Source organism: Bubalus kerabau, chromosome 10 (genome assembly GCF_029407905.1).
Source record: "Bubalus kerabau isolate K-KA32 ecotype Philippines breed swamp buffalo chromosome 10, PCC_UOA_SB_1v2, whole genome shotgun sequence".
Classification (NCBI taxonomy): domain Eukaryota; kingdom Metazoa; phylum Chordata; class Mammalia; order Artiodactyla; family Bovidae; genus Bubalus; species Bubalus kerabau.
In genome coordinates this window covers 70,273,179-70,417,357 of record NC_073633.1, presented here as the reverse complement: position 1 = coordinate 70,417,357, position 144,179 = coordinate 70,273,179, and the positions used below count along the sequence as shown (strand labels likewise).

General features: G+C 43.9%; 2 protein-coding genes, 1 long non-coding RNA gene and 1 pseudogene across 9 annotated transcripts in view; 2 read left to right on the top strand and 2 right to left on the bottom strand.

The window, feature by feature from the left end:
• The window catches only part of LOC129620616 (targeting protein for Xklp2-like), a 12,433-nt gene extending 4,457 nt beyond the window's left edge, over window positions 1–7,976 (top strand). For all 5 annotated transcript variants that reach the window (XR_008698602.1, XR_008698603.1, XR_008698604.1 and 2 more), the window contains exon 2: window positions 6,918–7,976. Coding sequence is in view for 2 of the 5 variants with exons in the window: in XM_055536409.1 (XP_055392384.1) it covers window positions 6,918–7,552 (635 nt within the window). In the remaining 3 variants the exon portion in view is untranslated. The remainder of the gene's footprint in view (window positions 1–6,917) is intronic.
• Window positions 7,977–57,741: 49,765 nt separating this feature from the next.
• LOC129620615 (dihydrolipoyllysine-residue acetyltransferase component of pyruvate dehydrogenase complex, mitochondrial-like) lies at window positions 57,742–62,631 on the bottom strand (annotated as a pseudogene).
• A 1,779-nt stretch (window positions 62,632–64,410) lies between these two features.
• On the bottom strand, window positions 64,411–83,818 carry LOC129621529 (uncharacterized). 2 transcript variants are annotated; one of them, XR_008699421.1, is made up of 3 exons: window positions 81,943–83,818; window positions 73,672–73,849; window positions 64,411–64,605 (listed from the first exon to the last, which is right to left on the bottom strand). It is a non-coding gene; the product is annotated as an uncharacterized LOC129621529 (long non-coding RNA). The 2 variants fall into 2 exon arrangements; XR_008699420.1 differs by lacking the exon at window positions 64,411–64,605 and adding an exon at window positions 70,621–71,042.
• Window positions 81,085–140,419, top strand: SORD (sorbitol dehydrogenase). Of its 2 annotated transcripts, none has more exons than XM_055538078.1 (9): window positions 81,085–81,289; window positions 114,778–114,811; window positions 121,881–122,045; window positions 123,938–124,097; window positions 130,074–130,192; window positions 133,234–133,299; window positions 134,244–134,419; window positions 137,916–138,037; window positions 138,967–140,419. In XM_055538078.1, the coding sequence occupies exons 3-9, from the start codon at window positions 121,895–121,897 to the stop codon at window positions 139,130–139,132; spliced, it is 960 nt and encodes a 319-aa protein (XP_055394053.1). In that variant the 5' UTR covers window positions 81,085–81,289; window positions 114,778–114,811; window positions 121,881–121,894; the 3' UTR covers window positions 139,133–140,419. The 2 variants fall into 2 exon arrangements, with proteins under 2 accessions (XP_055394053.1, XP_055394052.1); XM_055538077.1 differs by lacking the exon at window positions 81,085–81,289 and adding an exon at window positions 104,476–104,643.
• Window positions 140,420–144,179: the final 3,760 nt, after the last annotated feature.

The following is a 144,179-nucleotide window of genomic DNA, read 5'->3' as shown; positions in this document are numbered from 1 at the left end:
ACTGGTTTTCTCCATATCTACACCCAGGTGTGGGACTTCTGGATCATATGGTACGTCTGTGTTTAGTTTTTTAAAAGAAACTTCATACTCTTTGCCTCCTAATGGATGTACCGATTTACATTCCCACCAAGAGTTCAGGGGAGTTCCCTTTTCTCTGCATCCTCTGCAACATGAATTGTTGGAGAGTCTCTGAGATAGCCATTCTGACTGGTGTGAGGTGATAGCTCATTGGACTTTTGATTTGCCTTCCTCTAACTGAAGGAGGAAACAGAACAGGCTCCATCTTGAAAGCAGGACTCCATCTTGGGCTGGACTGTGGACTTTGAGCTATATGCCCAGTATCTATGGAAACGACATACCAACTGGAAAACCAGAGCCCCCGGATGGTAGAGCCCCAGGGCTTGTACCTAGACTCTCCATAGCCTAAAAGAATACCCTAATTATCTGTGTAACCAAATAGAATCATAAATTCTATTATGCTTATTGGGGTATGACCACAGGCCTAATGATAATTGTCCACTATTAACTACCTAGGCTTAAGGCATACAAATCATGGGTTTACTTTGATTGTATCTTTCTTTTCCTTTGTTCAGACTAGTTTCAGAGAATTTGGGGAGGTGGGTTTGAGCATGTACACTTAAAGGTTTTCACAAAAACTGGTCGGAGTCCTTGGCTAAGAGGAGACTCTGCCTTGGGCCGGCCAGTGTAATAAACTGCACTCCACTATCTGCATTGTCCTTCCGAGTGAGTTTGTTTCCTGGAACACGTGGCTACAACATAACCATTAGTGATACTGAGCATCTTTTCAAGTACTTAATGGCCATGTGTATGTCTTCTTCATGAACTGTCCATTGAGATCTTTGGCCCATTTCCTATTGGGTATTTTTGTTTTATTTTTGCTATTGAGCTGCTCGAACTGTCTGTGTTTTGGATATGAATTCTTTGTGGGAGTCTTTGCTTTGAAATATTTTTTCCTATTCTGAAAGTTGTCTTTTTCTTTCATTTAGGGTTTCCTTTGTTGTGAAAATGCTGCTAAGGTTAATTACATCCCTTTGGCCTATTTTAATTTTATTTTTTGTTACTCCAAGATATGGATCCAAAAAGAACTTGCTGTGATTTACAACAAAGCATTTTCTGCCTATATTTTCCTTAAGGGTTTTAGAGTGTCCATCCTTACATTGAGATCTTTAAATTATTCAGAGTTTATATTTGTGTATGATGTTAGGGGGTGAGAAATGGACTGTTTCCTGCTGTGTCAGTAAAAAAGGATATCATAGTCATCAGCAATTGCTGACCTCCAGTGTGAGCCAGTGAGCCCTCAGGGAACTCAGGAAGGAGAATATCTGCTCTCTTAGCAGCACTAAAGAGCCTCTTGATGAAAGTGAAAGAGGAGAGTGAAAAAGTTGGCTTAAAACTCAACATTCAGAAAACTAAGATCATTGTTTCCAGTCCCATCACTCCATCGCAAATAGATAGGGAAACAACAGAAATAGTGACAGACTTTATTTTTGGGGGCTCCAGAATCACTGCAGATGGTGATTGCAGCCATGAAATTAAAAGACGCTTGCTCCTTGGAAGAAAAGCTATGCCCAACCCAGACAGCATATTGAAAAGCAGAGACATTACTTTGCCAACAAAGGTCTGCCTAGTCAAGGCTATGGTTTTTCCAGTAGTCATGCATGGATGTGAGAGTTGGACTATAAAGAAAGCTGAGTGCCGAAGAATTGATGCTTTTGAACTGTGGTGCTGGAGAAGACTCTGAGATCTCCTTGGACTGCAAGGAGATCAAACCTGTCCATCCTAAAGGAAATTAGTCCTGAATATTCATTGGAAGGACTGATGCTGAAGCTGAAGCTCCAATACTTTGGCCACCTGATACAAAGAACTGTCTCATTAGAAAAGACCCTGATGTTGGGAAAGGTTGAAGGTGGGAGGAGAAGGGGATGACAGAGGATGAGATGGCTGGAAGGCATCACCAACTTGACGGACAGGAGTTTGAGTAAGCTCGGGGAGTTGGTGATGGACAGGGAAGACTGGCCTGCTGCAGTCCATGGGGTCACAAAGAAACACTACTGAGTGACTGAACTGAGCAGCCATCAGACTGCAGACACTCCCTACAGTAAGCTCTGAGGAAAGGAGGCTCAAGATGTGAAGACAGAATGCTGGCCCCAGATAGGTGAGGTGCATATGAAAGGAATGATTTCAGTGAGCCAGGACTCTAGCATCTTCCTTTACACAGAAAAGCACTGAATTCCTTGACTCAGGATTTCTGGTTTTCTTTAACAATAACCTTTTGATATTCAGACTACCTGCCCTTTGTTACAAAGTTCTTTGTAACCTGGCTCCTCCCTTCACCTCCTGGGAGCAGTTCTCTCAGGGTTAGTTGAGATGGTGTCTCCTGGGCTTGAAGTCCTAAAAATTCCCACCAAATAAAACATAGCTCTCAACTTTTAGGTTGTGAGTATTTTTTAAAGTCGACAGGAATATTGTAATTTTGTTCCCATTTTCATTGTTTAAGGAACCTCCATACCGTCTCCATGGGCTTCCCAGGTGGCACTAGTGGTAAAGAATCCACCTGCCAACACAGGAAACATAAGAGACTCGGGTTCAGTCCCTGGGTGGGGAAGATCCCCTGGAGGAGGGCATGGCAGCCCACTCCAGTGTTCTTGCCTGGAGAATCCCATGGACAGAGGAGCCTGGCAGGCTACAGCCCACAGGGTCGAGAAAAGTCGGACACGACTGAAGTGACTCAGCACGCACACACACTGTCTCCATAGGGGCTGTTCCCAATCGACTTTCCAGCATCGATGGAGGAGGGTTCTCATTTCTCCATGCCTTCTCAGCCCTGGTTCTTTGTAGAGTGTTTGACAATGGCCATTCTGACCGGTGTAAGGTGATCAGATCAGACCAGATCAATCGCTCAGTCGTGTCCGACTCTTTGCGACCCCATGAACCGCAGCACGCCAGGCCTAAGGTGATACCTCATTGTAATTTTGATTTGGATTTCTCTGTTATTTAGCAAGGTTGACAACATTTCCTATGATTTTTTTTTTAAAGAGTATGAGTGAAACATCTTGCAGTTGACTCTTGAACGTCTGCCCTGTGTTTTGACGAAAACTCCTAGAACATTCCTTGAAGGCTGGTGTTGTTTACTCACCACGGACCTTCTGAATATTAAGTGCCCATAAGCGCAGTTCAGTTCAGATCAGCAGATTTTGAGGTTGTTGTTATGGAAAATGACCACAAGGTGGCAGCATTTTTTCATGCCCCTTTCTTTTTCTTTTTCTTTCTATGCAATTTCGTTTTGATCTTATATTGGAATAGAGTTGATTTCCAAAGTTGTGTTTGTATAAGGTGTACAGGTGTTGTAGAAGCCATACTCGAGAAACCAAGCACCACACTGGGAGAGTTGGAGAACTCAGGTTTATTACGCTGGCGGGCCCAGAGGAGTTAACACTCCAAGCTCTGAGCCCCAGAACAAAGCGGGGGCGAGGGTGGGGAGGGTGTTACAGAGTTTTTATACACGAACATGTGGTGACCCAAGGACGAAAGAGCAGATAACCAAGGAGGGTCTTGGAATGCAGGAATGGAAAAACTAGACGCTTATCGTCCTTCCCTCCCCCATGTTGTAACTGTATTAATGGAACAGTATAACCTGTCTCCCCTCCTACCCCATAGGGAGGAGGTATTTGCCTTACTCTTCCCTCCACCCAGTATACGTGCCTCATCCAATCAGCAAATGACCCGCAAGATCCCTATCCCACCCCTTGTACCCTGGGTATAAAAGTAGACTAAGGACCCACCCCCCCCCCCCCCCCCCATTCAATGTTGGTTATCCCTTGAGCTGGCCCACTGTTCTAACAACATCTCCCACTCTAATAAACTTTATTTCCCTCTCATTCTGTCTCATGTCTGGAAATTCTTTTCCAACCTGAGCCTGGACCACGACATTTTTGGTGGCCCATACGGGGACCTTGGGATCTCTTCCCCCCTCCTCCTCACTTCTCCTTTTTCATACGGACCCTCTGCGAACAGGCAAGTGCTGTGGAAGCAACTGAGGAACTCTGGCCGGGGTTACCCTCTGGTGTGTCCTAAAGGCCCCACTGCTCACTGCGCCCCAGTAGCTGCCGCCCGAGTGGGTGAGGGTCTCTCCTATGTCTTCTTTCCAACTGAGCACTAGGCCGACCAACATTGTGTGGGCACAGGTCAGGCACTTAAAAGCCATTAGGGCACCTGCCACATGAAGACTCCCGTGTGAGGATAAGGGGGACACGGAACGGATCAGGCCACAAGGGCATCTGCCCCCAGCAAGACAACTGCCGTGCACTGTGTCAGGCACATAGTGGTTGAAGCAAAGCAGAGACCATTGTCCCCTGGCGGTGGCCTCCCCGATAGGATTGTAAGGCGTATTCCTCAGCCTTCTTCCCTGTCATTTTCACTTCTTTCCCTTTCTATTCGGATTGATTTATGAGAGCCTAGGTATTGCCTCTGAGCCATCCCAAGAGTGCCTTCCACGTTTCAGGGAATCGCCAAATGATGAGTCACCCGGTTGCTCCCAGGAATCTGTCTTTCTCTGCCCAGGTCACGTGGTGTCTTAGCTCTGTCTTTCTCTGCCTGCGTCATGTGACCGCACGGTTCTCAGTGGTCACCTCTCACTGTCAGCTGTGACTGTTGGGACAGTGGACCATTTTTGTGCCATTAGTCACGCAGAGAGATCACTGGAACAAAAGGGACACCTCTCTGTCAGCAGGTGACTCTCAGGACACCCATTCCACGGCAGGTAGGCTGAGTGGGTTCTGGTATGTCCCAGGAGCCTCTCTTAGACTCACCCCTTGGCTATATTCTCAGAAACTGGAAAATTTTGACCCTGCGAAAGGCCTGGTCCCAATACAACCTGGGGCTGCTGCTGCTGCTAAGTCGCTTCAGTCGTGTCCGACTCTGTGCGACCCCATAGACGGCAGCCCACCAGGCTCCCCCATCCCTGGGATTCTCCAGTCAAGAACACTGGAATGGGTTGCCATTTCCTTCTCCAATGCATGAAAGTGAAAAGTGAAAGTGAAGTCGCTCAGTCACGTCCGACTCTTAGCGACCCCACGGACTGCAGCCCACCAGGCTCCTCCATCCATGGGATTTTCCAGGCAAGAGTACTGGAGTGGGGTGCCATTGCCTTTTCTGGGGTATATTGGGCTCTACCTAATGAAAGTTCTTGACTTGCAGTTCTTACTTATGACCTTACTAATAACTGATAGCTATATTATTTTCTGTGTAACTTGTTTCAGAAGATTGTTTCTTATGTTACTAAATGTGTGACTGAGCCTGTGATAAAATGCTGATATGCAGTTCCATATGAGATCAATGATTGCAATAATGTAACTCTAGATATGAGAAGAACCAACGAGAGAGGATATTTTCCTGGACCAAGAAGCTAGTAAGACAAGTATGGTCCAGAGACGTTTGCCACTTGCAAGGCCAGGTCTAGTAATAGCACACTGAGTGGCCTGATTTGACCTGGGAATGAACCTTCCCAGCTCCACAGGAGAAAATGGCCATGAAATGCCCCCAAAGCATGGTCAAATATGTGGCTATGAAGGGACTCGGCTGACTGGAAGTTGGCACTTGCCAGCTGCCTCTACGAAAATTACATCATGACCACTGCAAACTGCTGACCTTCAACACCCCCTTGAAAGGAGTTCAGGGGGCAGATCAGAAATAAGGCACTTTGTGCTCTGGGAAAAACCCAGAAGAACCGGCCTTCAGATAGTCAGATGTCTTCAGGTAAAGATTTTATGAGCCCAAATTCTTGCATCTTCTCATACCTAGAGAAACACTAATGTCACAAACCAATGTCTAGTCCTGATTCTCCTGGCTAGCTCCTCAGCAGCTTTTCTACTTCTATTAATCTTTGGGCCATGTCCCTTTAACTTTCTTGGTAAGTTTGTTTCTTCTAGAATACAACAAATCTCCAAGTGATAGTTTGACAAGAATTTTCCCTGACCAACAAACACCTAGACAATGCTGAAACAAGTCATCTTATCATTCCATGGACTCATCTCCCTCTGTAAACACACCCTGACAGAGAGCAGGCAAAGGGAACCCAGAGCCCCATGATGCTCCTCTACAGCCTGACGAAGCCTGTATGGTCATTACCCCCTTTCCCCTGAGACTGGGTTCCCAAATGCCTGAGAAGGGAAATAGGTAGACAGTTAGATATGAGCAGGGTATCAAAAGGGGCCAAAGAATTGGCCCTAAAAATAAAAAGAGAGAAGAATGTGATGACCCAAGAATGAAAGAGCAGATAACCAAGGAGAGTCTTGGAATGCAGGAATGGAAAACCAGACCCTTATCGTCCTTCCCTCCCCCATGTTGTAACTATTAATGGAACAGTATAACCTGTCTCCCCTCCTACCCCATAGGGAGAAAGTGTTTGCCTTACTCTTCCCCCCACCCAGTATACGTGCCTCATCCAATCAGCAAATGACCCGCAAGACCCCTATCCCACCCCTTGTACCCTGGGTATAAGAGTGGACTAAGGACCCCCATTCAATGTCGGTTCTCCCTTGAGCTGGCCCACTGTTCTAACAACGTCTCCCACTCTAATAAACTTTATTTCCCTCTCATTCTGTCTCATGTCTGGAAATTCTTTTCCAATCTGCGCCCAGACCACAATAGGACAGGCATGATTAAGCAGGTTTGTGGGTTTGCAGGGGCTAAGAGGATTGCAAAGAGCAGGACAAGGGTGAGTGAGATAAGCTCCAGTTCCTAGTATTGTGAGTCCCCACCTTCTGAGACCTACATGATCTAGACTTTGCAAGGGGCAAGCTGAGTTACAGAGGCAGGAGGAGGTTAAAATTTTAACTTTTCCTCCTCACAGGAACTTAATTCAATCCATGCATAAATGCATATCTTTTCTTTTTCAGGTTCTTCTTCCCATATACAGAAGATCCTAAAAAGTACTGAGAAGCAAGAGTCAGAGAAGAGAATAAAAATGTGGCAAGAGGTGGTGGAAGTGTTGGAAACAAATGCAAAATCCAAGAAATGTAATCCTGTAGAAGCAGGGCTCTGCAAATTTAAAGCACAGAAACTGGATTCTGGAATTCTTTATAGTGGGTGCATTTTCCCTAAGAAACTGCCAGAGAAGCCACCCACTGTGCCTATTGGCTTTGATTTTGAAATGGAGAAAAGAATCAAACAGCGAGAAAAAGCAGAGAGGGTATTGGAGGATAAACACTTTAATGCGAAGCCTTGCCCTTATCCTACCCTGTTAGGTGTTGTGGGTTTTCCCAATAAGAAAGAAATTCCACTTACCATCCCCAGGACACCTGCCTTTGTTCAGAAGAAGAGAACCCCAAAACCCACCCAAGAGGGTGAGGATGAGGAGCAGCCAATGGTGATCAGAGCTCAACAATTGCCCCATTATGGAGTACCTTTTAAGCCCAAAATCCCTGTGAGGAGAACTGTGGAAATACGCCCTTTCTCTTTTGATTCAAAAAGTCACTTACAGAAAGAGAAGAAAATAAAACAGCTGCAGAAAGGGGAGGTGCCCAAGTTCTAGGCGGTTCCTTTGCCTCATTTTACCACCATTAACCTGCAAGAGAAGAAGATGAAGAACACAACTCAGGTTGAACCTTCTGCTTGGAGCCTGGCAGAAGAGGTGCCTGAAGGCACAGACTTGGGTTCTCCCTGTGCCCCAGTGACAAAGAAGGCTCCTCCTGGTGTGATGGAAAGAGCAGCTCTGGTTCCTGGATGGTGTCTGCAGCCAAGACTAGCGGTGGAGTTGACTGGAGACCTTGGGTGGTACCCACAGAGTCAAGGGCTGCTCACATACAGTAATTTGTGTTGCTTCCAGCCTCCTCCTCTTTTATAAATCAGAATATATAGTGATTTAATTTGTAATTTATTCACTTAAAGTGTAATTTTTACTGCTTTTATCCTTCACTTTTTATATTTAAATTAAAAAATAAAGATACTTGATTCAATTTATAGTTTATGTCTGATTCTTTCCTCTTCTCTGTGCAAACTGAATTTGGAGTTAAGGAGCCCTTTGCTGTGAGGAGGGAGCCTTGTTAACCATCTGATGAGGAAGAGACATGACTGATGTGTCCCTCGCAGAGGCTGTCTGCCGGCTTCAGGCAGAGCTGCTGTTCAGGCACCTTCTTCCCTTCTTGGTGCTGACAATGAGGGAATGCTGAGCAGGACGTGTTTTAAGTCCTCCTGTGAGCTGGGCTGGAATCAATATGTTTGTCTTACTAAAAATTAGAAAAGGCAGTTTCATACTCCTCTCAACAGTGATTCTTAGCATTTACATGCCATCAGCAGCACCGAAAGCATTCTCTTTCCTCCATGTCTCTCCACCGTTTACCTTTGTAGACTGAGGATGGCCTTTCAAACAGGTGCATGGTTACCTCGCTGTGGTTTTGATTTGCACGTCTCTAACAATTCCTGAGGTGCAGCACATTTTCATGGGCTTTGATTTTAACTAGTGTGTGTGGAACTGACTGTGGAAGTTTTCTTCTTTGCAGTCTGCCCAGTTTTTCTTTATTTTTCAATTAGTTACCCATGGAAATTTTTAAAGTTCCAGTATCATTTAGAGCCCAGCAGTCCTTGTGAATATGAAGTGTTCTTAAGTGTTGCAGTGAATTAAGAAATAGTTTTCTTTTTTCTTTTGCCTTTTGAGTCCTTCTCTACTTTAACTGTTCCTGATCTACATTCTGCATTGACAACTAAGTTTCTTTCTTTTAGAAGACTAGCCTGTTATGTAAACTGTATCCTGCACCTGCGTGTGTGTGTGTGTGTGTGTGTGTGTGTGTGTTTTATTTGCTCAGTTGTGTCTGACTCTTTTCCATCCCATGGACAGTAGCTTGCCAGGCTCCTCTGTCCATGGAATTCTCCAGGCAAGAATAGTGGAGTGGGTAGCCATTCCCTTCTCCAGGGATATCCTGCACCTATCACCCTCTAACTCTGGATGAGCCATACTTTGCATCTATTATCTTTTAATTTTATGCTAGTCACATCATGATACTTAACTTTATGGTACTCTTTCTGAAAATCTCCCCTTATAATTTGTTTTTCCCTCTTTTTGTATTACAGAAAGAAAGCTGCAGTGCAATCCACAAAAGACAATGGACCCAACTCCTGGGACTGTCTGCTATACCCAAGTTACTGGGTTCTCTGACGCCAGCTTATTGACTGCTTTGAAACAATGCAGAAAGAAAGAATACAGGATCCTTATGTTTTTGCTCTTTATCTCCAACCTCTGACTATGAGCCCCAACTATGCGATCCCCTTGATTCCCCATGGCGGGGGTGGGGGGAAGACGCAGTTCTTGAGGCACAAGCCTACTGTGTTCTCTCCTCTGCCTGCTTGGGGATTAAAGCCATCTTTCTATTTTCTTCAAAAAAACATTTATTTCTACAAATGTATAAGGTTCCTATATTCTTGTTCCTTTTTGCATTGTTTCAAAACAGTCAGTAGGTTAATCTTCTGAAAAGAAGGAAACTTAGTTCTCAGTGCAGACTGTAGACCAGGAACAGCTAAAGTAGAGGAGGAATCAAAAGGCCAAAGAGAAAAAACTTTTTCTTATTTCACTGCAGCACAAGCAATAGCTTTGAAGTTTCTGTTGTGAGAAATGGCCACAAGGAGACAGGATTTCTTCATGGCCTACTCCTGTTACTACAGTAACCAGAGCCTTAGGCTTACTCCTAGTTGGTGTTTCTTCTGGGACATGCCCGAAGCCTGTGTCTCATTAATCCTTTTTTTTTTTAACTTAATGTTTACTTCTTTTGGAGGATAGCTGACTTACAATGCTGTGTTTGTCAGTGTAGAGATTCTTCATCAGTTATCCCCATACACATATTGATTCATCTTTGCTTTTTTCATATACACATTATTATAGAATGTGTAGTACACCACCCTTTGTAAAGTAGGTCTGTGTTGATTCTATATTCTGTATGTATTTATGAGTATAAATGAATCCCAGCCTCCTAATTTATTCTTTCCACCCACCACTCCCCTTCAGTAACCATGTTTGTTTCCTAAGACTGTGCGTGTATTTCACTCTATAAAATAGCTCACTGGTATCAGTTTCTCCTTCTGAAGTATTCACTTACTATGAGTGTTCTAGATTAACCTATGATTGTTCTAGAGTCCCCCTGCAAGTGGCATTATTTTTGTTCCATTTCCTGGTGTGGGTGAAGTGTGGAGCCCAGTGATGGTTTCTTCTTCAAGAAAGGTACATCTCAGTTCCCACATGCAGGTGCGCCCCTGTCTAGCGATGAGACCCCAGGTGTGTGACCTGTGCCTCCTGGGAACGTGGCCCTAAGCTACTTTGAATCTGACCAAGTTCTGTCTGCATGGTAGATTCAGACTCCTGCAAGTCCTGTCTACACTGATTATGTTTAGATGATTATGTGTTTCTACAATGAAAACATTTACACCTGACTGGGTCCTCTGTGCAGTAGCACATGGAGACCTGGGTAGAGACCCGGCCTGGCCTCTGTCCTGGAAAACTCCGTGCCTGCATCTGAATGTCAGTGTTCAGATGTCTGGGATCTGGAGCTGAGGTGGGTTTCTCTGGGTAACTGTGCTCTTCTCTGAGTGGAGTTCCATGGCCCTTCCAGGGGTCAGTTCTGAGGTGGGGCTCTTAGCCTTTCCTTCTGACGAGTTCACCTTCCCTGGGGCTCATCAAGACACCTCAGGCAGGCTACCTGGTTGTTGTTCAGTCTCTAAGTCTGTCCAACTCTTTGTGACCCCATGGACTGTGGCACGTCAGGCTTCCCTGGCCTCCACTATCTCCTGGTGTTTGCTCAAATTCATGTCTGTTGAGTCGGTGATGCCATCAGCCATCTCATCCTCTCTTGTCCCCTTCTCCTCCTGCCTTCAATCTTTCCCAGCATCAGGGCCTTTTCCAATGAGTCAGCTTTTCCCATAAGGTGGCCAAAGTATTGGAGTTTCAGCTTCAGCATCAGTCCTTCCAATGAATATTCACAGTTGATTACCTTTAGGGTTGACTGGTTTGATCTCCTTGCTGTCCAAGGTCTCTCAAGAGTCTTCTCCAGCACTACAGTTTGAAAGCATCAATTCTTCTGTGCTCAGACTTCTTTATGGTCCAATTCTCACATCCATACATGACTACTGGAAAAATCATAGCTTTGACTATATGGACCTGGCTTGTTTACCCACTGGGGGCCCACCCACCACAGCCATGGTGTCCTGACCAAGAGAATGTGTGACCCCAGGTGGGCGGGAGGGCGGGTGGTCTGGGGACTGTGTGAGTCTCACCCCGTCTGTGTGGATCAGAATCATGTGCAGAGGGAGACCATATACTCAAAGTTAAGAAAAAGGGAAGAATACGTGTGAACTTCACTTGACTTGTGTTTAGGAATTAATGCTTTACAATATCATTTTATATAGGCCTGTGCCTATTCCCTCTTTACCCCTGCAAGGTTCCCCATCCCTGGGGCTCCTGGAGACTCCTCAGGTGAGCTACCTGGTAATTATTCCAATTCACCAGCATGAGAATGGCAAGAAGGGAACAGGTTTACCTGGGCAATAGATTGCAGGGCACATGGATCAGGCAAAAAGCCAAAAGGTAGCAATTTGCTGCTGTGATCTCGTTCCAGTAGACCGTCCATACTCAGCAGAGACCAGACCTGACCCTCATCTTCCAGCCCAGTGTCTGGTGTGTTTTCGCAGCACCTCAGCGGGACAACAAAAGACTGAAACTGCAAACACCAAGGTAGTGTGTTCAACATTATCATGACAGCTGTAAAAGCAGTTAATATCACATAGAACCAAAGAGAAAAGAGGAGGATTTTTCTGGGACAAGTGTGGGGAAAGGAGATGAACCCGATATGTTGATCTACCAAGCCAGGACGTCACAGGAACTCACTCGTTTCCACCGTAGGGGCCCAACCAGCAGAGACCTGGTGTCCTAACCAAGAGTCTTGCCACCCCAGGTGCAGGGTCTGGGAGAGGGGTCACCCTAGAGATTGTGGACATGTGACCTCAGGTGCAGGGTCTGGGGATGGGGGTCACCCTGGAGACTGGATGTGTGACCCCAGGTTCAGAGTCTGGGAACAGGGGTCACCCTGGAGACTGTGGACGTGTGACCCCAGGTGCAGGGTCTAGGGATGGGGGTCACCCTGGAGACTGTGGACATGTGACCCCAGGTGCAGGGTCTGGGGATGGGGGTCACCCTGGAGACTGGATGTGTGACCCCAGGTTCAGAGTCTGGGAACAGGGGTCACCCTGGAGACTGTGGACGTGTGACCCTAGGTGCAGGGTCTGGGGATGGGGGTCACCCTGGAGACTGTGGACATGTGACCCCAGGTGCAGGGTCTGGGGATGGGGGTCACCCTGGAGACTGTGGACGTGTGACCCCAGGTGCAGGGTCTAGGAATGGGGGTCACCCTGGAGACTGTGGATGTGTGACCCCAGTGCAGGGTCTGGGGACGGGGGTCACCCTGGAGACTGAGGACGTGTGACCCCAGGTCTAGGGTCTGGGGATGAGGGTCACCCTGGAAACTGTGGACATGTGACCCCAGGTGCAGGGTCTGGGGACGGGGGTCACCCTGGAGACTGTGGACGTGTGACCCCAGTGCAGGGTCTGGGGATGGGGGTCACCCTGGAGACTGTGGATGTGTGACCCCAGTGCAGGGTCTGGGGACAGGGGTCACCCTGGAGACTATGGATGTGTGACCACAGGTACAGGGTCTGGGGACGGGAGTCACCCTGGAGACTGTGGACGTGTGACCCCAGGTCTAGGGTCTGGGTATTGTGTGGATCGCACCCTGTCCACATGGGTCTGGATCCTGTACCCAGAGACCCCGTGTGAGCTCTTTACCTCAGTGTGTCTTGTCCCCTCTGAGATTTCCAACATCTGAATTGGGGGTGTCACCCTGATTAACCTGTGGTCCTTTTTCTTCTCTTCATATTGTCACATTCACATGAGGTTAGGCACCTTTGACGGAGAAGGCAATGGCACCCCACTCCAGTACTCTTGCCTGGAAAATCCCATGGATGGAGGGGCCTGGTAGGCTGCACTCCATGGGGTCGCGAAGAGTCGGACATGACTGAACGACTTCACTTTCACTTTTCCCTTTCATGCATTGGAGAAGGAAATGGCAACCCACTCCAGTGTTCTTGCCTGAAGAATCCCAGGGACGGGGAAGCCTGGTGGGTTGCCATCTATGGGGTCTTGGCTATTGTAAATAGTGCTGCCCTGAAAATCTAGTTGCATGTGTCATTTTGAATGGTGATTTTCTCTGGACCTAAGCCGAGGAATGGGACTGCAGGATCATAGGATACCTCTGGTGTTTCAAGGAACCTCCATGCTGATTTCCCTTGTGGCTTCACCATTTACATTCCCACCAAGACTGTGGGAGGATTTGACTTTCTGTACAGCCCGCACTAATTATTCTCTGTAGATCTTTCACATGATGGCCACTGTGGTCAGTCTGAGGTGATACCTTGTAGTTCTGCTTGGCATTCATTTAATAATTACTGATGTGGACTATCTTTTCATGTGATTTTATTGTTATTTTACATCTTGTGAGAACAATTTACCTCTTCAGTCTGACTTATTGAAAGTTGGCCCTGTCTGGAATTTTTTTCTGATGATTTACCCTAGAATATTTCTTGAGGGCAGGTGTCATTTACAGTCCTCTTGGACTGTGACTATTATGAGCCCTTTAGCATCTGTTTTAAGGTGTATATATTGATCTGAACCAGCTTATTACTCCCTGTCCCTCCACCTTTCTTTTTTGGTAAACTTGAGTTTCTTTTATAAGTCATGAGGATGTTTCTGTTTTGTAAAGAAGTTTATTTCTATCCATGTTTAGATTCCACAGGAAGTAATATCCTGTACTTGTCATTCTCTGTCTCACTCACTTCACTTAGTATGATTATCTCTAGTTTCTCCCCAGTAACTAAAAGTGGCATTATTTCATCCTTCTCTATGTCTGAGTAATATTGCATTGTGTACATGTACCCCATTTTCTGTCTTCATTCATCTGCCTTTGTACACTTCAGTTGCTTCTGTGTCTTGGGTATTGTACCTATGATTGTTGGGTACAGGTGTCTCTTTAAATTTTGGTTTCCTCTGGATCTACACCTCGGTATGGGATTGCTGGCTCACTGGGTACTTCTGTTGCAGGAAGGCGGACCCCTTCCAGGGCCCGAAACTGGGCTCTTGTCTAACACTCGGAAATGAATTGTCCGAGGAGACACATGTGCTGACAAAGCAAGAGATTTTATTGGGAAAGGGCACCCGGGTGGAGAGCAGCAGGGTAAGGGAACCCAGGAGAACTGTTCTGCCGTGTGGCTCGCGATGTCGGGTTTTATGGTGATGGGATTAGTTTCCAGGTGGTCTTTGGCCAATCATTCTAATTCAGAGTCTTTCCTGGTGGTGTACGCATCGCTCAGCCAAGATGGATGCTAGCGAGAGGGATTCTGGGAAGTGGACGGACAAGCGGTGTCTCCTTTAGACCTTTCCTGAACTCTTCCGGTTGGTGGTGGCTTATTAGTTCCATATTCCCTATCAGGATCTCCTGTCATAAAACAACTCATGCAAATGGTTACTATGGTGCCTGGCCAGGGTGGGCGGTTTCAATCAGTGTGCTTCCCCTAACACTTCCGTGTTTAGTTTCTTAAGAACCTCCATAATCTTCATAGTGGGTGTACTGACTGACTTTCCCAACAGTGTAGGAGGGTTCCCTTTTCTCCACACCCTCTGCAGACTTTATTGTTGTAGGGTTTTCTATGTGACCATTCTGATCAATGTGAGGTGATATCTCATTGTACATTTGATTTGCTTTTCTCTAAGAACTAGTGAGCATCATTTCATCTGCTTTATGGCCATCTCTAGGACTTCTTTGTAGAAATGTGCATTTAATCTTTGGCTGACTTTTTATTGGGTTGTTTGTTTTTTTGATATTGAGCTGTACTAGCTCAATTGTATGTGTTGAAGAGAAATTCCCTATAGGTATCTTTGTTTGCAAGAATTTGTTTCCATTCTGAGGATTGTCTTTTTCTTTCACTGATGCTTTCCTTTGCTGTGCAGATGCATTTAATGTTTATTAGGTCCCACTGTTTATTTTTATTTTCATGATTCTATGAGGTGGATCAAAAAAGAACTTGCTGCATTTTATATTAAGGTGTGTTCTCTTTTCCTCAAGAGTTTCATAGTATCTGTCCTTTTATTTAGATCTTTAATCTCTTTGGAATTTATTTTTGTGTATGGTGTTAGGGAGCATTCTAATTTCATTCTCATTTTTATTGCTAAGGAACCTGCCCAGTGTCCTCCACGGTGGCTGCTCCCAATTTCCATTCCCAGCATTGGTGTGGGAGGTTCCCTTTGCTCTACACTCTCTCCAGCATTTATTGCTTGTAGAGTTTCCATCTATGGCCATTCTGAGTGGTGTGAGGTGATACCTCCTTGAAGTTTTGATTTGCATTTCTCTCATATTTAGTGATGTTGACATCTTTACATTTTTTAAACAGTATGAGTTAAACTTACTGATTCAAAGTGTCTTCTTGAATGCTTGCTCTGCTTTTAATATTTTTCTGTTGACCTCCCCTGGGACATTTCTTGAGGGCAGGTGTTTTTTATTTACAGCCCCCAGGCCTTGTGACTATTAAGTGCCCTGCCCAAGAGTAAAGGTTTTAGAAGTTGTTGTCATGGGAAACGGCCACAAGGCCGCAGCATGTTTTTAATGCCCCTACCCTGGTTACTGAGAGAGGCAATGGCAACCCACTCCAGTGTTCTTGCCTGGAGAATCCCAGGGACGGCGGAGCCTGGTGGGCTGCCGTCTTATGGGGTCGCAGAGAGTCGGACACGACTGAAGCGACTTAGCAGCAGCAGCAGCAGCAACCCTGATTACTGGGGGACCCTTAGGAAAAGTCCTGTTCCTGGATTGTCAGTGAGAGTGGAATGTGCTAGAAGAAACACCCAAGACTTGTGTCCCATTCCTTCTTCCCTCCTTACCCCTATCCCCTGGACCCATCCCAATTCCTGCAATACCACTCTGTGGAAGGTGCTTTCATCATAGGTTGGGTGACCCTAAGAAAGGAAGCTAGAGGAGGGAACCCTATCACCTGGAGACATGGAGCCCAGGGGGCTTTCCAAAGCTCTTCCAGCCCAGAGGCTCCACATCCTTTGGGTGCAGTAGGTGTAGTTTTGAAGAGGAAAAGTTAAAATTTTACATAACCTACTGCTCCTTCTGCCTCTGTAACTCAGCTTGCTCCTTGCAAGTCTGGATCACATAGGTCACGTAGTCTCAGAAAGTGGGGACTTACAATACTAGGAACTGGAGCTTAGCTTACTCTTTTTTGTCCTGCTCTGTGCAATTGCCCAGCCCCTGCTAACCTGCTTAATCATGCCTGTCCATGTAAAGGTCAGGCCTCCCCCTCCCCACCTTGACCACTGTTCCCACACACGTGTGAAACCTCTTCATTTAAACCAGCCTATTAGCAGCTAGTGTTGCCCACTATAGTAATTCTATAAAAACTCTGTAACCCCTTTGTTTGGGGCCCAGAGCTTAGAGTGTTAATTCCTCTGGGCCGGCTGGAGTAATAAACCTGAGTACTCCAACTCTCCCAGTGTGGTACTTGGTTTCTTGATTACTGGTTTCTACAACAGTTTCACTGCAGGAGGACCCACCAGGATCTGGAGGTTGTGGGTCGGTGCAGAGGGAAATGGGCTCACCAGGTCCATGGGGCAGGGCTCATTGGCTGTCACATCCTCCCCAACTCAGTCAGCCCCAAGACAGTCCATCCAAGTTACCCAAGCCTGCCCAGGCTCTAGGGATGTGGCAGCAGTCCAGGTCACTAAGGCCTGGAAGGGAATAGAGTCAGCATTCTCTTTTTGTAATTTGTATTTTGTATTGGTGTATAGGTGACTTACAATGTTGTAGAGTGTGTTTATTTGTTTGTTTCAGGTGTACAGCAAATGATTCACTCATGTGTAACCATGTACAGATTCTTTTTTGGGTTCTCTTCCCATATGGCTTATTATGCAGTGTTGATTAGGGGTCCTCATGCTGTAGTAGGTTCTTGGTGATTATTTTACAGAGTCGTTTGTCTATGTTCATTTCTACCTTCTCGTTTCCTTTGCCCATCGCCTTTCCTTTTTGGTAACCATAAGGTGCTTTGCTATGTTGTGAGGCTTTTTCTGTTTAGTAAATTTCATTTGTATCCATGTTTAGAATCTACCTGTAAGAGACATCATATGATACTTGTCTTCCTCTGTCTTACTTACTTCACTTAGTGTGATCATCTCTACTTCCTTCCTTGTTGCTGGACGTAGTGTGATGTCCCCCTTTTTATGGCGGAACAATATTGTGCCCTGTGTGCGTGCCCCATCCTGTTTACCCATTCATCTGTCCTAACCCAGTTAGGCTTCAGCCATGTCTTGGCTGTTGTGCATAGTGCTGCATGAACACTGGGTGCACCTGCCTTTACAAATTATGGTTTTCTCTGGATCCATGCCCAGGAATGGGATTGCTGAGTCCCATGGTACAGAGACATTACTTTGCCAACAAAGGTCCATCTAGTCAAGGCTATGGTTTTTCCAGTGGTCATGTATGGATGTGAAAGTTGGACTGTGAAGAAAGCCACGTGCCGAAGAATTGATGCTTTTGAACTGTGGTGTTGGAGAAGACTCTTGAGAGTCCCTTGGACTGCAAGGAGATCCAACCAGTCCATTCTAAAGGAGATCAGTCCTGGGTGTTCTTTGGAAGGAATGATCCTAAAGCTGAAACTCCAATACTTTGGCCACCTCATGCGAAGAGTTGACTCATTGGAATCAACTCTTCCAATGCTGGGAGGGATTGGGGGTAGGAGGAGAAGGGGACAACAGAGGATGAGATGGCTGGATGGCATCACTGACTCGATGGACGTGAGTTTGAGTGAACTCCGAGAGTTGGTGATGGACAGGGAGGCCTGGTGTGCTGCAATTTATAGGGTCGCAAAGAGTGGGACACGACTGAGCGACTGAACTGAACTGAACTGATGGTACTTCTCTGTTTAGTTTTTGATGAACTTTGTCCTGTTCTCCTTCATGGATTTAATGACTTTCATTCCCACCAACAGGGAGGAGGGTCCTTTTTCCTCTATGCCCTCTCCAGCATTTATTGTTGTAGAATTTCTATGCTGACCATTATGACGTGTGTGAGGTGATGCCACATTATACTCCTGATTCGCAGTTCTCTAATACTTCCAGATGCTGAGCATCTTTCATGTGCTTCATGGCTATCTCTATGTCTTCTGTGGAGAAAGGTGCATTTAAATCTTGTACCCCTATTTGATTGGGTTGTTTCTTTTATATCGAAGTGCATAAGCTGTTTGTATGTTTTGGAGAGAAATTCCTTGTGGGTATCTTTGTTTGCACATATTAGTTCCATTATGAGGTTTGTCTTTTTGTTGTGTTTATGGTGTCCTCTGCTGTGCCAGCACTTTTAAGGGGAGTTAGGCAATGGCACCCCACTCCAGTATTTTTGCCTAGAAAATCCCATGGACGGAGGAGCCTGGTAGGCTGCAGTCCATGGGGTCGCTAGAGTCGGACACGACTGAGCGACTTCACTTTCACTTTTCACTTTCATGCATTGGAGAAGGAAATGGCAACCCACTCCAATGTTCTTGCCTGGAGAATCCCAGGGACAGGAAGCCTGGTGGGCTGCCGTCTATGGGGTCGCACAGAGTTGGACACGACTAAAGCAACGCAGCAGCAGGTCCCATTTATTTATTTTTGTTTTATTTTTCATGATTCTAAGAGGTAGGTCCAAGAAATACTTGCCACATTTTATGTCAAAGTGTGTTCTGCTTTTTTCCTTGAGAGTTTCATATTATCTGTCCTTTTATTTAGGTCTTCAATCTATTCGGAGTTTGTTTTGTGCATGCTGTTAGGCAGTATTCTAATTCCATTCTCAATCTATTCGGAGTTTGTTTTGTGCATGCTGTTAGGCAGTATTCTAATTCCATTCTCATGACCATTTCTTAAAAAACCTGCGCACTGTTCTTCATAGTGGCTGCTACTAATTCACCTTTTCACTCCCAGCGTGGGAGGTTCCCTAATTTCCACACTTTCTCCAGCATTTATTGTTTGTCAGCTTTTGGACAACGGTCCTTGTGAACCATGTGAGGAAACACCTCATTGTAGTTTTGATTTGCATGTCTCTAATATTTAGTAATGTTGACATCTTTTCATGTGATTCTTTTAAAGGGTGTGAGTTGAACGTACCTCTTGAAATTGGCCACTTGAACGCTTGCCTTGTTCTGAATTTTTTTTCAGTCACACCTAGGACATTTCTTGAAGGCAGGCATTTCACTTACAGCCCCTTGATCCTTGTGCATATTAAGTACCCAGCAGCCCTGCTTTTCATGGTGTTGTTAAATTGAAAGTCCAGAAGGAAGCAGCACTTCTTCGTGTCCCACTCTTCTTTTTTTTTTTGTCCTATAATCTCCTTGTTATTTTATGTTGGAATATTGTTGATTTCTGATGTGTTTGTTTCAGTTGTACAGATATCTGATTCAGTCATGCATAGATGTTTATTTATTCTATTTGGGTTCGTTTTCACGTATAGGTGATTAAGAGTGTTCATCAACTTTCCTATGCTATTCAATTTCAACCATTCAACTAGTAATTTCTAGTTACTTTTTGATCATCTATTTGGTAAACATTTCTGTGTATATGTTAATTCCAAACTCTTAATTTTTTCCACTTGTTTCTGAAAGTTGGGGGCTATGCAGAGGGCAACAGGCCCTCTAGGTTCACTGTGGAGGCACATGCCTGCCACATGCTCCCAGCTCCCTCAGCCCCAGGACACTCCAGCCTTGGGACCCAAGCTAATCAGGCTCCAGGGATGTGACACCAGCTCAGGTCACTATGGCCTGAGGGGAATAGAATCAGCATTCCCTTTTCCATATATTTCTGTTTTTACCCTATAATTTGAACAGGAGTGAATTACAATCTTGTGCGTTTTTTTTTTTTTTTTTTTATCCTTTTGAATGTACTGCATCTTGATTTTTTTGATGACCAGAAGTTTCTTTTCTAAATCTGTGTCTCTTTGGGAAAGAACATTTGTATCCATTTTTAGATTACACTTAGAGGTAATATCACATGATACTTGTCCCTTTCTGTCTCTCTTACTTCAATCAGAATGATCATCTCTACTTTATTTCCTGGAGCTGGACTTGGCATTATTTCCTACTTCTTTATCATTGAGAAATGTTGCATTGTGTATATGTGCCCCATCCTCTGTTTCCATTCATCTGTAATTTCTACATTTAGCTTGCTTCCCAGGCTTGACTATTGTACCTTGTTGGGCCGAGATTGCAGGGTTCCCATGTCTTTTAAATTTTTTATTTTCTCTGGGTTTATGCCCAGGTGTGGGACTCCTGGGTCCTAAGGTACTTGTGTTGCAGTGAAAAGGGAAAAAAGAGGAATTGGTTGCAGTAAAAAGAAAAAAGAGAGAGAGAGAGAAATGAGCTTTTCTCTGTCCCTTTCCTGAGAAGAAAGAAGATATAGAGAACAGTGAGCAGACCTTAATATTCCTAGTTTTTTATTTTTTTCATTTTAGCCATTCCTAGCTCTGCATGTCTGTAATTAAGTTTGCTTTCCTGCCCCCTAACTCTGCAGGAGCTACACTTTGCAACTGTTTAAAGTCACCTCTATACTGGGAACAATTAAATCATACTAAGGATTATCAGTCTAATAACACTAGAAAACTAGGCTGGGCGCCTTATGGACAATGCCAGTATATTGTTTCCCTAAAAAACAAGGATTGGTGTGGAACAAACTGAGTCAGATGACAGGTATACGGGCTACACACATATATATATGGGCTACACATACAAGAACTATGCATGGAAGTTCTTGGCTTTAGTTCTTACTGATGACCTTATTATTAGTGCTAGCTATATTGTTTTCTATATTGCCTGTTTCAAAAGTGTTGTCCCGAGCTTATTATATAGAGTGAAGTAAGTCAGAAAGCAAAGAGTTGACTCATTGGAAAAGACCCTGATGCTGGGAGGGATTGGGGGCAGGAGGAGAAGGGGAAGACAGAGGATGAGATGGCTGGATGGCATCACCTACTCGATGGACATGAGTCTGAGTGAACTCCAGGAGTTGGTGATGGACAGGGAGGCCTGGAGTGCTGCGATTCCTGGGGTCGCAAAGAGTTGGACACGACTGAGCGACTGAACTGAACTGAACTGAAGTCAGAAAGAGAAACACCAATGCAGTATATTAACACATATGTATGGAATTTAGAAAGATGGTAACAACAACCCTATATGCAAGGCAACAAGGGACACAGATGTAAAGAACAAACTTTTGGACTCTGGGAGAAGGCGGGGGTGGGATGATTTGAGAGAATAGCATTGAAACATGTATATCACCATATGTGAAATAGATGACCAGTACAAGTTCAATGCATGAAGCAGGGCACTCAGAGCCCGTGCTCTGGGACAACCCAGAGGGATGGGGTGGGGAGGGAGGTGGGAGGAGGGTTCAGGACGGGGAGGGGCGGGGCATATGTGCACCCATGGCTGATTCATGTCAATGTATGGCAAAAACCACAGTACTGTAAAGTAATTATACTCCAATTAAAATTAATTAATTAAAAAAAATTTTAAAGTGTTGTCCCTTACATTACCAAGTGTGTGACAAAATGGTTATGTAATGCTCCCAAACTATGGTCAGATTCATGACCCTGCCTGAAAGGGATCTGCCATCTACTTCTACAAAGATTAAATCATGGCTGCTGAAGCCGCTGACCTTCAACAGCCCCTGAAAGGAGTTCAGGGTGGAAATTAGAAATGAGGCACTCTGTGCTCCGGAAGAAAAAACTGCAGAAGAGGCCTTCAGATAGTTAGACACTTTGGGGAGGATATTTTTATGACCCCTGATTCCTGTATCTTCTTAAACCTAGAGAAAAATTAATATCACTGATGACAGTGATAGCCGCTTTGGCTATTAAGAAAACAATTTACAATTAAAGTCAAAATAGAGTAGCTATGGAATAACTAGGTGACACTATGGTGTGATTTCAGACAAGTCCTTGTATCATCGAGAAGTTGAGTTTTCTGAGATGTGTCAGGCTTAGGATGCCATCAGCCATTCTGAAAACCAGGCCTGCTAGCAGCAGGTGACTACAATCTCACTCTTTAAAGGTCTCTTCTTGTAACTGACAATTTAAAAAAAAATGTGTAATGACCAACAGCCACATTAAACAGTAAGACCTATGTAGGCAAACCCAGACAACTGGCTACCTGGCTACAAGTTCCTTCAAAGTGTTAAGTCTAAATTAGGATTCAGGCTCAAATTCAGGCTTAATTTTTTCTAATTTGTCTATTAATGTTCAGGTTGTCATTCCTCCAACTGTTTCTGAGTCCTAATGGCTTCATCCCTTTGGACTGGATGACCCAAGCACTGACCCTATCTGGACCACAATCAAAACTGTCATCAAATATAACTTGGTTCTTACTCCTTCTTTGGCCCCTAGTTACAGTAACACTAACTGATCTGTGGCCTCTGTTTTCTTAAACTGCCCATTAAGATTTGTCTCCTCCAGATGACAACAGATTTGCATCAAGATAGTAACAATGCAGAGAGAACCGCCCCCCCCCAAAGATTATAGCCACTCCTCTGAACAGACCCTGTGGGAATAACCACAAAAGTCACTCTGGGGAAAATAAACGACCAAACCAAAAAATGGGCCAGAGAACTAAACAGACATTTCTCCAAAGAAGACATACAGGTGGCTAACAAACACATGAAAAGATGCCCAACATCACCCATTATCAGAGAAATGCAAATCAAAACCACAATGAGGTACCATCTCACGCCAGTCAGAATGGCTGCTATCAAAAAGTCTACAAACAATAAATGCTGGAGAGGGTGTAGAGAAAAGGGAACCCTTTTCCCTTACACTGTTGGTGGGAATGCAAACTAGTACAGCCACTATGGAGAACAGTGTGGAGATTCCTTAAAAAAACTGGAAATAGAACTGCCATATGACCCAGCAATCCCACTGCTGGGGAAACCAGAGTTTCCCCTCATACACACTGAGGAAACCAGAATTGAAAGAGACATATGTACCCCAATGTTCATCACAGCACTGTTTACAATAGCTAGGACATGGAAGCAACCTAGATGTCCATAGGCAGACGAATGGATAAGAAAGCTGTGGTACATATACACAATGCAATATTACTCAGCTAAAAAGAATGCATTTAAATCAGTTTTAATGAGGTGGATGAAACTGGAGCCTATTATACAAAATGAAGTAAGTCAGAAAGAAAAACACCAATACAGTATACTAACGCATATATATGGAATTTAGAAAGATGGTAACGATGACCCTATATGCAAGACAGCAAAAGAGACACAGATTGTAAACAACAGACTTTGGACTCTGTGGGGAAAATGCAAGAGTGGGATGATTTCAGAGAATAGCATTGAAACATACATATTCAGTCAGTTCAGTTCAGTTCAGTCACTCAGTTGTGTCTGACTCTTTGCAACCCCATGAATTGCAGCACACCAGGCCTCCCTGTCCATCACCAACTCCTGGAGTTCACTCAAACTCATGTCCATCGAGTCGGTGATGCCATCCAGCCATCCCATCCTCTGTCGTCCCCTTCTCTTCCTGCCCCCAATCCCTCCTAGCATCAGGGTCTTTTCCAATGAGTCAACTCTTCGCATGAGGTGGCCAAAGTACTGGAGTTTCAGCTTCAGCATCAGTCCTTCTGATGAACACCCAGGACTGATCTCCTTTAGGATGGACTGATTGGATCTCCTTGCAGTCCAAGGGACTCCCAAGAGTCTTCTCCAACACCACAGTTCAAAAGCATCAATTCTTCAGCACTCAGCTTTCTTCACATTCCAACTCTCACATCTATACATGACCACTGGAAAAACCATAGCCTTGATTAGACGGACCTTTGTCGACAAAGTAATATCTCTGCTTTTCAATATACTATCTAGGTTGGTCATAAGTTTCCTTCCAAGGAGTAAGCGTCTTTTAATTTCATGGCTGCAATCATCATCTGCAGTGATTTTGGAGCCCCAAAAAACAAAGTCTGACACCGTTTCCATGAAGTGACGGGACTGGATGCCATGATCTTCGTTTTCTGAATGTTGAGCTTTAAGCCAACTTTTTCACTCTCCTCTTTCACTTTCATCAAGAGGCTTTTGAGTTCCTCTTCACTTTCTGCCATAAAGGTGGTGTCATCTGCATATCTGAGGTTATTGATATTTCTCCCGGCAATCTTGATTCCAGCTTGTGCTTCTTCCAGCCCAGCATTTCTCATGATGTACTCTGCATATAAGTTAAATAAGCAGGGTGACAATATACAGCCTTGACATACTCCTTTTCCTATTTGGAACCAGTCTGTTGGTCCATGTCCAGTTCTAACTGTTGCTTCCTGACCTGCATACAGGTTTCTCAATAGGCAGGTCAGGTGGTCTGGTATTCCCATCTCTTTCAGAATTTTCCACAGTTTATTGTGATCCACACAGTCAAAGGCTTTGGTATAGTCAATAAAGCAGAAATAGATGTTTTTCTGGAACTCTCTTGCTTTTTTGATGATCCAGCAGATGTTGGCAATTTGATCTCTGGTTCCTCTGCCTTTTCTAAAACCAGCTTGAACATCTGGAAGTTCACGGTTCACATATTGCTGAAGCCTGGCTTGGAGAATTTTGAGCATTACTTTACTAGCGTGTGAGATGAGTGCAATTGTGCGGTAGTTTGAGCATTCTTTGGCATTGCCTTTCTTTGGGATTGGGATGAAAATGGACCTTTTCCAGTCTTGTGGCCACTGCTGAGTTTCCCAAATTTGCTGGCATATTGAGTACAGCACTTTCACAGCATCATCTTCCATATGTGAAACAGATCGCCAGTCCAGGTTCAATGCATGAGACAGGGTGCTCACGGCTGGTGCACTGGGATAACCCTGAGGGATAGGATGGGGAGGGAGGTGGGAGAAAGGTTCAGGATGGGGAACACATGTACACCCATGCCTGATTCATGTCAATGTATGGTAAAAACCACTACAATATTGTAATTAGCTTCCATTTAAAATAAATTAATTAATTAAAAAATAATAAAAGTTAATTCAAGAATTTTAAAAAAAGTCACTCTGGGGCCCTTAATAAAAAAGAGCTCTGTGACTTCGATTAGATAGGGCCTATGAGTCCCATGTCAGTATTGTAGAAGTTATGAAAGATTGACCTTCTGTCCCTCATCACCCCAGTAAAGATTTCTTGGAGTTCACGTCTCTCAAGGAAAATTTAAAATAGGAGATAGATTGGCCCCTTGGCTGAACAGCTGGTGATTGTCAAACAGAGCAAAATTGAGGTTTTGTCCTCAGCCAGACAAGAACAAGAATGCCATCTATTTCCCTTTCTCCATTGATATGGAGGAACTAAAATGATGGGGGAATTTGTTGTAGTGAAAAGGAAGAAAAAAAAAAAGGGAGTGAGTTTTTTCTTTTCTTTCTTGAGAACAAAAACGATAAAGAGAACAGTGAGCAGGCCCTGGCATTCCAGTTGGATTTTTTTTTTTTTTTTTTTGCTTTAGTTGCTCCTAATTCTGCATGTCTGTAACAGTTTGCTTTTCTGCCCACTAACCCTGCAGAAGCTACACTTCACACCTATTGTCCTTTGCTGCTTACCCTTACAACACCCTCTCCCCTTGTAGTTACACGTCAGAAAGACGGCTGCAGAGCCACCGAACTGCCAGACTCAATTACTGGGTTGCTGATGCCAGCCTATGACTGTTTTTGAGAAGATTCTAACACATTTGTTCCTCATCACCAACCCCGCACTGCAAGCCTTTGCCTTATATGAGCCTCTAAACTCCTCACGGTGCGGGGGCGGGGGTTGGGGTGCCACAGTTCTTGAGGCACAAGCCTACTGTGTTCCCCTCTCCACTGGCTGAGGATTAAAGCCACCTTTCTATTTCTTCCAAGCTCTGTCTCCGTATTTGTTTATTCAGCTTCGGTGGACAGAGAAAGCCAAGATTTTGGCCAGCAACACTTGTATGTTATTTTTAAGTGACCCTCCATACATTCTCCTAAGTATATATACTCCTCCTAACAGTGCAGGAGAGTTCCTTTCTCTCCACACCCTTTCTAGCCTTTAAAGATGTTTAGAAGTGGCCAATCTGATGAATGTGAGTGCTTACCTCATTGGACTTTTGATTTGCATTTCTCTAGTCATTAGTGATGCTAAGCATCTTTTCATGTGCCAATCAGCTTTGGCACATTCAGGCTTTCCTCAGAGAAATAACCATTTCGATCCTTGGCCCTTTTTTTTTCCCTTGGTTTGTATGTATTTTTGATACTGAGCTGCGTGAGCTGTTTGTATGTTTTGGAGATGAATTCCTTGTGGGTCTCTTCCTTTGAAAATATTTCTTCCTATTCTGAGGGTTGTCCTTATCTTTCCTTGAGGGTTTCTTTTTGGTATTCAAAAGCTTTTAGGTTAATTCGGTCCCATTTTCTGATTTGTGGTTTATTTTTCATTTTTCTAAGAGGAAGATCCACAAAGAACTTGCTGCATTCATGTCAAATTGTGTTTTGTTTATATTTTTCTCAAGAATTTCAATGTATCCATCCTCACAACTAGATTTTTAAATCTATTTGGAGTTTATTTTTGTGTACGGTGTTAAGGAGTATTCTAACCTCATTCTCATTTTCATGGCTGAAGGAAGGTTCACAATGTCCTCCATAGTGGCTGTTACTAATTTACAGCCCAAGCGTTGGTGGAGGAGGGTTGCCTTGTCTCCACCCCCTCTCCAGCTATGATTGGTTTTAGAGTGTTTGGCCATGGCCATTCTGACTGGGGTGATGCGATACCTCCCTGTGGTTTAGATTTGCATTTCTCTAATAAATAGTGATGTTGACATCTTCTCTTTTGATTATTTTAAAGGGTGTGGGTTAAACTTACTTCTTGAAATTGCCTTCACTAACTCCTGCCTTGTTTTGAATTCTTTTCTGATGACCACCCCTAAGGCATTTCTCCATGCCTTAGGAGGGCCGGTGTTTTTTACTTTGTGAAATGAAAATATCTCCTGCCATATTAATAAACAAAAATGTCACAGCCATCAGCGATATCTGGCCTCCAACTGTGAATGAGGGCTCCCCAAACTGCGATCCAGAGGATGCTCCCACACCCCCCCCCACTCCTCAGATGGCAGAGGATGCTGCCATTCCCCCCACTCCTCAGGTGATTGCTGAGGAGTTGGGAGAATGCAAGGAGCAAGGTGAACTAGGAAACAAGATTGGCCCAGATAGCTGAAGTGCATGAGAAAAGAATGAATGCAGCGAGCCCAGAGGCTTGCATCTTCCCATACACAGAATGCTAAATTCCTTAACTGGATATCTGATCTTTGCTGTTCAGACTGCCTGCTCCCTTTTTTGCAAACTTGTATATAGTGACTCCCCCTCCTGCCTCTTTGGAGCAGTTTTGTTAGAGCTATTGAGATGCTGTCTCTCAGCCTTGGAGTTGTAAACATTCCCACCGAGTAAAATAACTTTCTGCTTTCAGGTTGTGACTTTATTTCTTAGTTGACAACTTGCAGACCTTGAATCCTTATGAAAGTTAAATGCCCAGCAGCACAGCTCTTCATGGTGTTGTTACAGAAAGTGGCCACAAGGCGGCAGCACTTCTTCATGCCGCACTTTTTTTTTAAACTGTAATTTCCTTGTTATTTTCTATTGGAATGTGATTGATTTCTAATTGTTTGTTTCAGATGTACAGGAACTCGATTCAGTTATATTAATACATAGACGTTTATCTATTCTCTTTTGGTTTCTTTTTCACATATAGATGATCACTGTGTTTTTTAAACTTCCCTATGCTATTCAGTAAGTACTTTTTGATCATCTGTTTTATATATATATATATATATATATATATATATATATATATATGCACACACACACATATATATTTAAGGGATTGTTCATTCCAATTCCTTAGATTATCTCGCCTGTATCTGGAAGGCAACAGATGCTCCAGGTTCACCGTGGAGGCACACTGCCTGCCACATGCTCCCAGCTCCCTCAGCCCCACACACTCCAGCCTTGGGATCCAAGCTAATCAGGCTCCAGGGATGTGACACCAGCCCAGGTCATTATGTCCTGAGGGAAACAGAATCAGCATTTCTTTTTTGCTTTTGCTGTTTTTATCTCATCATTTGAACTGGAGTATATAGGTGAATTACAGTCTTGTGGGTGGTTTTTTTCCTTCCCCCTTCTACCGCAACCAGTTTCACTTCTATTAACATATTGAGGTTTTTTTCCATATAGGTTATTACAGAGTGTGGAGTAAGTGTCCTTGTGGGTCCTGGTCATTTATACAGTGGGTCCTGGTCATTTATTTTAAATAGTAGTGTGCATATATTAGTCTGAAGCAACTCTAAAGGAACTCACTTCTCCAAGCCCCATATCTTTATATCTTGGTGATTAGAAGTTTCTTTTCTAAGTCTGTGAGGCTTCAGTTCTGCCCATCTTTAGATTACACCTAGAGGTGATATCATATGATACTGATACTTGTCTCTTCCTACGTCCCTTACTTCACTCAGAATGATCATCTCTATTTTCTCTCCTGCAGCTGGCTTTGGCATTATTTCCTACTTCTTTATGGTTGAGAAATATTGCATTGTGTACATGTACCCTGTCGTCTGTATCAATTCAACTGTGCTTCTACAATTAGCTTGATTCCCGGTCTTGGCTATTGTACATTACAGGGTCAAAATTACAGGGTTATCCATTTTTTATTAATATTTTGGCTGTATTCTCAACCCCATCCCAGTCTAAACATGAGGCACAAGCTTGCTCAGGCTCCAGGGATAGGATAGCAGCCCAAATCAGTGAGGTTTCAGGGAATAAATTAGGCACTGATTTTTTTTGTTGTTTTTGTTTTTTTAATCTCATGCTGAAGCTATGTCAGAGTATATTCGATTTGCAGTTTTGTGCTTGCCATTAGTGTATAGTCACCTGATTCAGTTATTACATATATATACAGTGTATCTGTTCCTTTTCGGATTCTTTTGCCATAGAGATTATTGCAGAAGCTCAAGCAAAGTTCCACTTGCTTAACATCAGGTCCCTCTTGAGCATTTATGACAGCTACAGATTTCTGTGTATATGTGGAAGGAAGGAAAGAGATAATCCTTTTGGATTATCTATTACACCTACAGATTTCTGTGTATATGTAAGTCCCTACCTCTGAATTCATCCCTGGCCTTTCTTTTTTTTTTTTCTTTATTGGAACCCTCTGTGTTTGAATTCTCAGAGTCTCTTTTTGGGTTGTAACTTTAGTTCCTTTGTATCTCTTTTTAAATTTTTCCTAGGAGGGACATCAAAGGCTGTTGTCTTCCTCAGTCTGGCTGATTTCAATTAGTGTATGATCCTTCAAGGTCCATCCTCCTAGTGACCAGCGGTGCTTTTTCATGGCTGAGTAATGGTCCATTGTCTGTCTGTAACACACCTTCTTTAACCTTTAATCTGTCAATGGGCATTTTGCAGGCTCTGTTTTGGCTGTTGCAAGTAGAGCTTCCGTGAATGTTGGAGTGCACGTGTTTTTATTGAATGATGAATGATGACCATCTCAGCTTATAGGCCCAGGTATGAGCATGTCTGATCCTAGGATTGGCTCTCTTGAGAGTTTTTTATTTTCATTTTTTTGACATGCGGAGTCTGTGCTTTCTAGTGGCTGTTGTCAATGTCCATTTCCACTGAACATGTAGTGGGGTTACCTCACCTGCCAGCTCTCCTGCTTTTATTGTTTGTAGACTTGTGAGGATGGCCAGTTTGACTGGTGGGATTTGATTTCCCATTGTTGTTTTGATTGGTGTTCCTGCAGCAATTAGGGATGCTGTGCATCTCCTCCTGTGGTGGAGGTTTGCTTTTTTTTCTCCCTTTGTCTCCTTTACATTAAAGGGTGTGAAGGAAATTTACTGTGGCAGTTGGCTTCTTGAAACTCTGTTGTGTTTGGAATTTATTTCTTCAATCCCTGCCCTGGGAGATTTCCTGAGGGCAGCTGTCATTAACAGAACCCCAGGCCTTGTGAATTAGAGGTCAGCCTCTTTGGTCAAGTTGTAGTTGCAGGAGATGTTTACAGGCGATTGCACTTTTTAAAGCACATCTCTGGTTCCTGGGAAAGTCAGCATCCTGGGCTGTGGATTACAGTGAATTGTATCTGAGCAAACACCTAAGGGCTTGTGTTTCACTACTTTCCCCACTGTAAAGCATCACACACACACACACACATCCCCCCCAGACTAATTACTTCTGGGTCCACAGCACTCTGCTGAGTGTGCTTAGGTGCCTAGGAGGCTGCACTCCAAAACGGAGGCTTGAATTGAAATGCCGAGCACCAGGGCATGTGCAGGGTTCGTAATATTTGCTCCCAAGTCCCTGGAGGCCTGGATCCTGCTGGGGAGTCTGGTCCGAGCCAGATCATAGCAGGCAGTAGATGTTTAAAAAGGGTTCAGTGAAGGGCGCCCTGCCAGGCTGTGTCAAACTCACCCCAGTCCAGCAGTGGGACCTACACCTGCTTAGGCTCCAGGGATAGGATAGCAGCCCCAGTCAGGGAGGTCGGGGAGAGTAGAGTAGGCACTGCTTCTCTTTCCTTCTCTTTAACATCATGCCGATGTTATGTTGCAGTAGAGTCAATTTGCAATGTTCTGACTGTTGTCATATAGTCACCTGATTCAGGTACAACATATCTATGAAATATGTCTGTTCTTTTTTGGATATTTTGCCATAGAAGGTCAAACAGAGTTGTAAACATCAGGTCCTGGTGGATTATGTATCTCAGATACAGTTTTCTGTGTATGCAAAGAAAGAAGGTAGGATATAATTTCTCTGCATTCTCTCCTAGAGATACAGATTTCTGTGTATAGGTTAGAGGTACAGATTCCCATGTATATGGAAAAGGAAGGAAGGAAGGGAGAAAGGAAGAGGATAATCCTTGGGGATTATTGATTACAAATACAGGTCTCTATGTCTATGTTAGTTCAGATCTCCTTTCATTTTCAGGCCCTTCATGTTTTCTTTTTGTTATTTCTTTTTCTTGGAACCCTTTGTTTGTGTTTGAAATCTCAGAGTCTCTTTGGGCTCATAAATTTGATACTTTGTATGTCTATTGATATTTTACCTAGAAGGTATATTCATACACTACTATTCTTCCTATGGCTGACTGACTTCTGTTAGAAATGATCCTTTAAGGTCCATTTGTGTGGATACCTGTGGTTATGAACCCCAGGTCCAGTATCTGGGAGACGGGTTCTAGAGACTGGATGTGTGACCCCAGGTACAGGGTCTGGGGGTGGGGTCACCTTTGAGAGTGTCCACACGTGACCTCAGGTGCAGAGTCTGGGGGTCTCACTCCTCTGCACGAGTCAGGATCCTGTGTACCTGGAGACCCCCTCACTCTCCTTTTCCTGTAGCATGTTTTGTTCCCCTGAGATTTCCGACATCTGAGTTGAGGGTATTGCCTGATTTACTGTGGTCCTTTGTCTCCTCTTGTTGCATTCATATGAGGTCAGGCGCCTTGGGGCAGCTGTGCTCCGTGTTCTGCTGAGTGACTGATAAACCCTGGTATACAGCTTCTGAACCGCACTTGAGATTCTGGCCCCGGCACAGTGAAGCCCGTCCACTGACCCCACCTTGTGGTGAAGGAAATGAAGCATGTGTGGCAGGTGCTGAGCAAGGAGTCCAGGGCAGGCCGTGCTTAAAAGGCTCACACCCCCTGAAGGCTTCATGGGAAGTTGAAAGACAAGGTTAAGAAGGGGCTTGTGGAGTGGGTGATCTGCTCAGGAACCTTCTCCTGATTGGCTGGTGGTGAGGTCATCGGGAGTCAGCATCATGCGGTCAACTTCTCCGCCTGATGGGGTTTCAGCATGTATAAGACCGCTCACAGGACACTGCTCAACATTATCTACAGCCCTTGAGGAGGAACATAGGTGCTGGACTTTAATGGCTAAGTTATTGTTTTCTCTTTTTTGACATTTTTCCCTTTCTTTGTGCATATTCTCACTTCTCTGGTTAAATGTACTCTTTGGAACTCAGAGAAGCCTGGGAGTCTAAAGGTTTTCTACAGACAGGAGGCAGGCAGAGGACATGCGATGTTTTCCCTTAAAATTTGATTATTTTTTGGATTAATGGATTAATCAATGCTTCGTAGGATCTGCTCCTCTTGTTTTATTCCCACCTTTTCCCAGGAAGGTAAATTTCAGTGATTAAAGGACAAAGTAGGGACTTCCCTGGTGGTCCAGTGGCTAATAGTCTGCGTTTACAATGCAGGGGCCCCAGGTTCATTCCCTGGTCAGAGAACTAGACCCCACATGCCACAGCTAAAAGATTCCTTGTGCCAGACCTGCCCCAGTCAAATATTATGATAAATAAATTGCAAATATAAAAAACAAAAAATTTTAATTAAAAATAAAATACTTGGTAAAGCCCATATGTAGCCATCCATTCTTGTATGCAGCAAGTCTTTCTTCAGAGAATATATGGCCCTACTATGTGTCCACAGACAGGACCCCGTGACAGTTAGAGATGTCACCAGACAGGCTGTGCCTCTATTATCAGGACTACAAGAGGCAGTGTTCTTGGTAAACAGGCAGGATTTGTGGTTGCTGAGTTCATCCACTTGTTTTAATCTTTCCTTGAATGTATGTCTGTGCTTGAAACAGCGCAGGACACCATTGTCGTTGCCACCCCCTGCCAATCATGTCCTCCGCCTGCCTTTTGTCTGTGGAAAGTTTCAGTCAACAAGTTTAATCAGAGAAATGAGAAATGCTAAAAAAAAGGAAAACAGTCCAAGGAGACTCAACCATAATAATGCTGTCATTAAGCATCATCAAGGACCTTCAGTTCTTTCTCAAAGTCTGTAGATAATATTCTGAGCCACATCCTGTGAGCTGTCTTGTTGCAGAAACTAAGCACCACACTCAGAGAGCCCGAGAACTTAGGTTTATTATGCCAGCGGGCCCAAAGGAGTTAAACTCTTAAGCTCTGAGCCCCGAACAAAGGGATTACAGAGTTTTTATAGACAGACTGTAGTGGGCAACTCTAGCTGTTAATAGGCTGGTTTAAACTGAGGGGTTTCACACGCGCAGGGAACAGCAGTCAAGATGCGGAGTGGGATGCCTGACCTTTACCCGGACAGGCATGATTAAGCAGGTTGCAGGGGCTGGGCAATTGCAAAGAGCAGGACAAGAGTGAGTGAGCTAAGCTCCAGTTCCTAGTACTGTAAGTCCCCACTTGCTGAGACTATGTGACCTATCTGATCCAGACTTTGCAAGGAACAAGCTGAGTTGCAGAGGCAGAACAAGCAGGAGGTTATGTAAAAATTTTAACTTTTCCTCTTCAATCTTATAGATACTGAAACCTCAGGTGGGGAAGTTAATGATGAAGAAGTCATGATGACCAGACTGTACCCATGACATGAGCTGCCACAATTCAGAGATGTGGCCAAAAAGAAATAGGAACAAACTGACCCTGGAACTGAAAATTAATTGTACTTAAAACAAGATGACACTGGTCAGACCACTGATAACCAGTTTCACGTTGACTGTCAGAGCTGACTATGCTGTTTCTGCATGTAGCCACTCCCCACACCACCACCTCCCCACCACCGCCTCTGTCTATAAAAGTTCTCACCCTCTGCTTGTCGGAGAAGGCAATGGCTTTGGACAGACATCTACCACCCCACTCTCCACAGGTGATGGCATCTAAAATAAAGCACACTTTCCTTTCCACCAACCTGGCCTATTTATTGGCTTTTGAGCAGCAAGCAGCCAGACCCCACATACTCTTTCAGTAACATGCTGTTTCACAACTATTTTAATAAATAATTAGGTATTGGTTAAGGTTTATTTTACTATTAACTATCAGTGGGTTTATGCATTCTGATAAAAGCTTTATGCAAGGAGAAACATTTCTTGTTACTAAATATGAACAGTATTGCTTCTATTAATAAATTCAGTTTAGTTCAGTTGCTCAGTCATGTCTGACTCTCTACGACCCCATGGACTGCTGCATACCAAGCCTTCCTGTCCATCACCAACTCCCAGAGCTTGCTCAAACTCATGTCCATCGAGTTGGTGATACCATCCAACCATCTCATCCTCCGTTGTCCCTTCTCCTTCTGCCTTCAATCTTTCTCAGCATCAGGGTCTTTTCCAATGAGTCAGTTCTTTGCCACAGGTAGCCAAAGTATTGGAGTTTCAGCTTCAGCATCAGTCTTTCCAATGAATATCCAGGACTGATTTTCTTTAGGCTGGACTGGTTGGATCTCCTTGCAGTCCAAGGGACTCTCAAGAGTCCTCTCCAACACCACGGTTCAAAAGCATCAGTTCTTCGGCGCACAGCTCTCCTTCTGGTCCAACTCTCACATCCATACATGACTACTGGAAAAACTATAGCCTTGATTAGACAGACCTTTGTGGACAAAGTAATGTCTCTGCTTTTTAATATGCTGTCTAGGTTGGTCATAGCTTTTCTTCCAAGGAGCAAGCATCTTTTAATTTCATGCCTACAGTCACTATTTGCAGTGATTTTGGAGCCCAAGAAAAAAAGTCTGTCACTGTTTCCATTGTTTCCCCATCTATTTGCCATGAAGTGATGGGACCAGATGCCATGATCTTCATTTTTTGAATGTTGAGTTTTAAGCCAGCTTTTTCACTCTCCCCTTTCACTTTCATCAAGAGGCTCTTCAGTTCCTCTTCGCTTTCTGCCATAAGGGTGGTGTCATCTGTATATCTGAGGTTATCGGTATTTCTCCCAGCAATCTTGATTCCAGCTTGTGCTTCATCCAGCCTAACATTTGGTATGATGTACTCTGCATATAAGTTAAATAATCAGGGTGACAATATACAGCCTTGACATACTCCTTTCTCAATTTGGAACCAGTCTGTTGTTCCATGTTTTAACTGTTGCTTCTTGACCTGCATACAGGTTTCAAAGGAGGCAGGTCAGGTAGTCTGGTATTCCCATCTCTTTCAGAATTTCCCACAGTTTGTTGTGATCCACACAGTCAAAGTCTTTGGTGTAGTCAATAAAGCAGAAATAGATATTTTTCTGGAACTCTCTTGTTTTTTCCATGATCCATTGGATGTTGGTAATTTGATCTCTGGTTCCTCTGCCTTTTATGAATTCAGCTTGAACATCTGGAATTTCTCAGTTCACGTACTGTGGAAGCCTGGCTTGGAGAATTTTGAGCATTACTTTGCTATCCTGTGAGATGAGTGCAATTGTGTGGTAGTTTGAACATTCTTTGGCATTGCCTTTCTTTGGGATTGGAGTGAAAACTGACCTTTTCAGTCCTGTGGCCACTGCTGAGTTTTCCAAATTTGCTAGCATACTGAGTGCAGCACTTTCACAACATCATCTTTTAGGACTTGAAATAGCTCAACTGGAGTTCCATCACCTCCACTAGCTTTGTTCAAAGCGATGCTTCCTAAGGCCCACCTGACTTCGGACTCTAGGATGTCTGGCTCTAGGTGAGTAATCACACCATCATGGTTATCTGTGTCATTAAGTACTTTTTGTATAGTTCGTCTGTGTATTCTTGTATAATTAGTAAATTAGTCTGGTATTAGTACTTGATGTGTTTATTATTTGTATTTAGGTGATTGTGTGGTTTACCTTGAATGCTTTCTTAATTGATGACTGCTTTTAAACTAACTGTGGCATTGTATATGCTTATTTTCTAGAGACATTTGTTGTTGTTTAGTTGCCCAGTCATGTCCCCACTCTTTGTGACCCCATGGACTCATGGCCCACCAGGCTCTGACCTGCCCTAGCCCACCAGGCTCCTCTGACCATGGAGATTCTCCAGGCAAGGACACCGTAATGAGTAACCATGCCCTCCTCCAAGGGATCTTTCCGACCCAGGGATCTTTGAGTCCCCTGCATTGGCAGGTGATTCTTTACCACTGAGCCACCAGGGAAGCCCAGAGACATTTGTACCCTGTAACTAAAAACCTGTATCTAAAAACTTGTATCTTTTAAAATAACACTGAACATTATGTTAAAAGTTATGTTTTAAAGCAATATTTAAAGTTGAACTAAAGTTCTTTTCTGAACAACCAGCTATCACCAGGCTTATAAGGTTTATTAGCTCTACTCATAAATCATAGGATGAGTTTGTTCTTCTAAACTGTCCATAAGCAGCTCCTCTGGCTCCAGGATATTCAACTTCTTTCATCATCCTTTATGGTACTTTATCCATAGCACCAGCTTTAAATTTCTTTCTTCTACACATAGACGCTAAGTGAGTCTTTTATTTACTTATGAGAGTTGAATCTGGTGGGAAATTTGGTCGGGTTTTAGCACAAAGTGTTCTGAGGTTTAAAATATCCTCTAGGCTTCACTTTGATCCATCCAAGCACACTTTCCAGAATGCTTATCTTGCCAGGACTTATTTCCTCTTGTATGTTCAGTTCAGTTCAGTTCAGTCACTCAGTCGTGTCCGACTCTTTGTGACCCCATGAATTGCAGCATGCCAGGCCTCCCTGTCCATCACCAACTCCCGGAGTTCACCCAGACTCACGTCCATCGAGTCAGTGATGCCATCCGGCCATCTCATCCTCTGTCGTCCCCTTCTCCTCCTGCCCCCAATCCCTCCCAGCATCAGGGTCTTTTCCAACGAATCAACTCTTCGCATGAGGTGGCCAAAGTATTGGAATTTCAGCTTCAGCATCAGTCCTTCCAGTGAACATCCAGGACTAATCTCCTTTAGGATAGACTGGTTGGATCTCCTTGCAGTCCAAGGGACTCTCAAGAGTCTTCTCCAACACCACAGTTCAAAAGCATCAATTCTTCAGTGCTCAGCTTTCTTCACAGTCCAACTCTCATGTCCATACATGATCACTGGAAAAACCATAGCCTTGACTAGATGGACCTTTGTTGGCAAAGTAATGTCTCTGCTTTTTAATCTTGTATGTTAGGAGCTTATTAATGGGTTATGAAGTTATTGATATTGGAGGGGCTGACTGTGTGTGCTTCCTGACTCAATCAAGCTCTCTATTCTTTATTTACTACTAAATTCTCCTTTGGTTTTTTTAATTTCCTAAAAACTTTTGTATAAATTATGTTCCTGAGGTACAAAATGTAGCCTATATCTTCCCCTCCCACGGGCTACGCCTTGAGTGAACATCTGATAATTATGGTAATTACGCTTTCTGCTGTTCCTCACCAGGGTTCTCTAAGGATGGGGTTTACCAGAGTCTGTTGACTATCAAACGGGCTCCTCTAGAGAAGTGTGAATCACCACCAAGTTCTCTGATTTTTAGGCTGATGCTCATCCTATTCTGGTGAATAATTTTGTTGTTATAATTATGTGAATGTAGGACTAAGCATAGAGGGATATCTAATCCCAGGGTGGATCTTTGTTGTGGTATAATCAGAAGTGTTAAAGTCAGTTTCATAGCTTATTTATATCTTTTCTTATTTTATTTTTTAATTTAAAAACTTGTCTTCCACTTCTATTGATATGTAATTGACATAAAGAGACTGTATAATTCAAAAATATACACCATAATAAGTCGACTTACACACATGATGAAATGATTATCACAAAAAATTTAGTGAACATTCAATCTTATATAAATACAACATCAAATAAATAGGAAAAATATTTTTTCCTTGTGTTGAGAACTTTTTAAAATTCTCTTAGCTTTCATACGTAACATACACAGTGTTGTTTTTTTTTCTGTAGCTTATTTTCTTTTAGCTGTGGATTTTTACAGCTTCACTGGGACTTAACTTTATTCTGAGGTAATCCTTAACATGCTTTACACTGGCTTTCTACTGATATGAGTTAATCTTAGGACCAAAGTGGCTGACATAAAGTGTACAACCCTAATTAGTTAATATAACTTACTCAGACTTCCTCCTGTGTGTGCTTGGTCTCTCAGTCGCATCTCTTTGCTCAGTTGTGTCCGACCCCATAGACTGTAGCCTGCCAGGCTCCTCTGTCCATGGGATTCTCCAGACAAGAATACTGGGGTGGGTTGCCATTTCCTCCTCCAGGGGATCTTCCCGAACTGGGGATCAAACCTGCATCTTCTGTGTCTCCTGCATTGCAGGCGGATTCTCTACCTGCTGAGCCTCCTCTTACAGCTTACTTTTCATCCCTGCCATTTCCCACGAGGCAGAGTCACATAAGGCATAATTTTTGTGCACCTGGTGTCTGCTTTTTCTAACCTTCTATCTTTAGAGACCATTCTCACCGGATGCAGATAATTGCATGTGTAATTGTATCAATATTAGACATTAGTAGACTGGAACTTGTGTGTTTATGGGATTATTAAATCTATCCATGTATTTACAGGGCTTCACTTTGATTATTAAGCTACATCACCAGGTTGAGTAGAACTTTGTATGAATAAGTTTTATACAGTTAAATGATATATTGGTATTCAGTGTAGTAGTTTGGGTTAAGTTAAAATTAGAATTGAAATTTCTTTTGAAGATTATTAAAATGTACTTTATTGCTTATTTTATTTGAGGTACATGGCAGGTCCAGAGGGATGTCTTTATTTTTACATATATTATCTTTTTTTTGGGTATAGTTGCTTTACAATGTAGTATTGGTTTCTGCTGTACAATGAAGTGAATTAGCTAAGGTATACATATATCCTCTCCCACCTGAGCCTCCGTCTTCCCCATCCCACCACTCTAAGTCATCACAGAGCACAGAGCTGAGCTCCCTGTGCTATGCAGCAGCTCCCACTAGCTGTCTGTTTTACACATGGCAGCGTGTATATGTCGGTGCTACACTCTCAGCTTGTCCCACCTTCTCCTTCCCCAATGTGTCCACAGTCTGTTCTCTAAGTCTGTGTCTCTAGTTCTGCCCTGCAAATAGGTTTATCAGTACCTTGAGGCAACATTTCACTTCAGTAGACAAAGACATGGGGGCTCATCCATGGTTTCATTAGCTGGAGTACAAGTAGCTCCTTGTGCTGTCTACGCCTTGCCCAGTGGCTGGAGACAGACTGGTCTGGAGGGAGAGAAGCACGTATTCAGCAAAACTAACTAGAAAATGGGACAGCAGGGAAGGCAAAATTGTGATAATTTAAAGTGGCTCTGCATGGTGCCTTTGTTAGAAAAACAAAAACCCAGTTCCAGGAGCCTCTCCAGGAACCAAGCCTGCAGTTGACACAGAGCATCTGTATTAAACCCAGCCACGCCACTCTCGGCACATCCCCGCAAGATCATTTACGTGGAGTTTGTCAATTTATTGGGCTTCCCTGGTGACTCAGCTGGTAAAGAGTCTGCCTGCAATGCAGGAGACCTTGGTTCGATCCTTGGGTTGGAAAGATCCCCTGGAGAGGGGAACAGTATTCTGGCCTGGAGAATTCCATGGACTATATAGTCCATGCGGTTGCAAAGAATCGGACATGACTGAGCGACTTTCACTTTCACTTTGTCAATTTATTACAACTGGTACACTCAACAACACTCTGATATACCACGGGTATCTCTGCCGTTTGCTATTGTAAAATCACGCAGAATCTATGGTAAGACAGCTCAGTTCAAGTGTGACTTTCCATTAAACAGCTTCAATTTACTCATCCATATGATAAACTTTTAACCATGGTCAGAGTGGGCCTACCTAGCTCACAAGATAGTTTTTAAAATCAAATGAAGTAATTCATTTTTAATTAATTAATTTGCTTATATATTTTTGGCTGTATTGGGTCTTCATTGCTGCTCAGGCTTTTCTCTAATTGTGGCAAGCGGAGACTACTCTCTAGCTGTGGTGTGTGGACTTCTCATTGTGGTGGTGTCTCTTGTTGCGGAGCGTGGGCTCTAGGGCGCAGGCTCAGTAGTTGTGGTGCACAGGCTTAGTTACTCCACAACGCGTAGGATCTTCCGGGACCAGGGGTCGAACCCATGTCCCTTGCACTGGCAGGAAGACTCTTCACCACTAGACCACCAAGGAAACCCATGAAGTAATTTATACACAAGAGAATTTTATGGAAGCCATACATGCAAACAATTCCAGTAGTTGGAATTCTTCAGAAGGAAGTAATAAGCATATCATTTAGTTTTATATTTAAAGCTTTGCTTGCATAATAGTTGAAAATCATTTCTTAAAAACACAGCAATACACATGCCTCTAAGCAGGAAGTTGATGTAGTGGAATGCTGTGGAGAGATAGCAAGGACCTGTGTGTATACACACACTAGTCAGAAATATCATTAGTGGCTGTTTTCTCTGGGTGGTAGAATCATAGAAAATGATTAAAACTTTGCTTTGCAGTAAATTATGAATTTTCTCCCATATATGTAAAACTTTGATAACTTTTAAAAAAGAGATTCGCTCGCTCACTCGCTAAGTCGCTTCAGTCGTGTCCGACTCTGTGTGACCCCATAGATGGCAGCCCACCAGGCTCCCTCGTCCCTGGGATTCTTCAGGCAAGAACACTGGAGTGGGTTGCCATTTCCTTCTCCAATGCATGAAAGTGAAAAGTGAAAGTGAAGTCGCTCAGTCATGTCCGACTCTTCTCGACCCCATGGACTGCAGCCCACCAGGCTCCTCCGTCCATTGGATTTTCCGGGCAAGAGTATTGGAGTGGGGTGCCATTGCCTTCTCCGAAAACAGAGATTACTTGGGGGAAAAAAAAATCAATGCTCCCCTGTAAAACAGAATTTAGATAGCTCTCTCCAGAATTTTCATTCTACAGAATTCCATCATTCGAGGCTTGTAACAGTAAGTGCAAGACCATTCCTGAGTGCTATCAGAAAATCTGTTCAGCAAAATGACTGCCTTTCCAAGTAATCACACCAGCAAAAGAAAAGGATTTCTTTTCCATTTCCCATCATTATAAGTTTAAATTAAATTCTGTCTTTGTTTCCTTGTTCTCTTGTCTGTGTTGTTTCTTTGTGGCTTAGAAGAGGATCATTTTGTGAGACCATCTCTATGGAAACTCTAAGAAAATACAGAAAGCATTGGCCAAGTTGGAACGAACACAAACAGTGAAATCCATTTCACAGTCCTTTTGTGGACTGATTGTCCAGTGCGTCTCTGTCTCCTCTGGTTCTGATGCTGAAATTCTTCGTCTCTCGTTTTGTACAACCTCGGCCATCTCTGAGACACGGTGTCCATGACCTGAGGAAGAAGGCTTTGCTCCCTACATAATAGCACCAACAGGATAGTTGTTCTCATCCTTGCTAATGTGTCTGGGGATCCGAGGTAAAGGAAATGATGCTTTACTTGCTTCGTTTACTCCTTTTCTTTCTCCTTGATGGAAGCTAAGGCTCTGTAAATGTTATTGTATTCTATTTATTCTATAATGGCTACTTAGCAAAAGGTTTAGCCTTTCTTCTCTACTGAATCTCAAATGAGAGCCTTTAAAAATGTAAGTTCTCTCTTCAGGTAATGCAACAGTAACACATATATTGATGTGTGTGTAATATAGCATACACTTTGCCGGATGGACTGATAATAGCAAAAATCTCAATGAAATTATTTAATACGTACCATTTTTGAAAATATGCACTGGTAAGACCAACCCAGTGAAGACCAACTCAGTGGATGGACTGAGTAGAAGCTCCAAAGCACTTCCCAAAGCCACACTTGCAAGAAAAAAAATGTCATGGTAAATACCCGAACTAATCCACTACAGCTTTCTGAATCCCACCGAAACTACTACATCTGAGGATCATACTTAGCAAATCAACAAGATGCACCAAAAACTGCAAGGCTTGCAGCCAGCATTGGTCCACAGAAAGGGCCCAATTCTTCTCCATGACAATGCCCCACCACAGGTCGCACAACTAACACTTCGAAAGTTGAACGAATTGGGCTACGACATTTTGCCTCATCTACCATATCCATCTAACCTTTCGCCAACTGACTACCATCAAGATGCTGATGACTTTTTGCAGGGAAAACACTTCCACAACCAGCAGGATGCAAAAAAAGCTGTCCAAGAGTTCATCTTATCCTGAAGCACAGATTTTTTTTTTTGGCTACGGGAATAAACAAACTTATTTCTCATTGGCAAAAATGTGTTGATTCTAATGGTTCCTATTTTGATTAATAAAGGTATGTTTGAGCCTAGTTATAATGATTTAAAGCTCACAGTTTGAAACCACATTTATGTTTGCCCCAAACTAATAGATGGACAAAAGGTACATAATAAGATGCTCAGCATCACTAATTATTAGAAATGCAAATCAGAATCACGATGAAATACCACCTCACACCAGTCAGAGTGGCCATCATCCAACCTTCTCATAGATAGGACACAAGTCAGGGATCTTCATGTGTCTTTGTACCTATTGGAATCTTTCATTCATAAAAATTATTAATGGCAGAGAGGCAGAAAGTAGCATGATGCTTTGAAAGGGTCTTAATTCTCACCAAATGAGAATTTCTAGCAAAGTATTTATTTTACATAAAACTGAGAGATGGTATTAAATGTAACATTATGAAAAAGAAAGAACTGAAGATGCTCTGATGCAAACATTGTTGTATTCTTTTGTCAGTCTCAGGGAGAGAGTATTAAATGTTTAATGGCATTTTAATGATGATAACCTTGGAATTAGATTTCTCCAGCAGTTTTAATGCTGAGGGAGGCTATTTAATACATTTTTTAAATGTCATGTAGGTAGGATTTACATAAATAGCAGCAGTTATATACACATGCAGATAACTAACATTTGCTTTGCTAATATGTATCACTGTAAATCTAAGACAGGGCACAGAACAATAGATTAAAACATTTGTCCAACCAACAAAACAGGCAAATTAGCTAGTTGCCGTGGGATTTTTAATTGGAAAATTCCTGACTAGATCTAGGTAAGTTATGGTATTTTAAATTAGTGTCTTCCTTTATCAGATAATTTCAATAATTTGGAGATGTGAGAAAGAAGCAGCACATCTTTTTTCTTCCATAGTTCGTGAATGCATGAAAAGGATGTTGGATATTCTACATCCAAAAGACTGGAAGGCTCTTAGTCCTCAGGGCAACAAGCGGTATGCTGTAACTCTGTTCCCTTGGGCACATGGAGCTTTAGAACTTCCTGTAAACCCACGTTCAGTGCTGTTCCTTTGCTTAGGTCTCATGTCTCTGAGTAAGATAGTCATCATGCTACCATCAGGGAGCATGGGTAAGCCTGTTTCATCTAGAGAACTAGAGTTCATGCCCACAGAATTTCATGTAAAAGAAAACAATCCCTCAGATCCATCAGACCGGCTTTTACGTGGAAGTTCCTGAGCATGAACGTGTAAGATTTAATCTGCTTCTCAAACCCAGGACATCTGAACACTTGCTTGAGATCCCCAAGGAAAACAGAGATCATGAAAGGACAAAGCAAGCTTCATCACCAACTCCTTTATGATGGTCTCTGGTGGTAGACATGACAACACGGAGAACATGCCTATATCAGATGGACATGAGTTTGAGTAAGCTCTGGGAGTTGATGATGGACAGGGAAGCCCGGTATGCTGCAATTCATGGGGTCACAATGAGTCGGACATGACTGAGCAACTGAACTGAACTGATTGTGGTGTATAACTATTTTTATACATGGCTGGGTTTTATTTGCTAATATTTTCATGTACATTTTTACATTTATGTTCATGAGAGATATTGGTCTGTAGTTTCTTTTTTAGAATTTACTTTTGGCTGTGCTGGGCCTTCATTGCTGTGTGAGCTTTTCTCTTGCAACAAATGGGGCTTACTCTCCATGGTGGTACATGGGCTTCTCTTTGATGTGGCTTCTCTTGTGGAGCATGGGCTCTAGAGCACAGGTTCAGTAGTTGTGGTGCATGGGCTTAGTCGCTCTATGGCATATGGAATCTTCCCGGACCAGAGATCAAACCTGTGTGCCCTTCCCTGGCACATGGATTCTCATCCAGTGTACCAACAGGGAAGTTCATTATATGATTTCTGTTGTTTTAAATTTGTTAAACTGTGTCTGTGGCCCAGAATGTGGTATGGTATATCTCTGTGAATCTTCTATGTGAGCGTGAGAATAATGTGTGTTCTGTTGTTGCCATAACTCATAGATGTGAATTGTATGCAGTTGATCAATGTTATTTTTAAAAAATATTTATTTATTTGGCTGTTTCAGGTCTTAGTTGCAGCATGCAGGATCTTCATTGCATCATGTGGAATCTTTTGTTGCAGCTCTCAGACTCTCTAGTTGTGATGTGCAGGCTCAGTAGTTGGGGGGTGTGGGCTCTAAAGCATGTGGCTTCAGTAGTTACAGCACATGGGCTTAATTGCTCCATGGCATGTGGGATCTTAGTTCCTGAACCAGGGTTTGAATTCGTGTCCTTTGCGTTGCAAGGCAGATTCTTAACCACTGGACTACCAGGAGGTTCCTAGATATTATTGTTGAGTTTAACTCTGCCCTTCCTGATTTTCTGCCTGATGATCTGACCATTTCTGATAGACAGGTGTTGAGATCTCCAGCTCAGATAGTGGATTTACCTATGTCCTTTGCAATTCTATTAGTTTCTTCTTCACAGTTTGTCTGTTATTAGGTTCATTCACATGAAGGCTTGTTATGTCTTCCTGATAATTGATCCCTTTATCATTATTTATCCCTGATACCTGTCCTTGCTTTGAAGTTTGTTCTCTGTGAAATTAATAGGCTACTCCTGCTTTCTCTTGACTGCTGTTTACATGTGGATTTTCTTTCATCTATTTGTCTTTATACCCAGCGTGAGCTTCCTATAGACAATATATGACTGAGTCTGCCGTTTTGATCCAGCTTACAATCAATTATTGGTCATTTAGATCACTGACTTTCAAAGTGATTATTGATGTAGTTGGATTAGTATCTACCACGTTACTGTAGTTTATTTGTTGCCCTTTCCATCTTTTTTTTGACACTTTTTCTGCCTTTTGTGATTTTTACCTGCGCATTTTGTAGAAGTCATTTTCTCCCTTTTATTAGCATATCACTTAAATATTCTTTTTACTTTTTTTAGTGGTTGCCTAGAGTTTGCACCATACATTTACAGCTAATCATAGGCCACTTTCAAATAATGTCAAAATTTAAAGGTTTAATACCTTAAAATAACAAAATAATCTTAGTTCCTTCCTTCAATCCCTAGAATCTTTGCTATCATTTTTAAAATTTATATACAAGCATATTCTTGTTGTTGTTTAGTCATTAAATCATGTCTGACTATTTGTGAGCCCATGGACTGTAGCCTGCCAGGCTCCCCTGTCCATGGGATTTCCCAGGCAAGAATACTGGAGCAGTTTGCCATTTCCTTCGCCAGGGGATCTTCCTGACCCAGGGATTGAACCTGCATCTCCTGAATTAGCAGGCAGATTCCTTACTGCTGAGCCACCTGGGAAGCCCATATACAAGAATACACAAGCATATATAAGTATATAATATATGCTTACATAATTGAATATATTGTTGGTAGTAGTATTTAACAAAAGTTATCTGATAGATACATAAGAACTAAGAAAAATAAGTTTATTTTGACTTCACTTATTCTTTCCTCAATGTTCTTTCTTCCTTTATGTAGGCCTGAGTTTCTGAACTTCTCTCTAAACAACTATTTTTTCCTTCTGTCTAAACAACTGGTAATTTTCCTTCTCTAAACAACTTATTTTTACCATTTCTTCCAAGGCAACAAATTCACTCAGTCTTTATGTGTCTGAGAAAGTCTATATTTCTCCTTCATCTTTGATAGATAATTTTTCAGGATATAGAATTCTAAGTTGGTTGTTTTTTCTCAACACTAAATATTATACTCTATTCTCTTCTTGCTTTCATGGATTCTGAGAAATCAAATGTAATTCTTAGCTTTGTTTCTTTAGGGTATTAGAGAATGATTAAAAGAAATTCAGGAAATACAAACTTTAACCCTTCGTGAAACAGTCTCCATTTGGAAAACTGCAAAATGGGGGAGAAGGCAAGAAGCTTTTCTAAGAAAGAATGAAGAACAAAATAGAGACAAATAGAAAAATTCTGATTGATTGGGCAACGTAGTTGATCTTGTTTAGGACAAGAAGGAGCAGGGTAATAAGTATAGCGCCCAGAACTAGCTTGGCCTTTGGGGATTGATTGACTGGATATTGCAGTGTTTTTGGTCAAGAGGAACATATCCAGAGACACAAAAGTCATATAAGTTTCAATTTGTTGCCATGGCACCCTAGGCTGAAGCAGATCCATCTTGGACCTAGAAAGTTATTTCAACACCAGACAAGGTGCTTTGTTTTTGTGTTTCCCCTCTCTGGTGTCTCTCAGGATTTCTTGTTTATCTTTGGTCTTATGTAGATTGAGCAAAAAATTCCAGCCAGTTTTCATAACCCCAAAAACAATGGTGCCATTAAAGTGCTGCACTCAGTATGCCAGCAAATTTGGAAAACTCAGCAGAGGCCATAGGACGGGAAAAGGTCAGTTTTCATTCCAATCCCAAAGAAGGGCAATGCCAAAGAATGTTCAAACTACCACACAACTGTGCTTATTTCACATGCTAACAAGGTAATCCTCAAAATCCTTCAAGCTGGGCTTCAGTAGTATGTGAACCAAGAACTTCCAGATGTACAAGCTGTGTTTAGAAAAGGCAGAGGACCCAGAGGTCAAATTGTCAACATCTTTTGGATCACAGAAAAAGAATTCCAGAAAAACATCTACTTCTGTTTCATTAACTATGCTAAAGCCTTTGATTGTGTGGATAACAACAAACTGTGGAAAATGTTTAAAGAGATAGGAATACCAGACCATCTTACCTGCCTCCTGAGAGGCTTGTATGCAGGTCAAGAAGCAACACTTAGAACCAGGCATGGAACAACAAACTGGTTCAAAATTGGGAAAGGAGTATGTCAAGGCTGTATATTGTCACTGTGCTTCTTTAACTTCTATGCAGAGAATATCATGTGAAATACTGGGCTGGATGAGTCACAAACTGGAATCAGGAATTCTGGGAGAAATACCAATAACCTCAGATATGCAGATGACACCACTCTAATGGCAGAAAGCAAAGAAAAACTAAAGGTCCTCTTGATGACAGTGAAAGAGAAGAGTGAAAAAGCTGACTTAAAACTCAACATTCAAAAAGCAAAGATCATGGCATCCAGTCCCATCACTTCATGGCAAATAGATGGGGAAATAATGGAAACAGTGACAGACTTTATTTTCTTGGGCTCCAAAATCACTGCATATGGTGCTACAGTCATGAAATTAAAAGACACTTGCTCCTTGGAAGAAAAACTATGACAAACCTGGACAGCATATTAAAAAGTAGAGACATCACTTTGCCAACAAAGGTCCCTCTAATCAAAACTATGGTTTTTCCAGTAGTCACGTATGGATGTGAGAGTTGGACTATAAAGAAAGCTGAGCGCTGAAGAATTGATGCTTTTGAACTGTGGTGTTGGAGAAGATTCTTGAGAGTCCCTTGAACAGCAAACAGATCAAATCAGTCAATCCTAAAGGAAATCAACCCTGATTATTCATCGGAAGAAATGAAGCTGAAGCTCCAATACTTTGGTCACCTAATGCAAACAGCCAGCTCACTAGAAAAGACCCTGATGCTGGGAAAGATTGAAGGCAGGAGGAGAAGGGATGAGAGAGGATGAGATGGTCGGATGGCATCACTGACTCAGTGAACATGAGTTTGAGCAAACTCCACGAGACCGTGAAAGACAGGGAAGCCTGGAGTGCTGCAGTCCATGGGGTTCCAAAGAGTCAGACATGACTTAGTGACTGAACAACAACCAGTTGTTTCATCTACTTCATTTGTTTCTTTTTCTTTGCTCCTTCAGTTAGGCTCTGATGATCCCCAGGTGGGTTAGGTTCTCATTCCTAGATTTCCCCAAGTGCAGCCTTATTAAGAAGAACAGAGTGCTCTCTCTGTTAGAGCATAAAGGGTTTTCTCACTGACATTTAATGTGAGGACCTGGTTGAGCTCCTCAGGGTAAATCCCACAATCTTCTGGGTGTCCCCCCCTGCATCATTAGGTCCCTCTGGAATTTTTAACACAGGTTGTCTCCATTGAGCCTCTGGCAACTCATAAATTACAGTTAAGACTTTCCTACCCCAGGACTGGCTTCTGGGGTAATTTCCACTTGTGTGTCTCCACTCCAGATATTTTGTTCTAGCATGTGGGATGCAGGAGTGGGACAGAGGTGGGTAGTTCCTGGTCCTGGGGCAGCTAGGCAATGAGGAAACCTGAGTAGGTTAGCTTCCGTAAAGTGGTTTCTCCTGAGGTCAGGTCTGGTGAAGATCTGGAGCATTCGGAAAAAAATGATACTCAAACATAAAACTGTCATGAAGAATTCCTTGGACCTTATAAGCAAAAGCAACATTCCTTAGTGTCAATAAAAAGTGCACATTAGGTTTTGACTTGATTTACTGATCATCAATCCTTGAGTTGAGAAAATCCCTCGGAAAATGGAATGGCTACCCACTCCAGCATTTTTGCCTGGAGAATTCCATGGACAGAGGAGGCTGGTTGGCTACAGTCCAGGTGGTTTCAAAGAGTCGGACATGATTGAAGTGACTGAAGTGACACACTTTTGCTTCTTATCCAGTGTAATGCAGCAAGACGTCACCAGTGACATGTTTTCAATTACATTTATATGATAATCACTTTTAAAGCTTTGAAAATGCAGTTTTGTTAGTCTGACTTCATCCTCTCCATACTCAGAAACCACACATTGTAAGCACAAGCTGGGAGGACATCTGTGCAAGTAATTCAGGGAAGTTTGAGAACATGACTGTGTCAGCAGGATGTGATGAACTCTGTGGCAGACAAGTGTGTGTGAGTAACTGGTTGTCTTGGAGATGAGATATTCAAGGCAACATAGGAAGACAGTGCAGACATTGTCTTGACCGACACCTTCCCAACAGGGCGATTCCAAATGACAGACTCGGAATAATAAGTAGCCTGTTCCTGGGAACCACACGAACGGCCTCATCAGATGTTTGTTTACATAATGAATCGTTGCCTGAGATACTGAACCACCCCGAATCCTTGACACACTGCTTTTGTGCTATATAGAAACTCACAAATGTTGTCTTACATGACTGTACAAGCCACCTAAAATATTTTAGCAGGTTCAAAGCCACTTCTGTTTTCACCTGACTCATTCTTTTTAGAGAGAGAGATCTGTTTTTAAGGTAGGGTTTAAATGGTGCCTCTGGAGAAGGAAATGGCAACCCACTCCAGAACTCTTGCCTGGAAAATCCCATGGATGGAGGAGTGTGGTAGGCTACAGTTCATGGGATCACAAAGAGTTGGACACGACTGAGCGACTTCACTTTCTTCTTTCTTTTTTTAAATGGTGCATGAGACCAGAATCTCTTAAAAAAAAAAATTATTGGAGTTTACTTGCCTTACAGGGTGTTCTGTTCATTTCTACTGTACAGCAAAGTCAATCAGCCATATGTGTAACTGTATCTCCTCTTTTTGGATTTCCTTCTCATTTAGGTCACCAAAGGGGACGGAGGAGTGGGATGATTTGGGAGATTAGGATTTACATATATACACTATTGATACTGTGAATAAAATAGATAATTAATGAGAATCTACTGTACAGCACAGAATCTTTAAAAATTTTTTTTTACTTTTTTTATGGCTGTGCTGAGTCTTCATCACTGTGTGGGCTTTTTTTTAGTTGTGGCGCATGGTGGCTTCTCTTGTCATGACTCCCAGGCTCTAGAGCACAGTCTCAATAGTTATGGCACAGGCTTAGTTGCTCTGCAGTAGGTGGGGTCTTCCCAGACCAGGGATCAAACTCATGTCTCCTGCATTGGCAGGTGGATTCTTTAGTACTGAGCCACCAGAGAAGCACCCAGAATCTTTTTAGAGTACTCTTCTCTCAGCCATTAACACAGTCTGACAATCAGATTGATACACTTTTTAAATAAATTTAAGTTTCCTTTTCTTTGAGTAGGGGAAGTTAATACCGTTTCAAATATTTTCTAAAGTTAGGTTTTAAATTTCACATTCATGTATCCTAGGAGGTAGGCAGGACTTTCTAATATATGACAGTAAGGGTCAATAACACTTACATTCATGTTTAATCATAACATGCTTACATTGTGGAAATGTGCATAAATTATTAATTACAGCTCATTAAATTTTTACAAATGGCAGCCCACACCAGTATTCTTGCCTGGAGAATCCCATGGACAGATGAGCCTGGTGGGCTACAGTCCACGGGGTTGCAAAGAGTCAAACACAACTGAGCAACTAACACTTTTACTTTCAACTTTTCTCAAGCAAAAAAAATCTAGGTATCTTCAGTTCATACTCTCGTAAATTAAGACTGTCTTGTTAAGATCTGCTGGGCCTGTAACTTGGTCTTCATGGTCTGAATTTCTGCGGCTTCTTCTCAAAATGTCTCCAGCTGTCACCAGAGCTACTCCTGGTCTCTACTCAAAACTTGCCCCCTCCACTTTTAGCAGGAGTGAGTATACATCTTTAAGTTAAAAGATGTATAAGATGTACAAGATGTCCAGAGATCTCGAGCCAGGCCCCTCAAGGAGTTTATAGTCAGTTTTTCAGGGGCCGTAAACCTAATCCCAGCACACCGACCAAGATGACAACTTATCCAGGAGATAACTTCTCCAGAAGACCCAGCAAGCGAGCTCCCAAAGTCAGAGGTAGGTTGTCCTCTTTCAGTCTGCTCTCCTGTGTTCTCTCCTTGCATCCTCGCTTTCTTCTTCATTCACTTAACAATCTAGATTATTAACAGATACTCAAACCTCTTATCTACAATGTGTTCATGTTTCCCATCTTTTTCTTTTGACGCTTTGAGTCGCTCCTTTGTGTGTCTTTTGATTAAGATGCACATTCAGTATAATTATTGTTTTTACTTGTGCTCCTTTGAATAACAACCAGTTCCTCTGATGCTAGTTCATTGCAATAAGAAAGGTGATTTTCTGTGTAATTGGAATCAAGCAATAAGTGCTTGTAAATGACAAAACACTGGGTCAAGTGGCCAGAAAAATCAAACTCCCATCAAACCTAGACATGAAGATGTCTGCCTGAACAATAATGGCACTTAGCAACTTTGTAGTCCATGATTCACAGAAATAGAGCTTGGGCACCCTTCGCTTCTGCTGAGTGCAGGACTACAAACCCCGGAAACATGTCTTTCCATGTCACTTTGCTCAGAAGTGTCATCACCAAAATCTGAAATACTGAGAAATGTACTTTGTCCCTTCAAGTGATCCAACAAGTGATCTTTGAGCAAAAAGAAATAGCAAATCTGACAGTAATAGATTCTGGAAAATTGCCAGCAGAGCCTTATCATATATCCACAACTCACCAAAGAGCAGTGAAGATGGAAATCGCTTCTGTTTGCAGACAATGGTGTTGTAATCTCCACCCTGGGCTGACATGGATGTCAAGGGAGAGGGGCTGAGAGTTTAAACCCACGTGGTTTTGGTTTTCCCCATGATTAGAAACTATTCATCCCCAAGATACATTCCTGTCACTATGTAAAGGCTGAGAAAAATGAAAGACAGGGTAAGTCTGTCTCTGGGAAATAGCCCTGAATATCAACTGTAAATCAGTAAAAACACCTGAATTATCAAGACTGTTGAGCAAACTCGGCTCAGAACTTGGTCTCATATGCACATAAGTATAAAGCTATTCTGTCTCACATGCTGCCAGGTCCCAAGGAGTTCCCGATCTCACGATACTCGTCTGAGAATCTGTCACTTAGTCAGACCCTTCACTTTCACTTTTCACTTTCATGCACTGGAGAAGGAAATGGCAACCCACTCCAGTGTTCTTGCCTGGAGAATCCCAGGGACGTGGGATCCTGGTGGGCTGCCGTCTATGGGATCGCACAGAGTCAGACACGACTGAATAGACTTAGCAGCAGCAGCAGCAGCATCAGTCAGACCCTACAAAATCACCACTCTACTCTTTCTGTCTGGGCTCTTAAGATTCTGCCAGGGTGTTTTCCTTTCTTATTTCAGAAAATCCAGCAAAGTAAGCCTTGCCTGCTCAGTGGGTTTTTTTGACACTGTTTTGCTAAAGCCTAAAGTTGACAAAAGCTATAAACACAAAAATCAATAGTTTATCTATAGGATAGCAAGGCATGCCTAGAAATAGAATTGGGAAACAATCTTTCCATGATATGTAGAGCAATAATAAAATGCTTATAAACAATGTCCACAAGAAAGGCACAAGATCTGTATAAATAAAGCAATCAAGTCATTCTGAATGAAGTAATGGAAAATGACAACAAAATGGCAAAGTGCGAGAAGGATAAAAGTACCAATTTCTCTCAAATTATCATAGAATTCATACAGTCTTAAAGGACCACAATACTTTACATTTTACTATGTTAAACAATTAGCACCGTTCTCAGAGTGGTAGCTTTAGATGAAATATGAGTGGAGTGTTACATCTTTATTTTGGCAGGTAAACAGTATTAAACTATATAAGCATTAGTCTTAACTTTATAAAAATAAATAAGATTTAATTACATCTTCAAAAGCATTTATAATCAGCTTAAGTCATTCTGATTTCTTTATATTTTTCATTCTAATTTATCTTTTAATTTTAAAGATAATGTTGAAGTAATATAATTTTTATTGAACAAATCCAGGTGATCTATTGAAGGGAAAGTAATGTTTAGATGGGAAAAAAATTTAGTCATATTTTGTAAACTTTTATTACCTTCATTTTAGCAAAATCACTGTTTTAAATTATTTATATAAATATCCCTTCCCTTCAACAGAACATGAAAGCTGTGCAGCGACAGTCAGTGGTCTTGGATATTTTGTCAAATTTCAGTCACATAGCACTCATAATTTCACACATTTTAAAGTCTTGTCTTGAAGATTCACGTATTATTTGATAGTTTATTGGCATTTGTAATTTTATCTTTAAAAGTGTAAACACATCACACACTCACCTCACTTGTACTGTTGCTCACAACCATTAGGAGAGGCTGCAGGAGGGTTCCTGAATTCATCTGAAAAGCTGGCAGCAGGGTGAGGAAGTGCAGGCGTCCCGAGGAGGTGGAGTGGGAACGGGGCACAGGTGGACCTGGAGGAGCTCTAGGTCTAGAGAAACTACAGAGGGACTTTGACCAGAGTTTCTGGACCACAGCACTTAATTTATTTTTACTGTGGTATCTTTATGCTTTTATTTGTACATTTTACTACTGTAATACAGACAGACAAGATGGAAGACCAGTATTGGACTGTGGTAAATTCAGCAATATCATATCACTTAAGATCTATCTGGTCTTTGGTGAGGATTATTCTCAACGTCATGCTCTATATAGCATCCATTATTGTAAACCTGTTTTACAATATGAAAATACAGTATCATGGGTCTGAAATGTTTCCAAAACAATCTCATAAGAAATAGGAACTTTTATTTATTTTTTAAATATTTATTTTTCTGCACCTGGTCTTGTTTGTGACATGTGGGGTCTACTACCCTGACCAGGGATTGAACCCAGGCCCCTTGCATTGGGAGAAGAAATAGTTTTTCCCTGATTTTTATTTAGTTGTTAGCTCTGAATATGGCAACTAAGGCTCTATATAGGAAGAGTAGGTCTGGATATGATGAAGAATTTAAGAATAGAAGACTTAGGGGTTTTGTTGTGATAAGGAAAGCAAAACAGGGAAAAGGGCAAGTAACACTGCTTTAAATGTGAGACAAGTGGAAGTTCAAAAACAAGAAACGTGGTGGAAAAGGCCACTCCAGTAAGTTTTGAGGGAATATTGTGTGATGGGCCAGGCAGGTTCCCATCCCGTGAACTGTACATTTTAGTGGGCAGATGGGACACCCCATTTTCTGAACCCCAAGCGTGCCCTTGACATGTTTTTACTAGCAAATGTGGTTGGACCTATTTAAGTTGTTGTGTGAAGCAGCGGAATCCAGTGAGTCAAAAATGCACAAGTTCTGACACTCTGCAGGTTATGAGGAAGGCCTTACAAACAGGTTTTAGTGAACAGATTTCACTCCTTGTATTGTTTTCATTAAATACTAATATTTCTGTGATGAGGCAGAGCCAAACAGGGTCAAAATCACGCATGGATCATTGGAGTTAAGACTTTTAAAAAAATGTTTATTTATGTATTTATTTATGGCTGTGCTGGGTCTTTGTTGCTGCGTGGGCTTTTCTCTAGAGGCAGCAAATGGGGGCTACTCTCTCATTGCAGTGCGTGGGCTTCTCTTTGCAGTGGCTTCTCTTGTGGCGTGCAGGTTTCCGTACTTGTGGCACGTGGGCTCAGAAGTTGTGACTCCCGCGGTCTATGGTGCGTGTGCTTAGTAGTGGCCTACAGGTTTAGCTGGCCCACAGCATGTGGGATCTCCCTGGACCAGGGATGGACCCCGTGTCTCCTAAATTGGCAGGTGGACTGGGCTTCCCTGGTGGCTCAGAGGTTAAAGCATCTGCCTGGAATGCAGGAGAGCCGGGTTCGATCCCTGGGTCAGGAAGATCCTCTGGAGAAGGAAATAGCAACCCACTCCAGTACTCTTGCCTGGAGAATCCCATGGAGGGAGGAGCCTGGTAGGCTACAGTCCATGGGGTCGCAAAGAGTTGGACACAACTGAGCGACCTCACTTCACTTCACTTCACTTCACTTCTTTACCCCTGAGCCACCAGGGAAGACTTGGAGTTAGTCTTTTAATAAGTAAGCCTTAAAAAGAAATAACAGAGCCTCAAAGATGACGATGGTCATCTTACTTGCATTCATCTTCCTAACAACCACACATCAGTATGTACTTTAAATGCATTATCCAATTTGTTATGTAATTGTACCAAAGATATGTTGGATATTGATGTTTAATGTCCCATTTTCAAGTAAAGTATACTCACCACCATCTATTAATATCATGTCTGCTTCCAGGAGCTCAGTTTCTCTGGCTTAATCCTGTTATGGAAGGCTTGCAAGACACACATCTCAGCAGGTTATAGCTGAAGGCTTTTCTTTTAATGTATTATTTTATAATTTACACTTATTTTTGTGTTATATCTACTGGTGTTGTTTCTAACTGAAATTAGTCCATTTCTACGTAAGTACATCTCATGATGTCAACATATTATTTGTGATTTTTTTTCCGTTAAATTCTATAAGCATATCCTTTTATTTGAGGCAATTATAGAACTCTGCTCTCACAATGACACATTTAGTGTTAAAATAGATACCCACACAAATTCTCATTTATACCAAGGAGCTGGTCATTTCTGAAGTCATGGAAAAATAAACAAAGAACAGCTGGTTGAGCCATCCTATAAAAATGTTGACTTTTAAAATTTTCTCATATTTTCCTTTAAGTTCTCCATGTTTCCCATCAATGATAAACCAATATTATATAACAGAAAATTTCAAATTAGGCTTAAATTCCAAAATCAAGTTTCAGTTCAAATCCTTTCTCCAAGAGAACTAGTTTTCTCAACTTTTTCTCTTTTTCTCAAATCAAAACATTTGAGATAATTAAAATTCAAAACCTCAGGGTCTCATCAAGGTTACTTTTATGTGTCTGTTTCAATAGGGAACCACAATTCTACCTCTGGGTTTCTAGTGGAAGGACTTGCCACCAAAGGACTAAGCCACAGGCCCCTTGACTAGGAGTACACAGCTTAAAATCTGGTGTTTATTAAATATGCACAATCAGATCAGATCAGATCAGTCGCTCAGTCGTGTCCGACCCTTTGCGACCCCATGAATCGCAGCACACCAGGCCTCCCTGTCCATCACCAACTCCCGGAGTTCACTCACACTCACGTCCATGGAGTCAGTGATGCCATCCAGCCATCTCATCCTCTGTCGTCCCCTTCTCCTCCTGCCCCCAATCCCTCCCAGCATCAGAGTCTTTTCCAATGAGTCAACTCTTCGCATGAGGTGGCCAAAGTACTGGAGTTTCAGCTTCAGCATCATTCCTTCCAAAGAAATCCCAGGGCTGATCTCCTTCAGAATGGACTGGTTGGATCTCCTTGCAGTCCAAGGGACTCTCAAGAGTCTTCTCCAACACCACAGTTCAAAGGCATCAATTCTTCGGCGCTCAGCCTTCTTCACAGTCCAACTCTCACATCCATACATGACCACAGGAAAAACCATAGCCTTGACTAGGCGAACCTCTGTTGGCAAAGTAATGTCTCTGCTTTTCAATATGCTATCTAGGTTGGTCATAACTTTCCTTCCAAGGAGTAAGCATCTTTTAATTTCATGGCTGCAGTCACCATCTGTAGTGATTTTGGAGCCCAGAAAAATAAAGTCTGACACTGTTTCCACTGTTTCCCCATCTATTTCCCATGAAGCGATGGGACCAGATGCCATGATCTTCGTTTTCTGAATGTTGAGCTTTAAGCCAACTTTTTCACCCTCCACATTCACTTTCATCAAGAGGCTTTTTAGTTCCTCTTCACTTTCTGCCATAAGGGTGCTGTCATCTGCATATCTGAGGTTATTGATATTTCTTCCGGCAATCTTGATTCCAGCTTGTGTTTCTTCCAGTCCAGCGTTTCTCATGATGTACTCTGCATAGAAATTAAATAAACAGGGTGACAATATACAGCCTTGACGAACTCCTTTTCCTATTTGGAACCAGTCTGTTGTTCCATGTCCAGTTCTAACTGTTGCTTCCTGACCTGCATACAAATTTCTCAAGAGGCAGATCAGGTGGTCTGGTATTCCCATCTCTTTCAGAATTTTCCACAGTTTATTGTGATCCACACAGTCAAAGGCTTTGGCATAGTCAATAAAGCAGAAATAGATGTTTTTCTGGAACTCCCTGATGAACTATGGAATGAGGTTCATGACATTGTACAGGAGACAGGGATCAAGACCCATTCCCATGGAAAAGAAATGCAAAAAAGCAAAATGGCTGTCTGAGGAGGCCTTACAAATAGCTGTGAAAAGAAGAGAAGCGAAAAGCAAAGGAGAAAAGGAAAGATATAAACATCTGAATGCAGAGTTCCAAAGAATAGCAAGAAGAGATAAGAAAGCCTTCTTCAGCGATCAATGCAAAGAAATAGAGGAAAACAACAGAATGGGAAAGACCAGGTATCTCTTCAAGAAAATCAGAGATACCAAAGGAACATTTCATGCAAAGATGGGCTTGATAAAGGACAAAAATGGTATGGACCTAACAGAAGCAGAAGATATTAAGAAGAGATGGCAAGAATACACAGAAGAACTGTACAAAAAAGATCTTCACGACCCAGATAATCACGATGGTGTGATCACTCACCTAGAGCCAGACATCCTGGAATGTGAAGCCAAGTGGGCCTTAGAAAGCATCACTACGAACAAAGCTAGTGGAGGTGATGGAATTCCAGTTGAGCTATTCCAAATCCTGAAAGATGATGCTGTGAAAGTGCTGCACTCAATATGCCAGCAAATTTGGAAAACTCAGCAGTGGCCACAGGACTGGAAAAGGTCAGTTTTCACTCCAATCCCAGAGAAAGGCAATGCCAAAGAATGCTCAAACAACCGCACAATTGCACTCATCTCACACGCTAGTAAAGTAATGCTCAAAATTCTCCAAGCCAGGCTTCAGCAATATGTGAACTGTGAACTTCCTGATGTTCAAGCTGGTTTTAGAAAAGGCAGAGGAACCAGAGATCAATGTGCACAATATTGGGATGTAATTGGCATTTTAAAAAATTCAGTAATGCCCATTACAAATATCTGGACAGACTCAAAAATAACTGGTTAACCTTAAAATAAACAGAACCACCATTTCATAACACATTTATACCTTGCTAAGAATGAAACAGTGTGACCTAGGAGAGTCTAGAAATTCTTGGATTAATTATAACATGGTGATTGGTTTCTCAAGGTACTTTCTAAACTCAGCAAGCCACTGGGCTCCATCTACTCCATCCACAACCTGATGATCATAACTAAGTGTAACAGACAGCATGCTAGCCACATCAAATCCTTTTTCATTATCTGCTGGAACCAGTCTATCCTCTGAAGCACCAATTGCCAAAATACATGCTTGGGTGGGTTAACAATAGCAGAGAAGCTTTTAATCCCAAACATTTCTAAACTTAAGATTGTAAAAGTGCCACTCTGGAACTTACGTGACTACAGTTTACCCTCTCGTGCTTTGGTTTCTAAAGAAATAACATCATTGGCAACGATTTCCAGTCCTTTTATATGTGCATTAAATACAATAGGTGTGATGAGTCCTCCAGGAGTACTGACTGCAACACTGATATCAACAACATGATTCTGTTTTACAACTGTGTTCAACCATGAAGAATTTCCTTCAGGAACTTTTAAACATGCCAAAGCTGAAGCTTTTATAATGAAGTCATTGACGGAAATTTTGCTTTTTCCTTGTAGCATCTTCTTTTTTGTTGTCGTACCAACAAAATTTCTCCCATATTTACATCAATAGAAAGGTAATAATGAGGTATTGTTTGCTTAGATTGCATTAACTTCTGTGCAATGACTTTGCGAACGTTGGTGACTGGGATATCTGTGAAGACACCTGTAGGAACTGGAGCCACTCCTTGACCTAGGGGAGGCACAGCAGCTGCTAGAGTGAGAGCAGTTTTCATAGGCACAAAGGAGTTGATCTCCTTCTTAATGATTCTGCCATTTGGTCCTGTCCTTTTTACTTGTGTAAGGTCAATCCCTTTCTCTGCTGCCAACTTCTTTGCAAGCGGGCTAAGGCGCACTCTTCCCTTTGGTCCAGCTGGAGCAGCTGGCCAGTGGCCTGAAGATGGATGGGCTAGCTGGTGTGCTGGTGGTTTTAAATCAGTTACTTCAGTTGGCCAATAGTCAGCAAATGCTGGTATATCTACCTCTTTTTCTACAATGATACAGAGTGGGGTTCCTACAGGGACATGTCGTTTGCCTTCAGGGATCAGGATTTTTGCCTTCTTCCTGCACTTTGAAACCTATAGAGGCCTTGTAAGTCTCTATCTCTGCCAATAAATCTCCTTCGTTTGGCTCCTCACCCACTTTTTTTTCCCCCATCTCTGAACTGTGCCCATGGTCACGATGGGAGAGAGGGCAGGAAGAACCACCTGCATGTGAGTAGGAGATGAGCTACCAGGAGCCTGAGCAGAAGGTGCAGGTGATGGAGCAGCGGCGGCAGGGGTTAGTGCCGGGGCTCCTTGTGGGGCAGGTGCTGCCAAAGAATCAAGTGTGTAATTTTTAAAGGTTTCCATATCTTCAGGCTTTTCAACTGTGATACAGATGATTGCTCCAACTGGAACATCTCTGGTACCTTCAGCAACAAGGATCTTTGCCATATAACACTCCTCCACGCTCTCAAATCCAACAGTAGCTTCATCATTTTCAACCTCTGCAATTAGTTCACCCTCATTGATTTTTTTCTCCTTCCTTCTTTTCCCAGCGGTCTATGGTGCCTGCCTGCATTGAAGGGAAAACTGAAGGCAATGGAATCTTCTGATACGTGGGTAGGCTCTGCCAGCGGCGGCTAGGCGATCCCCAGAGCTGCAGCAAGACGCGATTCCACGGTGTGGCCCAAGAGATGGGGCTCCAGCCGCACAGTGCGGGGACCCTGCCATACCCTGTGGTCTTGCTGCTGTGACGAGCCAGCCTGCGGGGTCACGCACGGAGCTCCCGGCTCCTCCTGCAAGGCCGTCCACTGAGCCCCGAATCCTGCCCTTGGTGCATTTTGAGCCTGTCGCGCACAGACGCGCCACATAGTGCCACAGACCCAACATCCGAAAAGCAACGCAGTCTTCGGAGTGACTTCTCCAAGAACAGCGCGGCCGGAGTGACTTCTCCAAGAACAGCGCGGCGTTGCCGTCAGCCGCGCCGCGCGGCCGCAAGTTGTTATAAAACGGTCTGCAAAGATTCGCCACACCGGCTCCGCGGACCAGGAAAGTGGTTAACGTACGGTCTTTCTTCATGAAATGGGGACTAAGGATGACCCAGAGCGGGTCAGGGAGGCTGCTATAGAGCCACGCGGAGCAGGGGCGTTCCAGCAGGCCGAATCTGGGAGAATTAGGCTGAAAGAGGAGTGGAAGGTGGTGGGCTCTGTGGTGAAGGCTTCTCTGGGGAGGACAGGACCTGAGCGCTGTCTGTGATTTTTAATTGTAACTTAAATTATGGATGATACTTTGGCGTGAATTAATTTTTTTAAATTTTGTGATCCCATTTTTATTTATTTTTTATGCAAAGACTTCCTCTCCTGATCCTCACTTTCTCCTTCCCTAGCTGTGATTTTTATCCGTTTCTTACAACTTGATTTGTTAAAAAATTACATCATCTAGGTGGCATGTAAAATACTTTTTATTGTTTTTAGATAAGAAAAAACAGAAATGAATTCCTTGGTGGTCCAGTGGTTAGGGCCCCATGCTTTCACTGCAGGGGGCTCGGGTTTGACCCGGGTCAGGGAACTAAGATGGCACCTGCCGCTGGACAACTATGCCCACTACCACAGCTCTAGAAGAGCCTTGTCCTGCAAGGAAGACCCAGCACAGGAAAAATATATTAAAATGTTCCTTTCGTCCTGCACCCCACCGCATCCCACTTCTCTAGGCTGATACATATGTATACTCATGGCTGATTCACATTGTTGTGGGGCAGAAACCAACACAACACTGTAAAGCAATTATCCTCCAAGCAAAAATAGTTTTTAAAAAGTAGTATCAGGCCCCCCCCCCTCAAAAAAAATCTGTGGAATATGTAATGAAGTCAAAATTCAATTATTTGAAAAAAATAATATATATAAATTTAAAATGAAAAAAAATTTTAAAGTCACGAACTTTGCTTTATCTTCCTGGCTTATGCATTAATCCTTTCCCTTCCCAGTGGTTGGAGGTGGAAATCTCATGAACTAGAAGAGAATATATTCGAGAAAGGAAAGTATTTGAGAAGAATTGCAGCAAATTTGCAAATATTTATTGGCAGATTCAATAGCTAAATCATTTTATGAATTTTTCCTTTTTCTCTCATGAAAACTTTCTAAATAACTCAAGATGCTGTCATTGGTAGCTCACATGGAGCCTGACTATTTTTAAACATTGGATCAGAATACAGAAAGGCAAGTAAATACATATGCAAGTATTTGTGTATTCATTAAAACTTTTAAAATTTCAGATTCAATAGCAAATGAATACATTAGCTCTTTTGCTCTAGGGAGTATATTTCTATTTTCAATATTGGTGGTGGTTGCTTCATCGCTAAGTCGTGTCCAACTCTTATGACCCTATGAACTATAGACCACCAGTCTCCTCTGTCCATGGGATTCTTCAGGCAAGAATACTGGCATGGGTTGCCATGCCCTCCTCCAGGGGATCTTCCCGACTCAAGGATTGAACCTGCATCTCTTGCATTGGCAGGCAGATTCTTTACCACTGAGCCACCAGGGAAGTCCATTTTCAATAATAAATTGCTACAATTACTGTGCATTTTTGAGCTGAACAAGGTAACACAGAATCAAATTTTGTTGTTTTTCTATTAATGAAACAATCGTTAATGTGATGAACTAAGGGTAAAGTCAGCTTTGAAACTGTGTATCAGAGAAGAAATATCTAATTAAATTAATTTTTAACACAAGAAGTCCCTGCAGTGGTGATCTGATATTGATTAAACTTGTATTAAAACTACAAAGTTTTTGCACAAACTGTTTCAGAAGAGAGAAAAAGTTGTAACCGTGCATCTAGGTATATCTTCCCTTCCTGAAGTTGCAGTGCCTTTCAGAAATGCATGTCTTTACCCCTGTCCAGAATCGACTTTCAAAAGTGCACAGTTTCAGTCACTGATCAGTATGGAATCATGGGAAATAAATCCTTTCTTAGACACACTCATCGTAACCACTAACATGGTTAAGATGAGTGCAGTGCTTCTTTAGTACACCCAGACATCGACCTTTCACCTCATTGTCACCTACCTTTGGATCCACATACATTTCTGGTATTTTTTGAGACCAGAAAAGCCTAAGAAAGAAGAAAGCCCAGCAAATAAGTAATTATGTTGTTTTCTCCGTGTGTACTTGTGAATTTCTCATTTTTCCCATGACCTGAGTTTAGTTTTCCCTTAGTGACTCTTTCTTCACATCTTTAATATGTGCTGAGTTTTATCACGGAAAATGCTGCTTTTCAATGAACTCCAGTCTATTCTTTGAAAACTCGCAGAAATGTTTGGCCTTGTGTGAACAAAAGAACAGAAACCACCTAGAACAAATCTGAAACTGTAATACCTGAATACTGTTCTCCAAAAAGAAATAAACAAGTGTTTTAGAATAAGAAAATGGTAATATAGTAAAAATAAGATTGGGAGTCACAGAAGAATCAAGCAATAAAATTGGAAGACATTCTTTAGCTCCGGAAAGCAAACATAAGTTGTGGATAATCCAATGTCTGTGCTCAAATAAATTTGTTAGTGTACTTTCAGGGTGAAATACAGATTGCTTTGTTTAAAGACGCTTCTTTTTATCTAGACAGACATGTTGATGCTAAATCAACATGTGTTGATGCTGAATCAAGTGGAAGATACCTGAAAGTCACATTATGTGAGCACTATAGTGATATCATCTCCATAGTTTGAATAATTCTGGGTTTGTATATTTACATAAAAAGTTTCACTGGAAATCCAGAAGCACAACTAAGTTTGTCCAAAAGGTCAATGGTGTTGACAGGTAAGAAGCAAAGTCAAGTGAATCATCTGGAGAGCAGGGCAGAAACTGTTTTAAAATTAACACCAGTTTAAACTGTTTGACTATGGCATTTGGTTTGCATCAATTCAGTTCAGTTCAGTCGCTCAGTCGTGTCTGACTCTTTGCAACCCCATGGACTGCAGCACGCCAGGCTTCCTTGTCCTTCACTATCTCCCAGACTTGCTCAAACTCATGTCCATTGAGTCAGTGATGCCATCCAACCATCTCGTCCTCTGTCGTCCCCTTCTCCTCCCGCCTTCAGTCTTTCCCAGCATCAGGGTTTTTTCCAGTAAGTCAGTTCTTCACATCAGGTGGCCTTCAGCATCAGCTTCAGCTTCAGCATCAGTCCTTTCACTGAATCTTCAGGACTGATTTCCTTTAGGATTGACTGGTTTGATCTCCTTGCAGTCCAAGGGACTCTCAAGAGTCTTCTCCAGTACCACAGTTCAAAAGCGTCAATTCTTCAGTGCTCAGTTTTCTTTATGGTCGAACATCCATACATGACTACTGGAGAAACCATAGCTTTGACTAGATGGACCTTTGTTGGCAAAGTAATGTCTCTTCTTTTTAATATGCTGTCTAGATTTGTCATAGCTTTTCTTCCAAGGAGCAAGTGTCTTTTAATTTCATGGCTATAGTCACCATCTGCAGTGATTTTTGGAGCCCAAGAAAATAAAATTTGTCACTGTTTCCATTCTTTCCCCATCTATTTGCCATGAAGTGATGAGACCAGATGCCATGATCTTCATTTTTTGAATGTTGAGTTTTAAGCCAACTTTTTCACTCTCCTCATGCACTTTCATCAAGAGGCTCTTTAATTCCTCTTCACTTTCTGCCAGAAGGGTGGTATCATCTACATATCTGAGGTTATTGCTATTTCTGCCAGCAATCTTGATTCCAGCTTGTGCTTCCTCCAGGCTTGCATTTCACCATTTCATATATGGTACTCTGCATATAAGTTAAATAAGCAGGGTGACAGTATACAGCCTTGACATACTCCTTTCCCAATTTGGATCCAGTCTGTTGTTCCATGTCTGGTTCTAACTGTTGCTTGACCTACATACAGATTTCTCAGGAGGCAAGTAAGGTGGTCTTGTATTCTCATCTCTTGAAGAATTTTCCAGTTTGTTGTGATCTATACAGTTGAAGGCTATGACCTAATCAATAAAGCAGAAGTAGATGTTTTTCTGGAATTTTCTTGCTTTTTCTATGATCCACCGGATGTTGACAATTTGATCTCTGGTTCCTCTGTCTTTTATGAATTCAGCTTGAACATCTGGAAGTTCACAGTTCATGTACTGTTGAAGCCTGGCTTGGAGAATTTTGAGCATCACTTTGCTAGCGTGTGAGATGAGTGCAATTGTGCGTAGTTTGAACATTCCTTGGCATTGCCTTTCTTTCGGATTGGAGTGAAAACTGACCTTTTCCAGTCCTGTGGCCACTGCTGAGTTTTCCAAAGTTGCTGGCATGTTGAATGCAGCACTTTCACAGCATCATCCTTTTAGGATTTGAAATAGCTCAACTGGAATTCCATCACCTCCACTAGCTTTGTTCATAGTGATGCTTCCTAAGTCCCACTTAACTTCGAATTCCAGCATGTCTGGCTCTAGGTGATTGATCATACCATCGTGGTTATCTGGGTCATGAAGATCTTTTTTGTACAGTTCTTCTGTGTATTCTTGCCACCTCTTCTTAATATCTTCTGCTTCTGTCAGGTCCATACCATCTCTGTCCTTTATTGAGCCCATCTTTGCATGAAATGTTCCCTTGGTATCTCTAATTTTCATGGAGAGATCTCTAGTCTTTCCCATTCTGTTGTTTTCCTCTATTTCTTTGCACTGATCACTGAGGAAGGCTTTCTTGTCTCTCCTTGCTTTTCTTTGGAACTCTGCATTCAGATGGGCACATCTTTGCTTTTCTCCTTTGCCCTCAGCCTCTCTTCTCTCCGCTGTCTGTAAGGCCTCCCAGGCAGCTGTTTCTGCTTTTCTTTTTCTTGGGGATGGGCTTGATCACTGTCTCCTATACAATCATCTGGAGAACAGAGCAGAAATTATTTTAAAATAAACACCAGTTTAAACTGTCTGACTATGGCATTTGTTTTGCATGAATAAACATGATATTGTTTCAGAAGACAATTTAAAAACAACATGAAAAAGAAAACAGCCTTCCAAATGAACGGCTTAATGTCCAGTTTGTAGTACTAAAATAACAAGGACAAAGATTTTAAAAAGAGAAGAATCAATAAAAACATATTTGTGAGGAGATGAGAGTAGCCACTTTTTGTTTAAATAGTGTATAGATTGAATATTGGCTCTAATTACTGCATTCAGCCTTTGAAACAGTTCCATCCACAGCACTGATGCTGACTTTCAGTGTCATGTCAGGGCTGAGTCACCAGAATTGGGTGGTGGAATTTTGCTAGTAAGGCTTTGTGCCACCCCATTTCAGTGTGGACCACAGGAGAATGTGGGAGTCTTTGCAGGGCCTCAGGCAGGATAGGGCTAGGAAGAACATGGTCGCTCTAAGTTGACATGCTGGTGATAACTCACATTCTAAGGTGTGACTTCAGAGGCAGATATTATTGAATGGTTAAAAAATGAATAGGATATTTAGCCTTCACATGATATACCCTCAGCCCTCATTACTATATGTAAAATAGATAACAGGAAACCACTCAGTGCTCTGGGGTGACTTAAATGGGAAGGAAATCCAAAAAAGGGGATATATGTAGACATGTGGCTGACTCACTTTGCTGTGCAGCAGAAGTTAATACAACAGTGTAAAGTAACTATATACTCCAATAAAAAAGAAGAAAAATAATAATACAATTCTGCTTAAAGGCATTAGAATGAGCACAGCTCAGCTAGAGATAGATGAATCTTCTAAAGCCTTATGAAGTACTCAAAGCATAATTCATGAGATAAGAAAATGAATGAAAAGCTGGATGCTAGCTGAGCCTACTGTGGTAATCATTCCACAATACATCATAGCAATCAAAACTATCATGCTGTATGCCTTAAACTTATACAGTTACGTATGTCAATTGTTCATTGATGTGTGTCATTTACTGACACACAGTAAATGAACTGAACTGAATGTTAATTATTTCCTAATAAAGCTGAAAAAGTAATAAAATAAATTTTAAAATTAAAAAATGAAAAAAAAAAATAGGTCTTATTGGGGTCATTTAGATCAGCCCCATGAGAGGCCTTCTGTCTTCAGAGGTCTTCCTTCAAACACCAACCTCCCCTTCTGAAGTTTCAGTGTTTCTTCAGTTCCTATGTGCAAAATTCAAAGCCTCTGAAATGATACACAGAAATGCTCCTAATCTGAACCTTGTAACTCCCCCTCACCTTCTCTTATACCCAAAAACTTCTTCGTCTTAGGTATGCAGAGTCATTTGTGATTATTTCTGTTCATCACCTCTGCACACGTTGATCTTTCCTGACTGCCTGGAAAGCTCCCAATATCCTCTAAGAGGCAACCTGAGTGTTAACTTCTCTAAATTGAATCCTATTCAGGGAGTGCACTTGAGCATCTCCCCTGAAAGACTTTCGTCTGAGCCCTGGACCTGCTTTCCCTGCCCGGGAGCCTGGCCCAACCTGGCGACCCACTACGTTGAAGCCCCACAATGAGCTGTATATGCCATGAATAATTTGTATCATAACGTCGGACACCACTGAGCGACTGAACAAGGACTCACAAGCAAAACTTTTACGGTTGCTATTTCAGGGAATGACCACAAGGTGGCAGGCTTTTCTGAAGCCCAATTGTGATTACCTGGGAAATGAAAACTTGAGAGTTTTAATTCAGGGCTGTAATTTAATGTGGAATGCACCTGAACGAACACCCAAAAGCTTTTGTTTTTCTTGAGTATTCTTTTAAAATTAACCTTTATTCCATATTATAGTGACATAGATACACAACATGTTGTCGGTGGCAGATGAACTGAATATATTTTCTATTTTGCTGTAATTTCTGCTTTCTCACCATTGTACTCTGATTAAGTTCTAGAGACATAACTTCTGTTTCTTTTACATTTACTGGCTAAGCCACTTGGGAAGCCTCTCATCTGCATTAGCAGAACAAAAATTGTACCACCAAAGTTAGAAATCTGATTATGAAATAGCATGTTCCAAATTATTTGGGAGTAGTTAGGTCTTTATTTTTGAAAGGATTGATTTTGAAATAACCCAAACTTTGGTCGATCTTGCATTTCTATGTTAAAATAGCAGAGGTATTTGAAACATTTTTTCCATTTATTATGAACTCTTCTCTGAGAAACTAAACCACAGTGCTTTTGCCCACTAGGCTCAGGAAGTTTGATAAAAGAGAATGAAAAAAATGAGACACCTCAGATGTCCTAAGACAGTCTGGTAAGTGATTTGTCTCACAAGAAACTGTGAGGCTTGAGTTCACTGTTGCTGATGCATAATACACATAATAAGCTTGGAAGGGTCACTGATGTATATACACGTCATTGAACGTAATCTTCTATCAACCAGAGACCAAAGGTTTCAGGACTGACAGGAAGTTCTCACCTCCTAAGGACTCTGAATCTCTCTGACTTCCTGAGCTCCTTGAAAGTGAAAGTGGCTCAGTTGTGTCTGACTCTTTGCAACCCCATGGACTATACAGTCCATGGAATTCTCCAGGGCAGAATACTGGAGTGGGTTGCCATTCCCTTCTCTAGGGGATCTTCCCAATCCAGGGATCGAACCCAGGTCTCCCACACTGCGGGCAGATTCTTTACCAGCTGAGCCACAGCAGAAGCCCAAGATTACTGGAGTGGGTAGCCTATCCCTTCTCCAGGGGATCTTCCTGACCCAGGAATTGAATCAGGGTCTCCTGCATTGCAGGCAGATTCTGAGCTCCTTACTTTAATGAATTCTGTCCACTTGCCCTTCCTCCCTGTTGACTGATGGTGACACCAGCCCACAGAGCTGAAGGTCTGGTCCAATAACTGACCACGGGCTCTTCTCTTCCCTTTCCAGTCCTGCCTTTTCATCTCTTTCTCTTTTCTCTGCTCATTGCTCACCTTTGCCATTATCATTGGGAGGCAGTGGACAAGCATTATTCTTCATTGTTCGGTTGTGTCTGACTCTTTGCAACCCCATGGACTGCAGCACACCACAGTTCCCTGTCCTTCATCATCTCCCAGAGTTTGCTGAAGTTCATGTTCATTGAGTCAGTGATGCCATCCAACCATCTCATGCTCTGTCGCCCTCTTCGCCTCCTGCCCTCAATCTTTCCCAGCATCAGGGTCTGTTCCAATGAGTCGGTTCTTTGCATCAGATGGCCAAAGTATTGGAGCTTCAGCTTCACCATCAGTCCTTCCAGTGAATATTCAGGACTGATTTCCTTTAGGATGGTTTGATCTCCTTGCAGTCCAAGGGACTCTCAAGAGTCTTCTCCATCACCACAGTTTTTCAAAAACATCAATTCTTCATCTCTCAGCCTTCTTTATGGTCCAACTCTCACATCCATGAATGACTACTGGAAAAACCATAGCTCTGACTAGATGAGCCTTTGTTGGCAAAGTAATGTCTCTGCTTTTCAATATGCTGTCTAGGTTGGTCATAGCTTTTCTTCCAAGGAGTAAGTGTCTTTTAATTTCATGGCTGCAGTCACCATCTGCAGTGATTTTGGAGCCCAAGAAAATAAAGTCTGTCACTGTTTTCATTATTTCCCCATCGATTTGCCATTAAGTGATGGGACCAGATGCCATGATCTTAGTTTTCTGAATGTTGAGCTTTAAGCCAAGTTTTTCACTCTCCTCTTTCACTTTCATCAAGAGGCTTTTTAGTTCCTCTTTGCTTTCTGCCATAAGGGTGGTGTTATCTGCATATCTGAGGTTATTAATATTTCTCCCGGCAATCTTGATTCCAGCTTGTGTTTCATCCAGCCCAGTATTTTGCTGATATACTCTGCATAGAAGTTAAATAAGCAGGGTGATAATATATAGCCTTGATGTAGTCTTTTCCTGATATGGAATGGGCTACTTCCTCTGCCTCCCCTTGGGGCCCTTGTTGAGGGGAAGTCGGTGCCACATGAAGGGGGACACAGCAGCTCTGGAAAGGCACAGGTGACCTGGAACTGGGGCTTCCCTCCTGCTCTCACCCGTGAGGCTGGACCACACAGAGGTGGATGCCCCAGCTCCAGCCAAGCCTTCCAATGCCCTCAGCGCCCATGACATTCCACCTGCATCCCGCAGACACTGAACTCCCAGATAATCTGCCACAAGCGTCTTATGAAGAGAGAGAGAGAAAAAACTCTTTCCTAAGCTTCTAAATTCTGTCAGCAAGCAGACAGTGATGATGGTAGCATCCTCACAACTGAGCTTCTATCCTCAGCCACTCGTCTCTGTGGTCTGGTCTGGCCACCTCCACCCCCATGTCTCCAGCTACAGTGGCCTTCTCTTAACCCTGTGTGTTTCCTGTAAATCCCACGCTCTCAGGGCTTTTAAAAGTCCCCTCATGTGGTGCAAGGAAATCAGCTCTTTCAGAAATGTATTAACTCACACAGATTTCAAATGTATTATTCTTCGAAATGGCTGAAAATTTTCACCTTTTTAAAGGATTTATTTATTTATTATGTGTTTATTGGGCTGCATCAGGTCTTTGTTGGGGCACATGGGATCTTTGCTGCGTTATGCAGGATCTTTTGAGTCGCTGGGCAAACTAGTTGTGGCTCTGCGGCTCAGTAGCTGTGGCATGAGAGCTCAGTTGTTCCTTGGTATTTGGGATTTTAGTTCTCTAATCAGCGATTGAACCTGAATCCCACTGCACTGCAAGGTGGATTCTTAACCACTGGACCACCAGGGAAGTCCCTGAAAATTTCATTTTTAAAAACTGAGATAACCAGTTTGATTTGTGGCGTTACCTAAACGTACAATTGAGTGCATTTGCCAAGTCACACAGTTATTTCAACAGGTTTTAGACACTCACAGCCACAGCACAAAGCATTTCTTCATACATCTGCAGAAAGCATACACTCTTACCAAAACTCTGGCTTCCAGGTTTCAAAGTGAAGACTGTAAAACTGCCGTCAATGTCGTGAGAATCACTAACAGATTCCCAGCTGCACTTTGACATCATCTTCGTTGTTGCCTTGGGGCTTTTGCTGATGCTGAGCACAGATAAGATCTAGTTCTTCAGCAGACAGTTCTTTTATGCCCTGAGCCCTGTCTCCACGGTGCTGGGCAGAGAGAGCAGCAGGGCAGCACATAGTTCTTACTTCTCTGAAAGGCAGTATTAGGGCCTTTCTCAACTGTGTCCTGATTTAAAATAATCCAAACTAATATTTCTCAAAATAAAGCCGTAATACAATTGCCTGTAGATGATGAATCATTTTTCAAAAACATACATTACAAAACTCTAGTCAACCTATTTATGGATCAGTTGGTGAAAGTTCTTGTGAGATACATAAAACAGTAACTATGAGCTAAAACTGATTTATTAATTCTTCAAATTCAAAACTATGTGCATTAGCTCTATTTTTGATTTGGACCAAATCAGCTTGAAGAAAGCAGATCATTCTTCATCAGACTGAAGAAATTAGAAGACCAAAAGAGAAAAGATGTTTTTACCTACTCTCTAAGACTCTGATCTTTAGTTCTGGTATTGTAAGGAAGTACTTTCTGTATTAGCCAAAACAATTCTTCATATTCTAGACTCTAGCTTTCTGAGGGAATAAGTATAATCCATTTAAGTGAGGAAGAAGCAACAGAAAACAGATGTTCAGGAGAACTTCAAACAGCATGAATGACTGTAGTATTTTGCTCTGCCCCGTTTTCCATAATTGTTTTCTGGACTTTCAATTTCCTATTGAAATTAAAATCCTATTGTGGATTTTGAAAATAAGCAGACTTGCCTTTTCTAATTGATTAAATGGAGTGGAAAGGGAGAAAGAAGAACTGACTCTTTGAAGGTACAAATCTATGAAAACCCTTGGCATCTCCCAAAGATGTTAGTCTTTTTATTTGTTAATAATAACACTTGATTTACGTTTGTTAATGTCAGAACAATTAGGTTTCTATTTTAATGGAGGTATACAGTGTTCTTTGTACTTAATCCACACAGAATACATGAAAATGGCCTGTTCAGTGGTTCCAGTGGGAAAATGCTGGCCATAGGACGCTCAGGGAGGCATGATGGCGGGGGAGGTGTGAGCTGCCCACTTGGCCTGCCCCTGAGGAGGGGCAGGGAGCTGGCTGTGGTTTCCATCTCAGCTTCCACCGAATGAACAGACAGCAGGCCAGAGCAGTTGGGGGGGTCCCCAGGTAGCTCAGTGGTAAAGAATCTGCTTACCAGTGTGGTAGACATCGGTTTAATCCCTGGGTCAGGAAGATCCCCTGGAAAAGGGAATGGCAACCCACTCCAGTGTTCTTGCATGGAGAACCCCATGGACAGAGGATCATGGTGGGCTACAGTCCATGGGGTCACAAAGAGTTGGACACGACTGAAGGACTGAAAAGCAACAATAGAGAGCTCTCAGCTCAGAGGCACTCACACTGTACCTGACAATTCACATGAACACTAGCTTATCATTTTTATGTATTTCAGGTGTTCACATAATTAATTTATCAAAGACATGTCACTTTTAATTTAGTTTTTTGTTAAATTTTAAAAATTTATCTTTAGAAATTAAGATTCAAATGTAACTTTTAAAAAACTTTCCGTGAAAGATATATTTATTATAAAAATATAAAATTTTTATAATTATAAACATACATTAAAAAATTACACTTTCTTTTAGTCCCACCTTTTTTTCAGCCTTGTTCTGTGTAGCTGTTGGCAACTCTTGTCAGTAGTAAGATGGTTTAACTTACTTTTGAAACCATAAATAAATCAGAATGAAAACAATTTTAAAATTACCCTGAGAGGAAGAAAATTGAAGAGTACCATTCATTTTCCTTTGAGGTCTGCTCTGTTATATATAAGACACTCACATGTAAAACGCTCTGGGGTGAACCCAAAGCAGAAACAACTCATGACATTAATGGCGTGTGCTCACACAGCCAGATTATGGATTGTAGCCCAGCAGGCCCCTCTGTCCGTGGGATTCTCTAGGCAAGATTACTGGAGTGGGCTACCATCATTCCCTTTTCCAGGGGATCTTCCCGATCCAGGATCGAACCTGGGTGCCCTGCATTGCAACAGATTCTTTACCGTCTGAGCCACCAGGGAAGCTGCAAGATTATTTCAGGCTGTCGTCAATTTGTAGAGGGTCCCCCATCTGTGTCTCCTGAAAATTTATGATCAAGGGGAAAGGCACATACAGCTCACGGCTTCTCGCTGCTCCCCTGAGGCTTTAAACCCTCCATCTTGTGCTGGGACCAGAGATTGATTTGTCTTCGTTGCACGTCAGTTGTTATGAGAAACCAGTACAGAAGTCCTTGTAGTGCAGAATCTGTCTTTACATTTTGGCAATTAGGACTTTATTTTACCTCTACTATTTTATTATTCTCTTTAATTTCAGTATGCTCTTATTTCTCTTCATGACTGTATATTAAAAAAATTAAAAAAATGTAATTGCCACTAGCTAGTAAAAGGTACCTGGTATATTTTTTAAAAACCTTTGAACTAGTACACTTTTTAGAACTTTTTTTTTAAATCATAAATGAAGTTTTTACTCATCAGCAGTGAAAATGACAGTGATAATAACTTGAGAACTTGGGATTTAATTTTAAGCATACTACTTTCAACATAAATTGAAAATATGGAAATGGAGATGGAAATGAAGATTTTTGCTTTATTTTAAGCACATCATTACTCAGATTGTTTTCATAGTACTCTTGTGACTCATGAAGTACTCCTGTAATGAAGAATATCTGCTGTGAAATGGTCAAGTGTTCAGTACTTATGTTTGTGCTAAGACATAAGACCTTTTCAAAGGTCAGTCGTTTGAGGTTATCATCTGAGGACTACCTGGCTTTTATCCTTCTTTATTTTTGTATTTCTCTACGCTTGTGTCAAGGCACTTTACATCCATCTTAGTGATGAGTTGCTTAGCAACTGACTGGTTGATGAAACCTACTGGATCTCCTCTCTGCCTTTTTGGAATATGTCAGGAACTAAATGGAGTAGGTTTGACTTTTCACAATGTTTTAGCATTCTACCATCTCTTAAGGTTTGTAAGCAGTTTCATTTATTTGTTTTTGAATAGGTTTTATTTTTGTTCTTCAACCCCAGACTTCCTTGTGACTTCCATTACTTGGAAGTTAATTATAACTTTTACTATATCTTCAAGAGGTATTGTTCCTAATATTTGAAGACTTGTTTCATATATTAGATCTTAGAGAGCTCAATCTTGATCCGTCTTTGTAATTAGCCAATTAAATTATGCTATGGCCAAAATATAATGTTAGATTATTGGTAAATAGGCGTGATTTCTACCTCTAGCAAGGGGTTTAAAATTCATCTGGAGCCACACAGCTTTATACTACATTTGGTGTCTTAGTTGATAAAGAATCTGCCTGCAGTGTGGGAGATCCAGGTTTGATCCCTAAGTTGAGAAGATCCCCTGGAGAAGGGAACGGCAACCCACTCCAGTATTCTTGCTGGAAAATCCCATGGACAGAGGAGCCTGGTAGGCTACAGTCCATGGAATCACAAAGAATCACCTCGTTAAATACCACACAGTAAAGATGTCTATAGCAAAAAGACTAATAATGTTGGAGTTATAGACATTTTCTACAAAGGAAGAATGTGATACTCCAATTCATATTTTGAGTTAAACCACTGTTTCATTCAGTTAACAAGTAGTTAGTAAGAACCTCAAAGAGTCAGACACGACTGAGCACCCATGCACACATCATGAACAGACAGGGAGAAGCAATGTGGTACACAGTGCTTATGGCATAGTTAACACTCCCAGGCAGCTAGTCACATGATTCCATGTTTCACTTTTACACCTGAAATACATTGGACAATGATATTTTTTTATGCTGGGTTTCAAGGCATTTTGTTCCCCTATAGTGAGCCAATGAACCCAGAGCCATCATCAAAAAGTCACTCTTTCCATTACACTGTCCCTATTATCATAAATCAGGTACTTCTCTGTGTGTATTTCCTTCTAAATTCTCAATTCTCTTACCTTAGTTGGGTTTTCTCTCCATGGGTCAATTTCCTACTGTGTTAATTACTCTATAATAAAAATTCTCCATAGATGATGATGTAAATTCTCCAGGTTTGTTCTTCTTGCTTGGACATGCTAAACCCTTTGACTTGACATGATTTTACAGCCATCTTGATAATTTCCACAACAGCTTTTACTGGGATTAAAAAAAAAAGTTATTAGAGTATTCTACTGGGATTTTAATTAAGATTGAGTCTATGGATCAGTCTGGGGAGAACTGATAACTTTGCAATATTGAAATTTTTAATCCACAAATCTGATATATCCTCTATTTAGGTCTTAAAATGTTTCCCCTTTAATTTTCTTCAATAACATTTTGTAGTTTGCAGTCTAACTTGTACTAGAGTTATTCCTAGGTATTTGGTCTTTTATGCATTTTTGGTAAGTCATATTTAAAATTCATTTGTTTTCAATTTCTTTTTATTTCTATAAAGGAATACAATGGATCACTGACCTATGTCCAGTGATCATCTTAAATTCAAATTTATTTTAAAAAGTTGTTTGGATTTTTGACACAATAGTATTGTTAATACATGATGGTTTTGTATTTCTTAGTTTCCAATTCCTATGACCTTCATCTCTTCTTTGTAGCTGGTTCAAGTGTAATTCTTAACAGAAATTACAGTGGTTTCCCCCTCTGACCTTTCATGTGATAAATTGCACTGGTTGTATTTCTAAAGATAAGCCACTCTTACTTGCAGAAAGTGAAGAAGAACTAAAGAGCCTCTTGATGAAGGTGAAAGAGGAGAGTAAAAAAGCTGGCTTAAAACTCAACATTCAAAAAACCAAGATCATGGAACCTGGTCCCATGATTTCATGGCAAATAGAAGGTGAGTTCCCTCATAGCTCAGTTGGTAAAGAATCCGCCTGCAATGCAGGAAACCCAGGTTCAATTTCTGGGTTGGGAAGATCCCCTGGAGAAGGAAATGGCAACCCATTCCACTATTCTTGTCTGGGAAGTCCCATGGACAGAGGAGCCTGGACAGAGGAGCCTGGTGGGCTATAGTCCATGGGGTTGCAAGAGTCGAACACAACTTAGTGACTGAACGACCAGAAGGGGGAGAAGTGGAAGTAGTGACAGATTTTATTTTCTTGGGCTCCCAAATCACTGCAGATGGTGACTGCAACCATGAAATTAAAAGATGTTTGCTCTTTGGAAGAAAAGCTCTGACAAACCTAAACAGCATATTAAAAGGCAGAGACATCATTTTGTGGTGAGCAGAGTGAGCTGGGACTCAATAAAATCTCTTTGGGTTGTAAATTCATTCTTTTTTTCACTTTCTTTTTATTTTGCCTAGAATGGACATCTTCAGTTTTTGCCTTGCTCTGTCTGGCTGAGTTTCCTTAGTGTGTATTCTAGATCTATCCCTGTGGCTACTGTAAGTTGAACGCGGAGAAAAGAGAGCGAGCTGGGCAGTCAGGCAAAGAAAAAAGAAATTTATTAGAGGGAAACGAGAGGGTGACTAGCCCTTAGGGAAAACCAGTGTCCTCCCTTTCTGATGGGGTCTTTCTTATACCCCACCAATGAAAAATTCTCTGAACGGATGGTTAATATTTAGCCTGTAGTTGAGTCCTGTGGTCATGGAGCCGGAGGTCTGGAATCTGGTGGTCTCATAGCTTTGAGAAGGTAGGCGCCAGTGGGAAAACAGAATGTCGTTTGGGCAATTTGGTCAGTCTCAAGGGTCACTGTGATATTATTCTTTGTGAGCTCAACATAATGAGCCATTTCTACCATGAGCCCCCATGTAGACCCTGGCATTCAGCCTTTTTGATTTGGGATAAGGGCCGAAGGTCAATCTTCCGTAAATGCTTCCTCTGGGACAAGGGTGTTATGGAGGTGAGATGAGAAAAGCATGTTTGTGGGTCAAGGGGATTTGTGTGAGGTTGAAGTTTTTGGTAATTTAAGCGAGTTAGAAGTAATTCATGGATAGTTGGGTTGGTGAAGGCTCATAAGTGGTTTTGAAGAAATTTAGAAAAAAGACGCATTAAAAATGGGCCAAAATTATCAGACCACCTGACCTGCCTCTTGAGAAACTTATATGCAGGTCAGGAAGCAACAGTTAGAACTGGACATGGAACAACAGACTGGTTCCAAATAGGAAAAGGAGTACATCAAGGCTGTATACTGTCACCCTGCTTATTTAACTTGTATGCAGAGTACATCATGAGAAACGCTGGACTGGAAGAAGCACAAACTGAAATCAAGATTGCTGGGAGAAATATCAATAGATATGCAGATGACACCATCCTTATGGCAGAAAGTGAAGAGGAACTAAAAAGCCTCTTGATGAAGGTGAAAGAGGAGAGTGAAAAAGTTGGCTTAAAGTTCAACATTCAGAAAACGAAGATCATGGCATCTGGTCCCATCACTTCATGGGAAATAGATGGGGAGACAGTGGAAACAGTGTCAGACTTTATTTTTTGGGGGCTCCAAAATCACTGCAGATGGTGACTGCAGCCATGAAATTAAAAGACGCTTACTCCTTGGAAGGAAAGTTATGACCAACCTAGATAGCATATTGAAAAGCAGAGACATTACTTTGCCAACAAAGGTCCGTCTAGTCAAGGCTATGGTTTTTCCAGTGGTCATATATGGATGTGAGAGTTGGACTGTGAAGAAAGCTGAGCGCTGAAGAATTGATGCTTTTGAACTGTGGTGTTGGAGAAGACTCTTGAGAGTCCCTTGGACTGCAAGGAGATCCAACCAGTCCATTCTGAAGGAGATCAGCCCTGGGTGTTCATTGGAAGGAATGATGCTAAAGCTGAAACTCCAGTACTTTGGCCACCTCATGTGAAGAGTTGACTCATTGGAAAAGACTCTGATGCTGGGACAGATTGGGGGCAGGAGGAGAAGGGGACAACAGAGGATGAGATGGCTGGATGGCATCACTGACTCGATGGATGTGAGTTTGTGTGAACTCCGGAGTTGGTGATGGACAGGGAGGCCTGGCGTGCTGCAATTCATGGGGTCACAGAGTCGGACACGACTGAGCGACTGAACTGAACTGAACTGAAGTAGAAGAAGAGGACCTAGAAAAGGTAGGACCCAGGGCATCCAATTCTAATTGCTTAACCAGTTTTCCCATGAATTACTGAGGTGTCGACGTATTTTCAAGGCCCTGTTTATCAGATTTCTTGCTGTTTCCTTTACAACCTGGCAGCTCATCTGGTTAAGAATCCGCCTGCAATGTGGGAGATCTGGGTTCAATCCCTGGGTTGGGAAGATCCCCCGGACAAGGGAAAGGCTACCCACTCCAGTATTCTGGCCTGGAGAATTCCATGGATTGTATAGTTCATGGGGTCACAAAGAGTCGGACACAACTGAGTGACTTTCACTTTCTTCCTTTACAACGCCTGATTTGTGGGTGTAGAAGCATCAGGGTTCCTCCAAAAATAGACATAGGCCCCCTTTTTCTGCCGTGAAAAGGTCTAATCCTCTTCTGTTTTGGAGGACCACTGGCAGGGAATCTAGCTGGTTTTGGATAGTGATGAGGCTAGTAGCTATTTTTTCGGGGCTCTCAGTGAGGTCTTTAGAAAGGCACTGGTAGTAATTTTAAAAGGTTGTGTGTCCTACTGTCCCTGTTCCAATCCCAGCTGCTATTTCTATACTTATTAATAGAGGAATGAATTGATTTGCCCATTTTGGTTGGTTATAAATTAGTGGGATAGGGAGGGTCTATACGGAATATGTGGTTTCCAGGTTATGCCAAGGGATTTGGCTACTTGTTGAGTGATTTGGGAGACAAAAGCTGGCCCATTATCGGATTGGAGAGAGAGTGGGAAGCCAAAGCGAGGGATGATTTCTTGTATGAGAAACTATGTTACTCAGTTTCTGAGGCAGTTTCTAATCTCATAGGAAAAGCCTCAATCCACCCTGAAAAAGTGTCTCTGAGAGTGAGGGTGAGTTTTAATTTTCCAGTTGGAGGCACGTGAGTGAAGTCAATTGGTCAGTCCTCTGCTGGGATATGCCCTCGAGCCTGATGTGTTGGGAATGAGAGAATAGGCTTTAGGGCTTCCTGTGGTGAAACTAAGGAACAGATAACAAAACGCAAGAGTGAGTGATTTGTTGTAGGAGTGAAAGAAGGTTAAGCGGGGTGATTCGAGGTCTTCAGTTCAGTTTAGTCACTCAGTTGTATCTGACTCTTTGCAACCCCATGGACTGCAGCATTTCAAGCTTCCCTGTCCATCACCAACTCTCAGAGCTTGCTCAAACTCATGTCCATCAAGTAGGTGATGCCATAAGATGTCTTAAGAGATGATAAAGAGGTTTAGTGCCTACGTGTAGGGCCTGATGAATATCCATAAGAATCTGTGTGGCCTGAGATTGGAGAAAGACACAGCAGCCCTGTTTTTGTAACCAGTCTCCTTGTGGTTGTGCTCCTTATAATAATCGTGTGTTTTCTTTGGGGAGGTGAAGGGGCTTTATGTTGGGGATTACTGTAAGTTGTTGAGTTGGTGATCGGAGTGAGGCTTTTTTCGCTTCTCTGTCTGCAGTTTTGTTACCCTATAAAATGAGTCTGAGGCTGCCTGGTGACCTCGGCAATGTATGATGCCTACTTCAGTTGGCATGTTAGCTGCTTTTAAAAGTTGGAGTATAAGCGGGGCATTAGTTATGGGAGAGCCTTTTGTAGATAGGAGCCCTCGTTCCTTCCAGATGGCAGCATGTGAGTGTATGATGTGGAACGTATATTTAGAGTCAGTGTATATGTTTGCTATCTTGTTAGCTGCGAGGGTAAGGGCTCTAGTTAGTGCAATAAGTTCTGCCTTTTGGGAAGAGGTTCCCGAGGGGAGAGGTTAGGACTCAATAATTTCTGTGTCAGAGATAATTGCACATCCAGCTCCCTTTTTCTCTTTCTGATGTAGAGAAGCTGCCATCAATATACCAAGTAAAGTCAGGGCTGTTTAAAAGGCTCAAGGAAATATGGGAGAAATGGGGCATCAGGTCTGCTAATGCCTCTTTGCAAGTATGGATGGGGGGCTCAGAAGAACTAGGGATAAGGGTGGCAGGGTTGAGAGTAGGACAGCGTTCAGAGGAGAACTCAGGAGATTCAAGAAGGGTGACATGAATTAGCTGGATGTGTGAAGGAGCTAGAAGGGTCATGGATTTGTGAGAAAGTAAGTCCTTCAACTCATGTGTGGTGAACGAATGACAGTGGGTGCTCCAAATGAGCTTTTTACTTCCCTGAGTGAGGACTGCAGCTGCTGCCAGAGCACGTAGGCAGGCTGACTACCCTTGAATTGTGGTATCTAGCTGCTCTGACAGGTAAGTGACAGGGATGAAGGAGGGGCCCTGATTTTGTCCCGAAACTCCTAGGGCAATTTTTTGTCTCTCAGTAGAGTATAAAGAGGCAAGATAGGTCAGGAAGTGTGAGAGTTGGGGCTGAGGGAATGGCTTGCTTAAGGGTCTTAAAGGCTGATGGATATTTTATTTAGCTCTAGGGGTTCTGAAAGATCTCCTCGGGTGGCTTGATATAGGGGTTGTGCCAAGAGGGTGAAATTAGGAATCCGGAGGCGTAAATATCCAGCTAACCCCCAGAAGGACAGAATCTGTTTCAATGTAGGGAGTGGTAGGGTTGATATAAGGGACTTTCTATTGGTAGTAATATATCTTTTTGTTAGTGTTAAAAGGACTCCAAGATAGGTGACTCTAGGACGAGAAAGCTGAACTTTATGGGAGATGTTCAGTATCCTCGATCGGCTAGAAAACTGAGGAGTTGTATAGTGTGTTGTTGAGAGTGTATAGACGAAGGACTACAAAGGAGGAGATCGTCCACATATTGGAGGACAGTACTCTTAGTAAGGTCAAGAGAGGTTAGGTCTGATGCTAGAACTTGGCCAAAGAAATGAGGGCCATCACAAAAGCCTTGTTGGAGGACTGTCCCTGTCAGCTGTTGGGAGCGATGATTGTCTGGATCAGTCCAGATAAAGGCAAAGAGGTCTTTAGAGTTTGGGTGCAAAGGGATGGTAAAGAAGGCATCCCTGAGGTGTAGGACAATGAAGTGGGTAGTGGAAGAGGGAATGAGAGAGAGAAGAGTATAGGGATTTGGAACTGCTGGATGTATGGGGATAACAGTCGCATTGATAAGTCTCAGGTCCTGGACCAGGTGATAGGGGCCATTTGGCTTTTTGTTGGGTAAGATGGCGTGTTATAGGGAGAGTGGCTTGGGGGCAAGAGGCCCTGATATAGCAGTTTAGTGATGATAGGCTTTAACCCTTGTTGATGTTTTCGGGAGATTGGGTATTGTGGTTGATTGGGGAATTTAGGGGGGTTTTTGAGGCAGATATGAATTGGAGCATGGTGAGAGGTGACAGATGGGTTGTCTGTATCCCAGACTATAGGATTTATGGATGAGGAGGGCAATGGGGCGGGGGAAGAGGAGGTGGGGTTGAGGAGCAGTAGCCAGGATAGATCAGAAGATGGGCTTGGGATGGTAATAAGGGCTTTGAATTTTGAGAGATGGTCTCTCCAAGAATAAGACTGGGGCATTTGGGGAGTATGAGCAAAGAATGGGGAAATGGGGTATGTTGAAGTGTGCAAAGTAGAGGCTTGGTTATTCCTGGCATAGATATTAAACAGTCAACCCCCATAACAGAGACCTGAGAAACCTTGTTTTTTCCGGATTAGGCAGGCACAGCAGAGTAAGTGGCCCCCCGTGTTGATGAGAAAAGGGATCGGCTTACCTGCCACTGTGAGGCCTTTTGAAGGGCCCACAACGAGGCAAGCAACCATGTGATTACGGGCTGCTTGTCCAGGTCTCCCTGCCTGATAATCCCCGTTGGGATCATCTCTGGGGACAGCCGTTGCCCCTACGGGCTTAGTGTCCTATCCCAGTCTACGTATCCCATCAGCACGCGCCTGAACGTGCTGATACTTGCCATACTTGTTCCTTCTCTTCTGGGAGAAGAGTGGAGGAAAGGATGATGTAAATATCATGCCAGGTTAAGTTGTAAGACTGGGTAAGATACTTGAATTCTTTTAGATAATTATTAGGGTCTGAAGAGAAGGAGCCAAGACGCTTTTCAATTTGAGATAGATCGGTGAGGGAGAATGGGACGTGAACCCGAACAATGTCTTTCGCTCCCGCTACTTGCCATAAAGGGAGAGGTGGAGCAGGCAAAGACTTCCTGCTGTCAAGTTTCTGGCTTTAACGTTGTTCCGACCGCTTATCGGGAGGGGATCTAGGGAGGTCAGGGAAGAGCCTTGGAACCCTCGGGGTAGAGGGTGGGGCTGAGGTCTCAGAGCTTGCAGCGGAGAGGGGTTGGGCGCTGAGGTGGCCTGCCCTTGAGCAGGAGGGAGGGAGGAGGAGTCGTAAGGTGGAGGTTGTGAAACTGGATCTGGAGCGACTGCAAGGGGATTGGGAGCGAGAGGGTGTGAGCTGTGGTCGGAAGGGTTGAAGGAAGAAGAAAAGTCTCAAACAGGAATCGGGAGACATTGTATTAGGAGGATGTGGCCCAGAGTGGGCTAAGAGTATTTGAGAAGTAGAACAGGATTCACAGAGGGAGAATCTGAGCGCGAAGAGCAAAGAACGGCTGGACATGAGGGATCTCGGACCACTTTTGGTTGCGGCGGCAGAAGGTACCGAGGTCCCATAGAGTATTATAATCGAGAGTTTTGTTATCTGGCCATTGGAACCTATTATCAAGTCTGTATTGTGGCCTGACAGTGTTAAAATAATAAGTAAGTCTTTTTGATCTTATGTCTCCTTGGAAGCCCAAGACTTTTAGGTTTCGGAGAAGGCATCCTAGAGGAGTAAATTTTGAGGGCTGGGATTGAGAATTTCCCATTGTGGCCGATTAGGAAGGGTAGACAAGGTTAAGAATCCACCTGCAATGCAGGAGACCTGGGTTCGATCCCTGGGTTGGGAAGATCCCCTGGAGGAGGAAATGGCAACCCACTCCACTATTCTTGCTTGGGAAATCCCATGGACAGAGGAGCCTGGTGGGCTACAGCCCATAGGGTCACAAGAGTCAGACACAATTTAGTGACCGAAGCACCAGACAAGGGCGAAGGAAAGCGAAGAGAAAGTGCTGAGAGAAAAGGCATCCCTGTTTTCAGGACCTTCTCAGAGAGTAATAACAGTCTGCTCTGAAATGGGCATCCCTTATTTCAAAGTCAGAAGGGGTACAAGGCTGAGGGCCCGAGGGCCGTGGGGATCTTCCTGCCTAGTGCTAGGACCTGGAAATGAGGCGAGGGAGAAAGAGGATCCCAGGGAATGCAATTTTGCTCACCCTTGTAACCGATAGATGAAATGTGGGCCAGCGTGTGGATGTCGGTCCAGCAAGGCAAGTGGAGAGTCCCGCCCGGAGCTCATCTGTTTCTCGGCAAGGTCCAAGGGAGGGGACCACCGGAGGTGGACTCGTGAGAGGAGCCCACCCAGTTGCTGTGGCTCTTCCCTCCCGGGTTTTGGCACCGGAATGTAAGGCGAGTGCAGAGAAAAGACGGTGAGTGAGCCGGGCAGTCAGGCAAGAAAAGGAAATTTATTAGAGGGAAACGAGAGGGTGATTGGCGCTTAAGCAGAACCAGTGTCCTCCCTTTCTGACAGGGTCTTTTGTATACCCCACCAATGAAAAATTCTCTGAAGGGATGGTTAATTTTTAGCCTGTAGTTGAGTCTTGGGGTTACATAGCTGGAGGTCTGGAATGAGGTGGTCTCATAGCCTTGAGAACGTAGGCGCCCTCGGGAAAACAGAATGTCGTTTGGGCAATTTGGTCAGTCTCAGTGGTCACTGATTTTATTCTTTGTGAGGTCAACATAATGAGCCATTTCTACCATGAGCCCCCATGTAGGCCCGATCAGCTCCCAGGGGCACAATTTCCTTGTTTAGTGTTGTTTGGATATGACTGAGAGTCCATCATACATACGTGCTGAAGCTTTAGTCTGTCGGTGAGGATTTTGCTGTTTATGGGTGTTGCCTCTTGTGGGTTGTGCTGCAGTGCTCATTGGGGTGCATGTGTCTTTTGAATGATGGGTTTCTCGGGATCTAGGACCAGATGGGGGAATATTAGATCCTAGGCTTAGCCTCTCTCGATAGTTTATTTTCAGGCTTTTGGAGACTGTCAATTATCCTTCCTGTTGCCAGACTACCTTCCCACCTACTGTGTAGGGGTTCTTTTTACCCAAGGCGCTCTCCCGCATTTATTGTTTGTAGATTTGTGAGGATGCCCAACCTGAAAGGTGGGGTATGATTTCTGGTTGTCATTTTTTGATTGACATTCCTGCAGTAATTAGGTGCTGGGAGCCGGCGAGAGACATTCCACTCGTGACAAAGGTCATGAGGAAGGGGGCTCGGCATACGCAAAGGCGGGATCGAGCCTCGGGAGTGCCCCCGGATATTCTCGAGCATCTACCCCCCAAAAAACCAGAGTCTGCCTACTTTATTGCTTTGTGCTCTCACCTCTGACTTTACTGGGGGCTGTCCCCCACCACCATCTCACTCTCTCTGTCAAAAAGTTAACTTACAGCTCCAATTAATAAAGTTCCTGGGCAATTAGGAGTGTTTAAATCCAAACCCCTCAGATGGCTCTCTAACTCGCCTGACAAGTTTACCCGGACACCTACAGCTATGCATACGATTGTTTACAGTCTCCCAGCCTCCAGAGGCACGGGAAGCTTAAGATATTCAAATAGCTTAGAGCCTCTCAGAGAATTAGAAACTGTCAGAATAAAGCTAGTAAAAGATTTCATTGATGAGCCAATGTTTGTTGCCAAGTTTTCACATCCCCTGAATTGTATCCTTGAATGTGCATTAATTAATATAGTTGGTATGTAGAAAAAATAAGTAGTGGCCTGGTGTTAGTAACTTTAGACCCTTAAGGTAGTAAATTCTTTCCTTTGTAAACCCATTACACATCCACCCTATAGGAACGTAATCTTATCTTCGGAGGATGGCGCCAAACCTTAAAATAATTACTCTTAGAGAAAATAAGTCTTTGTTGATAAGTCCTTGTCAAGAGTCATAAAATGTTAATAGGCCTCTGGCCAGAAGATGATGTAAATCACCTAAACCATTTGTATACGATAAATCTGCAGGAAAGAAACCCTGGTTTTTGATAAGCATCAAAGACTGCTGATTTTGCATCCCCTATTGTCCTCTATGTGTAACTTAGGGTATAAAAGCCCCTGTTGAAAATAAAGCTATGGGCCTTGCTCACCAACGCTTGGTCTCCCCATGTCATTCTTCCCTTTAACTTCTAGCTGAGTGTCCATCTGGAGCGTGGATGTCCTCTGCGACCATTTATTTGCCTGGGCTTCTAAGACCCACTCGAGAAGGTGTCTAAGGTGGGGCACCTTCTGCTATTCGAGAGGGCGCCTGCGGCCTCCGTGGTCAGAGCTAACCTGGTGTCACGGGTTATATTGATTTTCCGCGTAAACCAAGCCACTCAGCTTCTTTTCTCCACTGAATTTTCCTACTGAGCTATCCTCATTCTATTCCTCTTTATTATATCTAATTAACATTTGAATAGGCCGCCTAGCCGTCTCTCCTTCGAAGACCCTGGATCAGCCGGGGCTGGACCCCGGCAATTAGGGATGCAGAGCATCTTGGCCTGTGGTGGAGATTTGGGTTTTGTATTGTTTTGTTTGATTCCTTAAAGGGTGTGTGGAAAATTTCCCTTTCTTCTTGGCTTCCTGAAAGTCCATTGTGTTTGGAATTTCTTTCTGTAAAGCCCACCCAAGTAAATGGCCTGAGGGCGGCTGTCATTAACAACCCTCCAAGACATTTGAATGTTAGCTTAAAACTACATTCAAAAAATGAAAAATCATGGTATCCAGTCCCATCACTTCCTGGTAAATAGATGGGGAAATAATGGAAACAGTGACAGACTTTATTTTCTTGGGCTTCAGAATCACTGTAGATGGTGACTGAGCCTTGAAATGAAAAGACACCTGCTCCTTGCAAGAAAAGCTATGACAAACTTAGCGTATTAAAAAGCAGAGACATTATTTTACTGACAAAGGCACGTCTAGTTAAAGCTATGGTTTTTCCAGTAGTCATGTATGGATGTGAGAGTTGGATCATAAAGAAGGCCGAGTGCCAAAGAATTGATGTTTTTGAACTGTGGTGTGGGAGAAGACTCTTGAAAGTCCCTTAGACTGCAAGGAGATCAATCCTAAAGGAAAGTAGTCCTGAATATTTGTTGGAAGGACTGATGCTGAAGCTGAAGCACCAATACTTTGGCCACCTGATGTGAAGAACTGACTCAATGGAAAAGACCCTGATGCTGCAGAAGATTGAAGGCAGGAGAAGAAAGGGATGATCAGGATGAGATGGTTGGATGGCATCACTGACTCGATGGACATGAGTTTGAGTAAGCTCTGGGAAACGGTGAAGGACAGGGAAGCCTGGCGTGTCGCAGTCCATGGGGTCGCAAAGAGTCGGACAGGACCTAGTGACTAAACAACAAGGACGTTTGAAGTAGAAGTGCCAGTAAGCACAGGTAGTGCGGTTGTCATTACAGGAAGTCTCCACAAGGTGGCGGCAGCACTTTCCCCTGCCCACCTCTGGTTCCTCAGACAACCAGAGCCTTAGGGAAAGTGGGTTTCCTGGGCTATCAATTGGAGTGGAATGTGCCAGAGCAAAATGCCTGCAGCCTTGTGTCTCACTGCTTCTTCCCCCTAAAGCTTCACACACCTGACCCCCAGACTAATCCCAACTCGGGCCACAGCACCCAGCTGAGGGTACTTAAGGTGCTAGGAGGCTGCACTCTCACGAAGTGTTTAATCTTAACAGGAAGAAGGCTTGAGCTGAGGACCCCAGCACCAGGAGACGTGCAGGCTGGGTGACTATTGCTCCCACGATCCTCCAGGCTTTGATCCCACTCAGGACTCTGGTCCCAGCTGAGACAAGCAGACAGGCGTGATTTTCAAAGGGGCTCAGAAGTAATAACTAAAAAGGGGCTCAATGAAGGACACCCTGCCAGGCTGTCGGGACCCTATCCCAGTCCAGCCTTGGGACTCAAGCCTTCTCAGGCTCCTGGGATACCGTAGAAGCCCAAATGAGGGAGGTGGGAAGGAATAAAGTTAACTTTCTCTCCTTTCCTTTGACTTCATGCCAATGCTATGTAGGGGTACAGTCAATCTGCCACGCTGTGCTTGTTATCAGTGTACAATTGGCTGATTCAGGTACGACGTATCCATGGAGTATATCTGGTCTTTTTTGGGTTCTTTTAACCCTAACCCTAACCCTAACCCGGATGAGCCCCCAAGATGAAAGGTTGTTGTTGAATCACGCGAAGACATCGGGATTCTTGGTCCTCAGAGGAGAAGAATTCAATCTGGGCCAGAGACGAGGCTTGATCGCTCAGAGCTTTTGTGTAATAAAGTTTTATTAAAGTATAAAGGAGATAGAGAAAGCTTCTGACATAGGCATCAGAAGGGGGCAGAAAGAGTACCCGCTTGCTAGTGTTAACAATGAAGTTATATAGTCCAAAGAATGTCTGGAGGTTGTAAAGACCTCATCAGACCATAATTTACATTTTAAGATAACACTGTCCTCAGGCAGGATACATCCTTGTAAAGACCAGGTCTACTCCCATAATTTACATTTTAAGTTAACAGAAGGTTTAATCCAGAGACTGTCCTTAGGCAGGATACATTATTGTTATATAATCCTAAGGAATGTGGAGAAAGAAAAAGTTTGTCCTTTCTTCCTCCTTGAGAATTCCAGATCCCTCTCTCCTTGGGGACCCCTAGACTCCTTATCAACCTGCCTAGGAACTGACTTCACTTTCACTTTTCACTTTCATGCATTGGAGAAGGAAATGGCAACCCACCCCAGTGTTCTTGCCTGGAGAATCCCAGGGACGGTGGAGCCTGGTGGGCTGCCATCTATGGGGTCGCACAGAGTCGGACAGGACTGAAGCAACTTAGCAGCAGCAGCAGCCACAGAGTTTATTGCATAAGGTCAAGCAGTCTGCTGAGCATTGTGGGTTATCTATCTCACATACAGTGTTGTGTGTATATGAGGAAGGAAGGAAGAAAACAGTCTGTGGAGTATCTCTTAGAGATGCATGTTTCTGTGTATAGGTGAGAGATAGAGATTTCTGTGTGTGTGTGGAAGAGAGAAAGGAAGGAAGCTGATAATCCTTGTGGATTATTATAGATTGCTGTGTCTATATTAGTCCCAACCTGCTTCATCCCAGGCCCTTCACTTTTTTCTTGAACTCTTGGTTTGAATATGAATTCTCAGTCTTCAGATTGTCAATTCTTTTGTTTCACTTTTTAAATTTTGCCTAGAAGGGACATCTTGTGTTATTGCTTTCCTTAGTGTGGCTTAGTTCCTTTAGGGTCCTTTAGGGTATGATCCTTTTAGATCTATCCCTGTGGCTACCAGTGGCATAATTTCCTTACTTCAGTTTTGGGTTTTATGGCTAACAGTCTATTGTGTATATGTAGCACGTCTTTTGAGTTTAATCTGTTGGTGAAGATTTTGCTGTCTCTCTGTGTCGGTTACTGCGAGTAGCACTGCAGTGCTAGCTGGGGTGGATGTGCCTGTTTGAATGATGGTTTTCTCGGGATCTAGGCCCAGACACGGGAATGTCAGATCTTGGGCTTAGCCTCTCTTGATGGTGTATTTGCAGGCATTCCGAGTCCGTCCATTACACTGGGTGCTGTCACTGTGCCGACCCACCTACTGTATAGGGGCGTTCCCTGCCCTCAGGCTCTCCTGCCTTTAGTGTTTGTGGCCTCCTGAGGATGCTCTGATGGGACTTGATTTCTTGTTTTCATTTTGATTGGTATTCCTGCACTAATTAGGGATGCTGAGCATCTTGTCCTGTGGTGGAGGTTTGGGTCTTTTTTTTTCCCCCATGAACGGTGTGAGGAAAATTTGCCTGTGGCAGCTGGCTTCCTGAAAGCTGGTTGTGTTTGGAATTTATTTCTGCAATTCCCGCCCCCAGGACGTGTCCTGAGGACAGCTATTAACAGAACCCAACGCTTGAGAAATAGAGGGGCCAGTAAGCCTCGGAGGTGGAGTTGTAGTTACAGAAAGTGTCCACAAGGTGACAGCACTTCCCCACGGCCACCTCTGGTTCCTTGGGCAACCAGAGCCTTAGGGCAACTCGGCTTCCTGGGCTGTAAATGGGAGTGGAACGTGCCTGAGCAACAACTTAAGGGGTTGTGTCTCACTTCTTCCCCCTAAAACTTCACCCCTCCCCTCCAGGCTCATTCCAACCGGTCCACAGCACCCTGCTGAGAGGTCTTAAGAAGGAAGTTTGAGTTGGGAATCCCAGCACCAGAGGTCCTGGGGGTTAGGTAACATTCCCAAGGTCCTGGAAGATAGAGGGTCGGGTCCCCATCCTTTGGGAGCACTAGGGACTTTGGTCTCAGTCAGGGAGACCAGACAGAAGAGGTTTAAGAGGGGTCTCAATTAAGGGCTCTTGGCTTGGCTGTCTGGACTCCACCCCAATCCAGCGATGGGACCCAAGCCTGCTCAGGCTCCAGGGATGGAACAGCAGTGCAAATCAGGAAGGTTGGAGGGAATAAACAAGAAAATGCCTTTATTTTCTTTAATTTCACGTCTGTGCTATGTTGGAGTATATTAATTTTGCAGTTTTCTGTTTGTCGTCAGTCTACAGCTTTCTGATTCGTACATATAGCGTATCTGTTCTGTTTGTATTCTTTTGCCATAGAGGTTTTTGCAGAAGGTCAGCATAGTTCCCTGTGCTGATTATCAGGTCCTTGTGGAGTAGCTAGTATAGACACAAATTTCTGTGTGTGTGTGTGTTATTCCCAACCTAATTAATTCCTTGACCTTTCCTTTTTTATTTTTTTAAATTCTTGTGTTTGAATTCTCAGAGTCCATTTTTGTGTTGTAATTTAATTCCTTTGTATCTCTTTTTAAATTTTGCCTAGAAGGGACATCATATACTCTTGTCCTCCTCTGTCTGGCTGATTTCACTTAGTATGTGATCCTCCAGCATCCATTTCTATGGCTACAAGTGGAATGATTTCATAATTGCAATGTCAGTTCTTCATTGCTGAATAATAGTCCATTGTCTATAAGTACCAGGTCTTTTTTAAGCTTTAATCTATCAGTGGACATTTTGCTGGGTTTGTGTCTTGGCTCTTGTAAGTAGTGCTGAAATGAATGTTGGGGTGCATGTGACTGAATAATGTTTTTCTCAGGAGACAGGCTGACTGTGGGAACGTCAGATCCTAGGGTTGCTGCTGCTGCTAAGTTGCTTCAGTTGAGTCCGACTCTGTGCGACCCCATAGACGGTAGCCCACCAGGCTCCCCTTCCCTGGGATTCTCCAGGCAAGAACACTGAAGTGGGTTGCCATTTCCTTCTCCAATGCGTGAAAGTGAAGTCGCTCATTCGTGTGTAACTCCTAGCGACCCAGTGTACTGCAGCCTACCAGGCTCCTCCGTCCATGGGATTTTCCAGGCAAGAGTACTGGAGTGGGTTGCCATTGCCTTCTCCAAGATCCTAGGGTCAGCTCTCTTGATTTTTTTTTTTTTCCTGCCATGCTGAGGCTGTCAGTTCTAGGAACACTGTTGCCAGTGTTCCTTCTGCCAACCATGTGCCGGGGGAGGGGGGGCGGCGGGGGCGGGGGGCGTTCCCCATTCCTCCCTGCTCTCTCCCACATATATTGTTTGTAGACTTCTGAGATTGGCCTTTCTAACTAGTGGGATTTGATTTCTTGTTGTCGTTTTGATTAGTATTCCTCCTGCGATAATTAGGGGTGCTGAGTATCTTGTCTTGTGGTGGTTAGGGTATTTTTTCTTTCTTTTTTTTTTTTTTCTTTTAGGCATGTGTGGAAAATTTACGTTTCGAGCTGGGTGTGTTTGCAGTTTATTTCCTTAATATTTATCCCAGGACCTTTCTTGAGGCAAGCTGTCTTAACAGCACCGCCCCAGCGCCCCCCCCACCCCCGCCCCCCGCCCCTTGTGAATTGGAGGTGCCAGTAAACGCCTTCGGCCAAGTTGTAGTTACAGAAAATATCCACAAGGTGGCAGCATTTTTTGATGACCACTCTGGTTGCTGGGGCAAACAGAGCATAGGGAAAGTCGGGTTCCAGGGTTGTGTAACGAGAGTGGAATGTACCTGAGGGAACATTTAAGGGCTTGTGTCTCACTACTTATTCCTCCTAAAGCATCACACACACACACACACACACACACACGGCTTCCAGACTAATTCCAAGGGGAGCCACAGCACCTTGCTGACTGTACTTCAGTGCCTAGGAGTCTGCACTCTCAGGAAGCAGGCTTGAGCTGGGAACTCCAGCACCAGGAGACATGGAGGTTAGGTGACTATTGCCCCCAAGGTCTTCGAGGACTTGATCCCATTCGGGTGTCTGGTCCCAACCAGAGCACAGCCGACTGTATAAGCTTAAAAAGGGCTCAGCGAACACCCTGCCAGCATGTCTCAGAAACATGGCAGTCTAGTCTGGAGACCCAAGCCTGCACAGGCTCCAGGATGGATCACATCCCACGTCAGGGAGATCAGAGAGAATAAAGCAGGCACTGCTTTTCTTTCCTTTTCTTTACCATCATGCCGGTGCTATGCTGGAGTGGAGTCAGTTTGCAGTGTTGTGCTCGTCCTCAGTGTGCAGCCACCTGCTTCAGGTATAACACGTCCATGGTGTATCTCTGTTGCATTTTTGAACTTTTTACCATAGAAAGTCAAGAAGAGTGCCAAGCATCAGGTCCTTGTGAATTATATATTTCAGATACACTTTTCTGTGTACATAAAGAAGGAAGTTAGGAGAGAATTTTTGTGGATTATCTCTTAGAGATTTCTGTCTTTAGAGATGCATATTGCTGTTTATATATGGAGGGAAGGTAGAAAGGAAGGAAGGGGATAATTTCTTGGGTATGTAGGCACGGACGTTCCAATTCATTCCCTGGCCGTCACCTATGTTTCTCTGGAACCCTTCGTTTGACTTTGAATTCTCAAAGTCTCTTTTGAGTTTGGGGTGTAAGTGTGTTGCCTTGTATGTCTACTTTTATTTTGGCTGGAAGGTACCTCATATACCATGGTCTTCCTCTGCCTGACAGGCTTCCCTTAGTGTACGATCCTTCAAGGACCATCCCTGTGGCTATTACTGTCGTAATTACCTAATTTCGGTGATGGCTTTTTATGAGTGAGGAATAGTCTACTGTATATATGTACCACACCTTGTTTAAACTTTAAGCCCTCGTTGGAGATTTTGCTGAGAGTGTGTCTCGGCTATCGGAAGCAGTGCTGAAGCTTTGTTGGAGTGCCCATGCCTTTTGATTACTGGTTTTCTCTGGATATAGGCCAAGGTGTGGGGATGTCAGAGTCTAGTTTTAATCTGAGAGCTTTTTTTCAGACATTCAGAAACTGTCCATTATACTGACTGTTGCCAGTGTATATTCCCAGAGAGAGCTTAGGGGGATTCTTTTTCCTCCAGGCTCCCTCCCGCATTTATCGCTTGTAGATTGGTGATGATGACCACTGTGACTGGCAGAATTTGATTTCCCATTGTCGTTTTGAATGGCACTCCTCCAGCAGTTAGGGATCCTTAATATCTTGTCTTGTTGTGGAGGTTTGATTTTGTTTTGGCTTTTTTTTCCCCCCTAAAAGGTTGTCAGGAGAATTTACCTTTGACAATTGGGTTGACAAGTCGGCTGTCTTTGGAATTTATTTCTCCATTACCTGCCCCAGGAGATATCCTGGGGCAGGTAATGTTCATTTCTGTCATTCACAGAAATGCAGCCCTCATGATTTGAGTTGCCAGTGAACACCCGAGAAAATGTTGTAGTTACAGAAAATGTCCACAAGGCGGCAGCATTATTCAGGCCTACCTTTGGTTCCTGGGGTAACCAAAACCTGAGGGAAAGTTTGCTTCCTGGGCAATGAAATAGAGACGAGGGTGCCTGAGCTAACCCGAAAGGACTCGAGTCTCTTGAGTCTCGGTTATCTTTCCCCCTGAAGCATCACACAAACAGCCCGCCCTGGCGAATCTTCCAGGACCGCAGTGCACTGCTGAGGGTGCTTAGGTGCTAGTGCTAGGAGGCTGCCCTCTCAGGAACGAGGCTTGAGCTGGGATCCCCAGCCCCAGGAGAGGTCGAGGCTAGCTGAACCTTGCCTTCAAATCCCTTGAGGCCTCGATGCCACACAGGACTCTGGTCCCAGCCAGAATGGAGGAGAGAGTAGATCTTTAAAAGGGTCAACCAAGGGCACCCTGCCAGGCTGTGTCAACCACCCCCAGTTCAGCAGTGGGACCCAAGCCTGTCCAGGGACGTGATAGCATCCCAAGTCAGGGAGATCGATAAGAAAATAGGCACTGCTTTTCTCTCCTTTTCTTACCATCTTGTCGATGCTGCAGCGCAGTACACTCGATTTGCAGTCTTGTGAGTGTTGTCACATACAGCCTCCTGACTCAGGCATACGTGTTTATGGGGTGGGACATCGCTCTCTCTCCTTTTATTTATTTTTATTATTTTTTTTTTGCCATAGAAGAGTGAGAAGAGTGCTGAACATCAGGTCCTTCTGAATTATCTATCTCAGTTATACTTTTCTGTGTATACATAGAAAAAACTTAGGAGATAATTACTGTGGATTACCTCTTAGAGTTACAGATTTCTGTGTATCTGTGCAAGGAAGTAAGGATGGAAGGAGAGAAAAGAATATTCCTTGTGGATCATCTAATACAGATTCACACTTCTTGTCTGTGGGGGTAAAGGACTCATAGACCCCACATGGGGGCCCACTGTTAAGATGGCTCATTATGTTGACCTCCCAACAAAGAATAAAATCACAGTGGCCCTTGAGACTGACCAAAAATTGCCCAAACAACATTCTGTTTTCTCACTGGCGCCTACCTTCTCAAAGCTACAAGACCACCAGATTCCAGACCTCAGGCTACATGACCACAGGACTCAACTGTAGGCTAAAAATTAATCATCCGTTCAGAGAACTTTTCATTGGTGGGGTATAAGAAAGACCCCGTCAGAAAGGGAGGACACTGGTTCTCCTTAAGGGCCAGTCACCCTCTTGTTTCCCTCTAATTAATTTCCCTTTTCTTGCCTGACTGCCCGCTCACTCTCTTTTTATCTGCACTTGCCTTCTGTTTTATGAGTGAGGAGTAATCTGGCTGTCTCACTTCATCTTCATTTTTCAGTCTTGACCTTGTTGGTTGATTCTCTATCTCAGCTCTAGTAAATAGTGCTGCTCTGGATATAGGGGTGCATGAGTCATTTCAAATTATGATTTTTTTTCCATATCTGAGCCCAAGAGTGGGATTGCTGGATCATATGGTACCTGTGTGTTGAGTTTTTAGAGGAACCTCCATGCTGTTTTCCATAGTGGCTGCACCCGTTTATACCCCCACCAAGAGTGTGGGAAGATTCCCTTTTGTTTCCGACCTCTGCAGCAATTATTCTTTGTGGATCTTTCTGGTGATGGCCATTCTGACTACGGTGAGGTGATTCCTCAGTGTTGTTTTGATTTGCCTTGATTTGATAATTAGTCACGTGGAGTATGTTTCTGTGTGCTTTATGATCTTATACAGTGTGAGTATAGTTTACCTGTTGAAATTGGCTTCTTTTGAACATCGACCCTGTTTTGAATACTTTTTTTGGTGATTTACCCCAAGGACTTGAGGGCAGGTGTCCTTTCCAACCCCGTGTGCATCCTTATTCAGAGATCATTAGCACCAGTTTTAAAGATGTTGTTATGGGAAATGGTCTCAAGGTGGCAGCATTTCTTCCTGCCCAACTCTGGTTACTTAGGCAACCAGAGCCTGAGGGAAAGCCTTGCTCCTGGATTGTCCAGTTTCAGCTATGACAGAAGTAACATACAACCAGGGCGTATTGTGTCTCTTGATTTCTTCCCCCTTCCCTCTGGACCTGAGATCCCCACCACCAGGAGTCTTGGAGCCCAGGGGACTTTTCGAAACTCTTCCATCCCAGAAGTTCCAGCATCCTTTGGGTGCAGTAGGCTTGGTTTAGCTGTAGGAGGACCTCCCGCCACCCCCCAGAGCTGGAGATTGTCTAGGTCCTTTGGTAGAGGGCTCATTGCCAGGCACATCTTCCTTGCCCACTCAGATCCAAGACACTCCAGCCTTGGGACCCAAGTCTGCTCAGGGATGTGACACCAGCTTAGGTCACCAGGTCTGAGGGGCCTAGAGTCAGCATTCCCATTTCTTTTTTTTTTTTTAATTGTATCATTTGAATTGGGGAATATAAATGATTTACAATGTTGTGGATTTTTTTTCCCCAATAGATAAGAACTTTATTCACTTATTGGAGAAGGAAATGGCAACCCACTCCAGTATTCTTGCCTGGAGAATTACATGGACAGAGGAGCCTGGCAGGCTGCAGTCCGTGGGGTTGCAAAGAGTCGGACACAACTGAGTGACTCTCACTTATTCACTTATGTCTAAACATCTATATGTTCTTTTAGGGTGCTTTTCCCATATAGATTATTGCACAGTGTTAATTAGGGTTCTGCATGCTATACAGTGGGTCCTTCTGGATCTTTTTATAATTAGGAGTGTGTATATGAATGAGCTATTTTCTCCCCACACCCTTTCCTTCCTGGTAACCATAAGTTATGAAGCTGTATATTGTCACCCTACTTATTTAACTTATGTGCAGAGTACATCCTGTGAAATGCCAGGCTGGATGAAGCATAAGCTGGAATTAAGATTGCTGGAAGAAACATTAATAACCTCAGATATGCAGATGACACCACCTTTATGGCAGAAAGCAAAGAGGAACTGAGGCACCTCTTGATGAAAGTGAAAGAGGAAAGTGAAAAAGCTGGCTTAAAACAACATTCAGAAAACTAAGATCTTGGCATCCGGTCCCATCACTTCAAGTCAAATATATGGGGAAACAATGGAAAGAGTGACAGACTTTATTTTCTTGGATGCCAAAATCACTGCAGATGGTGACTGTAGCCATGAAATTAAAAGATGCTTGCTCCTTGGAAGAAAAGCTATGACCAACCTAGACAGCATATTAAAAAGCAGAGACATTACTTTGCCAACAAGGGTCTGTCTAGTCAAAGCTATGATTTTTCCAGTAGTCATGTACGGATGTGAGAGCTGGACCATAAAGAAAGCTGAGCACTGAAGGATTGATGCTTTTGAACTGTAGACTCTTGAGAGTCCCCTGGACTGCAAGGAGATAGAAACAGTCTATCCTAAAGGAAATCGGTCCTGAATATTCATTGGAAGGACAGATGCTGAAGCTGAAACTTCAATACTTTGCCCATCTGATGCAAAGTATTGGATTGCATCTGATGCCCATCTGATGCAAAGAACTGACTCACTAGAAAAGACTGATGCTGGGAAAGATTGAAGGCAGGAGGAGAAGGGGACAACAGAGGATCAAATGGTTGGACGGCATCACTGACTGGACGGACATGAGTTTGAGTAAGCTTCGGGAGTTGGTGATGGAAGCCTGGTGTGCTGCAGTCCATGGGGTCGCAAAGAGTCGGACACGACTGAGCACCTGAACTGAACTTAACTGGATCCAAACCCCCGGGGACTTCAGTCATCACCTGGGTCTGGGCTGGGTCGGAATTAGGCCACAGATGGGAAACGAGGTTCTCCTTACTGCATTTCCCTGTGATTAAGGTCACAAGGTCAAACATGACTTGGCTTGTTTTCTGTATTTCTTTCAAGCAGCTTCCTTGAAGTTTCTGAAAGTCAGAGATAAGGAGCTGGTCTGGTGGAGTCTTCCATAACAACAATTCGGCTTTTGATCATTAATCAGTTAGGTTGATACACTGCTTGCCCAAGGTGGGGGTTGTTGACTGATCTTTAAAGATCTTTAAGATTGCTTGAATTACTAAAGTAAAACCCTTCAGGGTGTGAGAATAACAAAGCCCTAGTGGAGGAGCTTCCACTGATAATACAGTAAGTCTGCCCATCATGGGCGTCTGGGTTCCCAGCTGCCCTACCCTGCCTTACTGCTTTTATGCTTTGGTTCTGATCTATCACAACCCTCTGACTCATGCTTTCAGATTCTGCCCACCCAGCAATACCCTTAATACTCTCTCCAAGCCTTGACTCTTTTTTTTTTTTTAATTTTTCTCCATCTTGGTTATTTATTTTCAAAATTTTATTTATTTTTGGCTGCTCTGTGCTTCTCCCTGCAGTGCCTTCTCTTGTTGCGCAGCACAGGATCTAGGGCATATGGGCTTCTGTAGCTGTGGCCTTAGTTGCTCTGTGGCATGTGCAGTCTTCCCGGGCCAGGGATTGAACCTGTGTCCCCTCCATTGACAGGCAGATTCTTTATCACTAGACTACCAGAGAAGTCCAAGACTTGACTCTTGGTATTCCCTTTGTCAGGAATATTCTCCTGTTTCTCTTATGCCCCACTGTTTCATGATCCATTTTTAAAAATGAAACGACCACGTGGATTATTTTTGTTTTAGTTAAGCTCTTTTGCAAGACACGAGGATTAATAGTCCAGCTCAAGTAATGGAAGTTTATTTTAAGATGGCACAAGTCAATAACAGGGCTTCCCTGGTGGCTCAGTGGTAAAGAATCTACCTGCAATGCAAGAGAAGCAGGAGATGCTGGTTTGCACCCTGGGTTGGGAAGATCCCTTGGAGGAGGGCGTGGCAACCCACTCCAGTATTCTTGCCTGGAAAATCCTATGGACAGAGAAGCCCGGTGGGTTACAGTCCGTAGGGTCGCAGAGTCGGACATGATTGAGGCAACTGAGCATGCAAGTCAATATGGAAGATAGGCAAACCATGGAAATCCAAGAACAGGAACTCTTCTGGGCGCAAGATGACTCCAGGAATCTCGGCGGCAGGAACTAAGGATCTTCCGTGTACTGTTCTGCATTTGTGTGACTCATCTACTATTAGGGATGTTCTCACTTCTGTATACTCAGTTTCTGTTTCCTTAGAACTTAGCCCTACTCAAGAAATACAACTTGCATCTGGCCCCACAACTTCCTCCCTCCTTACATCGTTTTAGCTTTGGCTTCTGCCCCTAATTTCCTGATTTTCTTCTTGTTTCCCATTTCAGATTCTAGAGAGCAACCTGCTGCTATTTTACTTTTTAGGCACAACCTTCTCCACTGAGCTGCCCCATTAGTATCTGATCAGCCTGTGGATCTGGGTGATTTGGGGGGATTGACTGTCCACACATGGTCCAATCAACTGTGGACCAACAAAACTGCCCAAGTTCTCTCTTAACAAGGGCTGTGAGTATACCAGTTACCGTGATTGCTATAAACAAGACACTTTCCCTTATATCATCTCATGTTTATCCTTATAATAATCTTGACAATAGATATCATCCTATTTTCTACAGATGAAGAATTTAGGGAACAGAGAGCTTACCCAAGGCAAAGCCAACATGCAATCTCAAATCTGTCATTAGAAATCACCATCCAGAAGCCTCAAGGAAGCATGTTAAGTGAATTTCTCTTGAAACAAAATTACAAGGCAGAGAGATGTCAGAGAAAGGACAGCACTGCTGCTGCTGCTGCTGCTAAGTCGCTTCAGTCGTGTCCAACTCGGTGCGACCCTGTAGACGGCAGCCCACCAGGCTCCCCCATCCCCGGGATTCTCCAGGCAAGAACACTGGAGTGGGTTGCCATTTCCTTCTCCAATGCATGAAAGTGAAAAGTGAAAGTGAAGTTGCTCAGTCGTGTCCGACTCTCAGCGACCCCATGGACTGCAGCCCACCAGGCTCCTCCGTCCATGGGATTTTCCAGGCAAGAGCACTGGAGTGGGGCGCCACTGCTGCCCTTTGTTCCTCCCATGACTGCATAAAGAACAGGTTTTCCCAGGAGAACTCACCCAAGGTTGATAACTATGTGTTTGTGCATGTGTTTGAGACTGTCCTGTGGGTTCAAATCAAGGATATTACTCAGAATAAAGTCTGATGGATAAAGTCTAAAACAGACCCATCTTGTACCATAATCTACCTTAAGGTACATGGTAGATACAGAGGTATCATCTTAACCTAATATAAAAAAAATCTAGATTTACAAAACCAGTCAACAAAAGTATAGTTTTTTTTCCTCTTGCTACTTCTTTCCATCTTATTCTGGACCCTGGGTTATGGCATTGGTGTAGGAGTGGCTTGAAGAAAAACCCTAGGCTTAAGGCTCTTCAGATTCTTCTCTGTCCCAGAATAAAAGTCAGGAAGATTCTGCATGCGTGGCATATGGGAACAGGGTGAGTGTGGTGGGACCAGCAGTGGGCGTGGGGTGGGGTGGGGGAGAGGCGGAGGGGAAGGGGTGGTAAATTAGTATCTATATACTAATATACCTCTCCCTGATGGTGTTTGGGTACAGAGTGTGGTGAGACCAGTGGAGGGTGGTAAGTTAGTATCTATTTACTAATATACCTCTCCCTGATTAATGAGGAGATGGAAAAACATAAGAATTTGATGAAATAATATAAGGGAAGCCTTTAGAATATTTCCTGGCTATATTAGTTTACTATAGTTGCTCTAATCAGTTCAGTTCAGTCGCTCAGTCGTGTCCAACTCTTTGTGACCCCATGGACTGCAGCACACCAGGCTTCCCTGTCCATCACCAACTCCCGGAGCTTACCCAAACTCATGTCCATTGAGTCAGTGATGCCATCCAACAATCTCATCCTCTGTTGTCCCCTTCTCCCCCTGCCGTCTCCCCTCTGGAATCTTTCCCAGCATCAGGGTCTTTTCCAATGAGTCAGTTCTTCACATCAAATGGTCAAAGTATTGGAGTTTCAGCTTCGGCATTAGTCCTTCCAATGAATATTCAGGACTGATTCCTTTAGGATGGATTGATTGGATCTCCTTGCAGTCCAATGGACTCTCAAGAGTCTTCTCCAACACCATGTTCAAAAGCATCAATTCTTCGGCGCTCAGATTTCTTTATATTCGAACTCTCACATCCATACATGACTACTGGAAAAACCATAGCTTTGACTAGACAGACCTTTGTTGCTCTAATAAATTACCACAAACTTACTCTCTTAATTCATACAGATTTGGGAGTGATATCACCAAGACAGAATAGGAGATTCTTGCTTCCATCCCCAACAAAGATCAACAATTAAATAGCTATTCAGGAATAAAAAACAGCTCTGGAGTTCACCCAAGAAATTTCAGCAGCACTTGAAAATAACAACAACAACTTGAGAATAACCACACCAAAAAGGAAGGCAGGCAGCTTCATTTTGTCTGCATCAACCCGTCCCACAAGCTGGCATTGCTCAACACCAAGACAGACCTCTCCAATTTGTACTCATCAGGAAAGGAAGAACAGGGTGAGCAACCAGCTTCTCCTGCCTTTGGGGGTCCCACAGGAAGGACCTGCTTCAGTTCACCCCACTCAGAGACTGGCAAAGCTGAGGTGTATGAAGATAGCTAGGTTTGGGGAAGAAAAGTGGGTGATTCCAGTGGTAGTCACACAATCAGAGCAACCACAATTCCCAGTAACCTGCTCTGCAGGTGAGCCCAAAAGCTTTCAACACTGAAGAAGCTGACAGCCTGCACAGCTGCTAGGGACGCTCTGCAGCTTTCACTGGCATTTGTCCAAAGGTAGTTGGATTTGCTAATGCCAACATCCTGAGTCCCTCCCCTTGCCCAGTGGAGCCCAGTCACCACACTGGCAGCCAGCCCAGGCCTCTGCAGCTGCATGAATTGAAGATGCCCGGCTAGACCTCTGCAGTTCACCCCCGCCACTGCATGCACTTGACAAAAGCCCCTCTAGCTCTGTACTTGCATGCCACAGGCCTGACGCCTGTCACCAGACTCCACTAGTATATATGGATGTCCATGGGGACACTGTGCAGCCAAGGCAGAGCAGGCCAGTGACCTGGGACCCTGCAGCTGCTTGAGGGCCTGGATCAGGCTCTGTCTTTTGTCACTGGCCTGCGCCAGGGCACTCACCTGCACTAACCCCTCCAAATGTGTACCTGTGTGCCCTTAGCCCAATCCCAGGTGGGCTCCACGGCCACATGCTGGTGGTGAGACCCAGCAGCCATGGCGGTGCATACAGCCAGCCCGGGCCCCTGCAGGTGCCAGTGCATGCACAGTCGGCCCTGGCCCTTGCTGCCTGCCCTGGTCCTCACCACTCCATGTGTGTTAGCAATTACCCCTGCCGCTGCAGGCACCAGCAGCCAGCCCCCACAGCTCCTGCGTGCATAGCTCCAGCCACCACTGCTGCTTGCCCTGGTCCATAGCAGCTGGATCTGGGGACACTGCTGAGGACTCCAACAGCCCTTGCCGTCTCTGTGGACTCCCAGTATCACTTGTCAACGGGCTGGGGACCCTGACGGACTGAGAGAAATGAGTCACCATGACTCCCGGTCCTGGTGCCACCAAAAGGAGTTCATTACCATTAGTCCTATGTATAAGAAATGCTGAAAGGAGTTCTTCAAGCTGAAATGAAAGGACGTTAACTAGTAACAGGAAGATAAAATTATATTCCAACAAGTTGAATAATTTAAAAGAAATGGATGAATTCCTAGAACCATACGATCTACTGAGTCTGAATCATGAAGAAATAGAAAATCTGAATAGACCAATAACAAGTAAGGAGATTGACTCCTTACTTTCACTCCCAGGGCTCAGGTTCAACCCCTGGTCAGGGACCTAAGATCCCACAAGCATTGCAGCCAAATTTAAAGAAAATAAAAAAAGACATTACGGGATATAGACCAATATTCCAAAGATCAGATGAATATAGATACAAAAATTCTCAACCAAACAGTAGCAAACCAAATTAAACAGCATATTAAAAGGATCATTCACAGTTATCAAGTGAGCTTAATCCCTGATGCAAGAATGACTCAACATAATGCAAATCAAAATGAGTAAATTTTGGAGATCTTAATATACACCTTAGTGACTACAGCAAGTAACTTGAAGTATTCTTGAAAGTTTCCATGAGAGTGGAACTTTAATGTTCTCACCAATACAATGACAACAAAATGGTAATTATATGAGCTAAAGGATGAGCTAAAGCTAATAAACTAGCCCTGTAGTTTTAAACATCTCCTAATATAAACATGTGTCAAACCATCACATTGTACAGCTTAAACTTACACAGTGTTATATGTAAACAATACCTCAATAAAGCTGGAAAAACACACCAATACATATTTATTCTCTTAAAATTCTAGAGGTCAGTAGTCTGAAATCAGTTTCTCTGGGCCAAAATCAAGCTGTCTGCTTCCTCCTGAGTCTCTTTGGGAGGATCTAATAAGTTGTCTTTTCTAGCATCCAGAGCTGCATCTTTGTTGACACCTTTCTCTATCTTGAAAGCCAGCAGTTAGCATATGGCTTCAGTTCTCACAGCAATGAAGACCCAGCACAGCCAAAAATAAATAATAAATACATGAAATTATTTTTGTGTGTGTGTGTAATAACGTTTTATTAAAGTATAAAGGAGATAGAGAAAGCTTCTGACATAGGCATCAGAAGGGGGCAGAAAGAGTACCCGCTTGCTAGTGTTAACAATGAAGTTATATAGTCCAAAGAATGTCTGGAGGTTGTAAAGACCTCATCAGACCTACTCCCATAATTTACATTTTAAGATAACACTGTCCTCAGGCAAGATACATCCTTGTAAAGACCAGGTCTACTCCCATAATTTACATTTTAAGATAACAGAAGGTTGAATCCAAAGACTGTCCTTAGGCAGGATACATTATTGTTATATAATCCTAAGGAATGTGGAGAAAGAAAAAAAGTTTGTCCTTTCTTCCTCCTTGAGAATTCCAGACCCCTCTCTCCTTGGGGACCCCTAGACTCCTTATCAACCTGCCTAGGAACTGACTCTCTCATTCCCCCCTTTTCTTTTAGGAGAATTATGTTGCCAGGGAATAAAATTATTAAAAATAAAAACCTTGGATCTGTCCTCTGCACTCCATCTCCCTTCCACCACTTGTCTAAGTCCAAGTTACCTTCCTCAGCTGACATCTGGCAGTCACCCAACCTGTGCACTTGCTCCCACTTCTCTGTCCCAGCTGCACTGCTCCCACTACCAAACGCCTCTCTCCCTTGGATGGCTCTAGATTAAAATTCCCTGCTCTCTTAGTTCTTTTTCTAACGCTTCTTTCTTAAGATTTGTTAATGGCAGATATATTACCAGTTCCTTGGGGGAAGTCCATGAATCTCACCCGCTGCATATGAATTTTACTGGCTTAACTCTCTTGAGTAACCTTATTTTTTAAGATCTGCAGGAAATCTCATGGTTGCTTTTGTGTTTGTTTTTATTGATTTATTTATTTACTTTGTTGTAAATAACCAGGTTTGAGTAATTGAATACTTGATGACAAAACGGAGAAATCTGGAAATCAGAGATTTTGTAACTGTTTTGACCTTTGCAACATTAAGGCCTTGAGACTTTTCTTGTTAATGCGCCGTGTAAAATCCCAGATCTGTAGTAACCCAGTATCAGTGAAGAATGTTCCCCCTTTCTCTGGATGTGTGACCCCAGAAGATATGCATCCTGTGATTTAATTTTTAAATTTCAAATTAAGTTTTTCTGGCAGAATTCTATTAACAAGTTGTTGAAGTTGTATTCAGTGGAGAGTGCCTAAAAGTGCTGTGTTGTTTGGGAAAGTTAGGCCGAGGCCCAGAGAAGCTGTGCTAAGCAGGCCAGCAGGAAAGGCAGAGCCAGCATTTTATCCTTTATTCAGTAAAATGCCTAAAAAAAATCTGTTCCTCACCACTGTGAATGCTGGTCTCGGTTAGGAAATTACATAGAAAGCTGACAACAATACTGTAATAAGGACTTGCTCTTTTTTGTCTTAAAAATGTCAGTTTCTTAAGAATCTTTATCAACTCACCATGTTAACTTTTCTATAAAGGGCCCTAGTCATAGAGTATTTTTAAAGTGTATCTCTTGGACTTCTCTGATGGCACAGTGGATAAGAATCAGCCTGCCAATGCAGGGGACACAGGTTCTATCCTTGGTCTGGGAAGATTGCACATGCCTCCGAGCAATTAAGCCCCTGCGCCACAACTACCAGGTGTGCTGTAACTACTGAAGCCCGCACACTCCGGAGCCTGTGCTCTGCAACAAAAGAAGCCACTGCAATGAGAAGCCCACTCACCACAGCTAGAGAGTGAGTAGTCCCTGCTCACCACAACTAGAGAAAGCCAAAGCAAAAGCAACGAAGACCCAGCACAGCCGAAAAAAACAAAAAGTATCTCTCCTGCCCTTCCAAATCTCTTGGTCTTCAGCCAACAGCCTTCAAGAGAGTTTCAAAGTGCTATTGCTCAGGAGAAAACAAATACCACTCCACGTGTGGCAGTTGTGTCATTATTTTAGTGACTTTTGGTTCTGATGTTCTGTTTTCTTAAAACTCAAGAAGTGTCTACTTCAAGTAGCCTTCAGCTCTTAAGCCATTCCTGAGGCTTTCTCCATCTTCATTGGAAAAACCTTCTGGGAGACTGTGATGAAATGCTACAAGGCAAGAAGGTGAAGCTGTTTTAAATTCAGGTGCCTGAGTGAAGGCAAGCAACCCCTAGTTAGTCATCTTTCTACGGCCTGCTCAGCAGAGTGCAGGAGCAGCCTGGGGAACCAGCCAAGCACAGCCAAAACTTGTGGGAGGCGTCTCAAAGCAAAAACATGACTGACTCTGTAAGTCCCCTATAAAATCCATCCCATTGTCTTGTTATACCTTGTAATACTTCCCCCCGCCACCAACACACACACTTCCCTTTGTGTCATTATTGGCATTCCAAAGTCTGATCCATGTTCATCATCAAATATTCTTTTTTGAGCTCCTTCATTGTATAGACCAGTTTACCAGGTTCTGTTTAAGAAATGAGGCCTTAGCCCCAGTGGGTTTCCAGTACATCTGAGGAAGGGATGATTACTAGTGAAAAGACAGGCCATGCCCCATATGTGAGGCACGGAGTAGGTGCCACACCGAAACATCGTCAAGAAATAAGGTGCTGGGGAAAGTGTCCAGGAGTAGGTGAGAGGATCTGGTAGAGTGTCTGGAGGAGGAAAGGGTGTAGGGAATGAAATCCATACACTGTCTTCAAAGTCCTCAAAGCCAGGTTGGGTCTTTGCAGACTTAGGCCTTCCCAGAGGGCAACTCTCTCCCTTTAGAGCTAAACTTCCCTGTTTCTTGAAGGGGAGAGAGGCTTAAAGGAAGAATTTGGGCAGAAATCCTGCTTCTAATATAAAAAGCAGAGCTGGGTAAGAGAAAGGGACTCACAGATTCCATTGCATGGCTTCCTTACACTGATGCATCAGGCCCACAGGGTGATGCACCGTTTCATTCATTCGCTTCTGGTGCCAGGCACTGTGCTGCATTCTGGGGACATGCGCCCAACGTAGACACTGCATCCGTGCAGCACCTGTTCTCCACTTGTAGACCATTGGCCACCTGCAGCCTCAGCATTCTCAATGCTAATAATACAGACCCTAAGGCCTCAGCTGAGACTAGACTTACTGTATCAAAATCTCTGTGCTGGTCCTGAGAAACTGCCCCACACTGTCCATCCTCATTACTCCGCAGCTAAAGCTTGAGAACTCTGGTCTGAGGGGTACTGCCTCTGCAGCCTACTTTCAGGGCAGACTGGTCCCCTTGGATGTGAGACAGACCAACTGTGCACTGCAGGTGGAGCTGGGTTGGTCTTCTTCAACCCTCCCCACCCGCTTCCTAGCTCTCCCTCTCCCTTCCCTACCCTCTCCCTTCACTCTCTAACCGTCTTCACACCCTCCCCCCACCCGCTCCCCCTCCCCCCTCCCGCCCCCGGCTAGCCCTGGGGAGGGCTAGCCCCGCCCCTCTCCGCTAGCCCCGCCCTGGCTGTCAGGGACAAGGAGGCCCCGCCCCGAGCTGGGCGCGCGCTCCCAGTCAAAGCCCAGCCTCCCGCCCCTCACCCCCAACCCTCCAAGGGGCCGCCAACCAAGCCACCTCACCAGCTGCGCCCAGCGGCCCCGACCCGAGAGGGAAAGAGCGACAGACATGGCGGCGGCCAAGCCCGAGAACCTCTCCCTGGTGGTGCACGGACCCGGAGACTTGCGCTTGGTAAAACTGGATCGGGAGTGGGAAGACTAGCCTGTTCCTGCCCTACTCGCTTCCAAGCCCAGCCACAGTCTCAGCTCGCCAATTTCAGCGCGGTGCGGGCCCCACACTGCGCGTCCCGGCCCGGCGATCGAGCTGGTTACCATGTTGGGGGGAGGGGGACAGTTGGCCGTTCGTTCTAAGGTGCGGTGAGCAGGGTTCTTGTAACGTCCCTCCCGGAACCTAGCCCCGTGGCCGGCACGTGGCCAGAGCCTAGGAAGGTTGCAAAATGATTGAAGCCCTCTCCCTCCTTTGCCAGCTTCGGATTCATAGACCTGCCCCTTGTCATTGCATTTTGCAGAAGTGATATCAGACGGGCTGCCTCATTTAGGACACGTGCTGGGCTTCTTTTCTGGTTAGACAGTGCAGGCAGAATGAAGAGTCAGGAAGACATTTAAAAGCTGGGGAACTCGTATTTAATCTTTCTTGCTTGGGGCTGATCACACACCCTTTGCAGGATTATTATGATCAGCAGAATTCCTAGCACCTAATAGATACTCTGAAAGTGCCAGCTTCTTCCACGTTTAGTGCCAGCACAGATCTCCATCTCCAGGACTCTTGGTGTTCGCCATGCCTGTGCCAAATTTATGGATCTTGATAGTATTCATGTCTCTAAAGCGCCTTTCCTCCTTACCTCTCTTAGTCCACACCTGGTTTATGTTTCAGCCATTTTCCTTCCCGTTCCTTCTCCCTTGTCTCTTTAAGAGCAATATGTATGTGTCTTCTCCACCCTAGACCCTGCCTCTGCTCCCTTGCTCATGGGACCAAAGTTCTAGGAGCTGCGGAGTCAGCCTTGTAGTTGTGCCAGGGCTCCTTTGACAAAGTCCGTCTCAAATGGGCCTGGGCAGTTGGTATGAGGGACGGGTCCTGTGCCAGCCATCTCTCCTATTCCCTAGCATTTCCTTCCCCCTCAGAGAGAACATGCACCAGGATCTAAATTGGAGAGACTTGGAAAATTATCCAGCTTTAGTCAAGTAGTTCTTGACTATTTGATAATCAGTGGTTTCTCTCCCCATAGAATGCAAACAGATTGAGTTGGGCAGCAATTTCAGAGTTCATGGACTTCCTTTACGGCCCTCCTTCATAGATCCTCTAGAGGTCTGTGGACCCCAGAATGCCTGCCCAGAGCCAACTCAGTTGAGGGAAGTGCCATCCCCAAGGTGACAGGCTTCATTAGTTAACAGAGCCCAGAAAAACCCAGAGTTTCAGACTCTTATTCCAGTGCTCTTTCTACTCCCCTTGGAGCCTCCAGCCAAGATCCTGAATTAAAGTGTCACTGTTAGTTTTTATTGCTGCAAACACCAGATGGTATTATGAAGAAAGGAAAGTGGTACAGCTATACACAGCTTACAGAGTGATCTCAAACTCAGCCTTGCATCCTACAAACATTTACTGGATGAGAGGGAGCCTGCTGTGTGCCATACACTGGGCTGGGGGCTCATCGAGGAGGAGGAGGACACAGCCCTGACACCCAAGCTGCTCTAGACACTCAGATGCACTAAACGATACAAGTGTGAGGGCTTTGCTGGAGGCCACAGAGAGTTAAGGCCTCACAGGGACCTTTAGCCCAGGGAAGAGGCCCTAGAGGAGATGGATGCTACTTGAGGACGGAAACTAGGGGACATTCAGGCAAGTGGAAAAGCAAGTACAAACTAAGAGCAGGACAAAATTGTGTGTCCTCTTTTCTGGTCTTATAAATATGTGATGTACCGAATGCTCAGACTTCCCATGTGGCGCCAGTGGTAAAGAACCCCCCTGCCAAGGCAGGAGACATAAGAGACGTAGATTGAATCCCTGGGTTAGGAAGATGCCCTGGAGGAGGGCATGGCAACCCACTCCAGTATTCTTGCTTGGAGAATCCCCATGGACAGAGGAGCCTGGCGGGCTATAGTCCATAAGGTTGCAGAGAGTCGGACACAAATGACGCAGCTTATCACGCAGGCACTGAATTATCAGGGCCTGCCTTAAGGAAAGTCAGTGTACCTAATAATAAGCAGAACTGTAATTACACCCCCAGGCTCTCCTTTGCCTCAATTCCTAAACTCAGGCTCTCCCACTGGTCAGCCAGACTGTTTATGTGGCTCTGTAGAACTAAGCATTGAACATAGAAGAGGGTGGGGAGGCTCACCTAAAATTGGTTTTATCAACTGTGCCTTAAAAGCCACCCACTGCCCAAATTAGGGGCTGGGATGGGGTGAGTGTATCCGAAAGAGATGAGAATGTGATAGGCTGAAGAATGTAGCCTGTAGTGGTGGGGTTGGTACACTCACTGGGTGAAAGGCTTCAGGGTGGATTCAGGAAGACCCCAACTCTTGGAGGTGATGGGGTTCATTTACTGGACAAAAGAGAGTAGGTTAAAATGGTAAGTTTGGTTTGAATTTAAGATGTCTCTGGGACAGGACCTTTTGGTGTCTCTGAGAACCTCCCAGATTCCTCTTGTCCATGGGATTCTCCAGGCAGGAATTACTGGAGTGAGTTGCCATTTCCTTTTCCAAACACTTGCAACCTAACACAGACCCTTCTGGCCCTCACCACTCCCTCCTGAGCATGCGTGTCCCCCAGCACCTCCATAGGGAGCCAACTGGTGGGATATCTCTGCCCTTGCACCCCCTTAAAGCACCCCCTTAAAGTAGATAGGCTAAGTGTTTTGGGGTTGAGTTGGGAGTAGACATCTCAGCAGCCACTTGAAACTTGTGGCCTGCCTACCAGGAGGGAAACCTGATACCCAGCCTTCCTCTAAACTGCCTATGAAAAATGCAGGATTCCCTTTTTTTTCTCCAAGCTGTGGCTGCAGGGAAGGAAAAATTAAACTCCTTCACTATTAGGTAACTAGTGATCACGACAGTCACAGCAAGGGAGGAGTCAGTGCTCCTTGGCCTGGGGACTTGGGCCTGCACTGTGGTTTGGGCTCTGGAGCATTTGTAAGTTGGGTGGTAAATCAGAGTGGGAGTGTGTACACATATATACACTGAGAGATTGCGGGTTTCTTTATAATTCCTTATAATGAGGACTTAGGACGTTCACTCCTTCACTCTTCCTTACCCCTAGCATTTTAAATAGAGAACATGTGGACTTGAAAGAAACAATGGAAGAGGTGACCAAGCTGATGCACAAACAGCTTATCAGCAAACACTGTCAGCTCGCTGAGGTCCTCTTCAAATGGAGACAGTAATGAGATCACAAGCCAAGTAGGGGCCAGAGTGGCCAGCAGCTCTACTGCTTCTGGTTGTGTGACTTAACAGATTACTTTCCATTTCAATTTCCTGTCTTTATAATGGGGATGGTAGTAGTACTCACCTCTGAGTTGTGTGAGAATTAGATAGCACTGGAGAGCAAGAAATTTTCCTGTACCCTTCTAGGTTTTTCTGGCTGGTCTGAGATAGGAGAAAACCAAACAAAATTTTATTAAATGTGCATACATGACAGAGACCCAGGAAAACTGAGAAACTTGCCAAAATGGCCAAAGCCCTCACCTTAAATACCATCTACAGCTAAAGAGAAAAGAAGATGTTGAGGGTGGGGAGAGTCAGTTATGGGAGGTTGCCAGGGAAAGCTCAGAAAACAAGGGTAAGGTTGTTATACAGATTAAAGTCATTGCCTTCTCCACTGACGAGTTTCGAGAGATTTGGTCATCTTCCTCTATTTGGTACATTGAGGAAGACACCCTTATAAATGGAGATTTTCCTTACAAATATGTCACTTGGGTTTTCAGAACATATTCAAAAATAACCAGCTTAAAATAATTAATATGCCCAAGAGACATATTTTGGGGTGGCAAATTCTGCTCCCTTACAGAATTCTTTCTCTGAATTCTTATTTCATGGAGTTGGGATATGAAATAGTCTAATTAGTTTTTCCCCGAAGAATCTATTTGAGGGAAGTTATTTAAATAGTTTGTGTTTCCCAAACTGTCTGAGATAAAGGACCAATTTAGTTTTGTTTCCAATTGGTCATGGATCAATATGTTTGTATCACTGCATTTGGATGTTGCAGCAATGTCAAAATGCTGTAAACATTTCTAAATGCCCCTGCCAATAATTTCTGTACATATTGCATCACCTATCAGCAGCAGTCCATTGACCATGCTGAGAACATGTTATCTCCCTTATTCTTGCCGACCAGCTCTTTCAGATTTCAGGCAGGAGCCTGGGGACAGGGAAAACAAGAACAGCACAGCCCCCACCTGGTGGAGGGGATGTAGTCAAATGTTTTTGTTTTATGATTAGCTGTATGAAGAGAGAACTGGTTAAAGGAAAATAATCATTTCAGAGTGATGGGTTGATGTTAATTATAAAGGGCAGGGAAAATAGTGCATTGGCATCAAGTTTAAACATTAATCAGAGTACCATGAAGATATTTCTTAGTTTTTGCTCTGTGAGGAAATGTATTATATCTGATGTCCAAAGAATTCCTTTGAATCTATAATGATATTTTAAAAAGTGAGATAATTCTGAGTCTGTAATACACATTCAAGGGGTCCCTTTCTTGCATATACACTTTGCTGTTAAGATTTTGGTTGGGGAGGAGAGGATTATAGAAAGAGGGGAGTACGAACACATGGCAGCTGGGGTGATCCTAAATGTCAGGTCTCTCTCCCTGGTTTTGCCACCAGTAGGCTGAGCTGCCTGCTTCTATAGGATTAAATTATAAACGGCCCCCGAAAGGCTTTAAGGAACAGCTGGGCTAAACTGGGAGATTACTGTGAGTGAGGAAACGAGGCTGCTTAACCCTTTAATACCTGAGCTAGACTTATCAGTCAGAGGCAGTTGAAGCCGAATCTAAAACTCCTTCAGAAAACAGGAAAATGGGGTAGTAGCAAATAGGCCAAAGAAATAACTCCTTTCTTTTTTATCTTAATTATGTTCCAACAACAAAACAAAACCAGATAACAACAGGCAATTAAATCCAGCAAATACTGCCATCTGTGCCAACAGATGCCATAGAAGGGCAGTGCCAAAGGCCAAATGCAAAAGGCCAGGAAGTACAAAGCTAACATTTTCCCCTAAAAGCAGGAGGAGCAGTAAACAATACCACAAACAGGATTTTAACATTTTATATTATACATCCTGGCACTACTAACAGACCTGGTAAAAGTAACCCTGTTCTGGTAGGAACACTAGAATTATGGATGGGTGTGGGGTACATTTCTTTCAAAATTGCATGACAGAGAAATTGAGGAGAAATGTATACTCATATATAACATTGATGTCCACTTCATAAGTCTTTTAGTGTGGCTGTTAAAGCTGGCAGTTTTCCCCAAACTAGATTTACATGAAGAACACTAATTATTGGAGAAAATATGGTCAAATTTTGTGAAGTGATATTCAGCTCAATAATTTTTTAGAAATGTTAATGTTCAGTTACCTAGACCTGAACGCAGTGAGCACTTAATCAGTAAATAAAGAACCACCTAATAGATTCATGCGTAGTTATGTCCATACGTTTTGAATAGGGAGGAATTTTTTTAAAGTTTATCACTGCTGAGACTCTTTTAACCATCATGTATGGATTCAATTAGGTGCTATGGAAGCTCAGGAGAGGAAGGGTGGTGGGGATAGAGAAGGGTCTTTTTTGCAGGAGGTTATTGTTTCTCTCCATGTTTGTGATTCATCCGTGCCAGTCCCAGGGTTACAACCATCTATTGGACAACCTCACCTGGATGTCCCTGACACTGCAATCTTTATATATCCAAACCTCAAATCTCCCTGAGTTCCCACAGGAATTAGGAAGCCATTCCAGGTAACTCCCTTCCCCTCACTTGTCACCTCCTGTGGGATCTCAAGGAAGAAGAAAGGGAATTGACCAGTGGAGAAATGGCCCCCTTGAGGTGAGGGAGTGAGTGTGGGGTGGTTTGGAAATTGCAGGAGGCTTGCAAGGAGGTAAATAGCTTGCAAAATGAGGGGGTTTAGGATTTTGCAGGGCCACTGGGCACTTTAAATGAATTTGCAATTTAGAAAGATTGTTATCGGCAGAAGACTGGTTGGAGCCCAGAGAGCCGGGGCTGGAGGCTGGAGACCCGCTCAGTGAACTTTGTGAGATGGTCTGACTCTTCTACTTTGACCTTGAGTTTGCCAGGACCAGTGTCGGCTAGAACAAAGCCTCTTAGGATAAAGTGGCCAAATGGAAAACCTTTGAATTTTCCTCATACCCTCAAAACACCCTTCAAGCCCTCAGGGGAGGGGAAAAGTTGAGGAGTGAGGGAAGCAAAAATAAGATTTTCTGCTCTGGTCTCCTTAAGGGTGCAGGGCAGCCAGCCAGCAGGTTGACAGGAGACCTGGCAAGTAGCGCAGGTGGCAAAGGTGGGCTGCAAGGACCCGGGGTGAGAATGGCCGCTTTCTCCCAGCTGTGCCCTTTGTCCCTTACTCTGAGGCAGGGGGCACGGTCTTTACACTCAACTGTTAGAATCAAGCCTAAAAAAATGCTGGAATCCTACTTGACTTTTCTCCTAAATTCCAGCCTTTTCAGAAGCAGTCTAGTTCCCTTAATGTTGACCTAAGAAACAAGAGAAATACAACTTTTCCCCAAAATAGTTTTAAAAGTTACCCTTTCAAAAGAAAAAGGACACGGTTGTCTAGAGCTGGTTCAACCATGTTGTGAGCTGATTTTACAGAAAGGATTTTGATTTTATTTCTTTTGTAATAAGAACTAACATTTACTATGAGTCAGGCACTCTTTTTTTTTTTTTTTTCTTTTTGGCCGAGCTGCACAGCTAGTGAGATCTTAGTTCCGCAACCGGGGATTGAACCCAGGCTCTTGGCAGAGAGAGTTTGGAGCCAGTGGACTACTGAGGAATTCCCAAGGGCTCTGTCTTTTATGATTATCTTCGTTAGACAGAGGAAGAAGATTGAAAGTCCAACGACCTTATGTAACTGCCCCAAGGACACACAGCTCCTGGAGGGGAACCTGTGTTTCAACACAGATAGGTGATTCCAGAGTCATGTTGGCTGGAGGAGGGGGAGGGCATTTTCTCCTAATTTCTCCTCAGCTTGAGACCGTTGCTACTATCCAGGCAAGACGTACTCAGATGGACAACTGGAAGTTGAGGAAAGGGGGCCAATAGGGCATATTCAGGGAATATATATTTAAGCTAATTTGAGAAAATATATTTAGGAAAGGCAAGATAACATTTAGGATGTGAGATTCCCCTGAGATGATTCTGTGTTCCCAAAGAGTTCTTCCTGAAGTACTTACATGATTTATTTGTGGTGGTGGTGGAGGAGGAAGACCTGAAGGGCATAGAAGGGACTCAAAGTGAAAATGCTGTAAAACTTACATAACTCAGTAAAGAGTGTTACTCAACTCCTCTCTATCCCTTGGTTACTATCACTCACAGAAAAATAAGAAATCCTGTTCAAGAGACTTTGAATATGTGTGATAACAAACCTTTGGGAATGAAGAAAGGGGCCAGGGGATTAAAAGTGAAATTATGAGATCTCAGAGGAGCTAAGAAATTTTGATACATGAGAAATAGGATAAATGAATATCACCACCGTAATATGAGACAGAAAAGGAGATTAAGTAAACAGGATTTAGCCAACATCATACCAAGGAACCAACCATAAATGAAAAGCAGGATTTTTTTTAATAACCATGCTGTAATAACTTTTGAAAACATTATGAGCCCTGCAGCTATGCTTAGGATAATATTTACAAACTTAAGGACTGATCTTAACATGGTCTTGTGCTCGGGTGGCATGTCTCCTGCAGAGAAGAGAGAGGAGAGCCAAACTGAGCTGTAAGAGTCTTTAGACTCAGCAAGAAAGAGAACAGAAAAAGACAGATGATTTTCAGGGAGGAGTATTTAAGTTCCCCATGTCTGTTCTGCTACTAAGGAAAAAGCAGGTTATTGGCACAGCACCCTCTAGTGTCCAGGAGAGACACTGCAGCTTTGCCCATGTGGTAAGACCAAAGTTGGTGAGCTCTGTTAACTCCCAGTTACAATAATCTCTGGTGACCCAAGGGCAACTTGGTGCTCCTAACTGTTGCTTTGAGTTTGGATCTTACCATCTTTCCATCCCAAATTCCCAGTGCCTGGAAAGTTGCCTACTAGCACCTTAGGGGGTTGTGGGGGTAGGGGATGGGTGGGGATGGGGAGAGTGCAGTTCCATGTTTGAAATAAAAAGCCTTACTTACTCTTAGTTTCATTTTAACATGTAATTTAAATTTTCATTCCGTATAACAGAAACATAGCCTTACACAGCAGTCTCTGATGCTGTGTAATGTCAGATGTGGGACCAGCAACTTTGAGAAAGATTTTGGTGACAGCCAGCTATCTGGAGTTGCCTGTTTCTAGATGGCTTTCTTCCCTCCCTCCCTTCTCTCCTCCTCTTCTTTCCTCTCTTTGTTCCAAATGTATTAAGAGATGAAAAAACTGCCTCTTGTCCCCCCATCAAGCTACTTTGGGTGCAGCTCCATCATTTACTACATTATTGTTACTATGAACAGATGGCCAAATCTCCTTGTTCCTCACCCTCATCATAGATCAAAAATGGGATAATAATAAAGGCGTTACATAGGGTTGTCCTGGGGATGAGCTGAGGTGATGCATGAGCAGCACTAGCACAGGACCTGACACAAAGAAGTTGGTCAGTGTTAACTAATGAGCATGAGCATTAACCCTTTGATCTTTTGATTCACTGGAAACAGGGAGTTCAAATAAGCATTGAGCTGTTATAACAGAAAAGGCTGGTAATCTTGGATGAGCAAGAACCTCAGACTTTCTGTGGAAATACTGTTATGGAGAGTGATTATTTAACAAGTACCAAGCCTCCCAGGTTTGGCGCAGAGCACTGTATCTGGTGCCAGAAATTGAAGGCATAGTCTTTGGCAACAAGGTTCTTATCATGTTAGCAAAATAGCGCTGCTGCTGCTGCTGCTGCTGCTAAGTCACTTCAGTCGTGTCCGACTCTGTGCGATCCCATAGATGGTAGCCCACCAGGCTCCCCTGTCCCTGGGATTCTCCAGGCAAGAACACTGGAGTGGGTTGCCATTTCCTTCTCCAATCAAAATAGCGCTAGGATTATTTATTGCTCCCATAAAAGCATCTGGGGGAGGCTTTGTGAAGGAGGCAAGCTTTGAGCCATGCTTCCTTCTAGAGCACTCTGCATTGGGCCCAGTTCCGAAATTCTCATCATCTGATTGCTCCTTACATCACCCCTAGAGGAGAAAAGGCAAATTCCACTTTGAGGGTGCAATGAGATGCAATGAGGCAGGCTTGCGAGTCGGACACACCTGGGGTTAGACCTGGTTTGTCCATTCTGGTCCTATGACCTTGATCAAGTTTTTTTAACTTGCTAGTCTCAGGTTTCCCATCTGCAAGAGGTGGGCCATGTGCCGTGATGTATGTAAAGCCCAGTAGACTGTCTGGCACATGGTATGTCCAGTGAATGGTTTATTTGTATCCCTTCTCCCTCTTCTTGCTTGGCTGCCTTCAAAGAATTAATAAAATGAACATTTGGATTTGGCCACTCACTGTCCTTCTACCTTGTCATTAGGAACTTCCTAGCTAGTTGGCAGTGGGAAAAAAAGCTTGGTAAACTATCATTATCCTCATCATAAATAGCTGTGACCATCAGATTGCTTTTTAACCCAGTGAGCGTGTGCAAAATGCAGGTCCTCTGTGTCCCTCCAAAACAAACTCCAGTGGGAGGTTTTGAAAGAGAGTAACAAGCGTTAGTCTGTGCACTGATGTGAATGAGCAGAGCACACACAGTTTCCAACGTGTCCAGAGACAAAAGCCTTCCTGTGCAACTGCTGGAAACACCTCATCCTTTCCCAGTACAAGTTCGCCAGACCAAAGAAAACTATGTAAGAATGTATTATCCACACCCCATATTAGACACCCAGAAGTATCCTTTCTGCCAGGGTATGCAAGTTGTATACTTTTCCTTGGTCCATGGCACATTTCACAAGTGGGCTGGGTGAGGTCAGCAGTTGGAGTCAGCAGGATTCAGGATAACCCCTTCGACATCCACTCAGCAGCAGTATGGTCTGAATCTGTGTTAATTATAAGAAGAAATATTTGAAGGAAACTTTGAAATGTTCATAAGGTAAAGTTGTTGTACATGCTAAATTATTTTTCTATTTTGTTTCCTTTAGGAAAACTATCCTATCCCTGAACCAGGCCCAAACGGTAGGTCTGTGGAATATTTGACTTGTCTTTTATTGTTTCTTGTTGTTTACCCCGGAGACACACGTACGCTGCTCCTTTCTCCCTCTTTTCCTACCGTTTGTTACTTTAAAACCTCCATTAAAAACCAGAGGGATGGGTGGGGGAGGGAGATAGGAGGAGGATTCAGGATGGGGGTACACATGGGCACCCATGGCTGATTCATGTCAGTGTATGACAAAAACCATCACAATATTGTAAAGTAATTATCCTCCAATTAAAGTAATTAATTTAAACAAAACTATGCTTTTCTTAGGCTTTCAACCTAGTTCTATTGTCCACAGTATGGCTAGATAGATTCAATCGGCTGCTACATGAAATAAAAGAAACAGTGATAGAACCAGAGGAGTTACCGTATCAAACTGCTGACTTGTCCCAGAGAATTTGACATAAAATTCTTCAGGTTATGGACAAAGGCAGAATTGTCCCTCTTTTGAACTAATGACAGAATTAGGTTACTCTGTCCTCTATAAACTGCCATTTGGATGGCCAACTCATGTCCTAACTCCAAACTTTGGAAAGGCGTGAGTCTTTAGATCGTAATCTTGTAAATACAAAAGGGGACGTCCAGGACAGTCTCCAAAGACCAGGCTGTTCTCTCCAGTGGGGGTGGGAGGAGCTGCATAGAGCCCTTCCCTACTACCCTAATCAAACAGGAGCAGGAACTGGGTGAGCACACTGGGGCAGGGTTCCTGCCACCTTTGCTCCATTCCTTCTGGCCAAACCTGCCCAGCCGAGCTGACCTGCACATTTCCCAGGGTGATGTCTCTACCTGGGGAGCTCATGCCACCCTCCTAGCTGTGGCAGCTTCCAACTGACAATTTCCCGATTCCTTTCATCCCTGGGATCCCGCAGCAGGAAGTGAGGCAGGTGGCAAGGGGCAATTTCTATCCTTGATGAATAGGGTGCATGCTTCCCTGCCTCACCCCAGAACTGTAGCTTCTGTGTGAACATCAGACTGAAGGCAGCTTTCCTGGAGCCTCTGGAGTTTTGTCACTCAAAGGTCAATTGGGTTACTGATTTATAGCAATAGTTCAGTTCAGTTCAGTCGCTCAGCCATGTCCAACTCTTTGCCACCCCGTGAATCGCAGCACGCCAGGCCTCCCTGTCCATCACCAACTCCCGGAGTTCACCCAGACTCACGTCCATCGAGTCAGTGATGCCATCCAGCCATCTCATCCTCTGTCGTCCCCTTCTCCTCCTGCCCCCAATCCCTCCCAGCATCAGAGTCTTTTCCAATGAGTCAGCTCTTCCCATGAGGTGGCCAAAGTACTGGATCATTCCTTTGTGAATGAAGGAAGCATCATTCCTTCCAAAGAAATCCCAGGGCTGATCTCCTTCAGAAAGGACTGGTTGGATCTCCTTGCAGTCCAAGGGACTCTCAAGAGTCTTCTCCAACACCACAATTCAAAAGCATCAATTCTTTGGCGCTCAGCTTTCTTTACAGTCCAACTCTCACATCCATACATGACCACAGGAAAAACCATAGCCTTGACTAGATGGACCTTTGTTGGCAAAGTAATGTCTCTGCTTTTCAATATGCTGTCTAGGTTGGTCATAATTTTTCTTCCAAGGAGTAAGCGTCTTTTAATTTCATGGCTGCAGTCACCATCTGCAGTGATTTGGGAGCCCAAAAAAATAAAGTCTGACACTGTTTCCACTGTTTCCCCATCTATTTCCCATGAAGTGATGGGACCAGATGCCATGATCTTAGTTTTCTGAATGTTGAGCTTGAAGCCAACTTTTTCACTCTCCACTTTCACTTTCATCAAGAGGCTTTTGAGTTCCTCTTCACTTTCTGCCATAAGGGTGGTGTCATCTGCATATCTGAGGTTATTGATATTTCTCCCGGCAATCTTGATTCCAGCTTGTGCTTCTTCCAGCCCAGCGTTTCTCATGATGTACTCTGCATATAAGTTAAATAAGCAGGGTGACAATATACAGCCTTGATGTACTCCTTTTCCTATTTGGAACCAGTCTGTTGTTCCATGTCCAGTTCTAACTGTTGCTTCCTGACCTGCATACAGATTTCTCAAGAGGCAGGTCAGGTGGTCTGGTATTCCCATCTCTTTCAGAATTTTCCACAGTTTATTGTGATCCACACAGTCAAAGGCTTTGGCATAGTCAATAAAGCAGAAATAGATGTTTTCCTGAAACTCTCTTGCTTTTTCAATGATCCAGAGTATGTTGGCAATTTGGTCTGTGTTTCCTCTGCCTTTTCTAAAACCAGCTTGAACATTTGGAAGTTCACAGTTCACGTATTGCTGAAGCCTGGCTTGGAGAATTTTGAGCATTACTTTACTAGCGTGTGAGACGAGTACAATTGTGCAGTAGTTTGAGCATTCTTTGGCACTGCCTTTCTTTGGGATTCGAATGAAAATTGACCTTTTCCAGTCCTGTGGCCACTGCTGAGTTTTCCTAATTTGCTGGTATATTGAGTGCAGCACTTTCACAGCATCATCTTCCAGGATTTGAAATAGCTCAACTGGAATTCCATCACCTCCACTAGCTTTGTTCATAGTGATACTTTCTAAGGCCCACCTGACTTCACATTCCAGGATATCTGGCTCTAGATGAGTAATAACATCATCGTGACTATCTGGGTCATGAAGATCTTTTTTGTACAGTTCTTCTGTGTATTCTTGCCATCTCTTCTTAATATCATCTGCTTCTGTTAGGTCCATACCATTTCTGTCCTTTATCGAGCCCATCTTTGCATGAAATGTTCCCTTGGTATCTCTCATTTTCTTGAAGAGATCTCTAGTCTTTCCCATTCTGTTGTTTTCCTCTATTTCTTTGCATTGATTGCTGAGGAAGGCTTTCTTATCTCTTCTTGCTATTCTTTGGAACTCTGCATTCAGATGCTTATATCTTTCCTTTTCTCCTTTGCTTTTCGCTTCTCTTCTTTTCACAGCTATTTGTAAGGCCTCCCCAGACAGCCAAAAAATTGCCTTTTGGCATTTCTTTTCCATGGGGATGGTCTTGATCCCTGTCTCCTGTACAGTGTCACAAACCTCAGTCCATAGTTCATCAGGCACTCTATCTATCAGATCTAGACCCTTAAATCTACTTCTCACTTCCACTGTATAATCATAAGGGATTTGATTTAGGTCACACCTGAATGGTCTAGTGGTTTTCCCTACTTTCTTCAATTTCAGTTTGAATTTGTCAATAAGGAGTTCGTGATCTGAGCCACAGTCAGCTCCTGGTCTTGTTTTTGCTGACTGTATAGAGCTTCTCCATCTTTGGCTGCAAAGAATATAATCAATCTGATTTCGGTGTTGACCATCTGGTGATGTCCATGTGTAGAGTCTTCTCTTGTGTTGTTGGAAGAGGGTGTTTGCTATGACCAGTGCATTTTCTTGGCAAAACTCTATTAGTCTTTTCCCTGCTTCATTCCATATTCCAAGGCCAAATTTGCCTGTTACTCCAAGTGCTTCTTGACTTCCTACTTTTGCATTCCAGTCCCCTATAATGAAAAGGACATCTTTTTTGGGGTGTTAGTTCTAAAAGGTCTTGTAGGTCTTCATAGAACCGTTCAATTTCAGCTTCCTCAGCGTTACTGGTTGGGGCATAGACTTGGATTACTGTGATATTGAATGGTTTGCCTTGGAAACGAACAGAGATCATTCTGTCATTTTTGAGATTGCATCCAAGTACTGCATTTCAAACTCTTTTGTTGACCATGATTGCTACTCCATTTCTTTTGAGGGATTCCTGCCTGCAGTAGTAGATATAATGGTCATCTGAATTAAATTCACCCATTCCAGTCCATTTTAGTTTGCTGATTCCTAGAACGTCGACGTTCACTCTTGCCGTCTCTTGTTTGACCACTTCCAATTTGCCTTGATTCATGGACCTGACATTCTAGGTTCCTATGCAATATTGCTCTTTACCACATCGGACCTTGTTTCTATCACCAGTCACATCCACAGCTGGGTATTGTTTTTGCTTTGGCTCCATCCCTTCATTCTTTCTGGAGTTATTTCTCCACTAATCTCCGGTAGCATATTGGGTGCCTACTGACCTGAGGAATTCCTCTTTCAGTATCCTATCATTTTGCCTTTTTAAACTGTTCATGGGGTTCTCAAGGCAAGAATACTGAAGTGGTTTGCCATTCCCTTCTCCAGTGGACCACATTCTGTCAGACCTCTCCACCATGACCTGCCCGTCTTAGGTGGCCCCACGGGCATGGCTTAGTTTCATTGAGTTAGACAAGGCTGTGGTCCTAGTGTGATTAGATTGACTAGTTTTCTGTGAGTATGGTCTCAGTGTGTCTACCCTCTGATGCCCTCTTGCAACATCTACCATCTTACTTGGGTTTCTCTTACCTTGGATGTGGGGTATCTCTTCACGGCTGCTCCAGCAAAGTGCAGCTGCTGCTCCTTACCTTGGCCAAGGGGTATCTCCTCCTCACGCCGCCCCTTCTGACCTTGAACGTGGAATAGCTCCTCTAGGCCCCCCTGTGCCCGCGCAGCCACCACTCCTTGGAGGTGGGGTTGCGCCTCCCGGCTGCGGCCCCTGGCCTCAGGCGTGGGGTAGCTCCTGTCGGCCGCTGCCCCTGGCCTAGGATGCTGGGTAGCTCCTCTCGCCCGCACTAAGAAGACAGATAATAGCTGTTTCTATCAGTGTTAAGCAAGTAATGTATATTTAAGGCTCAAGTGTATCTACCAAGATACGATATTCAGAGAAGTGAAAGGGCACTTCATTGTGTTCTGAAAAGTTGGTGTGGATTCCAGAGGTGGCAAAAAAAAAAAAAAAAGAAAGAAAGAAAGAAAAGAAAAGGGTTTCTCTGGACCCAAAGGAACCTTTTCAGTTTCTCTCTGCAGCATGCTGCTCTCATTTTCTTATCCCTTGCCACCCTTGAGTTGAAAAAGGAAATGATGGTAAATTTCAGCTAGCATTCTAGCATCTCAAATGTAATCTCATGTTATAAATTGCTAACTTCAAGAGAGGAAACTCCGAGATAATTTTCAGCACTCAAATGACTTTTCCCTACGTTTGATCTCAGGATGTGCCCTGCAACTTCTTACTCTGTTCACCAAGGACGAGGAAGTTCTACGGAGCCACACCTGGTGGATCTCCCGTGGTTTGTGACAAGGGCAATGTGTAAAACATCCGAGTGCAGAGCAGAGCTCTGGTCTCTTTGTCTTTCTAGGGCAGAGCTTTTTCTCAGGGAGATACTTTGTAATGTGGTAAACTCAGTCACACTAGGCCAGTAATCCTGTAGGATTTATTTCAGCAAAGGGGCTCAGTTCAATCATTATTTTAAACTTGGAAAACTGACAACAACAATATCACCAAATCTCACTATATTCAAACCTGTGAAGGAGAAATGCCAGTTGAAGTCTTTGGATGGTTTAAATTAAAGCTGCACTTTTGAACAAAACAAGCATGAAGAACTCAGCCTGATAGCACACAAAATATTGCCAAGCCTGAATTGTACCAGCCTCCTTCTCATGATAGATAAGAATCAGGCATGCTTGCTCAGTTGCTAAGCTGTGTTGGACTCTTTGCAACCCCATGGACTGTAGCCCCCCAGGCTCCTCTGTCCATGGGATTTCCCAGGCAAGAATACTGGAGTGGGTTGCCATTTCCTATTCCAGGGCATCTTCCCAGCCCAGAGATCAAACCCACATCTCCATCTCCTACATTGGTAGCAGGTTCATTATCACTGAGGTACCACCTGGGAAGCTCAAGAATCAAGCATAGCATATTAATTGTCTGAAAACAGTTATCTCCTCAAAAAACAGGTTTTTTTTCCTCTTACGTGGTTGACACACTTCTTCCTACTAACACCTTTTATTTGGTGTATTAGAGTTCTCCAGGGAAATAGAACTGAGAGACATTATTATTTATATTAGCTTTATTATATATAGAGAAACAGAGACAGAGGAGCTGCCTAGTCTGAAATCAGTAGGGATAACCAGCAGGCTGAAAATTCAGGTAAGTCTTAAGGAGAATTCCATCTACTTCAGGAAACCTCAGACTTTTTTAAGGCCTTCAATTGATTGGAGAAGGTTTATCCACATTATGGAGGATAATCTGCTTTACTCAAAATATACTGGTTTAAATGTTTGTTTTATTAAAGTATTATATAATTTACACACAGCATTATATTAGCTTCAGGTGAACATGATGATTTGATATCTGTATATACTGTGAAGTGATCACCACAATATCTAGTTAGCATCTGTCTTTGCAAATAACTATTGTACAGTTTTTTTTTTCTTGTGATGAGAACTTTTTTAAGATCTGTTCTCTCAGGAACTTTGAAATATGCAACACGGTATTATAAATACAGTCACCATTCTGTACATTACCTCCCCAGACTTATTAATATTTATTTGATAAGGAGAAGTTTGTTCCCTTTGACCCCCTTCGCCCATTTCACCCACCTTCCACTCCTTGCCTCTGGCAACCACCAATCCATTTTCTGTATCTGAGTTTGGTAGGTTTTTGTTTTGTTTTGGTTTTAGATTCTGCATATAAGTGAAATCATATGGTATTTGTCTTTCTCTGACTTATTTCACTTAGCATAATGCCCTCAAGGTCCATTCATGTTGTTGCAAATGGCAAGATTTCCTTTTTTAATGGCTGAATAATATTCCATTGTATATATAACGCCACATTTTCTTTGTCCATTCCTCCATCAATGGACACTTACATTGTTTCCATAACTTGACCATTGTAAATAATACTGCAGTGAACATGGATGTGCTTAAATGTTAATCACATCTAAAAAGTAACTTCCCAGCAACATCAAGCATTTAACCAAACAGCTGGGCACCATACCCAAGCCAAGTTGATGCATAGAATTAGCCCTCACATGCAGTTATTTTGCTGTTTGGAAGCTTTCTTGCCTTGTAAGACTTAGTCAAGCTGCTTTTTAGCTTGTTTTCCTCTGTGATCTAAGTTTTATACCTGACCTTGAAACCAAACCCTCTCATTTGTCCAGAGGAAAAACACCTCAGAGAGATATAGGGGTCCTTCCCTTCCTCACTTGTTTTTTCCTTCTCCTTTCTCTTATCAGAGGTGCTTCTGAAGATGCATTCTGTTGGAATTTGTGGCTCAGATGTCCATTACTGGCAGCATGGTCGAATTGGAGATTTTGTTGTGAAAAAGCCAATGGTGCTGGGGCATGAAGCTTCAGGAACAGTCGTAAAAGTGGGATCATTGGTCAGGCACCTACAACCAGGTCAGCAAAGCCCTTTCGGCAGTGGATTTGTTTATTCATTCAGCACATATATTTCTGTGTGATTTTTCAGGGCCAGGCCCTCTGGTAAACACTGGGGACACAGCAGTGAACAAGACAGTCTCAATCTCTACATACTTGGATTTTACACAGGGGAAGGCAACTGGGACAGACAGTTAATTAATCAAAATTGTGTTGAGGGCAGCAGAGGAGAATACAGGGTGCGATCAGTGTAGACTACTCTCCAGAACCCTGGCTCATCTGAGGAAGAGAAAATTAATTCAACACCTGAAGACAAGTAAGAAATAAGCCAGGTAAAGGGGAGGGGAAGATGTTGCAGCCACAGGAACCACAGAATATCTCTACACGCTGAGAACCAGGGCCTTCCATGCAGCATTGATTTTATTGGATGGCTTGGAAACCATCAATATTTTTTTGTTGCTATAGTTAAGTCACTAAGTTGTATCTGACTTTGCGATCCCATGGACTGTAGCCTACCAGGCTCCTCTGTCCATGGGATTTTTCCAGGCAAGAATACTAGAGTGGGTTGTCATTTCCTTCTTTAGGGGATTTTCCTGATCCAGGGATCGAGTCCAAGTCTACTTGGCAGATAGATTCTTTATCACTGAGCTACCTGGGAATTTGCTTAATTCAGGCAGAATTCTCAGCTATGACAGATTGCGATGTTCCCCAACACAGTGAAGTAAATCCAAGCTGTCTTGGAACAGCCAGCTGTGGCTTTAACCTTCTTTTCCTGGTGAGCCCACCTCATAGCCTGGAAACAACAGATTCTTTCTGGGAAGGAGAGAGTTCTCAGGAGGTGTCATCCTGTGTTAGTTACAAGGCCCTCTGAGCCTGGCTGCACCAGGAGGGATCCACTAGCCCTGAAGAAGCTAAGTACGTGTCTGCATTTTGTCAGTATCTAAATTTTACCTTAACAAGATACCATAAACAAGTATTGAACTGTAGTTATGATATGCAAGCTACAGTCTAATGATATGAAGCTGAGTGATATGTACTTGAATGTGCAGCCTACTTTGAAATGCATTCGAAAAGAAGGTGGATTGATGGGTGGAAGAGAGAGAGATAGATGAGATGGATATGTGATAAAATCAATGTAGCTAAATGTTAATTGAAGAAACAAGTGGAGAACGTCTGGGTGTTCATCATACAGTTCTTTCAACTTTGCTGTATGTTTTTCAACTCATGGGAGAAGTCCTATGACTTTGTTGTATGTTTGAAAATTTTCATACTAAGAAGTTAGAAGAGCCAGTGTAAGGCTGGGTTTCCAAGTGGACGTAGTGAGACATGGAGTAGAAGTACAGTAGAGCCGGCTGTTCACAAGCCTTAGTGTTTCTCTGATGTACAGAGTCTGAAGTCTCTATGGGTCATTTGCCTTAGTGGTTCTACTAACCAGGAATCAGTTATTGTCTAGGAGGCTGAACACAAGATGTGCCATCATTATGGCTCCTGTCAGCATATTATCAAAATAGGGAAGAAAAAACTCTGCAAATTCCACACACTAGCTACCTCTTTTGCACCAGTTTGAGATGGGAACAAAACCTGGCTTGTTGGGATTAGTTATGTTTCCTAAGCTGGGAGGTAGCTGTGGAACTGGAGGACGTATCCCATGAGTTGAAAAAAGGGCAGGCAAGGCAAACCATCCTGTGGAGAAGTGGACTGGTCATTTTCTTCCAGAGTGTGTGTGCTGCCTTTGGTATTTCCCTTGGAGACACTAACAGGCTGGGCTTTCCTGGACTACCCTGGGTCCCCAGTGGGGAGGGAGGCTCATTCGGCCAGATCCCCCTGTTGGCATTTACCTGTGAGCACGTGACTCTTAACAGCATCTCTGCCCCTCTGTTTGTTTGTTTGTTTGTATGTTTGTTTTCCACAAGGTGATCGTGTTGCCATCGAGCCTGGTGCTCCTCGAGAAACTGATGAGTTCTGCAAGATCGGCCGATACAATCTGTCACCTACCATCTTCTTCTGCGCCACGCCCCCCGATGACGGGAACCTCTGCCGGTTCTACAAGCACAATGCTAACTTCTGCTACAAGTCAGTGCCCAGGGCCCAGCCACAGCACCTGGGACCTCTTCCCTGCTGTTTTTTGGTGTTCTTTCTTCTAGTTTCCCGTAGTGGCTTCTTCCTTCTTTTACGCTCATAATTCCAGACATTAAGCATTCTCTCGGCAGGCCTGCCTTCCTTGGATGCATTGAAGACAGGTCACCTGGCTAGGGCTAGGACTGACCCTCAGTGCTTACATTTAGTCGTTCAGTCTAATTTTCCCTCAAGTAGAGCAATAATAGAGAATCATTGCTGAAATCAGTCACTCCTCTCCAGCCGTCTTGGAGGTAACTTATTGGGATTGTCCTCTGTTATTGGTTTCCACTGCAGCTATAACAAAGATATCTTGTAACAGTAGGAACCTTAACAACAATGACAGCAGCAGCCAGAGTTTACTGTGGCATAGAGCCACAGGGCATGAGCTTTGGGACCCTGGGTCCACTCACCCCTAGTGAGTGACTTTGTGGAAATGAACCTTCTTCACTTCAGTCTCTTTAACCACCTGGAGATTAAATGTGACCACGCATGTAAAGACACAATGATTGTTATTACCTGCCTGGCCTTGTGCTAGGTCTCTGCATGGCTTATTTGACTTCCATAACAGTGATGGTGAGGTGGACCCCAGGATTATGTGAGAATTAGCAGAGGCAGGAGAAGGCTGATTAGCTTGGCCCCAGAACAGAGCCAGGTCCAGACAGGGTGGCTGTGATTCTCAGGCTCTTGCCCTGTCCTCACTATCCTGGTTCAGCTTTCAAAGTGATTGGGGAACTTATGTCTGGCAGAAACAGAGTGCTATACCTTCTGCACGGGCCTGGCCATGGGGCTCTGGGATGCTGGTGTGCCACTTTCCTTCTCAACCAGCCAGATGTGTTCTCCGCACCCCAGCCTGGCCCCAGTGGTGGCTCTTTTGGCCAAGATGGGGCTTGTCCAGCGGAGGCCAGGCACTCGTCACAGGGGCAGTCTGACAGATCTGAGTTTTCTAGTGCCTACTGGAAGCCTTGAGAGGAGTCACAGGCCAGGGACCTCGTGAGTTTAAGTTGGCACTCGAGGAGGGAACAAATTACAAGGGCAGAGTCTGCCTTTTAGCAAGTGGTTCCTAAACCAGCCCACCTTTTCCTGGGCCCTTTCCAAGTCAAGGTGCCCAACAAGTTTTTTGTGGAAGGCAGAAGAACGTAGTGATAAAGCTTGAGACTAACCACTGATCTCTGCTATTTGCCAACTGTGTGACCTGGAGCAAATTAAGCTATGTAATCTCAATCTTCTAGATGGTAAAATGGAAATAATAGCATTGATATGAGGAAATGCATAGAATTAATACATTTTAGTGCATTAATTCAATGGGAAAAGCATCTCAGGTACTCAACACGAGGCCTGGCACATAATAGGAGCTCAGTAAACAGTGCCATGACAGCGTCATAGCTGTGGCCTTATGTCTGGGGGATGGTACCATGATAGGCCTGAAAAGGAGCCTTGCACTGGGAATGGGGAATGGGGGTTGGTTGTAGGGAGAGGTGGGGAAGGAAGTGTCCTGGTTGGCAGTGGCAATGGGAAGGCTGCAGAGGGCCTTCAGGGGACACACTACCCCCACTTCTCTTCCTCTCCAAGGGTATTTTGTGTCTGTGTCCCCAGCCTAGCCCTGGGTCCACACCCTCTTCTCTTGTTTCTTTTTGTGAGGATTTGCACACCACGACAGCTTCTTTATTTTCCTACCCATCTTATTTTCTATCTTCCTGCTTCCCCCTTGGCTTCTTGATCATTCTTTGAAAGTGAAAATGAAGTCGCTCAGTGGTGTCCGACTCTTTGCGATCCCATGGACTGTAGCCCACCAGGCTCCTCTGTCCATGGGATTCTCCAGGCAAGAATACTTGGAGTGGGTTGCCATTTTCTTCTCCAGGGGATCTTCCCAACCCAGGGATTGAACCCAGGTCTCCCGCATTTCAGGCAGAGGCTTTAACCTCTAAGCCACTAGAGAAGCTTTGCCTATTCCCTGAATCCCACTATGAAAACCTCCAAGTTGCCTTGTCATTCTCTGGTGTTTCAGTTCAGTTCATTCGCTCGGTCATGTCCGACTCTTTGCGACCCCAGGGACTGCAGCACGCCAGGCTTCCCTGTTCATCAACAACTCCCAGGGTTTTTTCAAACTCATGTCCATTGAGTCAGTGATGCCATCCAACCATCTCATCCTCTGTCGTCCCCTTCACCTCCTGTCTTCAATCTTTCCCAGCATCAGGATCTTTTCAAATGAGTCAGTTCTTTGCATCAGGTAGCCAAAGTATTGGAGTTTCAGCTTCAACATCAGTACTTCTAATGAATATTCAGGACTGATTTTCTTTAGGATGGACTGGTTGGATCTTCTTGCAGTCCAAGGGACTCTCAAGAGTCTTCTCCAACACCACAGTTCAAAAGCATCAATTCTTCAGCGCTCAGCTTTCTTCACAGTCCAACTCTCACATCCATACATGACCACTGGAAAATCATAGCTTTGACAAGATGGACCTTTGTTGGCAAAGTAATGTCTCTGCTTTTTAATATGCTATCTAGGTTGGTCATAACTTTCCTTCCAAGGAGTAAGCATCTTTTAATTTCATGGCTACAGTCACCATCCACAGTGATTTTGGAGCCCAAAAAAATAAAGTATGCCACTCCACTGTTTCCCCATCTATTTCCCATGAAGTGATGGGACAGGATGCCATGATCTTAGTTTTCTGAATGTTGAGCTTTAAGCCAACTTTTTCACTCTCCTCTGGTGTTTAGAAAATCATGAACAGTTAGAGTTGGGAAGAAACTCATCCCCTTTCCCTCAGCTTTCACTGAATGAGGTTGGGGAAAGAGGACCAGTAGCTCTTCCCAGGTCTATGGCAAAAGGGCAGCTCCCAGGACTCTGGCTATGACTATGTGTGATAAGGCAACATCTGCCTTGTCAGTTGGAGAAGGCAATGGCACCCCACTCCAGTACTCTTGCCTGGAAAATCCCATGGACGGAGGAGCCTGGTAGGCTGCAGTCCATGGGGTCGCTAAGAGTTGGACATGACTGAGCGACTTCACTTTTTTTCACTTTCATGCATTGGAGAAGGAAATGGCAACCCACTCCAGTGTTCTTGCCTGGAGAATCCCAGGGACGGGGGAGCCTGATGGGCTGCCACCTATGGGGTTGCACAGAGTCAGACACGACTGAAGTGACTTAGCAGCAGCAGCCTTGTCAGTGGAATAATCTCCCACAGGATAATCCTTTCTCATCACCGTCTCCAATCCCATTTCTCTGTGTTTGTTTTTTTTTAATTGGCTGCTTTGGGTCTTTGTTACTGTGCATGGACTTTGTCTAGTTGTGGAAAGTGGGAGCTACTCTCCAGTTTCCAGGCGTGGGCTTCTAGTTGCAGTGCTTCTCTTGTTGTGGAGCACAGTAGTTGTGGCCTGGTGGGCTCAATATTTACCAATCATGGGCCCTAGAGCTCAGGCTCAGTAGTTGTAGTTCACAGGCTTAGCCGTTCCAAGGGATGTGGGATCTTCCTGGACCAGGATCGAACCAGTGTCCCTTGTATTGCAAGGCAGATTCTTAACCATTGGACCACCAGGGAAGCCCCTCCTCTTGGTATTCTTATGTCATAGGGAAGTCAGAGTGAGGATGAGAATAGCACACAGTTCCTGACCACAGGCCACCCTCACTTTAGTCCCAGTACCAGCTTTGAGCGAGACCCAAATGTGATGAGGCAGGACTGTTGGAGAGAGTGTGTGTGTGATTTGGGGTCTTTGAGAGAGTTTGCAAGTCAATATTTCTCTTCAGAGTTTTTTCCTTAATACTGAATTTATGGGATAGATTCAGCAGCTAGAGGGATGATGATAACAATCAGAGCAGAAGAGTGGATTGGGGTGGGGGAAATGGTGTAAGAAGCAGAGGGGAGGGGAGAAAGAAGGGGTTGTGGGCACCTGTCAGGCCGAATGTAGACCTTGTTATTTATCTTGTGGAGGGTTGTGAACAGAAGGGTCATGGAGATGAGCACATGCTTTGGCTTCTACTTATTTCTTTTTGGAATTTGAGGGATTTCATGTTCTTGCATGTGGAAGTTTTGGGAGCATTGAATAAGTACTGGGCAGTGAGGAACTAGCAAAAGTTAACTACAGAACTGCTTGTGCCAAAAGGCAGCTGATGTGGGACAGGCAGAGGATATGAAATCAGGAGATCTGGATTCAAGTTTTTACTTTCTTGCTCACTAGGCTTGTAATTTGGGGCAGGTCTCTTAATGTCTTCTGGCTTCAGTTCTGCTCAGTTCAGTTCAGTCGCTCAGTCGTGTCCAATTCTTTGCGACTCCATGGATTGCAGCACGCCAGACCTCCCTGTCCATCACTAACTCCCGGAGTTTACTCAAACTCATGTCCATTGAGTCGGTGATGCCCTCCAACCATCTCATCTGCTGTCGTCCCCTTCTCCTCCTGCCTTCAATCTTTCCCAATGAGTTAGTTCTTCGCATCAGGTGGCCAAAGTATTGGAGTTTCAGTTTCAACATCAGCCCTTCCAATGAATATTCAGGGCTGATTTCCTTTAGGATAGACTGGTTAGATATCCTTGCAGTCTAAGGGACTCTCAAAGAGTCTTCTCCAACACCACAGGTCAAAAGCTTCAGTTCTTTGGCACTCAGCTTTCTTTATGATCCAACTCTCACATCCATACATGACTACTGGAAAATCATAGCTTTGACTAGATGGACCTTTGCTGGCAAAGTAATGTCTCTGCTTTTTACTATGCTGTCTAGGTTGGTCATAACTTTTCTTCCAAAGAGCAAGCGTTTTTTAATTTCATGACTTCAGTCAGTTTTGCTTCTATAGAATAAAAAACAAAGCCTTCCCTGGACTTCCCTGGCAGTCCAGTGGTTAGACTTTCACTGCTGAGGGCCTGGGTTTAATCCCTGTTCACAGCCAATGGCTCAGTGGGTAAAGAATCCACCTGTAATGCAGGAGACTCAGATTCAGTCCCTGGGTCTGGAAAATCCCCTGGAGGAGGAAATGGCAACCCCTCCAGTATTCTTGCCTGAAAAGTTTTATGGACAGAGGAGCCTGGTAGGCTACAGTCCATGGGGTCACAAAGAGTCAGACACGACTGAGCAACTAAGAGTGCATGGGGAATCAAGATCCTGCAAGCCGCCAAAAAAAGAAAAAACCAACAAAGCCTGCCCTTCCTGCCTGACAAGGTCATGCTGAGGATTAAATGAGATAATGGAGGAGAAAGCACTCTAATCTGTAAAGCATTATGCAAATATTTGCTGTCTTCATCAGTGGTATCGCGAAAAGGGTCAAGATACCAGTAGACAGGGAAGTGAAAGCCAAGAACCCAGTGGCGAAGGTGACACAGCATTTAATCTGCTATGTGGAGACAAGCCCTTTCCCATCGTAACCAGTCCAGAGACAGCCAGGCAGCTGCTGCTAGCACATGTGGTTCTTTTGGAGCGTGTAATATGGGGGACGATGTGCAGAGTGATGTCAGCTTCTAATCACTGTTTTGCAAAGCTGCTGATAGTCTGGGTTGTTTGCTAAAATGAAACCAGAAAGGCTATAAGTTTGAGAAGCAGATGAAATGCTGGGATGTGGTTAAGTTAAACCCTTGTGAAATGAACTCGTTTATTAAAGACAGCCACACCGCACCTTATCTTGGATGGCATTTTCAGAGGGAGGCAGTATGATACGGGCTCTGGAATCAGACGTACCTGGTTTCCAGTTTAAACCCTTTAAGATTCTCAGTACTCCCTGATTTTGAACTTTTGGAGCAAGTCATTCACTCCTCCAAAGCTTGCTTTCCTTGTCTGTAAAGTGGGAATGATAATGTCCACACAGAACTGTTCTGAGGATTTACAAGAGTGAATATAGGTAAATTGCTTAGCACTTTTGCTCAGCATAAATAAATAAAAGCTCAGTAAATATTAGCTATTGTTATTATTGTTAACCTAGAGGGACTGAGTATGTTGAATGACTCCTCAGGCTTCCTGACAATGTCACCTTTGAGGAAGGGGCCCTGATTGAGCCACTGTCTGTGGGGATCCATGCCTGCCGGCGAGCTGGAGTCACGCTGGGGAACAAGGTCCTTGTGTGTGGAGCTGGTAAGAAACAGATATCACTGTGGTTATGAGTTCATTAAAGAGGAATGTGAGACCCCTCTGCCCATCTCATCCCCCCTCCGAGGGCTGAAATAGATTCTCAAATCTCTGGTTAGGGAGGATTACAGTGTGCCATTCCTTCAGTGACAAGCACTATGCTAAATAAATGTTTGCAGGCAAGGTAGCTAACTAATATTATCTCCTAGGCAACATAACTCATTTGTTCACTTTAAAGAGTGCAATTTGGAATTATTTTTCAACCCTTGACAGGAAACTAGAGAAATATTTTGGGGATTAAAGAGAAGGGTATCTTTTGGAGCTTTCAGATCATCCCAGAGAACTGGTCTCCTGGTTTTCCAAGAATGAGATGGCTACTACCTAGGACCAGCAGGAGTGAGTCCCAGCCCATGGGGAGCCAGCACTCTGCCCACATAGGCTTATAGCTAGCTCTTTCTTCCTCTGCTTCTACCCAGCTGAACAAACCTGGCAACCTCAGATTGAATCATCTAGGCTTCTAACTGCTTCAGGTGACCGAGACAACATGCTTTACTCCTTGTGGGTGTGAGCTGGTGTACACTTTTTTTTTTTTTTATTGAGGTTTAACTGATGTATAACATTTTATTAGTCTCAGGTATGTAATATAATGATTTTGATATTTGTGTATATTGCAAAATGATCACCACAATAAGTCTAGTCAACATCTGTCACCACCTATAGTTATAAAAATGTTTTCTCATGATAAGAACTTTAAGATCTGTTCTTTTAACAGCTTTCATATATGCAATACAGTATTAAGTATAGTCACCATGCTGTACATTCGATAACGAGGACTTATTTATTTGGTAACTGAACGTTTGTACCTTTTGACCCTCTTCATCCATTTCTTCACTGCCACCACTGCCTCTGGCAATCCAGTCTAGTCTCCATAACTATGAGCTCAGGGTTTTTATGGTTGAATAATATTCCACTGTGTGTGTGTGTGTGTGTGTGTGTGTGTACACCACATTTTCTCTGTCTGTTCATCCACTGATGAACATTTAGATGGTTTCCATGTCTTGGCTATTATAAATAATGCTGCAGTGATTATGGGAGTGGAGATTCATTTTGAGTTAGTGCTTTTGTTTTCTTTGGATAAAATTCCACTTCTGAGCAGAAGCAGAATTGTCAGATCACATGGAAGTTCTATTTTTAATTTTTAATTTAATCTCCATACTGTTTTCCATAGTGTTTGGACTGGTTTACATTCCCAACTAACAAATGCATAAGGTTTTCCCTTTCTCCATACCCTCCCTGACACCGGTTACTTGTGTTTTTGATAAAAGCCATGCTGACAGATGTGCAGTGATATCCCTTTGTAATATTGATTTGAATTTCTCTGATTATTGATGTTGAGCATCTTTTCATGTTTATGTTGCCCATCTGTATATATTCTTTGGAAACATGTCTAGTCATATTCTCTGCCCATTTTTAAATTGGATTGTTTTTCTGCTGTTAAGTTGGGTAAGTTCTTTATATTTTTGGAGATTAATACCCGTATCAAATATATGATTTGCAAATATTTTTCTCCTACTCAACAAGTTGCTTTTTTCATTTTGTTGATGTTTCCTTTGTTATACAAAAGTTTTTTAGTTTGATATGGTCCCAGTTGTTTATTTATTTATTGGTTTTTTTTTTTGCCACACCATGCAGCTTGTAGTATCTTAGTTCCCTGATCAAAGACTGAACCTGGGCCCTTGGCAGTGAAAACATGGAGTCCTAACCACTGGACTGCCAGGGAATTCCCCACTTGTTTATTTTTGCTTTTATTGCCATTGTTTTTGCTGTCAAATCCAAAAACTCATCAAGACTGATGTCAAGATGCTTACTACCTATGTTTTTTTTCTAGGAGTTTTAGGGTTTCAGGTCTTATGTTCAAGTCATTAATCCATTTTGAGTTAATCCTTATACATTTTGTGATTGATTTTTTTTGGGCAGGGCCAAATAAGTGACTGCAGGGCTTCCTATGGGGGGTGATGGGTGTAGAACAGATGTGCCTCAATGAGCCAAGCAGACTGTGGGATCCAGGTGACAGGTTTTTTCTTTTTAATCTGCATAAGTAATACATTTTTGCCTTAGAAAAAGAAATTAAATTATCCATACCATGCCTGCACACATGTGAACAAACACACATAAAAATTCACTGATAGCACCATCAGCCTGAGAGGACCATTGGTAAGAATTTGGTGTAGAATCTTTCAGTTTTGTTTTTGTTTGTTTTATTCATGAGATCATTCTAAATGATCATGCTTCATTTTACCTACAAAAACATTAATATATTGTGAACATTTTTCTATGTCAATAGATAAGAGTTAGATGACATATATATATATATACACATATTTTTTTTTTTTTCTTTTTTTTGCCACACCACATGGCCTGTGGGATCTTAGGTCGTTGACCAGTGATCAAACCCATGCCATTGGCAGAGAAAGCACAGAGGCCTAACAGTTGGACCTCCAGGGAATTCCTCTTTTTAACAGGTGTATAGTATCCTGCTGTAGTTTACTTAACCCGTTTGTTGCTTATTTCCCAGTGTTTTGCTTTCTGGGCAAACTCACTAACTCACTTTTGGAGTGTCCAAAAAGCAGATCCTCAGAGGTATTCTGCATATGTGTATTTGTGATCTGGTTTTTGTGTTAAAACCATCTAGCACACCGAAACGGGGAAGCCAACCTAGGACACCCTGACAGGGGGTCCTCAGGGGGCACCTTAAAGGATACGTCTCACCTTGGGGAGACATGAGGGGTTCTTTCTGAAAAGGTGGGTGGGGGGCAAAGAGAACAGGAGCCCAGCACTGGGAGCAGATTCCAGGTAGAGAACAAGCACTCATGTGTTTATTTACTCATGCACTCAACAAACAGTTGTTAAGGTCTCACTGTACGTCAGGGACTGGGGCAGAGATGCTAGAGGCCCACAGAAGGTACAGGTCCTGTCCCTGGCCTGGAAAAGCGGGAGAGCTGGTGTTTGGTATCTCAGAATTGTCTCCTATTTACTCTTTTATTCAGGGCCAATCGGACTGGTCAGTTTGCTTGCAGCCAAGGCAATGGGTGCAGCTCAAGTGGTGGTAACTGGTAAGTTTTTCTTAAGAAAACCACTGATAAGGTTTTCTTCTTTCTAAATCTTCTGAAGGCGGGAGCAGCTGGGCCTACGGTTTTGAGGAAGGGGCATGAAACCTGTTTCCTTCCTGGAGTACTGGGTTTTTAGAGAGGCTCCTGCTCTTTTCTTTTGATTTCCAGGGGATGACCAAGTCAGGGCTCAGGGGAAGACTCTTTTGAAGCTTCTGAGAGAGGGTGCTACTGCAGAGAAAAGAACCTGGCTCTTTATATGTGAACCTCAGATACTTATACTGCCCATTTTGTCCTAAGAAGAGACTCAGCCCTTGTTTGACCCAACTCAGAGCGGGGGTGTGTGTGTGTGAGTGTATGTATGTGATGTGAAGTTAGTTGGGTGTGTGATATGTTTATAAGAGGATGTTTATGTGTGAGGTATGTGATATGAATGAGAGACATGAATGTGTATGTGTGAGGAGAGGTTATCTGACAGCATATGTGAGTATGTGAGTGTGGAGTGGTGTGGTATAAACTGAAGCTGGGTGTATGTATGTGGAGAAGGCATCTGTGAGAGAGTGTGTATGTATGTGTGTAATGTATCTGAGAGTGTGTGAGTGAATGTGTAGAGTTGTGTGCTGTATGGGGTGTTGTGGATATTTGAAGGGAATGGGGTGCAGAAGGGTGTCACTGCATGTTTTGTGTGAGGAGGTGAGAGAGTGTATGTGTGTAGCTGTGGAGAGCTATGTGGTAGGTATGGGGGTATATGGGGATATAGAAGGGTGTGCATGTTTGAGAAGTTATCCAAAGATTGTGTGTGAGGGTGTGTGTGTTCAGAGAGTGTGTGTGTTGGGCTCAGCCACACCACTACACAGAGCTTCCTTGGCATCAGAATCTGCATCTTCATTTTTGCTCCCTAATCCACCGTCCAGTTTCTTAGTTTGAAAGAAATTTTTGTTCAACTGTAGATCTGTCAGCCTCTCGGTTGTCTAAAGCCAAGGAAGTCGGGGCTGATTTCATCCTCCAGATCTCCAACGAGAGCCCTCAGGAAATAGCCAAGAAAGTGGAAGGCCTGCTGGGCAGCAAGCCAGAAGTCACAATTGAGTGCACAGGGGTGGAGACCTCCATCCAAGCCGGCATCTACGTGAGTAGGGATAAAGTGAAAGTGTTAAGTCAGTCATGTCTGACTCTTTGCAACCCGGTGGACTGCAGCCCACCAGACTCCTCTGTCCATGGGATTTCCCAGGCAAGAATACTGGAATGGGTTGCCATTCTCTTCTCCAGGGACTCTTCCTGACCCAGGGATCGAACCCAGGTCTGCCACATTGCAGACAGCTTCTTTATCATTTGAGCCATCGGGCCCAGTAGAAATAAGGGTAGCTGAAGCTGGTGGGCAGCTTCGAGTAAGCAGCCCAGGGTGGTGAACCAGTAGAAGGCACCAGTAGAAGGCATGCTCCCCCTGCAAAACATAATTAGGTAATCCCATGTTATCTGCCTTCTAATCTCTCTTATGAAGGTAATGACACTTCCCTAACATCCTCATTGGGTCATTGTGATGTTCAAACTAGGCCACAGATACACATGGGCCTTCAGAGATGTTAAGTGACTCATACCTTTAGGGTAGGATTTTACCAAGTAGTGCTCTTGGTAAAAAAAAAAAAAAGAAAAAGAAAAAAAAAAAATCAATAGGAGGAAGAGGGAACCATGCCTTAGATGAGTGTGGGAAATCCCTATCTTGTTTTATTGAGGAAAACTACAGTCTTTGAGTCATTGATACAAGGTGACGGGCACTAATTCAGTTAGTCACAAAGATGAGGTGCGTTTTTAGGGTCACAGTTGCCTTCTGCTGTCCTTTCCCAGAACTAGGAACAAATAAGCTGCCAATACCTGACCCACCCTTTAGCAACCCACCAGTAATTTATGGATGTTGGAAGGGGAGGGGCAGGGAGGAGTAGCACTGCCGAAGTATGAGGAAAAGAAAGAATACGAGCTCGGCTCTGCTCTCCACCATGGGCCATGTTCTTGGCTGTGTGCTTTATAGACATGGTCCTAATCTGCATACTAGCCCTCACAGTAAGTTCTCATTTTACACATTTTATGATGAGAGAGGCCCAGGGACTTGCCTGGAGCACACTACTCCAATGCCTGGGCTTTCGTTGCTCCATCCGGCTGCTCCAGAGGGGAAGAGATTGAGGGGCTAGGAGCCAGTTCTGGGGTAGAAGGGGCTGGGCTGGGGAGAATGGCGGCAGCTGCCACCCCTGGGCACCCCTGCCCTGTCCCCCAGACTGCTTTCTCACAACAGCACATGCCTCTGCCCTTCTGAGTCACACAGGGGCACTTTCCACCATGCAAGACGTTTGGGAAAAGCTGATCCCTCAACCTGTGTGGCACGGCCCTCAAGCCTGGCACCCAAGCAGAGCTGCCTTCCCCTCTTCCTACCAAGATGCCTGTGACCCCGGGGTGTCAGGGAAGCAACGGGAGAGGGAGGAGCAGGTGCCACTTTTGCCCTGACCTGTTCCAGCCGGAATCAACCAGCTCTCGGCTCCACTGTTGGAGATAATTAGCGTCACCATGTGGGAAGGAGCTAAGAGAAACCAAAATCCAGCAGGCATTGAGCCTGGGTGTTACCAGTGGAGCCATGTCGACTCATGGCATATCTTGGGTTCCTGCCATATGCCTGGTTTTGTGCCAGACACCTTGAGGGCTTGACCAGTAAGGTGTGTGTGCTGTTTCTGAGTTGTTGACAAGACAGTGACCCTCAATTCAACAGAGAGGCTGTAAAAGATATGGCTTCATAGGGCAAAGCCCTCCTTTGAGAGTCAATCTTCTGTCGTGTTTTGTCTGGATAATATTCATAAGAAGACTGAGCAAATGTTTATGGTAGAATTGCTGTCATCTCCTTGTTGTGAAAGTCACAGCCACTAAGCAATGGCCTGAGCATTCCTTTGCCTGTGGTCAGTAAGCTACTGGTCTCCTGGCAGCTTGTGATGACCAGTTCAGTGGTGCTTCTCTCCATTCTTACCAGGTAGAGAGGAAATGCTGAGTGGACAGCAGGTTTCCTGGGAAGTTTCTCAGTGTATTCTGTGGCTCACTCACAAATCTGAACCCCTCCCCTCCAGTGAGGACAGCAACATTTTCCCATCGTGAGATGCCCTTTCCTTGGCTGATAGTGTTTGTATGTCACAGGTGGTCTGTAAGTGACTTCTCCATTAAACCCGCAAATGAGCTACGCGTTGAGCCCATTCTAGTGCCGGCCTCTGTGACTGTTACCCCGTCAGCCCTGCTATGGGACGGCATCGTCCTGTTCTTACACATGAGGCGACCATGGCTGACAGCACCGTCTCGGGGCCCACAGCTCAAAAGTACAACTGCCAGGAGTCACCCCTATACTACAGGCTTCTCTTCAGGATGTATCCTTCCCCGCGGAGACAAGCTGTGATGTGTGCTGTCTTAAATCTCTGTGGTTAGCACTTAGAATGGCCCCCAGTAAGTGCTTTCTACTGTTAGCTATAGTAAAAACTTAGCATGAGCAAATTGTCCATTTTTCTGTCTCTCACTACACTGAGCACAATGATCCCCCCCACATCTCTGGAGCAGGCTCAGCACTCATGTAAAGTTATGTGGAAGTTGTCAGCGGAAATTTTGCTCTCCTGCCCACTCCAAAGAGGAAATTGATGACTCCATTATGACTTATACCATTGAGGTGAATGTCCCTGGAACAAAGATTTCTAATTGCCAGCCTTCACATATAAGGCAGTTTTAATTTTTTAAAAGCATTTTAATTAATTATTTATTGGCCACACCGCTTTTGGGATTTTTTAGTTCCCCCACCAGGGATCGAACCTGTGCCCCATACAGTGGTAGCTAGGAGTCTTAACCATTGGACCATCAGGGAAGCTCCTAAGGCAGTTGTTGAACCACAGAATTCCTATAGCCCTCCCCATTGGTATAGTGCTTGGTAGTTGGTGGCCCCTTAGAAATTTGACCCTCTGTCTTGTGGGTAAGTACTCTGGAAGAGAAAGTGGCTGACACTGACATCTGGTACTAAGTAAAGCTTTGAAAGATGCTCAGAGGCTGCTGAAGGGTCAGCCTTGGTTGCAGGGGAGATCCTCATTGCTCTCTGGAGAACTTTTGCTGTTTCCTGGGGTGCTGTGGGCAGCAGGAGATGCTCCCACTGTGCCTCCACTGGTAAAGTGCATTCAGGACCTTTAAAGGAGACCGTGTTCATTCTGCTGCTCTGCTGAGTTTGGTTAACGTGCTAAAGAGTTCAGCTGTATAAAAAGAATCAAGCTTTCTGAAATTTCTGGATATTTACCTATTTTTATGGCAACAGTGGGCTTTCCACATGCTGCTAGTGGTAAAGAACCCACCCGCCAGTGCAGGAGACATAAGAGACACAGGTTTGATTCCTGAACTGGAAAGATCCCCTGGAGGAGGGCATGGCAACCCACCCCAGTACCCTTGCCTAGAGAATCCCGTGGGCTGAGGTGCCTGACAGGCTATATAGTCCATGGGGTCACAAAGAGTCAGACATGACTGAAGCGACTTACCATGCATGCATCCTCATGGCAACAGGGCTACTGTGAGTGGAGTCTGTATTTTCTCATTTTCTTAGCTTTCTGTCCTTACCTCTTCTTCAGGCCACTCATTCTGGTGGGACCCTGGTGTTGGTGGGGCTGGGATCTGAGATGACCAGCGTGCCCCTCGTGCACGCAGCCACCAGGGAGGTGGACATCAAGGGCGTGTTTCGATACTGCAATACGTGAGTATGTTGTGGGTGAACCAGGGTGGCGAGCGGCCAGCAAGTCCAAGGGAGGCCCTCCATGGCCTCTGGGACCAAGAGGCTCTGCCTATTTATTCATGAGAGGCACACCCTGGCCGCATTGAGAGCCATGCGATATGATAAGGCCCCAAAGAGAGAGCATTCACTCCTGGTTAAAGATGGGAGAGCAGAGCTGACAGGTCTGTAGGGAGAGAGTGAGGGAGGGAGATTATGAGGCATGCTCTTCTTGAATGTCTGCCCCTCATCACCCAGGCGCTCTCTTTTCCGGTTCTAAGTGGCCAGATCTCCATCTTCCCTCTTTAAAGAGAAGGAGAGAAACGAGGGCAACCACAAGAACTCCAGTTTCTTGGTTCTCACTCCCAGTCCCCAGGTCCCACCCTGGGAAGTGACGGGGTCTAAATAAATGCCAACATGTGTTTTGTGGCTCGATCCTCTCCCTGCTGGGTAACTCTGTCCAGGACCATCTTCCCCACCAGTGGCCCTTTCTCCCATTTTAGAATTTGTATCTGTCCTGTCAACAGAGTGCTGTTTTTTCCAGTAAACTCTGCCAAATGAGCTCCTACATGGTGTGATTAGATCATCCTGGGCTGCCGCCCTGAGGCTATCTGCCTTTTCACCGTGGCTTACATATGCCTTAGACCTTCATGCCAGAGAAATTCTAGGCTTCATGGCAGACATTGCATTTGGGAACAGACTCTGTACTCCTGAATTACAAGTCATAAGATCATTTCCACCCATTCTTGGCCTGTAGAACCGACCTTGCAGAACCACAAATCTACAAATAAATGTGGTCAAAAAAAAAAAACAAAAACTAGTAAGTGTGGCCAAGCTGATCTTGTGCTTGGTAGTTTTGGGGCCCTCCCTCTTTCCTCCTGAAGGTTGAGTGTAATGCTTGTGATCTTTTCCAGATGGCCGATGGCGATTTCAATGCTTGCATCCAAGTCTGTGAATGTAAAGCCCTTAGTCACCCATCGGTTTCCTCTGGAGAAAGCTCTGGAGGCCTTTGAAACATCCAAAAAGGGTTTGGGGTTGAAAGTCATGATCAAGTGTGACCCCAATGACCAGAATCCATGATGTGAATTGAGCTCTGTCGTTGTCCCCACTCTCAGCATGTTGGGGTTCAATGGTTGACTGGGAGTGGTGGAAGTTTCTTTTGAGTAGTTAGAATAATTAAAATAATTCATTGTAAACAGAGAGCCTTACGCTGGGGAGTTGTGCCTTAAAAACACAAGTAAGGAGAATCTGGGGGAGCTTGTAGTCAGGATGACCTGTTCATGCTGATCAAAGTTCAAGTAGAGCAGAGCTTGGCAGGCGGGTGCTGGGAACTCCCCTTCTTCCTGGAGTGCCTGGAAGTTGAATAAGGAAAGAAATCTGCCCATTGAATTCCTGCTTCTAGTGTGACTGTGGCCAGATGGGAGATGGTAGCTCAGCTAAGAAGAGACCATTTACAACTTTATCAAGACTTAAGTGGCCCAGAAGCTGATTTTCATAAAAATCTGCAGCTCGGGGTTGAGGGTGAAAGGTTGTGAACAATTTTACTTCAGAGCACAGTGCCTCTCCCTTGACACTAGGGCTGTTTGGTTTTATGACAAAAGGAGAATAAGGGACTCACTTTCCTGGATCTAGGACACATAAAAATCAAACAAATAAAATCACAATCTCATGTGAAATCAAACCAGCTTGTATTCCTTAAATGTAGAAACAGACAAGGAACTTTGCAGCACTGCTCTTCAGATCCTGAGAATTCTGTGTGACTTATTTTGCAAGGTGAAGAATCACCTTCCCAGCGTGCCCCGCCTGCACCCTTTTGCACATTTGGAGGCAGCCACTGCAGGCTCCTTTGTTACTAGGCAACCAGGAGGTGCCTACTTAAGGGTCCTCATGGGAGACCTTAAATCGTGTTCAGACTAGCCCGGGAGAGTTTGGGCAGTACACCTGTCTTACCCCACAGGATTAGCATGCCCTTCTAGGCTCAAAGTTCACTAATGATTATTAGACAATTGGTTTAGTTCCAGTCTTTATGAGCAGGAAACTTTTCCCCTCCTCAAAGCCAATTAAGGGTCTTGGTACTTTTCTGTCTGAGCGATAGCTCCAACCTTGTCTGTTTTAATTATGGGATTTTCCTGGATAAGATTGGGGTCTAAATCACACCATGCCATTTGTGACTTTGAGGTTACTGGTCACGAATGAAGATACAATAGCTGGGACATGATTTGGGCTACAGTCCTACCCCTCAGATCAGCTAGGGTTGGCGGGTGAGTTTGAAGAGGTTCTGGTTTTCTTGTGAACAGGGAAGGCTGTATCCAGTGCCTGGAGTTCCTCAAATTGATTTGGGTAATAAATTCTGCTTGTAGTACGTGACTGCTGCCCCCATTTGTGGCCCTGTTTGGGGAGAAATTGACTTTGGTTACCCATTTCACAAAAGGAAGTATCTGGGGTTTTTGAAAGTGACTCATTTTCTGCATCAAGTACAATTTTCATTGACTGTTGAAAAGTTAATGATCTCTAATCCTCACAGCAAGCCAAATATAATTATTTTACAACTAAGGAAATAGAGAATCAAGTAATTTGCTTGAGATCTCACACTACTTTTTGTTTCTCGCGTTATCTTTGGAGTTATCTTGCGTTTACACATAGCACAGGCACACACTCAGGAGCCACACCACTTCCTTCCCCAAGTCCTGTTTAAGTAGGGCCAAACTTGCTGGCTCCCTTCTCTTAAAATTCTTTCCAGCTCAGTGATGCCCAACGTTCTTGAACATGGGCTGAGAAAGACTCTTCCCTTTCTAGATGGAAGTCTTCCAATAGAAATACCCCTAAAGGAGGTGGACTCACTATGTTAAATTCACAAGTAGCCACTCTTCTTCTGACTGTGATTTGGTGGAGGGAGGAAGCCACTGAACCTGAAAAGGACTTAGGAGTTGCAGTGGGGACTCCTGGAAAGGCAGGACCACCAAGGACAAAAACATGTGGCTCAGTTCACAATGGTGATGGGGCTAGATCTTCTGTGTTAAGGCCTTAGAGCTGCTACTCCCTGGTCTGTTAAATGGGCTTCCTGATACCTCCATGCGGGCAGTTTCAAGGAGTGAATGGGCTGACTGAAAACAGTTCAGGAAACACTTTCCATTTCCAAATCCCCCCAGAGCTCTACCTACTGTGATGTTTCACAGCTTCCCTAGCAGGGGCAGAGAGCGTGGTTGGTGGGAGAGGAAGTGGTATGGGATGAGGGGCCAGCGAGTCCTCCAGGTGGCAAGAGGACCCAAGTCAGTGAACTGAGCTGGTGCTGGGGCCCCTTCTTCTCTGCATCCTTATTAACATGTTCCCTCCACTGTTTGGAAGGGGTTGCAGGAAGCCCAGAAATTCAGTTCTCCTGCCACTTTCCCTAAATATTCCATAAATATTGATTCAGTGAATCAGTTCCGGAAACAAGAATATGAATTCCCCATGAGCTCCCCAAACTTGGGTGGCCTTGCCAGCCTCTGTGTGCTCTGTCACTGTGTGTGGCACCGGGTAATACTGAGGACCCCACCCAGCCGGCACTCCCAACTTGGGTGGAGACCTGAGAAGAAGGACCCTGCCAGCAGGTTAAAGGGTACAAGGGGGAGGCTGCCCCCTGGACCTCAAAGGAGACGGGGACACAGCTCCAACCATTTCCTCTTGCCATCCACGTTTTGCTACGGTGGATGCTGTCATAAGTCACTTCTGGATCTCCCGTCCCTGGGTGTCAGGCCATCCCAGTCACTTCTGTGTAGCACAGTCCTGCCTCTTCCTTCCTGCTTCCTATCTTGCTTCCATTGGGAGAGCAAAGGAGTCTCATGGGAACTTGGTTGGACCAGAGGTTAAGAGTTGTGGGGAGAGACAGAATTTACTGGATATTTGCCTTTCCCCAGAACTGTCCTCTGCACATGATATCAGTCTGGGCTTGGAGTACAGAAGCCAATATACAAGACCCACATGCCTGGGTAGCAGGCAGGTCTCCAACTTCACTGTCGCATCCACACACCGAGGTCACTGAGGTCCTTGAGGGCTCAGGGAGGGCGGCGGTGAGGCGGCCTGGCTGGGAACTCATCACCCGAGGGGAGCATCTGTCAGGCAGCAGCAGAGGTTCTCTGGTGCAGCCGTTGCCATTCTGAAGCAGCACAGCCGCACTCCCACGGCCTTCCTGTCTCCCTCCTGACTGTCCTCTCTGCTTAAAGCCTCTCGGAGTCAGACCCTGAGTTCCTTCCTTGCATACCTAGAAGTGGTACAGGATTCATGCAAGATGTTTCTGCCAAAAGATCTTTCAGTGGATCTTATCATCAGCGGGAGCTTCTTGAAGGTGATGTGTTGGAGAGAAGCCTCTGTCCTCTAGGGTCTTGCACCCATCAGGCCTACAAGAGGCAGCTTGTTGTGAAGGATTTGGTGCAGGAGTCCTGGGTTGTATCTAATCCCAGGCCTGCAGCTAACTCTGTGCGACTTCCCAAGTCACTTTCCCAATTCAGGCATTGGTTTCCTCCATTGTTAATGGAAGGGTTGCACTGGATGATCTTAAGGTCTCTTTGAGTGCTTATATTTTACAAGGTTCCCATCATCCAGAGGCCCTGTGGAGTAAGGACCCCTTTAGGGGTGTCCCTTAGGCTCTAGATGTGAGTGCTCTTCTTGGGTTTCAGTTCCAGTCTTGTCTGTATGTTAATGGGTGGCTGGAGGGAGGAGAGAGGAGCTGTCTGTAGGAACACCCAAGTTCTTGGCATCACCTTATTCTACTCCTTAGCCTCAGGCTCTCAGGTGTGATCCTGAGGTGGAGGTTGCCGGCCCAGAGCTGGGCCTGGGGAGGTGTGGCCCCATCGTTGACTTCCCTGTGTGTGGGCAGAGGCACAGCCTGGCTGTGGTTCTCCATGTAGGACCTCCAGGAGGGGCAGCCTGATGTGGGACTTGGTTGCCTTGCTTAATGGGGAGAGCCTCAGCAATTGTAGCTATCCTCCCCTTTGTGGGTCATCTGCTGGGGGACGTGTGACTTGACTATCCTGCCCCTCCTGCTTGTCTTGTTGTGAGTCCTTTATTCCTTTTTTGGCTGTGCTGGGTCTTTATTGCTGGCCTGTGGACCTTCTTCAGTTGTGGTGCAAGGACTTCTCGTTATAGGGTGCAGGCTTCTCTAGTTGATGATTGAGAGCCCTAGAGTACCTGGGCTTTCCAGCTGTGGTGCACAGGCCTAGCTGCCCTGTGGCACATGGAATCTTAGTTCCCTGACCATGGACCACACCTATGTCCCTTGAATTGGAAGGCAGACCCCCAACCACTGGACCACCAGGGAAGTCCTGTGATTCCTTCTTTACATCTTTAGTTGTAGATCTTTTCTGCTAGTTTTCAGGTCTTTCTCATTAATAATTTGCTCTGTAAATAGTTGTAATTTTGGTGTGCCTGTGGGAGAAAGTGAGCTCAGAGTCTTCCTACTCCACCATCTTGGCCACTCCCTTAACTGTGTCACACATCATCATTCTACATCACCATATCCCATCATATGGATGTAGCATTATTTATAAAGCAAATCACAGTGGTTTGGATATTTGGATACTCTGCAGGGTTTCGAGTTTATGATAAAGTTTCAGTGACTATCCTTGTACATACATTTTCATACTTCTAACTTACTCTTTCCTGAAGTTGTATTTTAGAATGACAATAGCTGGGTTGAAGAGTTTACACCTTTTAAAGGTGTCTTGGTTAGAAAAAAAAAACAATATTGAGACCACCTAAGAAAATCTGAGTTTGGGTGTGCCTGAGTCCACGTACAGTGTGGGAGGACTCTGCAGAGTAGGAGAGCTTTCAAAGATGGGGCCATGCAGCCACTGGCTCTCTGGCTTCAGGCCAACCCTGGGAAAGCTGGAGACTTGGGCCTCCACCATCTGTAACCTGAACAGGACACCATTTCTTCAGGCCTTCATCTTCTTATTAGTAAACTCAGTATCCCTTCTAGCAGGATGTGAGAACAAACAGCCCCTGTAAAGGGCTGGCATAGGATTCATGGGGAGCTGTGACTGGATCACTGTGGAGCAGGGGACCCTCCCTGTAAATAAACTTATACTAGAAGGCTCTCGACAGAGGATGAGATGGCTGGATGGCATCACTGACTCGATGGACGAGAGTC

Coding starts and splice junctions, on each gene's coding strand:
- SORD (XM_055538077.1), top strand. CDS start 104,581: ATGGCGGCGGCCAAGCCCGAGAACCTCTCCCTGGTGGTGCACGGACCC. Junction 114,812..121,880: donor CCCTGAACCAGGCCCAAACG/GTAGGTCTGTGG, acceptor TTCTCTTATCAG/AGGTGCTTCTGAAGATGCAT. Junction 133,300..134,243: donor AGCTCAAGTGGTGGTAACTG/GTAAGTTTTTCT, acceptor GTTCAACTGTAG/ATCTGTCAGCCTCTCGGTTG.